The following is a 144,179-nucleotide window of genomic DNA, read 5'->3' on the forward strand; positions in this document are numbered from 1 at the left end:
ACAAGCCAAACAGAGAGAGAAAATGTGGACGCTTGGATTTAATTTTTGTGTGTCACAAACATCCCTCCATTTATTCCTTCAACGTAGATGGAACATTACATGATATCATTTTTAAAGCCACTTAATTAAATTTAGGATTAATAGAAGTCAGAGCCCATCACTGCCGCAGTGGGGTTAAAGCCCTGAACAGTACACCAGTCCATCAGAAGGTCCAAGTACACTCTTAAAATTAAAGGTTGCAGAACAATGGCATGGGGGACCATTTTTGGTTTCCAAAGCAACCATCCAAATTACAATTCCAGAAATAACCTTTTATTTTGAACCCTAACAGGTTCCATAATGAACTATGACTTGTTGATAGCAAATCTGTAAGATATAGATAATTTCATGATTTTAAAAGAACTCTTGCTGCATACAATAACGCTGTAAACGTTCATGTTTTTTGCTCTGTTAGTATCTGCAGGGTCACCTACTATACACCACATGCTCAAAGAACCAACTTCATATGCAAAGAACTCCTCCGAGAATGAATCCGTTCTTTGTCCAGCAAAGGTTCTACAGGGAACCACACCACCCAGGAAAGTGCCTTTACACAACTCGGATTTTAAAGTGTAGACACACGTAGACTCACTAATTAATGTAAACTGTATGAATTTTGGGATGTAAAGGACCAAAAAAAAAAAAAAGATCACGCGGACACAGGGAGAACGTACAAATTGCACACAGACAGCAACTAGGTATGGGATTTCAGTCTGATACACTGCAACTTTAATGCAGCATCACAGCAGGGTAAGGCAAGGACTACTGTATCTCCAGTCCATCACAGGCAAGCTTGGCAACCCCAGAGTAAAGCCACCGAGCAACCAGCATGTCTGTTATGAAAAATGGCAACGCAGCTGACAGGAGAAAGATTTTTAAAATCATTTATTAGTTCCTGTATTTTATGGAATGATTGCTCCATTAAATATTATAAGCTAGAAGAGCCTTACATTACACAAACCATCCCTTTGAAAATAAACTTTCAATCCTAATTGTCATTCAGCTCATAGTACAAAAATAAGAAGATCTCAGTGGAAACAAGTCAACAAAGATCAGCACTGGAATGCCAGCCAATCGGGTTTAAAAAAAAAACCAAAAATGCACATTTTAATTTTTCATTCCCAACAATAGGTTATTGTACTTTTATGCTTCCCATTTGATTAACAAACCACTTAAATGTTGTGCTGTTTGGAACATCAGGTTCCTCTACACTGGGTCAGATACCAGCTGTGCTGCAAATCTCTGCTCCCTGTGGACTGCTGCCATCTTTTTGTAATACTCTGTAAATAAGCACTTTTGGAGTTCAGTCTGTGAGGCATTGTTACCCGTGTCTTTCAGAAAAAGGTCCCTTTAGTCGTCCGACACAAGATCTTCTTGAAGGCTCTCCTGAAATCCTGGTTAAATATTGTGTAAATTACAGGATTCAGTGAGCTATTGCAGTAGCCAATCCAAAAGAAAAACTTAAAGACGGGGTCTGGGACCCTGCAGCTCTGGGGACAGATTGCTGTCAGGCTATAAGAGAAGAAGAAGGGGAACCAGCAAACAACAAAGACCCCGATTACCACTGCCAATACAAAGGTGAACCTCTTCTCTCGGTTAAGCATGGCTTTACGGCGAAGAGTATTGGGAGTGACTGTCTTTGCTCTTTTCACCAAAATAGTCTCCCCTTTTGAAGTGGTCATGACTTCCCCAAACCTGACTGATGTCTGTGGAAAGTCTTTGTGGACAGTATTCATGCATGGCAGTGATCCAGTGCCTGCACTGCAGTCTGCTTTACCTTCCACTTTCTGGCCATCGTCAGCACATTGATCAGAACTTGATGTGGAATTATCAATGTTCTCCCCAGGTCCATCCTGCTGGGGAGGAGAGCCTTGTATTTGCATCTGTAAAAGTCCTTCCTCCCGGCCTGTAATGGGACTCTGAGTTCCAGGAGAGCTTTCCCAATCACAGTAATTTGCAGACATGCTACAAAGAGACCGCCGAGGAGCAGAAAGGGATCCTTGAGCAATTTGTTCACATGCCTGCTGCTGGTGCTGGGATGAGGGCAAACAATTGTTGTTCTGGTGCCCATTTTGGTTTTCTGTGTCATGCTCAGAGATGCACAAAAACTTTTGCTCCAGGTGTGGTTTCTTAGAATGATGTCCATTTTGGTGGCAAGAAGTTTTAGGCTCCGAGTAACTTTTTTCTGCATCATGACCATCTGTAGAAATCTCCCTTCTCTCACCAGGGAGTTGTCTAGTGCGCTGCTTAGCAATTTGATAAATTCGGATGTACACTAAAATCATGATGACACAGGGGACAAAAAAGGAGCCGATGCTCGATGACAAGATGTACCAGTTCTCATTGTTAAGTTCACACTGAGGTCGGCCATCTCCCTGCTGCATTTTTTTCTTATTCATGGAGATGAGTGGTGGAAAAGAGATGGTGGCAGAAATCAGCCACACTGTCAGAATGATGCCCTTAATTCGGCGAGGTGTCCGCTTAGAGTTGTATTCGATGGCCTGAGAAACTGACCAGTAGCGGTCCAGGCTGATGGCACAAAGGTGTACAATAGATGAAGTGCAGAAAAGGACATCCAGGGCCAAAAATATTTCACACCACACCGTTTTAAAATACCAGTAGCCCATTAGCTCATTGGCTAGAGAAAATGGGATGATAAGAGTTGCAACCAGGATGTCTGCAGCAGCCAAAGAGACCAGAAAAAGGTTCTGAGGTGCCTTCAAGGAACGGCTGGTCAACACCGCTATTATCACAAGCACGTTACCGAAAATCGTGAATAGGATCATAAACGTCACTATAGTGGCGATGGCCGCCGTGGCCTCTGCGGTGTAAAGGGAGTCCCCTTTTAACTTCTGGATGGTATCATTGCACATGTGCCCAGTGCTGGGGTTGGTCAGATTGGCAGTCTGAAAGGGAACTCGGAGACAGGAGGAAACCGAAGACATTGTCGAGCACAACGAGGACGAACGGGGCAAAGCTGTCAAATAAGCCGGGCACGGAGATGCTACTGGTATGATCTTCTCTAGCGCCGCGGTGAGGTCTGCGCAGCCAAAATCCTGCAGAGGGCGGCGCCAAGCGCCCACTTCCAGACTTTCACCTCCATGAATGCACGTGGGGGCTCCCAGGATGTCAACACCTCGGGATACGCTCAACTTTCCCGGGCCTTGGTAATCTCTCTCGCTCCAGCTTTCATCGGGTCCTATTGAGATGAAGTCTCGCGGGGCTTGTGGCAAACTAGAAACTGGGCACTGCGGTTTTTACGTTTCATTTGGAGAAAAGCCTGTGGAGCAGCTATGCGGGCAAAGCTGAATGTGCCCTAGGAGCTGAAGAAGGCGGAGGAGGAGTTCCGTAAAAAAAAAAAAAAGTCAAGTACCCGCTTGGAAAGTTATTTTTGGAAACATCTGGACTTCTGCACTTTAAAATAACTTTAGCAGATAATCGATTTTACTTGGAGAAATATCACATTACGCCCCTTCAAGATCCCGCAGTCGAAAGCTTTAAGAATCACCGAAAACAAAACTAGGGCAGCTTGTAATCCCCCGAGGCATTAAAACAGAATTGGTATTCTTCAACGTCCAAAAATGATATCGAAGCACGTCCTTCTACCTCATAAAATAGCCTCGCAGGTAAACCAACCCCTTTACGGTCCGGTCACAAGTGCTGTAGTCCTCAGCTTGTCTCTCAGCCAGCATGGAACAGGAATCCTTAAAAGTCCATTCATGCCCTGTCCTGTCCTGTCTGTCTCGTGGCTTGTGGGGCTTCTCTTCGACTTGCTCACTTGTGTGCTATTTCCTATCTACTAGCTGGCAGATTTTAAACTGAGCTCTTACTCTAGTTCCCTGCCCCCGAAATGTGAGGTAGGCTTAGCGTCACCAACACTTCAGCTCAAGCACTACAGTCCGTGTTCCGAGTCTGTCATTAAAAACTCGGGTAGGCTCGAGGAAGAGTGAGGCGGGCAGAGCGCAGGGGGCACACGCAGCTGGATACAACAGTCGGCCGTGCCGAATTTCAAAGAAAGGAAGGAGGTGTCGGTAGGAATGGAAAGTAGACGGGTCCTAGGTGAGATGGGACGCTTGGATTTGTGGGTTTCTCTTTATTTTTAACACTGGTTTTAAAATATATATACTGTATATAAATAATGACAATAATAAAATTAAACATGGGATTTAAACACTGATAATGTATATATTAAAGTCGGCAAAATAACATTGCTAATGAAATGGCTGAATGGTACTCTTCAGTCGTGCTGCACTGTTGCATTGCGAGTTCTGTGTTAAGCGGCTTTCAATATTTGCATCCGTGAACGGCGCTATATGCAATTCTAATTTGTCACTCGTCCGCATACCTTGGGAGCAGACGTCTTTTAGGAATGATTACTTTTATTTAGGTTACACAATTTATTTTGGGAGCGTCTGCATTTGTTGCCAAAGTTACTGATTCTTGAAGCGTCTATCTGAATACCGTTAAAGGAGGAGGCTCGTCAGAGATGGGGAGACGGTTGAAGTAAATCAAAAGACCTTCGTGATAAGGGCGCACGTCGAATACAAGCAGCCTGAACCCTCCCCACAGCCACCCAATTTTAAAATTTGAAAAAATCAAAAATACACGGTAAAATAACGTTTCCTAACTGTATTGAAATAGTTGAATTCGGGTGTGGCGCCCAGGGATTGTTCCTGCCTAACCCCTGTTGCTTGCTGAGAAGGCTCCAGCATTCCCTCGACCCTGCCCAGGATAAAACGCGTGTAGAACATGGAAGGATGCATTGCACCGCCGACATCTTTAAATACTTATTGTCAATTCATCTGTACAGCTTATCATTACTCATTGTCACTCGATTTCTTTTTTTGTAGGATTCACCCAGGGTTTATTTGCAGGTGAGTTATATGTTTCTGTTTACTTGTTTTACTATGTTCTCTTGTACGTTGGAATTTTATTTTTCAATGAATTCCTTACGTTGTCATCTTTAGATTGCACTATATAAAATAAAAGATTAATTACAACTAGAAGGATTGCTTTATCCATTTCCTTGACCGCAGAATGACTCGATAAATGGCTAATATAACGGGTACTTACAGTTATCCAGCACAAAAACAGAAAGGCATCTTAGCGCTGACTGTGTTACGCGACGGGTGTTCAAGTGAAAGAAAACGAGCAGTGGACAAATTTGCCCTGCATAAATTTCACGCTAGGTATTTCACCGTTGAGCTTTTAGATCCAGGAGTACCTCTATAATGTTCACAGTCTTAAAATTAATGCACTTTATGGTTCTGTACTGGGTTGTGTGGCTCCTCGTAGAACTATTGCTCAATAATGCACAATTTCATTCTGGAAAGGTTATTTGCATATGAAGTTAGTTTATTGTTCTTTGAAGAACTTCCTAATATGTAGGAAAAAAAAACAACTTTACTTTATGGAAGGCTACCTAGCAGAGCACTGCAAACAGACCCCTTTAGCAATGTAATTGTATGCAGCAATTTAATAATAATAATAATAATAATAATAATAATAATAATAATAATAATAATAATGTTACTATCTATTCATGGCTATTTACTTTATGAAACCTGTTATGGATCTAAATAAACTTGGGGTCTTTCTGGGACCTTCATGTGGGTCTTTTGGGAACCAAAAGCGGTTCTCCTGTGGCATCGCGCTGAAGAACCTCTCTGGCACTTCTGTTTTTTAGTGTATTAGTGTTGGCGAGATCAGTTTATAGGAAAAAGAATACTTAAAAGGTACAGATTGTTATTGGATACATTTCGACGTCTATCTTCACAGTTATGCAGGGAAATTAACAAATATTTATCAGCGAGTGGCCAATGAGTCCTGCCTTTTAGTACTATGCATCCAGTTTGCGATTTACAGTTTACAGAATTGAAATGCATTTAGTGCGTGCTTTCAGCGGCTGCTACGTAAAAGGAAACTCCGTGCACATTCAGATCTGTGATCAGGTGAGCTGTATAGGCAAGAGAGAAGGGGTCTGCGATGGGATCTGCTTTTGGGCTTTGAAGGGGAATCGGAACGCCAGTACTAACTTTTTCATTACAGATTCTGTATAGTTTTCTTGATCAATTGCTTATATCACGTTGGGAGCGGGTACGGAGGTTAAAAAGAATAGCTGAGCTGTCTTTTTGCATTTAACTCAATTATTCAAAAAATAACGTTTCATCTGAACTTGACCCATGGGAGATCGATTGCCAAGCATATGAAACAGACCACAAATACACACATCTCGTCGTTTGTCTAATGCTGGATTATTTATGGGGAACTGGCCGTCCTAACTTATGCTAGATATTTATGTGCACGAGGCTTTTGTTTAAAAATACAAGATTTCTGCCGTTCTTTTAAAATCAGGCTTCTGCAACAGCGCAATCTGTAAAAATTTTAAAAGAATCGATATTTGTGGTCAACCTTTTGTAAGATCTTTAGCGAATGCTGATACATTCTTTTGCTAGTGTGGTTTTGAAAGCGTTTATGTAATTTAAAATATAGATTATGTAATGTCTGTTCGTGCGTGACAATATATAGGCCCCTTGAAGATAGATAGATAGATAGATAGATAGATAGATAGATAGATAGATAGATAGATAGATAGATAGATAGATAGATAACAAGTCCCTGTCAGGACTAGAGCTCAGCATTGGAGGAGTACCAGTCTGTCACGAGATACATATACGCATGCTCCCACATTTCTTCATTGTACGATAGATTAAAGTGAATAAAGAAGAGCTCTTCATTTAAGACTATTAAACCTTCAACAATTTTAAACATCGTTGTTACTCTATTAATTAATTAATTTATTTTGTGGATTACTGTCATTGAGACTTAAAAGCTTATCTTACTGTTAAAAGCTGTTTTAAACTGAGTGTTTTTAAGAAGTTTACATATTATTTATATAGCTCCTTTCACATACTCAACGTGCTTTAATCAACTACGCTCAAAATTGTTAAAATATAGATATAGCTATATTAAATTTAGCTTTTTTATGCTTTTTTGAGCAAAGAATAGACAAAAATTATAAATATAAATAAACATGACTATCGTGCAGTTAAGTAATGTTTTAGCCAATTGTCGTATAGACCCATAATAATAAACCATTTCTGTAAACTGAGTTACAATGAGTATAGAGAAATGTCGCCTATAAAATTAAAGGAACACAGTTTAGACAATTTAAACGCAAATAACTTAAACATCCAAGAGGAAAGCCACGTTAAAAGGATAAACACTGGAAGACAATCAATTTTCCTGTTAGCATCCAAGTTCCATCCATTCATTTTCTGAATAAACATGAAGACCAGAGCCGCGAGAGGTTAAGTCCCACCTGCACAGACCTGCCAATGGACTGGACTGTGGACATCATAAATTGTGGGATGAGACTAGAACTTCTGGAGGAAAGCCACTTGAACACGAACTCACATGCAGACTCCTCCCCAGCTCAGATTATATCCGCTATCCAAAATGCAGGACTGAACACTGGCAGTGGACATAAACGATTATTTTTCCATTAAGAGCAATGACATAAACCTCTCTGTAATCCCCCACCCCACTCCCACAACAACCCCAATCAAAAACAGTAAGTGGCTTAGAAATGTACTGATCTGAAGCGGTCCTCCGTTCATGTGTCCCATTGCAAAGTGATTTAGCTGAACAGCGGTGAGTGGTTTGTAAACGATAATTAGCGAACTGGCGTTTTTGAAAAGTGGGTTACTTAAACTATCTAGGCGCTAGTTGCATTTCGTATTACCAAGGACTTTTAAAAGTCTATAAGCATTTTGGCTTCTGATAATACATTTTAAGATTGTCTTTTAATTCTAGATAACCCGAACGTAAATGTGTATTTGCTAAAGACGACGCACTTTCGACTACGCCGCACCCCATCAATCCCCGACAAACCCCAATCCCCCCGCGCCTCAGTAAACACCCCAAATCCACTTGTTTTGCGTGTTTCAGATTTTCCTGGCAGCTAAACGGTAATGCCGAACTTAGTTAAGACTGTTAACCTTATTTAAAATAAACAATGAAGTAGACTTAGGAACCAAGAAATGTGCTGTTACGGTAATATGCATCGCCAAATGGAGTGAAAAGACCATAAAAGTCAGATGCGGTAAAACATTGGCTTTAATCATTTTATGGCGTCTCCTCAAAGTAAACAGACATGCCATTTCGTTTTAGCACCAAGGACAGCTACTCGTGATCTGCTCTGCCATCTTGTGGTGGTCTGTTGAACTCTAGCTTTGGAAGAGAAGAGACACAACGGGAGAGCGGCTTTCCTAAAGGGAAAAACAAACCAACTTAATATTTGAGAAACCCTGTGAAGGGAAGCTTTAACCGCAGGTAAGGTGTAACTGGAAAGTCTGAGGCAGTTCAGCTTATTTCTCTTTAAATACGAGACAAATCAGTTAATCAATTTTTTCCTGATGCAAGCAAAAAAGTTTCCATTTATCAATGCACATTTTAAAAATTACATCTATTTATGTTGATTTACTTCTGTAGAAAAGTAAAGACTTGAAGCCCAACAACTTGCAGGTTATTATGTTGATTCGTGTTGCGGTACATTCTTAAAGATATGGGTTCTGTAATGGCACTTTACTAGGTTATGTGATTACTTGTAAAACCATTGCTTGACAAAGAACCGTTTTATTCTAGGAATGGTATTTGCATGTGATATTAGTTTTCTGGGTTTTAAGAATTTGTGGACACAACAGAAATCTTTACGGTATAGCATGCAACATAGCAGGATGCAAATAGATCAAGAAAACCTGAACTTAGCCAGTGTTATTGTTCAACAAAAGTCCTTTTAAAATCAGCAATCCACACATATTTCACAAACCTATTACAATCTATCCAAAGTTATCTATAAAGCGTATTACAGACTTAAATAAATAAGGGCTCTTTCTGGAAACTTCATGTGGACAGTTCTTCTGGTAACCAAAAGTGGTTCCCTTATGGCATTGCTTTGATAAGCCATTTTGGCACCTTTATTTTTAAGAGTGTAGTGAAGTACACACATCCAGGCCTTCAAGTCACAATGGAGGTTCAACTCTAAATGGTAAAACTGAGATTTTATATTATGGAACACTTGGTGCATTGGCAATGGCACCAAAAATGTGTTTCAATGCATAATAGTTTGCAGTTTTAGAAGCCAAGCATCTCATGTCAAACAAACAAAGACTTAAGAGTGGGGTGTCACAAATTTAATTTTATGAAATCACAGAGCTGTAAACAAATAGGTACCAGCTGCTGGTTTACAAGAAGAAGCTGATCACCATTTAACACTGGAAATATGAAAGAACAGGCCTCAGTATCTTGGATTTTTTTTTTTTTTTTTTTAAAGGAACAAAACAGCTTGCAAATTGATGTAACTTTTTTAGAACACAAGAATAATTTTACAGAGAACAAGCCAATCAGTGGCGTTGGCCCTCCGCATCGAGAGGAGCCAATTGTGGTGGTTCGGGTATCTGATATGAATGCCTCGTGGATGCCTCCCTGTGGAGGTTTTACAGGCACAGCCATCTGAGAGGAGACCCTGAGGAACACCCAGGGCTTGCAGAGATGATTAGATCTCCCAGATGGCCTGGGAAAACCTTGGCATCCAATAGAATGAGTTGGCAACTGTGGCTAGGGAAAAGGACGTTTGGTCCTCACTGCCAAAACTGTTGCTCCTGCAACTCAGCTTCAGATAACTGTTGGAAAATGAATGAACTACTGAAGGGACAAGGCAATCAACCCAACAAGCATCCAAATCTATTCTCCCAGATTCTCCAAAACATTGAATCAAGACTTGAGGGTCTCTGAAGGTACTCTGCCACACTACATGGTAATTTATTCTATGTGTCTGTGGTTCTTTGTGTGAAGAGAAACTTAATATTTGTATGGAATATTGCCCTTAGCATCTTTCCAATTGTGTCTCAGTGTTCTTTTTCCAAAAAGCTCACTCAAGGATTGATGGGCATGGCAGGCCATATGCGTAATGTGTTTAGAGTATCTTAAATAGGATAAACAAGAATCATTGTATTTATTCAAATCTAAACAAAGTGTCCTTAAAGTCCTGATACATGTTATGCACAAGCAAGTGTGCATGCTGGTTGGGAGGAATTAGGATATACAGGATATGTAAATATATATAAAGTTACTTAGTTATAATAGCATAAAAGAGGAATACTAAAGTGAAACAAAGGAAAGGGAAAGGAGGTAAGATCATTTGTCAGCAGAAGGAAAACCTACAGGGTCCCATGTTCTTTAGTAAAAGATAAAGTCAATCTGATTTATGCCAACCTCCTGAAGGTATTGAATAGACCTCTACTCTGTAGGCTGGAATCCACGATTGTGGTTGAGTCATACATTGATCTAACACCAGAGCCTTTCACCGATACTATTCTAAGGCCAGAAATAATCATTTAGTCAATTTAACAGTGGTGCCAAACATCAACATAACATACCAAGAAGAAAATAACAAACGTTAGGTGTAGCTGGATTAGATTAGATTAGATTCCTCAGCCAGAAAAGGGTGGAATGCCCTCTCAGGGTTGGGAGCAAGATCTTGCCCAAGTGGAGGAGTTCAAGTATCTCAGGGTCTTGTTCACAAGTGAGGGAAGAATGGAATGGGAGATCAACAGGCAGATCGGTGCAGCATCCGCAGTGATGCGGGCTCTGCATTGGTCTGTCGTGATGAAAAGGATCTGAGCCGTAAGGCAAAGCTCTCAATTTACCAGTCGATCTTCGTTCCTACTATCACCTATGGTCATGAGCTATGGGTAGTGACCGAAAGAACGAGATCATGAATACAAGCGGCTGAAATGAGTTTTCTCCGCAGGGTATCTGGGCTTTCCCTTAAAGATAGGGTGAGAAGCTCAGTCATCTGGGAGGGGCTCAGAGTAGAGCCGCTACTCCTCCGCATCAAGAGGAGTCAGATGAGGTGGTTCGGGCATCTGATCAGGATGCCACCTGGACACCTCCCTGGTAAGGTGTTCCGAGCATGACTAACTGAGAGGAGACCCCTGTGAAGACCCAGGACACTCTGGAGGGACTACCTGTATGTCTCTCAGCTGGCCTGGGAACGCCTCGGGATTCCCCCGGAAGAGCTAGAAGAAGTGGCTGTGGAGAGGGAAGTCTAGGCATCTCTGCTCAAGCTGCTGCCCCCGCGACCTGATCGGGGATAAGTGGAAGAGGATGGATGGATGGAAGTGTAGCTGGTGTTAGTAGTCACACTATTTACAGTCAAGTCAGTAAAACCAACATACCAAAGCAATATGATGGACTTAATCAGCAACTCTCATTAAAGGATGCTGCATTATTATAGCATGCCACTAGCTTTGATGTAGCTCAGGGGTCTCATATATATATATATATATATATATATATATATATATATATATATATAAACTACTCAAAAAAAGTAAAGGAACACTTTGAAAACACATCAGATCTCAATGGGAAAAATAAATCCTCCTGGATATGTATACTGATATAGACTGGGTAATGTGTTAGGAAAGAAAGGATGCCACATCGTTTGATGGAAATGAAAATGATCAACCTACAGAGCCCTGAATTCAAAGACGCCCCAAAAATCAAAGTGAAAAAATTATGTGGCAGGCTAGTCCATTTTGCCAAAATTTAATTGCAGCAACTCAAAATTGTACGCAGTAGTTTGTATGGCCCCTGTGTTCTTGTATACATGCCTGACAACATCGGTGCATGCTCCTAATGAGATGACAGATGGTGTTGTGGGAGATCTCCTCCGAGATCTCGACCTGGGCATCACTGAGCTCCTGGACAGTCTGAGGTGCAACCTGATGGCATTGGATGGACCAAAACATAATGTCCCAGAGGTGTTCTATTGGATTTAGGTCAGGAAAGTGTGGTGGCCAGTCAATGGTATCAATTCCTTCATCCTCCAGGAACTGCCTGCATACTCTCACCACATGAGGCCAGGAATTGTCGTGCACCAGGAGCCACTGCACCAGCATAGGGTCTGACAATGGGTTCAAGGATTTCATCCTGATACCTAATGGCAGCCAAGGTGCCTTTGTCAAGCCTGTAGCGGTCTGTGTGACCCTCCATGGATATGCCTCCCCAGACAATCATTAACCCACCACCAAAGTGCTCATGCTGAATGATGTTACAGGCAGCATAATGTTCTCCATGGCTTCTCCAGACCCTTTCACTTCTGTCACGTTCTCAGGGTGAACCTTCTCTCATCTGTGAAAAGCACAGGGCACCAGTGGTGCATCTGCCAATTCTGGTATTCTATGGCGAATGCCAATCGAGCTGCATGCTGCTGGGCAGTGAGCTCAGGGCCCATTAGAGGACATGGGGCCCTTGGGTCACCCTCATGAAGTCTTTCTGGTTGTTTGGTCAGAGACATTCACACCAGTGGCCTGTTGGAGGTCATTTTATAGGGCTCTGACAGTGCTCATCCTGTTCTGCTTTTCCCAAAGGAGCAGATACCGGTCCTGCTAATGGGTTAAGAACCTTCTATGGCCCTGTCTAGCTCTTCTACAGTAACTGCTTGTCTCCTGGAATCTCCTCCATGCCATTGAGACTGTCCTAGAAGACACAGCAAACCTTCTGGCAATGGTACATATTGATGTGCCATTCTGGAGAAGTTGGACTACCTGTGCAACTTCTGTAGGGTCCAGGTATCACCTCATGGTACCAGTAGTAACACTGACTGTAGCCAAATGTGAAACTAGTGAAAAACAGTCAGAAAAGATGAGAAGGGAAAAATGTCAGTGGCCTCCACCTGTTAAACTACTCCTGTTTTGGGGGTCATCTCATTGTTGCCCCTCTACTGCACCTGTTGTTAATTTCATTAACACCAAAGCAGCTGAAACTGATTAACAACCCCCTCTGCTACTTAACTGACCAGATTAATATCCCATAAGTTTCATTGACTTGATGCTATACTCTCATTAAAAAGTGTTCCTTTAATTTTTTTGAGCAGTATATATATATAATATATATAATTATATACAGTATAATGTACATATTAAATATATGTACATCTATGTTAACAGGTATCTAATTCCATTGTTTTTGGGAGCCCTATAAGTAATATTTCTTCTTTCTAACTTTCTAGAGGATGCCGATGCCATACTACACTGTACCATGCAGAAAAGATTGCACACAGCCACTAAATTGAGCTTTCCTCCTAACAAAACGTTCCAACCAAATGCAGATGCTCAACTCTGGGTTCAGGAAACAGACCTGCAGAGGTCATAAAAACACTGACTGCACTGATCATTCATTCTTCATGCAGTTGTGTGCTGATGATGAGAGTGAATCAGGGCTTCACAAATTCTCTTGAGGAGTACCAGATCATCTTAAGGTCCAGAGGAGCCTTATAGGTTTTTTCTTCTCAAATCAGTTCTATAGTGATATATCACTTATTACATTATTTTAATTGTGTATGTTTTTGCTTCTTTTTTCTTTTTTTCTTTCAATTATTGCATCACCCACAAGAGTAGATACCACTTTTTTACTTTATGAATCAATTTAGCTGTTTTGTTTTTTAAACAGAATGACGACTCTCTGGCTTTCCTGACATTGTTTTTTACCCCACTCTCTCTGTATATTTTGTCAGGTGGCACAGCAGTTAGTACTGTTGGTGCACAGCTCTGGGGTTTTATCCTGGCTCTGACAATGACTGTATGGTGATTACAAGTTCTTTCTTTGTTCCCCAGTTTCTCCAAAGTCATGTGTATGAGGATAACTGGGAGTCTCTAAATCTGGCCATAACCTTATCCAAAGTTGGTTTAAGCCTTGTGTTCACATTGATCACCTCTCCAAGACTGGTTCCTGTTTGGCACCCAATGCTGTTAGAATAAGCTGTAGCTCCCCATGACCCTGAGATGGGTTGAGCAGGATTGAACTATTAAATTGTCACATTAGACTAGACTAGACTAGATTAGATTAGATTAAAGAAATGTTATTATTCCCAGTGGGAAGTTTAGATGCATATAGCAGCAGGAAAAAAAAGGATAAAGACTCACCAAACAAACAATACAATCAAACACTCAACAAATAAATACATGATAAATATATATTATGCAGAAATTACAAAATAAACCTAAAGAATATTGGGAGAAAGCATTGATTTACATGAAAGCAGTGGGCAGAAAAGACCCCAAGAGGCACATCTTAGCACCTCAAGTTGCTCCAAGAGAGTGCTTCCTGGAGGGGATTTTTCATGATGGCATCCAGTTTTGCCACCATTCTCTTTTCCACAAACGTTTCCAGGGTTAGTCCTGTGATTGAGCAAATCAGTTCTGTAATCAGATGTCACTTATTAGATTATTTTAACTGTGCATGTTTTTGCTTCTGCTTTTTTTTTTTAAATTATTGTGTATCCCTTAAGAATAAATGACTCTTTTTCTTTACTCTCTGAATGACTTCAGCTATTGCTTTGTTTCTTCAACAGAAAGATGACTGACTGGCTTTCGCACTCTTGTTTTTTCCCCACTCTCTCAGTATGTCTTGTCTGGTGGCAGAGCAGTTAGTGCTGTTTGCACACAGTCCTGAGGTTTGCATCCTGGCATTCTCTGTGTGAAAATGATGAGTTCTTCCCTTGCCATCCATCCTTAAAGGAGTCTGACCAATAAATGTTTATCTGCAGTGACTATAAAAAAATGTCACCCCCTTTAGAAGACTTCATACTTTATTATAGAAGAATGAACTATACATGAATTGATTCGATTTATTTTAAAACTGACCAACACAAAATGACTCATCGATGCCAAAGTGAAATCATATCTGTGCAAAGTGGTCTAAATTAGTTACAAATATAAAACACAAAATAATTAATCACATTAAGTATTAAGCCCCTGTAAGACAGTATTTGGTAGATGCACCTTTTCAGTCATGTCACCCTCTAATCTATGTGCACAGATCCTTCTCTCTATCAGATCTACACATCTAGACATTGCAATTTTTCTCATTTGTCTTTCCAAATTTGCTCAGCTCTGTCAGGTGTCATGGCGGTAGTGAGTGAACAACCTTTGTCAAGTCCAGTCACAACTTCTGAATTGGATTGAGATCTGGACTCTGACTTGGCCACTTCAAGACATCAATATTGTTGTTTTTAAGCCATTGCAGTGTAGCTTTGACTTTATCCTTAGGGCTGTTGCTTTGCAGGGAAACAAATCTCCTCCCAAGGTATACATTTTTTTCAAATTGCATCAGGTTTTGCCTCCAGAACTTCTCTGTATTTTGCTGCATTCGATTTCTCTTTTGCTTTCATAAGCCTTCCAAGGGCTCCTGGAGAGACACTGGCCCTTTATGGGAATGCTTTCTCATAGAGCATCACTACAACATAATGCTACCACCACATGTAATGATGATGTGTTTTTGTTAATGTGCAGTGTTCAAATACGGCATGTAGTCTCATGATCAAAAGGATCAGACCATAAAACCTTCTTTTAGAGTCTGCCATGTGCCTTCTGCTGAGACATCATATGCATTTGTTACATTGGCTTTCTCTTTGCCACTCTCCCAAAAAGCTGAAACTGTTGAAGTATCAGGCAACATTTGTCTGCTCACTAGCCTGTAACTGCTTCACTAGAGTTTTCATGGGTCTCTTGGTGTTCTTACTCATTCATCATCTTTCTGCATGATCACTCAGTTTTTGGGGACGGCCTGCTCTACACAGATTTGCCACTGTGCCATATTCTTTCCATTTCTTAATGATTGATGTAACTGGACTCCAAGGGGTAGTCAGTGATTTAGGTATTTTGTTGTATCCATCCCTTTTGTTTTACTTTTCAATCACCTTTTAATGAGGTTGCTTCAAGTGCTCTTTTGTCTCTTCTTGTGTAGATTAGTCCAATATTTTCACTCGGTAGATATTAAATCTTTCAAATTTGGGACATTCAACTGCAATCAACCAAAACCACAGATAGGTGATCTCATTCGACTAATTCTACAATTTCCAAATCCAATGGGCATTGCCAGACATGATTTAGGGGTGTTATATTAAAGGTGGGGAGTACTTATGTGATCAGATACTTTGTCTTTTGTTTTTGTCTCTAATTTAGTCCACTTTGCAGAGATCTATTTTCACTTTTTCATTAAAAAGTCTATTTTGCATCATAAATGCTGAATTAAATCCATAATGATTCAAGGTTAATTAACAATGAAATGTGAAATCTGACAAAGGGGTGAATACTTTATAGGGACTGTATCCACCCATTTATTCATTTTCTAACTCACTTCAATTTAGCTTCATGTGCAAGTTAGGGTGATGCATTAGAGTCTACACAATAGAAATCATTTTTAGTTAATTCCAGGCTTCATTTTCTCATTCCACTTTACTCATTCTTTGTGTTTCACTACTATATTCAATAGCAGCTTAGTCAGTGTTCATGTAGCTTTCTTCTTCATCTTTTCCCACTTCTATGTGAGTTCATTGTGCTTTATCAACCTTCTGCAAATAGCTTGGTCCTTCACCTCCATCCCAGTTAAGCTCTTTTACTTTCCATCTTCTTTTACTTTATCTATCCACCTCACTTTGCCCTCCCTCACTTTTTTCTTCCCCTGCACTTCCATTCCCCATCACTCTTTCCCCACATATTCCTTGACTCTCCTCATCACATGTCCATTCCAAAAGAGCCTACTTTCCTGTATTTTCTTAGTTATCTCTCCCACTTTTGCTGTACCTGTGATTGACTCATTTCTTATTCTGTCCTTTTTTGTAACTCCACACATCCATCTTAATGTTCTAATTTCTGCCACATCTACCTTCTCCTGTACTCCCTTTACTGCCCATATCTCATCTCTTTATGTCATTGTTGGTCTGACCACTATCTTAAAAGCCTTACCTTTAACCTTGATCTTACGTTGTTGATTACTCAATATTCCGGATATCTTTTTCCAATTGTTCCTGTCTCTGCCTCTAATTTTCCATCTTGGACTACCACTGCTCCTAGATATTCAATTTTATAAATTCTTTTCAATGTCTCCCCCTGCAGGCTAACTTCTGAATCCTGATCATCATTAAACCAGATATTCTGTCTCCCCCCCTGTTTACCTTCAACCCTCGATTTTCCAAAGCCCTTCTCCATTCTTCCAACTTCCTCCCCACTTTCTTTTTTCTGGTGCTACAGAATATCAGCAGTACAAAGCCTGCACCAGGGGGACTGGTCATTTATGACACTGAGTCGATACATCCATAACCACATCAAAGAAGTTACAACTTAGAGTAGATCTAGACAAGGGATCTTCTTTAACTAGGATCTTGTTCGTTACCTCAACACTGCTTTTACCCTGAGTCCACACTCCTTCTTACATATCCTGGACAATCTTCACATACTTCTCTGGTCCTCCATTCTCTCTCAAGCACCTCCAGACCTCTTGCTGTTGCTCTCTAGCATAACTCCTTAAGACCATATGCAATCCTTTCTATTTTTCTCAATGTTTCTCCATGAGTTGTCTCAGCTACAATGGTTGCATCAGTGTTTCTTTCCCTGGCATACAACCAAACTGCTCCTCCCCTATGGTGGTCGCTTAGCTAAGCTTTCTCTCTTTTAAACCTTTCTCAAATTTTCATCATGTGCGACATCAGCTGTACCCCTCTATAGCTTCCACAATCCTGAATATCACCTTTCTCCTTATAAATGCATACAGTCACACTGTCCACCCACTTCTGGTATTCTCCTCTTCATACATCTACTCCCACTTTTCCTAAACTCGTCCACACTTCTGCTGGCATTTCATCCATGTTCATGTAGCTTTATTCATTTCATTTTCCAAATGGCCTGCTCATTTTCTTGAAGACAAATGTTCTCCAGTAGAGCTGCATGAGCCTAATTCCTGTGAGTTGTGTCATTTATCTAGTAAAACGTGGAACCAGAACAAAGCAGAGAATTTGGCTTCATGTGCTTTGCTGTCACAAACAAGGGCTCTAAAGATGGAGTCAATTCTGTGTATATAATTGACAGATAGTTGTGTGCTTACCATCACAAAAGATATGAAGGAAATTGTTGAAGTGCTAGTCATTGTCTGCTTTTTTTTAATCCCTTTCTCATTGTATTGAAGTTGTTCTTTTTCAGTTCAAGGTCGAGGACTGGAACCTATCGAAGCAACCACAATTTCATGTCTGAAGGCAGCCCTGGAGAAGGTGCCGGTCCATGTGTGCACAAAAATGTTCTCAGAATTGTACACTGCACCCATACCATTTTTCTCAATGAAGTCTGCCCAAAATGTACCCAAGTCATGCAGCTCCGTCATGGGGGTCACGTTTTCAGTACATCCGAAACTCAAAACTTATTGAAATCTCATCTTTGCTTATTTATCGGACAGCGTTACACTCACAATAATCCCTCATCTCTCTGCAACACTATTTGATACATTACTGCTTGAAGAAGAATCTACTGTGATAACTTACACTCTAGCACAAGCACACCATTTCATCTTATATAGATGGAGAAATTCTCACCCACCTACCATAACAAGGATACTAAAACCAGTTAATTTTTACTTCAATTTGGGATGTTCTTTAAAATCTGGCAGGCATTTATTAATATTGTCCTTAAATAAACCAGAACACCAGATTCTTATGGACATTTTGGACATAGCAGATTTGTTGATTGACAACTTTATATCAAGTCTTCCTGCCTCATCTCTACTCTCTGGATGGGTTGGTTTGGGGGTATGCAATGCATTTCGAAGAAGGCACAGCACACACTACTGGCATGTAATGTATGCAGTTGTATTGTGATTTTTAAAAGTAACCACTGTGAAAAGCAGGTCATGATTTTAAACTGGAGTAAGCACATTTGAGAATAAAATGTAAAAAATAAAATGGTTATTGTGATGGTCCACAAAATGACTGAGGATCTGACACTAGAAGGGACGGAGGTCACTGCTGTAGAGCATACAAGGACCAGGAATGATTTACTGCTTAATGATGGCTCCCATTTAAGGCTAAGGAGTGGTGGTGGGACACAAAGGCCCTGCAGATGTCTAGAATAGGAGGCAGGGGACCCAAGCCTGGATTAAGAGTGCATTGCACTTGTCAGTGAACACCTTTGCCTCCTGCAGAATCCAGGACTGCTATTTTAAGGCAAGCTTTAACTTTTTATGAACTGATCCTGTGTTTTTCCTAAGCTCATTTTTATGGATCTATTCATTGGATTAAATGCAAATAGTTCGGAGAACTTCCATAAATAAATAAATGACAAAAAAAGTGTCATTGATGGAGGTTAAAAAGTACAAATAAGTAATCAATAAATAGTCCATTCTAAAAATTGTTTTAATGGATGAATTCTTCATGGGCTTTCTAACCAAGAGGAGCTAGGGGGATTCCTAAAATATTAACATCTCCTCCACATACACTGAATGAGCCACTAAAGCAAGAGGAAATGGCCACTGGAATGTGGAGTCAACCATTATATTATGCTCAGGTCCCCACCTCAAATCCTAGACATTTGGCAGGGTGCCGTGCCAAGCCTTGATCCTTCATTCCACTTCTTACCCCTAAATTTCAACGGTTCTGGGATTCAGAACAATGGGGCTACTGGAGCCAGTCCAGAGTGTCACAATTACATATTTAAAACTTTAAAATGTTATCTATGCCCATTATGATGAAAAATAATAATTAGATTGACAGACATGAATGGGTAACTTTTGAAGAGTGATGTCAAAACCTGATCTTGAATTCTATCACTTTCATTCTGATATGTCAGGGCATTCTTATACAGCAGATTTCTTGGCCAGAATATCATCTAAATCAGGGGTGGCAAACTCCAGGCCTGGAGTGCCACAGTGGCTGCAGGTTTTCATTCTAACCCTTTTCCTAATCAGTAACCAGTTTTCACGGCTAGTTAACTTTTTCCCCATTACTTTAATAGCCCTGTTAGAAGAGTTTAGCCCTCTGAATTGATTCCTTTCTTCATTAAATGACAGTCAAGCAGAAATGAGATGTGAAACGAGCTAATAGATGCTCAGCGAAACTGGGGCTTCAAACTCCAACCAATTTCACTCCAATCACTTTAATGAGAAGCCAATTCTTCCTGTTAATTAAACCCATTATTTAATTCCATGGCTTGTTGCTGCTCTCATTCTGCCACAGCACACATTTTGAAAACTGCTGGTTTTTCTCTTCATTCTAAGAGCACCATCAAAAGGGTTTGGTGACCTGAGAGATCAAACTTACCAAGACCATCACCTCGCTTTAAATTTCAGATATTGTGGGATGGGCACAGGGGAGCTGGTCATGGGGTTGCTTTTTGTGTCTCATCATTTGGCTGCTAAATTAAAGAAAAAAAACCAAACAACAACAACTAGGGGGCCCAAGTCAAATTAATTAAAGTAGTAATCAGCAGCAAAATCTGGTCACTAATTAAGAAGATGGTAAGAATGAAAACCTGCAGCCACTGTGGCACTCTAGGCATGGAGTTCACCACCCCTGATCTAATGCTTTTTGGACTGAAACAGATTAACTGTCACTTCTTTACTTTTCCCTGTTTCCTTTCCTGCTCCTGGCCATGGCAATTTACACCCATGATTTGGGGAACAATTAGGATTAAGTGATAGGATTTAAACTTCACTGTCCTACTTATATCAAGGCAGATGTATCATGTCGAACACACACAAACCTGGTGAACAGATGGATTCCTTCTCATTAGCATCTCATTGTTAATTGGCTGTCAGTTAAGAGAACAAATTAAAAACCATGCATAAAGAAGTTTAAGACTAAAAGCAGCAATTATGAGCTGGGAATCTTAAAAAATCAGTCAGCAAAAGGGAAAAGCAGAAATATTACTTGACAAAAAAATACTGTATTTCTATTAGAATAGGAGTCAGGTGGAGAACTTTGTTGATGTAAAGAGAAATTGGCTGAATCTTAACATCAGCAAAACCAATGAACTAGTTATTGACCTTTGCTGCACCAGAGAGCCTCTATGTCCGGTCACTATTCAGGGAGTGGATGTACAGGGCATCCACATTCATGACAGGTTGGACTGGTCACCTAACACAAGAGGAACTATGAAAAAGGGCAGAGCAGGCTTTCTCCCCTCGGGAAGCGACATCCTTCACATTTTTTACAATCCTGAGCCAGCCAGTTGGATTTTTCTATGCTGCATTGTGCTGGGCTGGTAACATCAATTCAAGAGAGGCTATTGAATTAATAAACTCATTACAATGGGAAGCTCAGTTATGAGACATACTCCGGACCCCCTGGACATCATAGCAAAGGAGAAGATTAAAATAAAATCGAGTGCTCTTTTGAGCAATGCTGCACATGCTCCGACACAGTAACACCGAGGACTTTCAGACAACAAATTATTCAACAGAAGTGTGTCAAGAAACATTACAGGGGCTCCTTTATACCACCAGCAATGCACCTGCATAAGGCTGCACGGCGACTGACAACCAAGTTAGAACGTTTTTCTTTTCAATTTTATTGCTTTATAGTCATCTAGAGTATGGTCAGACCAAAGCGTGTGTGTGTGCGCGCATTTATTTACATATCTACCTAATTATATAAAGAACTTTAGTAAAAAGCCAAACTTCTCCCGCGGGACAAATAAAGTTAGAAAATAATCATTTCTGTTTCAGCAATTAGCTATTTAAGAAACTGGATTGCAATATTAACCACCAGCAACTATAGCTCCCCATGACTAAACGTGAGGTCCCACAGGTTATGGTATGCTTCTAGATTGGGGTTTGGCAGATATTCAGGATGTAGCACAGTGACAATGAGGAGTACTGGCCCCTCAGAGCTGAAATACCAGCCTTTCTCAAATAACATTTAAAGGGAATTTGTCGTGTGTGTGAGGTTTTCTTTATTCCACACCCCAAAGGTGTGTGGGTGTGCATGTGTTAGACTGACTTGCAGACTGGCAATGCCCCAGTATGAGTGACTATGCTTTGCAATGGACCGATTTCAAAATAGGCATCAGCCCTACCCATTTAGGCAGGCATTGGTGCTGAGCCCATTAGTGTTAATATCTCTACTCCATTTGGAGTGGATTTTCATTGTTATGGAGAGGATACTCCACTCTATACATCTACAAACCCTACATCTGTCCTTCCTGCTACAATGACTGTCTATTTGTGGAAAAAAAAAATCTTTAGTTTCTTTGAATTTCCTCCAACTCAATTGACATAAGACGGAGGCTCTGCTCATTGGCTCCAAGTCTGGTTTATCAAAATCTAATACTTTTTCACTTAACATTAAACGGTGCATCAGTCTATCCCTCTCCTCAGGTTAAGAATGTAGGGGTTCTCTTTGCTAGTACTCCGTCTCTTGAATTCCATATCAATAACATTACATGGTCATCTTTCCCCCACCCCAATAGCATTGAACACCTGTGACCTTCGCTCACCCTAAATAGCACCACCATCCTTACTCCTGCATTGGTCCCTTTCCTCATTGATTATTGTAATTCTGCTCATGTTGGCTTCTCCATAAACTCCAGCTTGTTCAGAAGTCAGCTACCCCTATTATAACTCGGACCTCTTCCATGCAACACATTACCCCATCTCATATCCAACTTCATTGGATTCCTGTTAAAAAAACACATGGATTTTAAAATTCTACTTACCTTCAATGCACTTCATAACCTTGCTCCAAAATACCTCTCTGACCTCCTACAGGTTTATATGTCTAACTGCCCTCTTAGGTCCTCTACTTCTGGTCTTCCCATTACCCCACCCAATGCATTCCTCATCACCATGGCTTCCACAGCACTTAGGCGTAGTGCTCCTCCTCTGGAACTCGCTACCCCCAGACATTTATGATACAGATTCCCTACCTATTTATTTTCAAATCCCTTCTTAAGTGTCATCTATGTAAACTAGCTTACACAATATGACCTTAGGCTCTATTCCAACTGCTAGACTTTCAGTTTGAGATATATGCAGGTTCCTGTATTATCTGTACAGTGTCCTTGGGTGCTTAGAAAATTACCTTGAAATAAAATGTATTATTGTGACATAGTGGTAAAGGTTTTGGACTTCAGACCTTACTGGTGTGGGTTCAGATCCCACTGACACTTTGTTTCAAGTGGAAAAACAAATGTAACCAATTATATCAATTGTTGTAAGTCACCTTGGGTAAAGGGGTCAACGATATAAGTTCATGTAACTTATAATTTGGTTAAAATAAAAATAGATGGATGGGATTTAATTTGAGAATTATTACCCAGGTATTGCCTACTGTCTCTACTAAAGTACTTATTCATTTCATATATGCAAATACACTATTCACATCTTCTAATCAATGTTAACAAATGCAGGCTCTTGTATTTGATAGGTTTTACAAAAAATTATATTTGTTGAAGAGGACATCAATAGATCATTTCACTTTCACAGTATTACTGATAATAGCCGATTTTGTGAATAAAGTCACAGAATCATCCTCATGGTCTAGCAGAACCTTAATAGAGCTGCCGATTAATAAATTCATAGTGCAGCTCTGTTGCTCAGTCATTTTCTAAAATGACAAGGATGGCAATTGCCATGAACTATTACTAACCCTCCACTATTCTCTTCTTGATTATTCTGCTCTGGTACTTGGTGCCACTGCTACACTGTGAAACTGGCACTCCAGCCTATAGCAGGGGTCCTCAATCACGGTCCGGGAGAGCCGCAGTGGCTGCAGGTTTTTGCTCCAACCCAGTTGCTTAATAAAAAGCACTTATTGCTAAAGTAACACTTCTGCTTCACTTTAGTGATTTTGAGCCCTTATTGCTTAATTTTGTCTTAAACAGCTATTTTAATTGCTCCTTATTATCAATAACATGCAAATGACGAGAGAGCAGCATTTCTCCATTTAGCTTATTTACATTTACACCTGTGTGTATTTATCTGCACTATTGGGTTTAATACCTGGAAGAAAAATGGAGAAAAAAAGTGAAGGACTGAGAATTACTCGTCCATTTTAGCCTTCAAATCATTTGCATGACAGAAAGGGAAAGAAAATCTAGGATATGAGAATGACCTGACATAGCAGAGTTAATTTAATTTCATAGCTTGTTAGTGCTTTATTGGCAAGACTTGCTTTCTAATTAAGCAACCAGGTCAGAACAAAAACCTGCAGCCACTGCGGCTCTCCAGGACTGGGATTGACACCCGAGATAATGGCAGCCATTGGGACATAAAATGACAGACACTTCTCCTTACATCGTCCATCAATGCCCAAGACTGAGTAGGCACCAAGTTGGCCTAGCCCATCAGCACTGTGACTTGTCTATTATAACCAATGGTTGGATCATGTTGGTGCCTATCCCAGCTAGCATAGGGCACAAGACAGGAACAAACCCTAGACAAGGTGCCAGTCCATCACAGGGTGAACCCACACAGACACCGGGAGAACATACACACACCATACAGGGAGAACCCAGGACACAAACCCAGGTCTCCTTAATGCGAGGCAACAGTATGGCCAGTGTGCCACTCTATCACCCTTATAGCATAAGACTTTAAAAGTATATTTCAATGACCATGAAAAAATTTACTGTTAATGCATCATAGCTATAAATTTGTGCAAAGGCTCCGAGCTTGTACGAGAGTGCTGTACAAAAATAAATCAAATGATCAATAAAGTCATTATTTCTTCATACATCTTGAACATAATTCTAACACTTAACAGGCTTAGAAATTGTTGCAGTTTCAAGTAAAAGGTTTTACATTTACTTTATTTGGCATTGCAACTTAGATGCACACTTGTTTACAACCTTTACCATTAAATACTTCATTTACAGGTTGAGCAAATCTTTGCAAACAATTAAAATATGAACTATTAATCTCAATAACAAAGTATTAAATATGCATACATTTCACTTTTAATCTATTTGACTTATACTGGCAAATTGTCATTTAAGAATTAGTGACATCAAGAAAGATGCCACTTTCTCCAAGTAAGTGATAGTAATTTCCTTCATCCCTTAAACTTCAAAGCCAGCACTAAACAAAATTTAATGGGGTTTGTGAAGGACAATTTATTGCAGCGTGTGGAGGCATGACTCAGACCAGTTTGGCAATGGTATTTCTGTGTAGGACATTCTAGAAATTCATCGCTCCAAGAACTGCTTAGACTGGAGGGCGAGTGAGAAAGGTAGTTTGTACACCCATTGGTCAGAAGTATGGCTGTTTGATTTAGGACCAGTGTTACAACATCACAACTGGTTTATGATTGGTGAGAAGAATGGTAGGTGGTGTCTGTTCTCCCTCTCCCCTCCCACCATCTGGCCATGAAAAGAACACCCCCTCAATTTTTCCATGATTTAAAAAAAAAAAAAAACAAAAAAAAAAAAAAAAACACACACTTTGTCATGGAGCCTGTTTCATTTCCCAAACCCAAGACCATGGGGTAGCAAAGAAAGTTGGACTGAAGATAAGCAGAGTGGCACCTGTGGCCACATAATGCTTTGCTACCTACACTCACTTTATTTTGCTTAATAGTTTGAGCCTAACAAAATTATACCATTATAGCCTATTATCTGTAATAGTTGCACTTTCAATTAATCTGTCTTCCTATTTGTTCTATTGCTCTATGTTGCTGTCTAAAGACCTTGCCTTTATATGTTGCACTACCTTTTTAGATCAAAATATCTCCAACAAATTCTCTATTATATTAAAAAAAATCCTGAGACTAGAGACCAAGCGAGCTTTAAGTCCCGCAAGACGAAAGGTTTGGCCATGAGATTTTTTTCAAGTCACGCCCATCTCGCAACCATATTCAACCATCCACACGGTCCTCATTTGTGTGAATGCTTTTAACACAGTGAGGAAACATTAGGAGCTTAGAGAGCAGGAACTAAGTTCAATTAGACATATCCAAATCTTATTGAATTTCATAACGAAGGGATAACAGAAGAAATGAGTACATGGGCAATTCTAGCACTGAGAAACGAAGCCAAACTAACACCAAAAATGTTGATCGGTTGGTTACAAAGCAAATTGGTTAAATGCATATCAATAAACTATGCTGAAACAATTGGTGGCGATTGTGCAGAAGATGAAAACTTAATATCCTGAAGATATCTATAACCATTAATACTGTCTGGTCTTCCACAGCATGAATTACTGTAGAAAGGATGTATCCAAGAAAGGATATGTAGTACATATTCTGCTGATAACATTACACAATATGCCATTCATATTAAAAATGTCAAGTTTCCCGTTAGAATAGCTTTGGCAAAGAATTAAATCTCAGAGAAACATTTGAAAAAGTAAAGTAGATTTGGGAGAAATGAAAATCAAATCAGTTATGTTGTGTTGTCACGATGAAAATCCAAACAGATTCAAAATTCAATATGATAGACAAATTTTATTCAAAAAATGGTTTACTGTAAATTTGTGTGTTAAGGCCAAACAGAACAAAAATTAAACAAATAAGCCAACATGAAACTTTCAAATTTTACCATTTAATATGGCAACTCATTTTAATGCAAAATAGTTCTATTATGCATATGTAACAATTCCCACGAAAACAATCTGTTTAAATCTGCATTTGTACATCTGCATCCCCATATGTGAGCAGCAGAACCTCCGAGGCTAGCGTGTAGCGCAGGCAAAGCAAGCAGGGGGCAAAGCCCCATAGAATTCTATTATGTAGAAAGTGGAAAACAGGATCACCATAGGGACCTATAGGACAAAAGGACTTTAGTTTGCTCTTTGGATATTTTATCTCTCTTAGAAATCTTCAACAAGTGGTGTGCCACTGTAGAGGTAGTGAACTGCACTTTGGAACTGCATTTTGTTTTAACCTCCTGTATAATTTAACATTTATACTGTTGCCGTTACTTCTCCATTACTTCAATTTTTTTCTTGCTGCAAAGTAATACCTGACAAAACTGATATTCCCCAGACTGTTATAGTTTTGGCCACAAGTTTGTGAAGATGACAGTCGGATTCTTGGGTTCATGTTTTAGTTTAAAAATTAAAACAAAAATGTATGGACTTAATTGTAGAATTACATTGGAAGGGTAGTAAGTGAAAACAGTTAGCACAGAGTTGTTGGTTCAAACGTCATTGCCTGCTTAAGATCTCAGGTTCATGGGTAGTTTTCATCCAGTATTCCAGCTTTTGAACCTCCTTAAGAAATGCAAATTAGGTTTAGCAACCTAATCAGGCTCGTCGCTTTTAAACTCCCCTGTAACTGGCTCTAAAGCTTCTTATTTGCAACATTGAATGGCAGTTTATATTGTTGGCGACTTCTCCAGGCTGATGCAACCAGTAAGCATTATTAGAACTTTGCCAACATTCATTCCTGAACTTTGAGCAGCATGGTTAGTTTCCGGCTTGAGAAACTGAGGTTTGAAACACTCCTCAAATACCAACCACAGCTGGTTCTTGCTTTGTACTGGATAATTGTGCAAGATTGTAGCATCCCACCTTTCTAAAATGGATCAGTGGGTTAAAAAAAAAAAAAAAAAAAAAAAGGTAGAGGATTCAGCTCTGCTAATGGATCTTCTAACCAATTATTAATATTGTATGTCTGCTTTTGATTCTGTGCATTTGATCTGCCTACTTGGACAATTTGAAATTAGAGTTCTGAAAACATTTGTGTGGCTAATTTGGTAGTATATGGAAGCTACATTTTACAGAATTTGTCACTTTATGCTCATCAGGACCACAGTCCTTAGTAAGCAGAATCAGGAACCATTCCACTTTATATAAAATGTACAGCAGCTGCAGGCATTAGGGGTAGAAATGGCCATCACCACTTCCACAATTACAAATGTTCAAGGCTCCTTGCAATTAAAACCTGTCACATGTATTGACTTCCATCTCCAGCCTCTACCCAGATAAGTAGTAGAACAAAAAAAAAAAAAAAAAAAATGAAATTTAGCCCAACAGTCTCTATTACCTTTATCAAATGTTAAAGCAGAACCTCTCCAGACTTTTCTTCCAGATTGTTTAAAGACAAAATATTTCAGTTTGAAGCTGTAAAGGAGGGATTAGGCCGGACAGTGAATGTATGCTTAAGGAATCCAGGTAAGTAACTCTACTGCAAGAATACTAAAGACAACCAGCCTTCAAATCACATGTATATAGTCAATGCCTGATACCCCATGTCAACAAATATGCAATTTGCAAATTGTATTTTGCCCACCACCACAGTATTACACAATAGAAGGGAAACCTAATTTCTCAAATCTACTCCATGACACGCCAGTGCATCAGTTAGATTAGTTAGTCGAAGGTCTGAAATGCAGGAGGTGACGTGAACCAAGGAGCAGCATACAGGCTCAGTGGCGAGAGCTGCCGACAAACCCCAGAACCCCTGGTTCAAATCCCACACCTCCACAATGGTGAAGAGATGTCACATTTTACCTACACCGGTGCAGATTCTCTCCTGGTTACTCTTTTTATTAGACACTCTTATCATTCATTGATAGTTCTATTTGGTCTACCAAGTGTGGACATGCACATACAAGACTGTGGATAAGCAGATTGGAAAATGGCAGTTTGAACCTCGAGTGCTGTCAAAAGTTTAATGTGGAGAGGTCAGGAATGCAATGTGCTTCACCTCAGTTTCATTAGGCATTTGGGCTAAATTGATCTGCCGTTTTTAAACAGTAACTGTTAGTTGCAAGGTTGTTGAAGTTGTGGAAGACTGCTGGCTTCCCAGGCCGGTCCGCACCCCCAGGCCGACAGGAGGAGCTCTCCCGACAGCGGGATCGTGCCCCGAGGTCCAGCAGGGCCTTATGGACTCTGTGGTGTTTATACACAGCCCTGCTGGATACCTTGGGGGCCACCAGGAGTCGCTGTGGGGGGGACTTATGGGCTCTGTTGTGCCTTATGACCCGGGAGTACGTCACGGTCACGTGACAGGAAGGTATGGCGTGCTCCCAGGTTGAAGTAATAGACTGATTGCCCTGACCCGGAAGGAATAAGGGACTGTGAACTGCCTCCGGGTCAGTGGCTATAAAAGGACGGTGCCTCAGTCCAGACACTGAGCTGTGCTGGGTGGGAGAGGAGCAAGGTGTCTGGGCGAGGAGGAGAGGTTATTGAGTTTATTTGCTGTGAGATTTATGAGTAGTGTGGGAGGTGCTTGGTGCACTGTGAAAAAAGAAAATAAAAGGGTCGTAGACTTTTACCTGGTGTCTGGAATTCTACCTGAGGGTTCAAGGGTGCACTACTGCCCCCTGCTGCCACAAAGTCCAGAATTCTGTAGCAGAGTCAAGAGGTTTTTTTTTTAGTGGTTTTTGCGATTTGGGCTACCTTAGTAAATTGTGAGCTTTTTGGATAACTCCAAGCTACTATTAATACTTCATTAAATCATGAAAGTTTGTACAATATTCTTTCAAAGCACCAAATATCCAAAAGGAATTAAAATTTCATGAAATTTATTATCTTACAATCTCATTTTCTTTTTCTTTGCATGGCTCATGTCTCGTCTTCACATCACAACGATGGCGATTGACAAACAGATCATCAACTGCAACATTGCCGCAGCACCCTTCGGTGGTCCATTCCAGAATGATCTGCAGAGAACAGGAGGAGACTTAGATTTCTAAAACTTATCCAGTTTTACAGAAAAATGCAGCTTCAGATTTCACTTGTTTGGCTAAGCCCAACCATAAGGCAGTCAAGAGTGAAGGGATATTTTAAAGCCCAGTGGCTGAATGGAAGCCCTCAAAAATCTATCACTTAGGACTAAGCAGTATTGGCATGTCCAAGGACTGCATAAATTGAAGCAGCCAGGACTTGGGCACCCCCATTGGACAGCTTACCATACCCTTTACATGTCTGCTTCGACTTAAGAGCTTCAACAGGTTTCTTTAAAATGTGGTAGAGTGACAAGGTGTCAGCAGTAGCCAGTCTCTTGTCCAGGAGTACCACAGTAGCTGCAAGCCGGCACATTAACCTGTTTAATTAGATGCCAATACTTTAATGAAATAGGCAATTTAAAAATCGGGAACAAATCCATATTCATTTTGCCATGACAAATTCCTAACTGTTTTGAGAGCGAGTGTCTAAAGTGTTCTGTGACCCAAAGTAGGATCTAACTGCCCTACCCATAAAAACCCCCACACTTGGTTTGACAAAATGTCAAGAAGGGAATCTTCATAATTAGCCTGCTAGTTAAGAATGTAATTCAAATAGTCTAACACAAACTTGTATTTAGCCTAATTTTAGCCAAGATGGAAAAACTAATGGAAAGTTTGCGCTATAAAAGTTGGGAATGAAATGAAAGTAGCTTTCTAAAAATCAGATTGTAGAGTCAATCTCTGTAGAGTCAATTGGATGAAGCCCATTTCACAGCAGATCTTAAAACAGTACGAAATTCGGGGACCAAGAATCAAAGTTATTAGAGCAAAGCAGTTTAGTTTTGCAGATCCTCCAACCATTACATATGCATCCATTTTGTTTAGCCCTTTTATAAATATCAGAATAAGGGGAAGCTGGAGCCTATTGTAGCACTAGATAAAAGGTCAACCCAGGCTGGGGCATCGGCACTATGAATTACACAACATTAACATGCCTATCCTGGTCAGGGTGGAAAAATGTCATAACCACTTCAAACGGCAGGGAATGTGGTGCTGGAACCATACCTTGCCAGTGCATTGATGGGCCTACTGTAGTGTACATGCCCACTTGCATGTCAAGTTGAATCATCTGGCATTACAATTGTCAGGGTATGTGGAAGGAATTACAGCATCTGGGGTGGGTGGAGAGAAGGGAATAATCCACAGCCAGATTGGAAGCAGACATTCTGAAACTCGCTTAATCCAATTCAAACCAACCATGTATAGCAGAGCCTTTCCCACAAGTTCTGGATACAAGACTGGAGTAGGAAAGTTTGAGGGTCCACACTGACCTTTTAAAACTAACCTGCAAAAATCCCATATGGATATGGCAAGCAGCAACATGCTACCTACACTCATGATAAAAGGTTCAGAGCAATGCCATAGGGAAATCATTTGGAAAACAAATGAATCAGGAAGGTTCCAGAACACCCTTTACAGTATTAAGATCCAAAAGGTGTGAATGGATAAGTGATGTGTTAAATACCACTAGGCTCTAGATTTGAAAATGACCCTTGCTGCATAAACCAGACAGAGCCAAATGGCTTTGTCAAGAAATTGCTCTATAAAGCAGCACATAAACCAGTAAATTTTACATATACTGGTTCTAAAATAGAAGACCACTTTGCATAAGAGCTGTATGTGTGACAGCAGCTTTATGTACTTCATGAAGCTACCACCTATTAATGGGGAAAGAAGCCTTCAGCCTGCCTGGCCAGGAATTTCATGCCGAGGATGAAACTCTTGTTTAAGATGGAGGGGAAGCGGAGGGTGGGCAGACAAACATTAGTCAGTTACCATTTCAGTCCATTACCAAAGACTTTAAATGCTTAAGAGCACTACTAGACTTCCTAATTATACAGGTTTGTGTAATTTGTCAGTTTGACAGGGACATTTAAATTGGAGAGCTAGATGAAGACAACCCTTTAAATCAAGCAAACTAATAAAGATGGCAAGCTCTTAATTGGCGCTTCAGCAACTTAATGGGTCACTCACTGAGAAACTTGAATGAGATGTAATTCAAGTGCTCATACTTGACTGCCCCATCCATTATTACACAAATTCTCAAGCCAGTTAAGGCCATTTGAGATCTCTGAAGCCAGAGTCAGACTGGAGAGTACTGGGAACAAGGCACAGGTCAGTCTTCACATGGTAACACACACAGTTTGTTTAAAGTCAATGTTTACCCCAATGCAACATATGGGGGAAGTTTTTGGAGATAGTCTGGAATGTCTATGTCCCTCAAATACTGCAAAGCATTCCTTGGCATTAAATGAAGTGAAACCATTGACTAATTTTCCTAAAGGAATCTGAAATAAAAAGGCCAACACCTCACAGGCTGTTCAATAGGATAACCCTGTTTGACTCGCCCAGCCAAGTACACTTCATGCAAATATTTTGGCAAGGGAGCATCCAGTTGATGGAAGGCAACCTGGGGAAAAATTTAGCATTTTCTTATGTTTAGAATAAAATCTGCTGGTTTTCACACTAACCTGCTTTTGGTGGGACAAGCTGCAGAACTGGGTGAACATTTGGAAAAAGAAAGGTGCAACATACAGGAGAAAGGAAAGTCATTTATAAAAGAATATGGAAGAAACTATTTTACACATAGCAACCACTGAAAGGATTTGGGTTTTTCTTGACAATTCTCATCTTAAAGTGCAGATGCTAAAAAAGGCAAATTAAATCTTTGGTTATATCAAACTGATGAATACAAAAAAAAAAGGTGATGTTCAGACTTATAATACACTAGTGAGACCACATGTGGAGCAGTGTGCAGAATCCTGGTTACCGCATCAACAAAAAAAAGCCCAATCCACCCCACAACTCATTGCAGCACTTGAAGCTGTGCTAAGAGGACCCAAGGATGTTATACTCCAGACTCCGAATTAAACCAGTTTAGTCTCAAGCAGAGCAGACAGATGACCTGGATTAGGGCCTTAAAATCCTTAAAGGAAATCTGCACAACTTTAAAACTGAATCATGTACTTGAGGAAATCTGTGGAAACTAAGCAGGCTGCAGCCAAGAAGCACTTTACACGTTAAGCTACCAAAGAAAACCGTTAAAAGGTTCAGTTTCTGCCTTAAGTGTCTAGAGGAGATATTGCAACAGCAAATTGAATGGTTGCCTCTTGCATGGCAAACTTAGCCAGTTAATTTTCTTTTTTTTTTTGGGGGAAGAGTGCACTATTTTCAGAAATAAAACCAAATTCATACATTTGTCTCATGCAAGAAACTTATAAATTGGTATCTTATTTCAAGCATCCAGGAGTAAAACTTACTTTTCAGCTCTAATTGACTGAGCTTCTTGATTTATACTTATCAGGATTTTGCAACAGTGGCGCAGTGGGTAGCGCTGCTGCCTCGCAGCAAGGAGACTTGGGTTCGCTTCCCGGGACCTCCCTGCATGGAGTTCGCATGTTCCCCCTCGTGTCTGTGTGGATTTCCTCTGGGTATTCCAGTTTCCTCCCACAGTCCAAAGACATGCAGGTTAGGTGCACTGGTGATTCTGAACTGTCCTTGGCATGTGCGCACTACTGTGGACTGGCGCCCTGCCTGGCATTTGTTTCCTGCCTTGCACCTTGTGTTGGCTGGGATTGGCTCCAGCAGACCCCAAAGTGACCATATAGTTAGCAAAATTTATTATCCAACCCGCAATATTCTATTAACAGCTTAGTAAATGTCACCAAATCATTCCTTTGATTAGCTCTCCACATTGTGCATTATATATCTCCATGTTAACATTCATTCTGTTTCTAGTAGAATTAGCTTCCTGTTTAGAGATTCAATTTGAAAGATTTAACTATAAATTTTGAAAAGGATTTAAAAACCCCAGCAAGAATATATAAAGCTACAAGACAGTTATTATGCCAAGGCTAACAACCAAGGGCTAAATCCCCAGGGACAGGATTGGGACACAAAGCTTTGCTAAGGCCTATGAGCAGAGTAATTTCTTCAATAATTGCAATGCAAAAGTTCAACATGCTCAACCCCTGTCCAGTAGGAAAATGTAAATGGAATTACAGTGGCTTAGCATTTTAAAGTGTGAAAACCAGTAAGATCACCAATAAATGCAAAAACCCAAATATGACATCTACTGAAATTGGCCAAAACTGAGGTGTGATCACATTTGGAGCCCAGAGTCTACTTATTCTTCACATGCACTTTAAATGATCCTTTCAAGTGTGTTTAAGACAGACACTAAGTAATGCTTGCTTAAAACTGCCAAACAATAAGACTGCAAGTATCCATTCCGAATAAAAAGATGATAATTCAAGAAAGCTATTTGGAAACTTTAGTCCATATTTTAGGTGTCAAAGCTCAATGTCTAAATAGCTCAATTGACAAACATATCGTCCTTGCAACTACTAGAGTGATTTTGAAAACAAATTTTAGCACAGTTGTAATGTGATTTCTGCATGTTCTCACAACCCTCGATGCTTCAAGAAGGGCTGTGTTAAAGGTTTTGCCGACATGCTGTATATGGTGAAGGCACTTCATGAATGCACTCGACATAACTAAGCAGGGAAGATAGAAAACCACATGTAATGTTTGAACAGAAAATGACCAGTTTTATTCATCATCCAAGTAACTCAAGGTTGATTAACCCAAACGCTAGGACTGAATGACAATTTAGTTGTGCCTGAATAGGTTTACATCGTTTGTAAAGTGCAGATTTGCTACTCTCCAGGACAGAATAGTGTATTAAATCATTGAAGATGAAAATTAGAATTACTAGATTATACACAAATTCAAACAGCAATGTTCTCAGGATTAAGATAACCAATTAGGAAATAAAAGGTTTGCTTTAGCATTCAGTTGAAAACATAAGACAGGGCACCCCGAAGAAAAATTGCATGTTTAGAGCCAACCATATAGCATCATATGTACAGCACATCCATGATAAATTTAATAAGCAAGGCTCACATTAACATTTAAAACTTAAATTACAAAAGTATGCAAATACCTTTGCTATAACAGGATGAGACGTGTAAATATCAAACTAATGAAATTCAGAAAAAAACGCTTTGTAGGCCAGGACAAGTGTTCATAAAACAAATACCTTTAACATGTAACAAAATGTAAGTTTCAGTATAATTTGACCAAAAATAGCCACCAATCACAAATAGTATGTGAAAATATTATGCCAAGCCTACACTTTCACCAAGTTTCAGGAAATTTTAAACAAGCAGTCTTGTTAGAATGAAAAAGTGACAGTCTGTCGGGAAATCTCCGGTCTCTGACGGTCTTTGCGAGAGTGTTGGTGCAACATCATACCTAGAGCTAAATTCTGGGCCAGTGCCCCCCCACGTCTGCATGACTAGTTGTCTAATACTGTACTGTTAGCGTTTCATAGCATTTCTCAAAGGTTTTGCAATGAACAAAAAAGTGAGAAACTGCATCAGTTTACACCGAGAGAAACAATCCTGGAACAGATTCCGAGTGGAAAGAGTCGAAAGAATTTGGAATTGTACATCAGAGCGGTCAGTTTGTTTGGGCATTGGGACCTGCACCCAAAAAAAGTGTGTTTGAAAATGAAGGTTGGATGCAAGTTTTTAGAGAAAAATTTTGTAGTTTAAGCACCTTTTTATACAGGAATTGTCAAGCTTGTTGGTTACAAGAGAGAGACACACACAAGAGTCCTGGTTGGGTATTAAATGTTGTAAACATCATGCAACATCTATGTGGTAAGCCCGATACTACAGAGGGCAACCAAATTGTTTGGTCTTTTATTTACCAGACACAGCAGAGTGCCACTGCTGTTAGAAGGCAAATCACCGGCAGCCCAGGTCACAGCAGTATACTTGTTTTGCTATAATGGGAATAGTATTAAATGATGAAAAATAATTTTTGTCCCATGAATTTCATTACAGTGGGATTCCACCTGTAGAAATAAAATTTTTCATGTTGGTCTATGTATTGTAATTGTGACAACATAGAAAATGTTTGCATAGCATAACATTTGGGTGCTTTCTGGAACTTGAACAGAAGACACTCCGACTTTCAGATCATTTGAATTTGCTTTAAAAAAGAGACAGATCGCTTTAAGTTTTCTAATTACAATGAGTGAGATGACAGATTTGCTCAGACGTGAAGGCAGACACACAGAAGCTCTGCCGTTTCATTTGTGCAGAGTACGGAGGATACAACTGCACTTAAAGCACACATCATGTGAAATTAACTTCAAGATAAATCTGAAGCTGTAAACTAACCTGTAACTGAAATCAAAATATTTAAAGAAAGTGACATGCAGAGTTGCATTGTGCAAGAAAATTGGTATTCATTGATCCAGCCAAGCTCTAAACCTGCTTAACTGGGGTGGGGGCAGCTGGAGCCCATCCCAGCAAGCAACGGGCACATGCAGGAAGAACCTCTGGATAGGGTGCAGAGCAAAGAGAGTGTCAATTTAGTACCATCAGTTCACCAAAATTGCAGGCCTTTGGACAAGGGGAGTAAATTGGAGCAAACCAAGATGGACTCCGATGCAAAGATGCAGGGAGAACATAAGATCTGACCCTTAGACTCCTTTCTATGACCGTGTAGCAATACCATTGAATTACTGAGCTGTATTCATTGATTAACAGTGGCCTTTAAATTGAGGGGAAAATGCCTTGACTTTAGTAACCGTGCATTGATTTGGAAGTCCCAGGCAACCCCTTACTTCAAGGTGAAGGATTTGCAGTTTTGGACTGTTCATAAGAGCAATCTTTGTCCTCAACTACACTTTAAATTAGGATATTTAAAAAAAAATTAATCTTGATCTTTTGCTACCAAGGTGTTATAAAAAGGCAAACTGCTCTTGCAGAGATGCTACATTCATCTACTGTAGGATATTAAACCTTATTCCCACAAGCCACCTTCTCACCTGGAAAACTTCATGGGGCTGAATGAACAAATCCAGTTCTGCCAAATACCACTTCCGACTGTTGCTGCCCTTTGAGACCCACACTTTGTTCCAGGTGTCTGGGGATTTTGCATACTGGATATACACATTAAGTGACCCTAAATACAATGGATAAGCAGTCATAGGGAATGAATAGGCAATGGCACAATCATGAGGCAGACACACCAACCAAAAATTGGCAACAAATATTCAGAGGCATAAAGAGACGGAAGAAACCCTTAAGGTAACAAAACGATACTTACCAAACTCATTGCCAAACATACTGTACCAGAAGGACATGCATCTGGATCCCTGGAAGCGTGGGCTGACTAGGAGTGCTCGATTGCCCAAATAGGAAGTGGTTACTTCAGCATAAAGGTACTGGCCTGTGAACAACAACCACCTACTTGTTAAGCCATTTGGAGTACTGGAAGAAAAAACCCTACATAATGTTGGGGGCACAGGAGGGTGGGCATTGACAGACTCAGATACAGTTTGGGGATTAGTACACAATTCTGTTACATGGCCATTTCACCATCCCCCCTTTATTCACAGCCAGGTGCCACTAAAAACTTTAAGTGTGGGACAAAGCAGTCAAATTTACAGGTCATAGAATGAGAAATTTGTAAACTTAAAGGAAATATGTCATTACCTTATTAGACAGAGTACCTTTAAAATGTAGGCCGAACTATTGATTTAGTGTAATATGCAATCAGCAGGTAAGCTAAAGGAGACCTCAACTTTAGGTAGCATTGTTTAGTTATAGAAATTTAACAAAAGTTACTTGCCCAATGTGGTTTGTACATTGCTCAAGAGGACATGGCTAGGAAGAGTGGTAACCAATTGAAACAGGCACATGAATTCTAAACGTTCCCATGATCAAGTTATTTTCATGCACTTGTGCTCTGCATAATGCTAGACCTCTTAATGTATACTAAAAGAAAACTGAATTGGACTTGTGGGAAAAATACTGGCTCATACGATATCTGCTCCTGATGTCACTCAAAATGGAGGACTAAAAAGGTGTCAAGAGCAACAGAACAAGTGGAAATTATGGACTCTGGAATTCTAATGTACAGCCCTGCTGGATACCAAGGGGGCGGCCAGGAGTCACTGCAGGGAGGCCCAGGGATTTATATTTCGCATATAGCCTGGAAATATTTCCAAGTCACAGGAATGGAAGGATATACTTCTGGGCTGAAGAAAAAAAGAAGTTTACCTGACCCGAAGTGCTGGATAACCACATGGACTGAGGGCTCAGAAGCACTTCCGGGTCGAGGACTATAAAGGACTGTGGGAGATCCCAGACAATGGAGCCGAGTTGGGAGGCAGGGTGGCTAAGTGTCTGGGAGTTGTTATTGTGATTGATTTATATAAGAATTGTGGCGAGGAGCATGCTTTATGCACTTTATTATAATAATTTTATTATTGGACTTTTACCTGGTGTCCGACAAGTGGTCGGAGGGTTCAAGGGAGTGAGAAAGCCCTAAACTGTCACAAATGTTACAGCAGGTTTGTGCAAGTAAGTGTTGGCGATGTTCTACTAGTCCATAGTGGCCCAAGTATGGTTCTACAATCACCTGCCAGAGGACTAACCACTCTCTCAGGGGTGGACGTAGCTGGCCTTTATTCCAGCATTTATTACAGGACTGACCCAAAATTGACTGGCCACAGTAACAGAAAAGGCTATTAGAGGCCTAATTAATGCAGACCCATCCTAGAGTACCTTCAGCCACCAGTTTATCCGACTAGGTGTACTATGTGGAGCACTGGGGCTCAGTGTGCAGCCAACAGACTATGATGCAGTTAGAAATTGCCAAAATGGACACTAATGTACATAGTGCTTCTTAAACAGCCTTACATGTAAACTGTACATTGAGTGCATTATTTGCAAGATATTGAATTATGGCCAAGTACATTTGTTCTATGCAACTTCCCAAGAACATTTATGACAGATACCACACATTTTAATGGAGCTCTACCCTACCTAAACCTTTAATCAAGAGTAAGAATATCAGAACAGAGGCTCCTAGAAAGTCTACAGCTTTTGAAAAATTTCTAGGCTCTCAGATGTGAAAGAAATGCAAACCCTTAAGTCAGTGAAGCAAGCTTGGCTGCATTCTGTAGTCCTTTAGCCTGCTTGCTTGGGCAAGCCAAGACCAAACACCTTTGTTTAATTTAAGCTGGCTCACACACCATGTGTGCTTTCAAACACTCTACACATCTATTGTAATCCACCTCAAAAATGGCAAATGTCTTTCTGGTTACTAGATCTGTCAGTCCAGGAACTGGAAATCATCTTCAGGGGAACTATAAATGAGCAAGAAATGGCAGAATTTTGCTCAAGGCAAAAAGCTCTAGTAGAATTTGTGGCAAGAGGGAAAGCCTAACACCTGGTCAGAAAAAGACCCAAAGCAAAGACAACCATTAGGAAGTCAGAGCAGGTAGAGCAAGCAAATATGATAGTTGGTGCATAGGCAGCAGGGATCAGACAAAGGTGGGAGGGTGATGTGCAACACAGGATATCTGGCATGTAGACAGTCATTGCATTTATGTTTGTCAAAGCCCTCTGATGCCCTCCTTTGAACCTTTATATCTGGAGAAAGTGCAAGAGCTGCTTGACCCATCTGCTGTGGGTATAATTCATTGGAACATCCTTAGTAGCTGTCCAAATGCACTTGGAGAAAGCTATGACTGGACACCATAGTCACTGACAGTTTAATCACTGCAATCGCCACAAGACATCCACTGAAGACTCAATGCAGGAAAAACCACCATGCCTAACCAAAATCTAGGACTTTTTTTCTGTACAGCCTCCAATTGGCAGGAGAGTAGATCTGGTCAAGCAGCTAAAAACACAACTGCACACTCTGGACAAATTTAATTTTCAGAGGTCACTATGGAGTGGATAACATTTAAACTAATAATGCCTTGGGAAGAAGAGGCAAAGACAGCCAAATACGAGGTGCACATGGAGTAGCATCAGATTAGTATTTCGCATGGGTTGCCAGAGTTTTGCAGGGTGTTTAGATTAGGGAATAATGGGGCTAGGAGTAGCAGAAACCACAGAAAGTCACTAGGTGGTTATGGATCAAGTGACCCAGCCTGTGGGAGGTTGGTGTTGAGATGTGAGGCAAGACAAACCACCCCAATGGGGTCTGCTGGGCAAAGGTACGATATTGAAAGACCTGAAACAGAGGACCCCCAGGAAAGACAATGAAGATGCAATCAAGTACAATTAGAAGGTATATCTTGAAGTAGTTGCAAACTTGAAAAGCAATTACAAGAAAATTAAAATTGGTTAGCTCTTTACATTGTAGGAAAAACTATGGAAGCTGATATCTGACAGCTTAATCCTTTCCCCATAGTTTTGTAGAAGACAACAAAAAGGTGAAGAGGCTAAGGGGATCTAGGACTCATCATATACAGTAGATCTTGGTCTTTTTTCAAGACAAGATCTGATTTTGTAAAGTTTAGCACAGAAATCAATGGGGAAATTGACAAAGTGGCATAATTGCATGTAGAGTTCGTTATCAAGTCAGTGCTTTTGTTACTCTGCAAGCCTGAATCCAGTGACTTCTGGATGCTTTCATTGGTCATCAGGAAGTTAATTCAAGTAGCCTAATTTTAGAAGCTTATGTTTTGAACATTCAGGTATGGGCACTTCAAATTGATCATTCATGGCAGTTTTAAATACAACACCAATAATCTAGGCAAGCTTAGCAATTCTGAATTAAATCTAATGTACCTTGGAACATTGAACATCCACTGAGAGAAGTGTTCAGCAGGGTAACTGTATCTAGTGATCTTTCACGATGCAATATCCAGTTAAGGTCACCTTGGGAACACAGTTGCCATCCACAGAAATTGCTTTCAAAGTCACAAAACAGTGGGTCCAAATCATTAGAAAGTGGCAATGCAGGGTAATTTGTGCTGAACAAGCCAGACTCTGCACTAGGACTGGGATGGACAGAAATCTCCTCACATCCATAGCCAGACACTACTATGTCATCTATAGCAGCATCCCCAGTAACATTTGAAAGGGTCCCCTCAAGAATAATCTGCAAGAATATAAGAAAGTACATCGTTAAAACATTTGGCTGAAGGAGTGCTCTACTCAAATTTGGGGAAAAAAATAAAGCAATGAAGAGATGACTGAACACCAGAAAGGTTTACCAAGCATAAACATTGTGGATGAGAATATTGTTAGCACAATGAGGACAATTCAACTTTTAATGTATAATCTAAGCAGATGAAATATTGACACACTCAATACCTCAACCCCCCCCCACACACACTTCACTTCCTCACCTGGAATCTTATATCTGCATCCACCAAGATGTCTAGTTTTTCAAAGTACCATGTTCGAGTCATAGACCTCTCAACAGACCATAACTTGTGCCAGCTGTCTGGGGAATGCAGATATTGTAGATGGATGGCAAGTAGTTCTAAATAAAAAAAAAAGTAAAAAAAAGAAAATCTTGTATCTAGCCCAGGTTTCCAGCAAAATCCAAAACCTTCCAGCAGCAGATGCTGAAAAGAAATCTATACTTACTCACTCCCTGTCCAAATACACTGTACCAGAAGGAAAAGCATTTGGAGCCTTGGAAAACTGGACTGACCAGGACAGCAGTTTGGACTCTCTCCAAAAGGAATGGTGGTTCAAGGTAGAGGTACTGACCTAAGAGCAGACAACAGTGGGTCTCTTCAAGTATTACATGATTGTGCCAAATTACTTGCTAACTTAAGATATACCCAAGTACTAAATTTATGAAAATAAATTCTGCAGAACTTACCTGGTCAAGTCCATTTTGTAGTCAAAAGCTACAAACAGCAGAGGAAAGAAACCAGAAAGAACCATAATGAGATATATATATTTCTAATTCTTTAGACCTCGATAAAGTAGGACTTGTGCATTTTAAACATTCAGCATGGACTAGGTCTTCAACAGTTCTTCATATTGGGTTTACACCCATCTGAAATGATCACTAATATCTGCTTTTGGGAGAACAGGTTGGGAAGCTTGTACTGGTACAGTACATTGACATGTCCACCTCACTACAAAACAGCTCAGTATCCAAGGTGGCCATCCCTTGAGGCAGACAAGTGGTTTAGTCCCACTCTCTAGAAATAACCATCTATGTGCCCCAACCAGATATTACAAGGGTGTTTTCCTTGGCCTGGCCCATCCACTCAGGTCCTCAGTAATGCGGATCCTGCGAACCAGATCACCATTGGTGAAATCGCACTACATGGCTGTAGTGCTGTAACGGAGGCTTCCTCACAATGCAGGTAATGTGCCACATTCAGGACTCTTTGAGAAACCACTCATCCAACACAAAGTTGAACCAGCAGTACCCGAGGACTAAGTGTATAAATCTGGGCTTCATATAAAATGAAAGGGGAACCAAATTTTTCAAAAATAGCAATGTGCGAGTGTCATGTTACCAGGCATGGACTTCGGTTTTGTTGGGAATTTGACCATTGTGATTACATTTTTACAGTGGGGGCAGACCTCTGCATCAGATGACCTGTGCCAAGCCTTGAAATATTACCATCATGCAAACATTTACTGAGCAAATTCGGAACATCTGCTTATCCAAACAATTATCAACCAACTAATCACATGGCAGCAGCACAGCAGAAAATCCTGCAGATAGTTTAGGAGCTTCAGTTAACTTTCAAAACACTACACATGTGTGAGGTGTATATTCAACTGAAAATCCATTGTGATCAGCAGTTGTGTAAATCATACCATGGTCTTATTTGTCTACTCAAACCAGCCTACCCATTCTGAGACACACACACACACACGTCAGGATGGGCAGGCTGGCTTGAGTAGACAACTGGTGTGCAGAAAGATCAAAATGCACAGCAAGTTTAATCTTGAGGTGGATGGGCTACAACAGCAAAAATCATGTTCAGCTCCTGTCCACAAAGCTGAAATCTGACACTGCAGTGGATATAGGCTCATCAAAACTGCACAAATGAAGGTAAAAAACTGTCTAGTCTGATTCATTTCAGCTTCTGGGGAGACAGCTATTAGGGTCAGAATTTGGCACCAACAGTATGAATCCAGGCACCCAATCCACCTTATGACAATAGCCCAGGACTGGTAGTGGCAACGAGTAATCACTGGGGGAGGGCTTTGTTAGTACACCTGGCCCCCATTAATATCAATCACCATTTGAATGCCACAGCTTATTCAGTGTTGACAATGGGCATCCATTCATGGCCACAATTCGCCCTTCTAATGGTGCATTATGCAGGGAGTAGCCATGATGCAAAGCAAGAGTCAACAATTATGAAAATGATAGGCCCCTCACCTAAATGAGGAAGACTATTGTTTAATTCCACTTCATCCAATATTTTAGACTGTTGCTCTACTGAAGGCTAGGCACTCTAAATCTAAAATTTGAGCCAGGATTAAAACATCACCAAGGCCCTTAGAGAAGCACATAGGAAAGCAGAGTACAAGTAGCAAAACAATAAGCTTAAGGTGTCATCTCTTTAGAGCTTGCTCGTTAAATTGCCAGAAATTTGTCAAGGATGTCCTCTCACCACATCCATAAACCTCCTCTTAGGCCTTCTTTTCCTTCCCCCAATATACTCAACATCTCTCCTCTGGATGTCCAAACCAACACAATCTTGTACTTTGCACTAGAGGGTCAGCTCAAGTTGTGTGGTTGCGAGGCACTCATTTCTAGTCCTGTCCATCCTCACACCCAGTGCAAATCAGAGCTGAAGGTAGCAGAGTTAAAAATGTAGTCTCCTGCTTTCTGGTCAGTGCTACCATCTCCAACCCATATAACACAGCTGGTCTCGCTACTGTTCTGTAGACCTTCCCTTTCACTCTTGCAGATACCAGTCAGTCACAGGTTACTCCCAACACTCTTCCACCCATTCCACCCTGCCAGCACTCTTACCTCTTCCACAATCCCCATTACTCTGTACTGTTGATCCCCATGTATTTAAAGGTATTAGAGGTAAAAAGATTAGGTGTAATTGTTGACTGTAATCTGAATTTTAAATCGCATATTAAATCAGATGATTAGGACAGCATTTTTTCACTTAACATAAGTTAGACCTCTTATCACTGAAAGATGCTGAGAAATTAGTTCACGCATTTGTTTTCAGTCGACTAGATTACTGTAACGCACTCCTCTCAGGACTACCCAAAAAAGACAAATCGTTTGCAACTAGTGCAGAATGCAGCTGCTAGAATCCTAACTAGGAAAAGAAAATCCGAACACATTTCTCCAGTTTTAATGTCACTACACTGGTTACCTGTGTCATTCAGAATTGACTTTAAAATTCTGCTTATGTTTTATAAAGCCTTAAATAATCTCGCCCCATCATATATATTAGAATGTCTGACACCTTATATTCCAAATCGTAACCTCAGATCCTCAAATGAGTGTCTCCTTAGAATTCCAAGAACAAAACTTAAAAGTGGTGAGGCGGCCTTCTGCTGCTATGCACCTAAAATCTGGAATAGCCTGCCAATAGGAATTCACCAGGCTGATACAGTAGAGCAATTTAAAACACTGCTGAAAACATTACTTGAACATGTAGAGTATCAGGATTAAGTTAAATTAAGTTAAATTGAAGTTATAGAAAGGCCATGTTAAATTTCCTCATAACTATTCATGGTGGCTCTAAAATCCATACTGACCCCTACTGTTTCTTTTTCCGGTTTCTTTGTGGTGGTGGCCTGCACCACCTCCACCTACTCAAAGCTTCATGATGCTCCAACAATGATGGATTGATTAAAAGGCAGAAGTCTACGTGACCATCATCATCATCAAGCCCTTCCGTGAGAACCCTAAATCCAAAGGGGACCGTTTCATTTATGTTAGGGAGAATGCCCAAAGGGGACTGGGCAGTCTCATGGTCTGGAATCCCTAAAGATTTTTTCTCTAGCCGTCTGGAGTTTATTCTGTCCCCCCGGGGTCATTGAACCTTACTCTTATTCGATGTTAATTTTGTTTTCTTAGTGTCTTATTTTTCTATTCTTTATTATGTAAAGCACTTTGAGCTACTGTTTGTATGAAAATGTGCTATATAAATAAATGTTGTTGTTGTTAAACTCCTCCACCTTTACCAACTCTACTCCTTGCATCCTCACCATTCCACTGACCTCCCTCTCATTTACACATGTATTCGGTCTTGTTCCTACTGACCTTCATTCCTCTTTCCAGAGGAAGTCTTCACCTCTCTAGGGTCTTCTCAACCTGCTCCCTATTGCTACAGATCACAATGTCATCAGCAACCATCAATCCATGGGGACTCCTGTCTAATCTCATCTGTCAACCTGTCCATTGCAAAGAAGGGCTCAGAGCCAATCCCTGCAGTAATCCCACCTCCACTTTGAATGCATCTGTCACTCCTACTGGAGACCTCATCACTGTCGCACTTCTCACACTTATTCCTGTACCACTACATACTTCCCTGCCACTCCTGACTTCCTCATACAATACCACAGCTCCTTGAGGAACCTTGTCATATGCTTTCTCTAGATCCACAAAGACTCAAAGCAACTCCTTTTGGCCTTCTCTATCAACAACCTCAGAGCAAACATCGCATCTGTGATGCACTTTCTTGGCATGAAACAATACCGCTGCTCACTAATCACCTCACTACTTAACCTAGCCTCCACAAGTTCATGCTGCGGCTCAACAATTTTATCCCCCTGTAGTTAGTACAGTTTTGCATGCCCCCCTTAAATAATCGGCACCAGTACACTTCACTCCTCAGGCATCCTCATTTTCCAAGATTCCATTAAACAATCTGGTTAAAAACTCCACTACCAACACCTCCATGCTTCCACAAGTATATCTGGACCAACAGCCTTTTCATTTTTCATAGTTGTCCTTACTTCCTCCTTGCTAATATGTTGCACTACATGATTCACCATCATCCAACTTTCTCTTCATCAGCCTCTCAAAGTACTTTCCATCTGCTCAACACTCTCCCTGCTTACGAGTATGTCCCATCTTTATCTCCCTAACCTGCTGAACATCTTTCCCAGCTTGGTCCCTGTGTAGAGAATCTGTACAGGTACTTTTCTCCCTCCTTAGTGTCCAGCCTCATACAACTCGTATGCCTTTTCATTAGCCTTCACCACCTCGCTTCACCTTACCCCTCATCTCCTTGTACTCTGGTCTACTTTCTGCATCTCTCCGACTATCCCACTTCGCCATCCTCTTCCTCTATACTCTCCTGTACTTTCCCATTTCACCAGGTTTCCTTTCCCTCCCTTTGCAAAAAGGGTGCTTGGTGTGACATCTGGACAGTCTCCCTTACTACATCTGCTGTAGTTGCCCAACTGCCTGGTAACTCCTCACTGCCACACAGTGGCAGTCTCACCTCCCTAAACTCAACCTTGCAGTCTTCCTTTGTCAACTTCCACCATTTGATCCTTCGCTCTGCCTTTACTCTTCCTCTTGATCTCAAATGTCATCCTGCAGACCACCATCCTGTGCTGCTTAACTACTTTCCCCTGCCATCACTTTGCAGTCTTCAGTCTCCTTCAGATCAATTCTGCATAGGAGGTAATCTACCTGTGTGCATCTTCCTCCACTCTTATACGTCAACCTATGTTCATCCCTCTTCTAAATACCTATTCACCACAGCCATGTCCACCCTTTTAGAAAAATTCACTACCCTGACCTTCATTCCTCTCCTTGACACCATACATACACATCACCTCATCTCCACTGCTCCCTTCACCAACATGTCTATTGAAATCTGCTCCAATCACCACATTGTACCTTGGGTACACTGTTCCTCACTTCATTCAACACACTCCCAAAAAATCTCTCTCAGGATAACCCTATCCCATTTCTCCTACCATCCACACCATAACACAATTTTAATCCACCTCTGACCAACTTGGCCTTACTACCCTCCATTTAGTCTCTTGTACACAAAAAATATCAACCTTCCTTCACTCCATATCTAACTCTCTCCCCTTACCAGTCATACTGCCAACATTCAAAGTTCCCACCCTCAATTCCACTCTAACTTCCTCCTCTCCACTGGAGGCATCTTCACCCCCCGAGCCAATAGTATCCCAATTTCCATCAGCATCCTGTTGGTTAACAGTACTGGTGGCAGCCATTAATCTGGGGCTCAACTGATCCTGTATGGAAATTGCCCACATATTGATTTGGCAAAACTTTACTTAACGATGCCCTTCCTGATGTAACCCTCTCCATTTATCTGGGCTTGGGACTGGCATAAAGAAACACACTGGTTTGTGCACCTCCTGTGGCTGGATGTTTTATCAGCTCATATTGTACCACTTGCTCATAACCCATCTATCCCTTCAATTTGCTCTGCTGTCCCAATTTCGTCATTCCAGTCACTCCACCCTGGCAGAAACATTCATTCATTCAAAACCTAAAGGAATTTGGTCTCGTCCGAAGCGAGAGATGGACATCTGAAGTGGAGCTCCGCTAGCAGCGGTGTTATTTTTCATATTATTGGATTATCCTGAGATATCTTGTATTTATTCAACCCAAGAGGGACTTCTACAGTATATGTAAGCACAAACATGACCAACAAGGGGGGTTCGAAAGAACTAAAAACTAAAGCTACACCCAAGCTATGATCAGCAAGCCCCAGATCAAGATAAGGCCTTTCAGAGACAGACCTGGATCAGATAGGCAAAAGCACAGACTCCTCGGGACCACGGTCCGCTACAGCATTGCCGGCTGAGAGCGAAAAGGGGAGCGAAGGTGCAATTGAGTGCAGATTTGGATAGTTCGCCGATCAGAGAAGATCACATGAAACTGGAAAGGGCGTTTAAGTCCGAGGCTTCAATTACGCGAGCCGCAGGGACACCGGCTACAGCAAATTTTTTTATATATAAAAAAAATAAAGTGCAAAACTTTTTTTTTTTTGCGATCTCTATCTTTTAACCCTAAAGCGCCGCTACATTGGGGTTTGTTTTGCTTTGGACGTGCTCAGTCTCTGGGTACGTCAGAGGTCTGGGACTGTGTGAAGTGGGTGAGAAAGAGCAGGCATGATCTATACCTAATCTATCCTCTCAATCTTTATTATAATAAGACTATAAAATGACATCAAAAACTCAGAATCAGTGTCTCCATGATGGGACAGTTAACTTCGTAAGATGGAATATTAAAGGCCTGAATCACGAATTAAAGAGAAAGTACTCTCACCTAACAGGTCTAAATGCTAAAATAGTATTTTTACAGGAAACCCACTTACTAAGCAAGGATCAGTTCCGGCTGCAAAAAGACTTGACTTGCCAAATGTTCCATTCTAGTTTTACAAAGAAAACTAGAGGGGTGGGAATTCTCATACATATAACAGTACCATTTGTAACATCAGATGTAGTATTGGATCCTGAAGGGAGATATGTAATGGTCATGGGAGACTTATCTAACTGTAAAATGATTGATAAATGTTTATACACCTAATGTTAAGGAATTTATACAAAATTTATTTGCATCCATTCCCAATCTGAACACTCAAAGTTATAATGGCTAGGGACTTTGTGTTCTAAATCCACTTTTAGATAGGACTTCCTCCACAGGGGGAACGGCATCTAATACCGCAAAGATAATTACAAACTTTATAACTGATCACAACTTAGACCCCTGGAGGTTTTTAAACCCAAATTCAAGAACATATTCTTTCTACTCACCAGTACATCATTGCTACTCAAGGATTGATTACTTCTTTATAGACAATAACTTCTTGCACAAGATTAAATCTTGCAAATACGATGCTATTGTTATTTCTGACCATGCACCTCTGATCTTGGAGCTAAAATTACTAAGCCCCATACACTCACCCCGCAGATGGCGCCTCAAGCCGCTTCTATTAGCTGACGAGAATTGTACTGAATTTATATCCAAATTATATCCTAATTCTTTCTAGAGACAAATGCATTCCCCCCCATATCATTGGATGCAGAAAAAGCATTCGACATGATTGAATGGAAATTACTACATTGGATAAGTTTGGGTTTGGCCCAAACATTTGTGCATGGATTAAATTACTGTATACTAACACAGAAGCTTCAGTTTGCATCAACATTTGCTCAGACTACTTTAAACTAGAACGTGGCACTAGACAAGGATGCCCCTTGTCACCGCTGCTGTTTGCGATTGCCATTGAACCACTGGCAATACATTGTCAAAATACTGATCAGATAAAGGGGATTAGCAGAGAAGGACTGGAACAGAAAATCTCATTATATGCAGATGACATGGTACTGTATATATCGGACCCAGAAAATTCTGTGCCTGCAGTCTTAGCAGCACTCACAGAATTTCAAAAGATCTCTGGTCTCAGAATTAATCTGAATAAAAGTGTACTCTTTCCAGTGAATTCTCAAGCATATAATATTAGATTAGATACCCTACCTTTTATCATTGCAGAACAGTTTAAATACCTTGGGGTAAACATTACAAGTAAACATAAGGCTCTATCAACAAAATGTCACCGTCTGCATGGAAAAAATTAAAGACTTGCATAGATGGTCAACCCTTCATCTCACACTAGTTGGAAAAACACTGTCATGAATATCCTTCCTAAACTCTATTTCAAAACATCCCAATATACATTAATAAATCATTTAGGCAATTAGATTCAACAATAACCTCATTTATTTGAATTCAAAACATCCACGCATCAAAAGAGCGACCTTACAAAGACAAAAGGCGGAAGGTGGCATGGCTCTACCTAACTTCGTTTTATTACTGGGCAGCAAATATACAAGCAATAAGAACCTGGACACAAATAGAACATACACAGGCTTGGGCCGCAATAGAAGTAAAATCCTGCAGTACTTTGTATTCCTTGCTCTGTGCTCCAATAAACACACGCTATCTGCAATATACAAATAACCCAATTGTGCTCCACTCACTTAAAATGCTTGCAACCAATTGGTTCCAGATTTTAAAACTGAGAAGCTTCTGTGGCAACTCTGCAAGAGAACCACCTCTTTCAACCTTCAAACATATGCAGTTTTTAATATCTGGAAAAAATTTGCAATTAACTTGCTTAGAGTTCTTTATATAGACAACATCTTTGCATCCTATGAACAATTACATTCCAAATTTAACATTCCAGCTACACATTTCTTTCACTATCTTCAAATCAGAAACTTTGTTAAACAGAACCTTCCAGATTTTCCTCATCTTGCACCCTCATCCATACTGGAAAAAATATTGCTCAATCAAGGACTTGGACTCCATCGACAATATATAAAATCATTTTACAATCCCTCCTTTTCAAAGATCCAAGAGGACACTGGGAAAAAACTCAATAAATATCAGAAAAGGAGTGGAAAGTAGCAATGCAGATAATTCACTCGAGCTCCATAAGTACAAAGCATACAATTATATAACTTAATTATATAGAGCACATCTGTCTCGACTAAAACTCTCCAAAATGTTTCCAGGGCATGATCCAACCTGCGAACATTGCAACCAAGCCCCAGCCTCACTAGGTCACATGTTCTGGGCCTGCACCAAACTAACATTCTGGACAAAAAATTTTAATTACCTTTCAGATAGCCTTGGACTCACAATCCCTCCTGACCCATTAACAGCCGTGTTTGGGGTTCTTCCAGATGGGTTTAAAGTGGAGAAACAAACGGATTGCATTTACTACACTTTTTGCACGCAGACTTATTCTGATAAACTGGAAGAACCCAAACTCTAAGTCCACTGTAATTATGTTGTTGGACTTAAGTGCAGCATTTGACACCATTGACCATTCGATTTTACTGCACAGGCTAGAAAACGATGTTGGGCTTACAGGCCCGTGCTCGCTTGGTTCAATTCTTATTTATCAAATCGATTCCAGTATGTACAGAAATGTGCAGACAGTACTCCATCATTATACACAGAAGTTCAATATGGTGTCCGCAGGGCTCAGTACTGGGACCTTTACTGTTTTCACTTTACATGCTTCCACTGGGATTTCTCATTAGGAAACAATGTTAATTTTCACTTGTATGCAGATGACACCCAGTTATACCTTTCATTTAAATCAAATGAAGTTTCTCCGATGTTGTCTTTAATTAGTTGTGTTAGTGAATTAAAGGAATGGATGAATGAGAACTACTTGTCTTTAAATACAGATAAAACAGAGATGTTAATTGTTGGAGGGAATGACGCTGATCACAGCAATATTTTGTCGTCATTTAACTCAGTTGGAATCCCAATTAATTTTACTGAATCAGCCCGCAATCTAGGTGTTATCTTTGACTCTAGCATGTCATTTAAAGTGCATATTACAAAGTCGTCCAAAACATGTTTTTTTCCATCTTAAAAATGTTAGGAAATTAAGGCGCTTTCTAAATAAACAAGATTGTGAGAAATTCATGCATTTATCTCACTGTTCACTGTGTTCACTGGCTGTTCAAACTGTTCTCTATACAGCCTCCAGTTAATCCAAAATGCTGCTGCAAGAATTATTACAAGAACAAGAAAATATGAACACATAACCCCAGTTCTTAAATCTTTACACTGGCTCCCAGTTAAGTTCAGGGCAGATTTCAAAATCCTCCTTTTAACATATAAAGCATTAAATGGCCAAGGTCCAGCTTACTTGTCTGAACTTATCATGACTTACAAACCTGAGCGCACATTAAGATCTCAAGATGCCGGTCTGCTTAGGATTCCAAGGATTAATAAAACAGTGGGAGGTCAAGCTTTTAGTTACAGGGCCCCTAAACTGTGGAATGGTCTTCCTGCTTCCATAAGAGATGCCCCTTCAGTCTCAGCCTTTAAATCCCGGCTGAAGACTCACTACTTCAGTTTAGCATATCCTGACTAGAGCTGCTGATTAACTGTAAAGACTGCATCTCTGTTAGTCATTAGCACTATAACATAAATAACATAATTATATTTGAATACTAACCCTCACCTATTCTGTTTCTTTTCTCGGTACCCAAATGTGGCCATTGGTGCCACGGCCCACCTGCCAAGTTGTTTGCCTGCCTATGGTAAAGTCATCCCTGATGGAGGATCACAGGAATCATGGGAAAGAGGGGTCCTTTCATCGGAGCAACGTTTCAGCCGTGGCATGGCCAAATGGGGAGGCAGCTAGATGGATGAGGTCTCCAGGACTCTAAAAATATCCAAACCTAATTATGTCATATCTACTGTTAAAACCGTACTTCTAAAAAATTTTTTATTATGCTGTCTTAAGGAATTGTTCTGTTGTGTATATTGTATTGTATTGACCCCCTACTTTTGACACCCACTGCACGCCCAACCTACCTGGAAAGGGGTCTCTCTTTGAACTGCCTTTCCCGAGGTTTCTTCCATTTTCCCTACAAGGTTTTTTGGGAGTTTTTCCTTGTCTTCTCAGAGAGTCAAGGCTGGGGGGCTGTCAAGAGGCAGGGCCTGTTAAAGCCCATTGCGGCACTTCCTGTGTGATTTTGGGCTATACAAAAATAAATGTATTGTATTGTATTGTAAGTCAGTGGGAAACCGAGGTGTTATATTATTTGAAGATGGAAAAAATCAAATACTCCGTTAGAGGAACCGTACAGACTTTTTTCAAAGCATGGCAGGATCTAATCAGTAATATTTTAAAATAAGTTCATTAAGCAGAGAATTTATTAATTGAGGTATGTTTACTGGATCGGTTCGCAGCTGAGTGTGAAGCGGCTGGGATGAGAATCAGCAGCTCCAAATCCGAGAGCATGGTCCTCAGCCGGAAAAGGGTGGAGTGCCCTCTCAGGGTTGGGGGAGAGATCCTGCCCCAAGTGGAGGAGTTCAAGTATCTCGGGTCTTGTTCACGAGTGAGGGAAGAATGGAGCGTGAGATCGACAGGCGGATCGGCGCGGCATCCGCAGTGATGCGGGCTCTGCATCGGTCTGTCGTGGTGAAAAAGGAGCTGAGCCGTAAGGCAAAGCTCTCAATTTACCAGTCGATCTACCTTCCTACACTCACCTATGGTCATGAGCTATGGGTAGTGACCGAAAGAACGAGATCGCGAATACAAGCGGCTGAAATGAGTTTCCTCTGCAGGGTGTCTGGGCTTTCCCTTAAAGATAGGGTGAGAAGCTCAGTCATCCGAGAGGGGCTCAGAATAGAGCCGCTGCTCCTCCGCATCGAGAGGAGTCAGATGAGGTGGCTCGGGCATCTGATCAGGAATGCCTCCTGAACGCCTCCCTGGTGAGGTGTTCCGGGCACATCCAACCGGGAGGAGGCCCCAGGGAAGACCCAGGACACGCTGGAGGGACTATGTCTCCCGGCTGGCCTGGGAACGCCTTGGGATTCTCCCGGAAGAGCTGGAAGAAGTGGCCGGGAGAGGGAAGTCTGGGCCTCTCTGCTTAAGCTGCTGCCCCCGCGACCCGACCTCGGATAAGCGGAAGAGAATGGATGGATGGATGGATGTTTACAAGCCTTAAATTTAACGCCGTTTGCCTTGCTCTCTCTCTCTCTCAGGGATGGTGGATTGATCTGTTCTAATTTTTTTTTGTAAAAACTTGATTGCTTTGTATGGATTTTAATAAACTAAAAATAATAAAAAAAGTCACATCACCCATCTCAGCTTCTTAGATACAACAATGGTAGACCCGATTGGGGTCTGTAAACCTTATTTTAAGCAGGTTGTGGTGCGGTCTTTGATTAAAGAGCCAAATTGGGACCCTATAGTGCTTTTAGACTTTAGGCCTCTGTAAATTTCTCAAATCCTGGAGAAAGCTGTTCTGCAACTCCAGACTAGAAAAAGTTTGGAATATTACACCAATGCAGTGTTGCTTTAATGCACACCATGGCATTGAAAGGTTTTTGGGTTTTTTTTAAATCTGAAGAACTTGGTGGATTTTGTACTCCTTAGGCTCCTAGAACTAAGGTTTTTAAACAGTGGAGCAGGACATCCTTATTACCCAGCTTGAGCAACATACTGCCCTTGCTTGATTCAGGTCCTATCTGAGAGGTGGAAGCTGTTGCTGATACCATGTGCCATCTTAGTAAAAGCATCCAAGGATCTATTCCAAGTTCTCATTATACAGTATATGCTCACCCTTCAAGTTTCCTTCAATCTTTATGCAGAGAACAGTAACCCTATTTCAAATAAGACCCAAGATTTGTCCAGTAAGGACTTGACAAATCTACTTAATTGCCCTATTTTTCTTTATATTGAAAACAATTGAGGAGCTCAGACCTTCATAGTACCTCCGATGGTAATCTCAGCCCATTAGCACCATAAATTAAACCTAGTGGAAAGAATTTAGCCGTGATTCTATAGTAACCCCATTAGATAAAGGCCTGTCCAAAGTTACTCAAGAATAAGCCCTTTGTTGCTGATAGAGAATTATGCCTTTTTGTTCATAGGACGACTACTGTATCCATTTATAAACTGGAGGCAGGCAGCATGGCAGTGGTTAAGGCTTTGAACTTCAGACCCTGAGGTTGTCAGGGTCAGGATTTGAACTTGTACCAAGAGCCTGAGTAAGTCACTTCCAGCACCCATACTCACAATTGGTTAAACTTTGTTTCAGTTGATCTCAAACATTGGAGTTTAGATAAAGGGGTCAGCCAAATGAAATAGAAGTTACTCAGCAACCCCTTCATCTAGCGGCAGCATTTTGGACAAGCTGTAGACTTGACAGGCACACAAGCATGGAAATTACTCCCATTTTAGCCTGTCCATTAGGTTCCAGTCAGTTAAAGGCTTGATTATGGTGCTATTGTTTAAGTGCCTGAATGGCTTGGTACCTCCCTTCACAGCCCAACCTTCGACACCTTTTCATTGCATTTTAACCAACTTGGCAAATCTGGACACTTGTTTCTGCCAAAGGCTCAGCTAAAGCTTAGTGATTTTGCAACCTCACTAGCACAACACCTGCTCAAATCAGGTATGTGACAACAGGCTGAAAACAAAAATTCCAATTAAGATATTGAACATCTGTTGGTGTTGAACTTTATCGTCCTGCAAAATTTAGTTGTACCCTATTTCATTGTGCAGCACTGTTCAGTTTACAAAGTTAAAAAATTGGGAAGGCCACTAAGAACATTGAACCCATTGATCAGTCACTGGATCTTAATCCAATTGCACACCATTGTAAGAAATCAGATGGGAGATTTTCAACTTGAATGTAGAGCAGAGCTTGTGTGATGCAATCAGTTCAAATTTTAAACACTTAAAATCCCGTGGAATCCATGCCATAAAACAGACTATTTTGAGTGCTAGTAATATCCATTAATCCATTATCCAACCCACTATATCCTAACTATAGGGTCAATCCCTAGCCAATCCCTAGTAACCGTGATCCTCATTTACTCAGCGAGTATACATTTGTCATTTACTTAATTAGTACAAAACTTGGGCCCAATACAACCCACAGTAAAATTCCATGTTAATAGTACAGAATCATTCCTTTGTCCAAATGCCTTCAATTATGTGCCTCTCTCTAAACTTCATAATATACATAAAGATTATGTTTAACAAAGACAATAGGGCAAGGAAGGAGAAAAGTTATGGATGCTTGAGAGCTTGGATATTTAGTTACTAATGTCAAACTTCATTGGGTGTAGAGCAGGGGTCTTCAACTCATCAACTCCCCCCACCCCATGGCCACAAACAAAAGAGAAACATACCTGCAAAGTTTCGACAGCTGGTTTCACCATTTGGCAGACTGTTTTTCTCAAATTCTTCTGGCCTCTCCCGGCAAAGAGTCCAGTCAAAGTCCCCACTTGGCCAATGCTTCCATCCACAGAGATTCAACTCAAAATTACAAGAATGCAGGAACTGGGCCTCAGACAACCTCTCGCCCAGGATATTCACAGAAGAATTTGAAGTAGCAGCCATAGAACGGACACCAAGACTAACCGTAGACACATCTGTAGGCTCTTCAGTAACTAATCCATTGAGAGACGCCAAGATATTGTCAGAAGAATTTGAAAGAGAGGCTATCAAATTGCTGACATCAGGACTAACAGTAGGCTCTTCTGTACCCGATCCACTGAGCAAGGCCAAGATGTTGTCTGAAGAATTTGAGAGAGAGGCTATCAAATTGCTGATGTTGGGCTCTTCTGTACTATCAGAGATTGACCTTGAACCTCTAGGTGGAGGGGATGAAATATCCCCAGGAGAATTCGAGACTGATGCTATCAAATTGCTGACATCAGGACTAACAGTAGGCTCTTCTGTACCCGATCCACTGAGCAAGGCCAAGATGTTGTCTGAAGAATTTGAGAGAGAGGCTATCAAATTGCTGATGTTGGGCTCTTCTGTACTATCAGAGATTGACCTTGAACCTCTAGGTGGAGGGGATGAAATATCCCCAGGAGAATTCGAGACTGATGCTATCAAATTGCTGACATCAGGACTAACAGTAGGCTCTTCTGTACCTGATGCATTGAGCAAGGCCAATATATTGTCAGAAGAATTTGAGAGAGAGGCTATCAAATTGCTGATATTGGGTTCTTCTGTACTATCAGAGATTGACCTTGAACCTCTAGGTGTAGGGGATAAAATATCCCCAGGAGAATTCGAGATTGATGCTATCAAATTGCCGACATCAGGACTAACAGTAGGCTCTTCTGTACCCGATCCACTGAGAGACGCCAAGATATTGTCAGAAGAATTTGAGAGAGAAGCTATCAAATTACCAACATCAGGACTAACAGTAGGCTCTTCTGTACCCGATCCACTGAGAGACGCCAAGATATTGTCAGAAGAATTTGAGAGAGAGGCTATCAAATTGCTGATGTTGGGCTCTTCTGTACTATCAGAGATTGACCTTGAACCTCTAGGTGGAGGGGATGAAATATCCCCAGGAGAATTCGAGACTGATGCTATCAAATTGCTGACATCAGGACTAACAGTAGGCTCTTCTGTACCTGATGCATTGAGCAAGGCCAATATACTGTCAGAAGAATTTGAGAGAGAAGCTATCAAATTGCCAACATCAGGACTAACAGTAGGCTCTTCTGTACCCGATCCATTCAGCGAGGCCAATATATTTGAAGATTTTGAGATAGTAGAAACCTCGGCAGGGTCTCCTGTGGTAGTGGATAAGATGCCTTTGGAGGATTTTGCTTCTGTTGTCCAATACATGCTGGTTTTAGGACTAGTCGTCAAATCTTCCGCTTCTCCAGTGTTTAAAGAAAGTGATCTTGAATCTCTCCCAGGGAATGCAGGAGAGAAGATATCAGAAAATTCCATATTAGATAAAAGTGAAAAGATGGAATTGTTGCCCTCTACTTTAACATTCCTAAGAGCATGAGCAGCTGCTTTTGAAAGAGGTGGCAGCAGAAGGGTCTCATCTAGGCTGTTCAACTCTTTGCTGGGATTATCTGTTTTAAAATTACAGCGCTTAAATTGAGCAGTATCAACATTGTATAATATTAAAATCCACAAATAGAGGTTCACTTACCAAAAGAGTAAAATTCACAGGCAGCACCTAGTTTAAAAAAAAAAAAAAAAAATTAAAATACACTAAACACAGTAACATTAGCAAGTCCAAGATCCCAGTAATGCTTCTGTTTAAAAAAGGTCACATCCCTGCAGGTTGTCCTAAAGATCAATTCAGAACTGGACAGTGTTGAATTAAGACAGAGCAATCAGATAAAAATGTGTCAGTGCTACTGAAGACCAAAAGGTAATACATACACACTCTAGATAGTTGTTTGCAAGCACAAATAGCTGGAACTGGTTTTCATTAAACTTTAGGCTATATGCCTATTGGGGACAAAAAAATTAGCTCTGATGCAGGGACAACAATTTCCATCAAGCAGCTAGAAAGCAGTTAGGGCTGCTGGGAGGACAATTAACACACAAACCTACCATCTCAAAGATCTCAGGTGCAATGCTTTTACAACAAATTTGAACAGTCTTGCCGATTACAGCTTGTGTATGAAGCTAAATGCACCTCATGAAGAAATTTCTAAAAGTGTTGCACTCAGGATTTTAAAAGGTTATAGTTCAGAGCACTTTAGAAAAAAATCCTCCCTTAACAAGATTACATGTGATACAATGAGGACAGGCAAGATAATTGGATTTTATGAGAACATTTTAAAGATGGCTGCTTGTATTGCAAATTGATTTCCTAAATAAGGTTACCCAGTGGCTTATTTAGTGCACTTGTTACACTATTGAGACTTTTAGTAGAACTTAAGTTCCACACTCCTTTTAAAGAAACTGGAATATTTAAGAACGATGCTGGTCTACTATGGTCAATAGAATAGATATCTACAGGGTTAACCAAAATACAGCTTTTTGATATATAGTTAGTTAAAGCCGCAGATCAGCAATGGCACGTGGGTGGGTTGAATTGTAGAGTTGGCACAAAAAAAAAAAAAAAATAAAACCCACATGCTGCATTTGTTTAAGGCATTTTACAGGAACACTACAGTTCAAACCATATAAAAATTCACAATGGAGTAAATATTCAAGAACTGTTGCATCAAAATGCATAAAGATAATTTCATTAAAGACATTTTCTCCCTCCAATATAGTTTCTTTTCCCATGTAGTTTGTAGCAGGGGGACTAGGGTGGGGAAAAACCTGAAGTGTTCAATTTTCATGTAGAAAGTACACAAGCATGCAAGAACAGGACCCAGAAGTCACAACAATTAATCAGCAATTTTACCCCACTCTGAACTCTGGTCACAATTCACATGTCTGTTATCCATCTGCAGATGGCATTAGTGAAATTCAATTTCCCTTAACATTGTATGCAGATTTTTTCACATGTTTTTAACCAACAAATGACTGATGTAGATAATGCAACACTATTAAGCAAGTTTTTGAACCCCCCAGGTTTTTCCATTGTGTGGGATAGTCCAGTTCTGAGCAATATGGGTCATGTTTTACAATCTATAATGGCAGCAGAGAATTAATGGTTTTGTGAAGAAAGGACTGACAGTGTTTACAGGAAAGGTAAACAATTTTTGATGAGTATTTAAAAAAAAAAACTAAGTACTCTTTACAATAGCACTGTACTGAAATATAAAATTAATCTATTTCACACCTTCCCTAAACCAAAATTGTTCAAGAACATTGAAGTTAGAAAATGTGCAAAACAACAAGTACACCCCACTTGAACCAGAAAATTCTAATTTTCTGTAGCAAAGGATTTCATATGTACAGAAGTAGGTCTTAATGTGACAGCATTGTGTAACTGAAATCCCACACCTAAAGGAAGACAACTGAATGTAGAGTGGATTGATTTAAAAGTAAAATCATTGAACCCCCCAGAAATTAACTTTCACACTTACTGTAAATCCAGTAGGTGCTGCCTGTGGACTTTCAGATTTGTGAAACTCTTACAAACATTCAGTAATTCACCTGACTAATGGCTAACCAAAAGTTTAGCTGGATTGGTTTCACAACTTGTCCCAGAGATGTGCAGATTTCTTAAAATTGCAAATTCCAATATATTTAGATTGTGTATGTCCTACAGCCACAAGAATAGATTTGTCCTTTAACTCTTTCAGGGATGATGTTGACTTTTGTCACAATTCAGGGGTAGAGGACAGTAATCAGCTGTAAACTGAAAAAACTCACCCTTAGATTTTAGTTCGACTCTTTGCTAGAAAGAAAATGACATAGCTTTGTTCATTCAACATCGATTCTCTACGAGTGCAGGAGTAGCAAAGAGCAAACAACCTCTAAAATGGCATCAGCATCTGGCGAGAGACCAACGCGAATGTGCAAAGCAAAATACTCCATGGACATTTTATGTAATTTTGTTGAATAGGACTCAGAGTTTAATGCAAGTGATCGGGAGATGAAGATCAAAAACTAAAGTGAGGTACCAGCATCATCTCATTGGTCTTTAGTGTAGCTTATGCACCTAAAACAGTGTTCGCCTGGAAGGACCACCACTTATGACAAGACCATATTGCGTCACACTGCCATCCCCACTGCTGCCCATATGGTGTCCGAAAACAGCGAGGTAGCTGGCCCACTGTGCATTCCTGCTGACCATCGAGGTGCTCCCACACAGCCATTGCGGCTAGAGATGCCGAACATGTGCCAACAGCAGCCACAGCATAATAGCAAGAGACATTGTTGATTTGTGTGAAACTACTGCTTTGTGTGCTTTTCAGAAAATTTAGGTTTTTGGAAAAAATATACAGACTTCAGAGTTAAAATGTCTTATTCTGGACAAAGCTTGACATCAGAAATCTCTGGACCAAAGATTGGACTACAACCACCATCCACACTGTTTTGTTTAAACATTCAGATATTTGCCTACACTGGGCATGCACATTGGTGGGGAAATAAAATTCAGCCACAGGATTTTCAAATCTTTACCAACTGGTAAATTTACCTTTTGCATGCGAATTTAACTTTCAATCTGTACAAAACAATTTAGGTGCATACAGACAAGTAATGCACACTGAAAAGCAACTCTTCGGTATGTCTGCAATGCTGTGAATGGTGTCAAGGAATGTCATGTGATGAGTACAATCCAGTCTGAGGTGGTCTATGTAAGTAAACAAAACCAGACTGCAGTTGAATCCATTTTTAAAAAGTTTTCACCCATCCACACTGGAAAACTGAGGTGGCATTTTCAGAAGATGACCGCTTTTCTAAGGCCAGCTTTAGGGGTTTTAAAAATGCCAGGGTAGTGTAGATGAAAGGCAAAAATGACAGTTTTTAAATGAAAATGTAGTCTGAACTTTGATATTTCCAAGGAGACACTTAATTTGCCAATGTTCTCATTCAAAAGAACTTGCATTAAACCTCTCATCTCACATAAAGACATGTATGCAAAAATAGAACACCAATCCATATCCAGCTGGATAAGTTTTTCCCTCAACAGTTTGCTTTCAGACTCATAGGTTAATTTCAGGTTTCTTCAAATTCCAAATCGAGTTTAGTGTGTTGAATCACTTAAATGGTGCAGACATTGCTTTAGTTTACTTGAGCCAAGTTAAACTACAAATTTAGAAAATGAATCTTTAGCAACATGTTGCACTTTATGGATTTGTATATTTTAGGCACATTGTCAACTATATGGATAGTTGTGCTCTAAAATTTCCAAGAAATTAACATCTTTGAATGCATTTAATACAATTTCTTCCACCCCTCTAGCAAATCTTCCCACTGCTAGTCAAGGTTCTGATTTGTGGACCAACAAAAATGCCTTTAACTTTGGCACAAGTTACTTGTGAAAGCACCAGTCTCAAATATTGTAAAGAAGAAAGCTGGCTGTCTAAGAGACCATGTTATGAAAATCTGTTTTGGGTCTGTTACTGGTTTATGATGCACACTTTTCTGCCCTGGAACCAAGATGTTAAAAACATGTTATAACATCTGAATGTTATACGGAAGAGTATTGGGTACCCAAAAAAAAAAAAAAAATGGAAAAAAGGCTCAAAATTGTTATATTTTAATGAGAAAATTGAGATCTACAAAAAAGTTTAAGCTGGGAATCTGAAACCAAAGTAGCACTTTAAATGCTTCGTATTCTATGTTCTTGTATGTGCCCTGTATAAATCACTATGTGCTTCTTAAACAGGTGCTCTTATGCCAACAGGACACAATACATTAGGGTTACAGATCTCTGAACCATTTTTAGATTTTCATCATGAAATGAATTAAAGCCTGTATTAAACATGGGGACACTGGCACAATAGTAGCAAGGAGCCCCGTCCAGAGAGATTGTTCCTGCCTTCCACAAGATGTTTGTGGTGCAATGCATGAGACTCGAAATTGCAGCAGTACAGTCTCTAAAAGGTACCAACTCCCACCCAATTCCCTGTCCTTTTATTTCTCCATGTAACAGATTTCCATACAAATTGTTTAAATGTTAAACCATCTGTAAAGCTTAGAACACAAATTCAAAAACGTAAGCGTTAAAAGATCTTCATAGTACATTTTAAATTATTCCACCCATCCAGGGTCATGCTAGTCCCAGGAAGCATACAGCACAAGACAAGTGCAATCCCTGGATGGGGCACCAGCTCATTGCTACTGCTATGCCAGCATGCCCACATGTTTAAACAGTATACATTTAAATGAAGTTAAAAATGAATCTGTATAAAATACACTTTAATGCATTTCATGTTAGAGTGCCAAGATGATAGCTTTTGGACATCTTAGACTTAAGCCATTTGTCATCTGTAAATACACTATTGAATTGAATTCCTTTGTTCTTTGGTACAATAAGATTCAAGATGCAAATCCTACATAAACTATATGTAAAATGTATACATGTGGAAGTGTGTTTGTCAGGCCCGGAAGTAAGGTGGAGTCGGAGTATAGGCTCTGCTGCCAAGGAAACAAAACGCTAAACCCCACAAGCGGGGCCAGCACATTAGCAAAATGAAACCTCCCAAGACAGTCACTTAGTAGCGAATATCAAAACTCCATCCTTTTACTTTTTCTCCTGCCACTAATGCTGAATACTAGCATGTAGGCAAAACTAATCCTCCTGGGGGGGAGGGGGAGAGAGAGAGAGAGAGAGAGAGAGAGACGCCCCCCGCTCCACAATAGAGGATGTTCTCCAGGGTTGGTGCTGTATCCCATTACTCTGTGCTCTTGACAATCCACCATAGAGCTTTCTGATCAGCTGCTGTAGAGCTGCAATTCCACACCGATACAGTGGGTTAAAATACTCCAAGTGGTGCACAGAGTAACAAAGCTAAAGCAGCTATGGTATTTGTAATCAACCTGTAACAATATAATGGTCCATGGAATGGCCAAACTATTCCAATCAGATGCCTTAAAATGTATGCTATGCGCAGTTAATTTCAATGGATTTGATAAAGCCACAGCAGGCATGCGAACCTAAATTTAACAGAAAACCCCACAGAACAGTAGCACTGCTTTGACACAGGGTGCAACAGTACAAAACATGCATACTCTGTTTTATTGCTGTGAAAATGTGCTTGGCTTTACAGCAAGTTTAGATTCTCAGTATGTACGCCAGTTTCCACACTTGCATTGCAAATTTTATACACAAGGTCCTGGGTCGTATAGTGCTGGGGCAGGTATTGAATATTTTACCATATACCAGCATATTTATGAAATGTTGGTTAAAAGTGCTTATAAAATTTGCCAGGAGAAAAAACTAAAAACTCAATATCTGTTTAATTTCAGGAAGTTAGTGTCAGTGGTTAACAATTAGTAAATTGTTGTAACAGTATAGGATTAATAGGATAATTATAGTAATATTTATGGGTTGTAGGAGGAGATACCAGCGCTTCCTTAAATCACTACTACTGGTCAAAACAAGGTTCATGATTTTTTTTTTTTTTTTAAAAACTTAAAATCAACCAAACAAGCTTCATTTACTGGCAGGGTTTGTTTTTTTTTAAAAAAAAACCACAAGACAAACCAAGAATCTAAACTAAAATTGTGGTTAAAAGCCAATTTTAAGGTCTGCTTTTAATTTCAGTACATTTGGATTTGGACTTGCACTTGGCATGCCAACTCTTCCCCTGGTCCCTTTACAAAAAACACATCTTATACTATTAGGCATAAGATGTTATCCAAGCTTCATTTCAAAAAGGAGTCGTTTAACCCCAAAGTGTGTGTATAAATAGGCGATGCATTTATGGATCACTGAGGCAAACTAGCCAGTCCACTTTAAGAAATCCCCAACATTTTTTTGATCTGAGCCACGTTGGCCATTATGAATGTAGTGAAAGGTCAAGCAAAATTACCTTTTAGGATCCCCGAGTTACCTCAAAAGCTTGCATATTGCTCTCTTTTTAGTTAGCCAATAAAAAGGTGTAATGTTACTTGACTTTCACTATTTTGATCTAAGCCATAATTTAGACTGTCTCTCCAAGTAGTCACTATCAAATTACAGCTAAACCAGGGTTTGATATGGTCAGTGCCAGTGGTGGAAATGCAGTAGAACCGATTATCCAAGGTAGTGGACCAGCTGCTGCCATAGATAACTGATCTGGTAGTCATGGCCATTTTGGATTAAACAAAAAAAGGGATTGGGGAAGATTTCACCAAGGTATGAAGTGTCACAAACAAGTACTACCACTCACACTGTGTACATTACATAGCTAATATGTACAATAGTTTTAATAAGTATTGTCATTACATTCCAGTATGACTGGCTTCGAACATTAAAGTTAAAATAGAAGGTAAATGGAGTAAGTCCACGCTGAACAGAGGGGTGAGAGTCAAACCCACATTCCCAGTCACCAGATCCTCAACCACTCACTCTGGACAGTCTAGGTTAAAAATGTGTTTACACACTGCAGAATTATTCACAAGTTAATACATCAATAAAGTATTAACCAGTGTATCTGAGGTGAAACAGTAACTGGAGTACAGATAAACTGATCTACTGGAAGTGCTGGTACTTTGGATTCTTGGGCCTCCAACCAAGAAGTTGCAAAATTTACATGGTTCAACAGGAGTTTTCCTTGGTTTAAAGTGGAAGGAGATTTACACAAGATCAGACAGCAAGGAATTAGGGTATGTCTTAGTTTTTTAAAAAAGGTCAGAGGGAGGTGCCAAGTGCTCTGTCATTTAAGGCGAAAAATGGTGATACAGCTGGTACACTGTAGCAGCTCATTTCAAACCAGAGTTTCTAGCTTTGTTACTAGCCGACACTCCTTTAGTGAAATTTAGTTTTGTATTAGAGATTTCATTGCACAAAGTAAATGGCTTCCTTTGCACCCATTGTTACCCCCTTCGTGGTCCTTTCATGAAGACTATTAAAGTGTGTACACAAGCATACTTTAGACCCACATTAACTTTTTAAAAGGGTTCATACTTCATGTGATGACACTGCACTTGTGACCCACTGGGCTGGCTACTTTCAGCAGTTGTTCAAAGTTGATCCTACGGCTAGGATGTTGAATCTCTCTGGGTACATGGATCTGGAGGATGATCCTCCAGTTAGCTGTCAACCACCCAAATCTCACTGAGATTGCACAGGTGGTGAAAGGCTGCAGGGATCTGCAGTATCTGGGGTAAACTTCTCCAGGCTGGTGGGAAGGCTGTCCTCCAGGCATTGCAAGCAATCTTTGCTTCCATTTGGGAGACAGGGATATGTCCTGTCAGTTGGGATAATGCCAATCTGGAAAGGGAAGGGAGATTGCCTGGATTGCAGCAACTACAGGAGGATAACACTGCTCTTGGTGCCGGGTAAGGTCCTTGCTAGGGTCATCCTAAATAGGATCCATGATCACTTGCTCACCTACCAGCAACTGGAACAGTTTGGTTTTACGCCAAAGTCTAGCATCGACTTCCTGGCACCGAGGGTTCTCATGGAGTGCAAATGCAAATATTAGCAGAGTTTATTTGCAGTCTTAATTTTCACAAAGCATTCAACTCAGTTGATCGAGCTACCCTGTGGGACATCCCAAGTTGCTCGCGGGATCCCCTTGAGGTTGCTGGATATCATGGCTGGCCTGTACACTGGCACGGAGAGTGCTGTGCAGAGTGAAGGCAGAACCTCTGTTTCCCCATTTGGTTCTGGTGTTGGTCAGGGGTGTGTTTTTTTGCTCCTACTCTGTTCAATGCTTGTATGGACTGGGTGATGGGCAAGGTCATGGGGTCCAGCGGCTGTGGGACATTGGTGGTTGAAGAAAGATTCACAGATCTTGACTTCAGACGATGCTGTGATCTTTGGAGTCAAAGGTTCTGATCGGGGCACTCGAGAGACTGAGTGAGGAGTCCAAGTGACTGGGCTTGCGAGTGCTCTGGATAAAAACCAAGATGCAGGCTTTTAATGACCTCTTGGGCACAGCCATCAACGGTGAGTCCGTCTGTGGAAAGTGTGTTGACCTTGAGAGGTTTACTTACCTTGGCAGTGACATTCATGTCTCTGGTGACTTCCTGTGAAGTCAGTCGACTGATTGGGAGAGCATTAAGGGGGTCATGAGGTCGCTAGAAAAGGGTGTGTGTGGTGCTCCCGATATCCATGCAAAAGGACAAAGGTCCAAGTCTTGGTGCTTCCTGTCTTTGTATATGGTTGTGAGACATGGATGCTATCCAGTGACCCCAGATGAAGACTGAACTCCTTTGGGACTGTCTTTCCAGAAAATCCTTGGGTACCGATTGGTTTGACTTTGTATCGAATGAGCAGTTGCTCATGGAGTCCCTGCATTGTGAGGGAGTGTCAGATACGGCACTACAGCCATGTGGCGCTGGACCAGGTCACCCATGTAACACCTGGCTGCAGCAGATAGAGGGTAATTTCCAGAGGATGGGATGCAAACTGGGTTGTTTCGCCATGTAGTGAGTGCGGCAATGCACTGTACCAATGCATGCTCCCCAACTTGAGTTTATAAATAGACACCAAGTATCATTAAAATGTTTAAAGGCAACAGTTGAGGAATTAAATACTTGAGTCATCCATTTGTTCTCACTTCCTACATGGAGGAAAGCACACCAAAATGCTGAAGCTACCATTGTTGCCAAATTGCAGAAAAAAAAAAAAAAACCTTTTAGCACCCAATGTGTTTTTGGAACCATTGCACACTTGTCATTTTAGTAATACACAAAGTATAGGATAAACCAAACCAGGTAGATCAACTCTATTGTGAATGGAAATCAACTTTACATCCCAAAGAAATGAGAACATACTGTAATAAGTTTCATATAAATGGTGCTTTGTTTCAAAAGAGAAAGGTCAGGCTTACCCAGTTGGCTCATGTCACAGTTGTAAAACAGATTAATCCGAAGGATGTCATTATCACTGAATGCTTTCCTTTGCCCAATTACTATATTTGAATTGGGAAAAGGCACCATTGTTGGATCCCCATTCTTCGAAAAGGCTTTGCTAAATAGAAAGCAAAAAACACAATTCAGTCATGATTACCACTGTATTCTTTAATTTCTCCCCCTCAAACACACTTTAAGGCTCCATTCAATAACTGACCAACACACCCACTAAACCAGAACACCATTTTGGGGAATACATACTTGCTGTAGTGCATGATAGATGCATAATCATAGGGAATGCCTTGCAGGTTTCCTTCACGTATCTGGAAGTTGTCAGCAAACACTGGACAGTTGAGGTGAAGATATTGGTTGGGGAGAACAAAAAACACCAAGCATTAAGAAATTTAAAGCAACCATAGGCAGTGTCTTCTACACTCAGTACCACAGAAGCATAAATCAGGATTAAGAATTTTGCAATTTCTTACAAATAACTGAAAAATCCCATTGGCATAAGACCGACCCTTTGCCTCAGGTGTATCCCATTCTATGTGCAGATGTTTAATAAAGTTTTAAAAAATGTAAAAAATTTTACCCTGGGATATGAAGTTTGTTTGTGGGAGTGAGAACTTTTAGTATAAGGAGGCAACAAAAAGAGAAGGAATCTGAATACTTCCTGAATCCACTGTTTAAAGTTACTCTCATGGGTCTTTAAACAAGATTCTTGTAGCACTCATGGATTCTTCAGATCTAAAATTTGTCTCATTGATATTGCCCTGGTTTATGGAGTGAAGGCAAAACCCTGTTGTGCATACCAGTGTCAATGTTGTCATAGATGACTTTCACATAAGAGTCACGATCAGGCCTGGTTTGTTCATGGTAGAAGCCAAGTGCATGCATCAGCTCATGCTGAGCAACTCCAGGGCCCAAACGAATGCAAGCAGAATCCAGAGACACCAGCTGACTGCCACCACTACGGCCAATGTAGGAATAGCATCTGTAACAGCAATGAAATTAAATGGGGGTAGAGAGAAGCTGAATGATAGCTGAAGCAAACACCACCCTTCTATTTATTCTAAAAGGCACTCATGACAGTATGCAAATGTTAAGTCCTACAAAAAAAGAATTTCTGAATTTGGCATGAGGATTCAACATTCATATTTCATACAATTTGCCACACAACTTAATATGATCTTGATAGACTTCTTCCCACACCAAATCATTTTACCAGGCACTCTGACCTTCAACCTGTGTCATTGCTTGGGATGATTTTATTCAAAGGTTTGCTTAAACTTCCTATAATCTTTCCATTGATTCACTTAAAACCCATCAAGTATTATGAATGGGTAGCAAGGGTCCTTAAAGGAACATATGGTTCTCTGGGCTTGCAGATCCACTCAGTACAATATCTGCAAGATCAGAGCATATCTGACAGGACAGACAGCATATTGCCTGGATGTTAAACTACCAGGAGCACCAGCATGCATCACCAAGCTGCTGCACTATTAAGTTCAATGAGACCTGCCTAAAGAGAACTCAATGGGTGAATATTTGTGGAGACACTGGAAGTCCTTTGCTCCTTGACCACTCAGGTCTGTTGAACACCATCTGCTGCTGCTGCAACATTTTACCTAATCAGTCTAGACTTCAGATGTAGCTCCTGACCAGTGGAATGAGCTCCTCATTTACGTTTCAAAAGAGCATTTTAAGACCCTCGTTTGATGAATTTGTGTTTAGGTGATATTGGCGGTTAGGTTTTGTAAATGAGAATTTTAACTAGCATATTCAGTTTTGAGCTCCTCACTAGCAGTAAACACTTTTGCTTTCATGTCCTGTAACACTTTCCAATAGTATCTCAGATTGATGTTACTCAATTAACGTGACCAATGCTTTGTATAAGAAACATCTGCAAATCAAATGAATAAATATAGCATTACAGTTCAAGTTAGTGTTTCAGGCATGGGTGGGCAGATTCAGTCCTGGAGGGCCACAGTGGTTTCAGGTTTTTGTTCCAACCCAGTTGATAAAAAAAAATCCTTGTCAATTTAATTTCATGGCTTGCTAGTGCTTTAACTCTGCCATGTCAAGTCACTCATCCTAGATTTTTCCTTTAAGGATATCACCCAAATGATTTGAAGTCTAAAAACAGAAGAGTTTCTCAGTGCTTCATTTTCCTTCCAAGTATTTAATTAAACCCAATAGTGCATGATAAACACACACGGGTGTAAATGGAAACAAGCTAAATGGAGAAATGGTTTGTCATTTGCATCCTATTGCTAATAAGGAGCAATTAAAAGCCAAGACTACAGCTGTTTAAGACTAAAATAAGCAATAGGGGATCAAAATCTTAACGAGAGACAACTAAAGTGAAGCAGAAGTGTTACTTGAGCAATAAGTGCTTCTTAAGAAATTGGGTTGGAGCAAAAACCTGCAGCCACCATGGCCCTCCAGGACTGAATCTACCCACCCCTGATAAGGCATCCATCAATACAAGCAGATCTTTTAACACTGTTTAACATTTAGGGAACACTTGAATCAGTCGAACACTAAGTTGGTGTCAGGGTATCTGTCAAGTTAGCATAAGCAACTTTAAATGAACTTCCTGCTTTGGTACAAATGAAAAGCAAGCAGCACTGGAGAGAACTCCAAAAAAGGAAATTGTTTTGCAGGTGGTCACCAGACAATTACTCTAATCCTTCCAGACAGATTTGTCCTCTAGTTTTGCTAGTCTCCTTGTCGGTACTGGTAGCAAACTTATGTTACTGTGATGAAAGCTCATTTGAGCATTAAATATATGCACCATGTTTAAAAATGACAAGTGTTTTAGTCTTTTAGTTCTAATAAAAGATGACTAATGTCAAATTTAGGGTCCAACATGGGAGAACCATTGGCACAAAGGTTAATTTTGATAGATCTTCAAATTTAATGGAGATGAAATTTACCATAGGGCCTTTGGCTTCGAGCTCCACTCACTCCATTGAGATAAGGTCTTTTACAAGTGTATTTGTATATTCCATGGTGTAATAAGGTTTGTTCCTTTTGTTTCAACTTTACAACCTTGTTTATGTAACACTGTGACATCATACAACTGTAACTATTGCATTGCTGATGTCACTGGATATGCAATTATGGCAACTGTCTAAACCAGTCTCCAGCATTAGCAGCTCTAGTGCCAAATTTTCTGGTTCCTCGACTTCAGATTAGCATCTTGGTCTTTGGTTGCCTGGTTCTTTCCAGATCTTTATAATTTGGAATACTGGCTTCTCTGAACCATCCCTTGCTGGTCTTCTCACAGAATCAGATGTCCTATCTAGCTCTTTAGTCAGATCTCAAACCACTCCCACCAAGGCAGACAAATTTTGCAAATGGCAATTTTATATTTTAAAGGATTACTCCACCAAAAAATGTTGCTTAATCTATGTAGTTTCTAGCAATGTCAGGTTCCCACCCCATGGAACAAAAAAAAAAAAAAAAAGTGATTCTAGAACCAGGATTCTTCACCAATGAGGGAGAGAAGTGGGTCTTCATTTCTAAAGCACAGAATTATGGGAATGGGCTTCCCCGCTTTAGTGTACACCATGTTTTTCTGGAAGTAGCATTTTGCAAAAAAACTGTATTTTGCACATTTTCAGCATACAACTGGATAAAACTTATGGAATATACAACAGGAGTAACAAGAATTTTCTGTGGACTTTACACATCATAATGCATCACTGGCTGCCATTAGGCTATCCATTACCAACACTTCTGCATGAACAGGTTAATTCTCAGCCATCACCACAAACTAGGTGGTGTCAACAAATTGAGTGGAGCATCTTTAATACATATTTATTCAAGTCACCCATCACAGAAAACTGATGGAACCTCAAAACATACCCAGAGACTGGGGCAATGAAAAGGAAGTCCGTCTCATCCTCTTGCTTCTTAAACCTGATGCAGGTCACACGTGCAAAGTTTTCAAATGCTTCATAAAGAATTTTACGTTGTTCGTCATCTGTCAAGAGAGCAGTTTCTTCACATTCAATATTTGGCTAACACAAACAACCTTAAATCAGTCTCATCCTCACTCACACATACTAGGTAACAAGGTGTACCAGATGCCAAACTGCCACATCTATCATTAACATACTTAGAGAAAGCTGTTAGACCCGAGTGACAAGTCAGGTTATCACAAATTATACATCACATGCAATGATTAAGGACTAACAATACATGACTCATTGTTAAAGAGGGCAATAGTATACATTCATGGAATTCTAAATTGTAATCAACAACCTGAGTTAAGGCATCATTTAGTTCTAGATACTTTCCTCATTCAAGGAGTGGATTGACTATGGGGAAGCGCCACTTGTCTCTGAATTGGTCTTTAGGCAGCAATAAAGCTTTCCTGAACACAATACAGATAAGAGGCTATTTTCGGGACAGCTGATACCCAACATTGCTCTGGATAGACACATATCTTGGAAGTTAAAGCTCATACATGGTATTGTGTGTAGTTAACTTCACCACTGTCAAGGCACTGCTTGTGGTTCCCAAGCCTGGTAGTAACACTTCTTGTCAGGGCACTTTCAATGGATGTGCAAGAGTTCTAGTAATTAGGCCAAGCCAAAATCCTGGATGTATCCAAGGTGGAAAAGATTGTTGTGGCTGCCTCGCCAGGGTATCAAACTACAAACCCCCTCCACCCGAGTGTACAGTAGTTAATATTGGAGGTGGCAGGGCCACTGCAGTTCCCCACAGTTCGCCATTAGCTTCTTTGGTTTCAAGACAACGGCTGTCTCATGAATCAGTGTAAGAGACTCCACTTAATCTGGTAAAGCCTTCTCATGGCTGTTAGATACTAGGCCTACCACACCCGCGTTAAACTTGCCAACGTCTGTCATTTTCAGCTATGCCTTCATAATACATTTGTTGGTGCCTTTCTAAACACTCAAGGACACTGAATAGATGACATATTATAAACAAACTAAAAATACAAAGTTTATCAGACCGAGCAATTGCAGGCAGAGAAAAAGCAGTCTTAAATGTTTTACGTTTAGACTTGAAAAATGAAGGAATATTTCTAAGCTCAGAAGGAAGCAAGTTCCAGAGCTGGGGAGCAGAGCAATTGAATGGTTGTGGAGAGCCTTAAAAGTCAACAGAATTTTGAATAGAATGGAGAACTTAACTGGAAGCCAATGAAGCTGCTGCAAGATGGGAGCGATATGGTGAGTAGAGGAGGTTCTTGTGATATGGGACCAGTTAAAGCTTAAAAAGAGATTTGAGAGAAACCAAAGAGGGAATTGCAATAATCCAAATGAGATGACAAGGCTATGAACAAGGATAGCAGTGGTCTGGGGAGTGAGGGAGGGGCAAACACAATGTTACACAGGTGGAACTACGCAGACTGGGAGAGGTTATTGATATGGCACTGAAGAGTACCATCAAGGATGAGCTCCAGAGAACCAGTGGGGAAGGGGAGACCAGAATTAAAAATTCAGTTTTCAATAATGTCGATTTTGTACCAATGAGGAGAACCCAGGATTTGATTTCTACTATGTAATCAATAAGCAAGAAGGGTGGAAAGGAAAAAGGTTTGCTAGTGAGAGCTGGGTGTTAGTGTAACAGTGGAAGCCACTGTTATATTTACAAAAGATATGGCCAAGGGGAAGGAGGGGCCCCAGCAGAGCCCTGGGGCACATCTGAAGTAACAGCAGCGGGTTGGAATGTGAAAGTTTTCAGCTGAAAGAACCAAGTGCATAGGATCTAAATCAATCTAGTGGGGTGTGTGTATATAATGCCAATCGATAAAATCTATTGAGTAGTGTGACAAATAGTGTCAAAGTGCAGCACTCAGATCAAGGATGAGATTAGTGTTTAAACCAGAATCGGCTGCCATAATTGTTCCTAATTTTGATAAATGCCTTTTCTGTACTATGGAGGGGGGCAAAAACCAGACTGGAACTCTTCATTCAGATTGAGATAAAATAAGTAAAGTTGAATAGCCACTATTTAAGAATTTTGGAAATTAAGAGTAGATTAGAAATCAGATAAATATTACTGAAATTAGTAGTATCAGCACCAGGTTTAGTATTGAGGTTATTGCAGCATGTTTAAAAGATAAACAGTACCAGTATATGGTTTTTATACATCTTTGTGAAGAAAGTCCAGTTCAGGTGTGAACCAGGAAGCAGAAAAGGAGAACATTTTAATGGGGCAAGAGAGTTAATACCATTAAGTTTAGTGTTATAGTGTGAAAGCAGTTCTTTGGGAGTGGATAAATAATGAATATCCATAATTGAATCAAAACTAGAGGAAAGAAAGTCCAAGTTAATATTCTTATGGAAAGACGCGAGAGCTAGTTTTGGAAAGAGTAAGTTTAACATTGAATGAAATAAAATGATCAGTTATGGGGAGTTCATCTGCAGTACAATCACGGAGGGGTAACTCCAGAAAAGCAAATCAAGTCTAAAATGTGTCCTTTGGAATGAGTGGAAGCATCAGTATGCTACTGGAATCAAACTCTCAAGGCAGGATGTAAAGTCTAATAGGGACACTGATATTATCCATATGTATATTGAAGTCTCCCAGAAGTATTATGCTTGATGAAATAGTAGATAAGTGTAAGAAACAGTTGTTCAGAAAGTCTGTTTAAACGGGAATAGTAAACAGTTGCAATAGGTCCAGTTAATTGATATACAATAGGTTCAAAAGAGCTGAAGGCAAGAACAGACAATGGCAGGACTTTCCACTTCAAGATACATCACCACAAGACCTCCTCCCTGGCCAGAGCCAAGGGGTTGACAGATGTAAACAAACTCCAGGGGAGTGGATTCATTAAGTTGGGGTAAAGTCATGAGGTTGTTGCCATATCTCAGACAGAAAAAGGTCAATCTTTATAGTCAGTGAGGAGATCATGGATAAGATGCCCCTTGCTCATAAGCCGATGTTCAACAGACTGAAGTTGACAGAGGCATTATCGCATTTAGCGAATGGTGCTAGCCGACTGGGCTAAGCTGGTTAACACACTGGTCAGCAATCCTGCCCAAGTTACATGGAGGACAGAACTGGACCAGATGGAGTTTATTTGTTTCGAAGTGTCAACCCGGAGACTCCAGCAGGACCCGCGGTGGATGCATCTCAGATTTGGGAGGAATACAATGTATAATGGGAGTACAGCAGAGTACTGAATTGTCCAATGTAGCCCCAAGTTTAGGCCAAAAGATTAAGTGTGGCCACCCACTCAAAGTTTCAGAGCTTGGCGACATCTATGGTCTACAAATAACATTCCCCCTTGGTGGCCAGACAGGCCACTATTATATGAAGGACCAAGGTAAAGACATCCTCTCTGGATCTACTGGAACAAACCAAGATAATTTTATTTTCCAGCAAAAACCACTCAATGCTATTGGCATTAGTGCAATCAGGCGGTAGAGGTCAAACTTGTTTTTGTAGCTACACAGATTGACCTTTTAAAGCATGGTAGGTCAACAGACTAGGTTAAGGAGAGCTACAGTTTAAATTATGAAATCTTTATGATCTGTGCTGATAACTTGCAACACATCCTGAACACAGTCTGCGCCTCACCGAGTGATTTACTCATCACAGATGTGTTGTACAACTGGCTGGCATTAACATTCATACTGAAGTGCACAGAGAAATATACAGTAGGCATCAGCACTCACCATGGTAGAAGTAGTTGCTTTAAGGTTCATTGTCCACATGACTACCACATGTGCCTAGTATTGGACTGTTCAAATTGCTCTCACTTTCTCCCTTATCAAATTAGTATTCAGTCCATTTAGATATCTGACTAAATAAACTACCAAGTAAAAATGCAACTTACTGTATTGCATTCCCTTTAATCAGTATCGGTACTACTCGCCATCTGTTTGTGTTACCCATGTTATATTTCTAAGTTTAATCATTTAAAGTAGTAGGTCCTCTCCAGTTTCTTGGTGAAGTTAGACAGCATTCTGTTTTAAAATTAAGCTTTTAGTGCCGAGTATTAAGACGGAAATCACTTAAAGGTTTATTCTCTCTATGGCTCAGCTTTTGACAAGACCTATAATTCAACTCCACAGATGCAGAGCTAGTTTTTAATCCAAATAATCATGTTAGTGCCCATGACCTACACCTCTGCCCATCAGTTGATCAAGGGTATCATCTTCATTTCAAAATGTCAGTTCCCATTAACACACAAACACACCTCATTCCAGAAGCAACTATTTAACATGAAAGACTAAACCCATTCTCAACTCTGACATACTTAAAGCAAAAAAAAATATTATAAATCCTATGGGAGGTACTCACTGTACTGAGTTGACAGAACATAAGGAACATAAACACATTTTCCTGTTTTAGGCCATTTCTTAGACTGTGTAGAGAGTGCATGTCTTGAAACCTGTTTTAATAAAAAAATAAATAAATAGTAAATAGGCCTCTGCAGTCTACTTCATTAGCATATGTAAACAAAAATCCCTCACCTCTTTTAAAATGTCTCCCTCCAACATTAATCTAGGATGTTTTTTCCAAATGTCTGAAAGCAGAGAATTCGATTATACCTTGTATTTATGGTCACAAGAGCCTATCCTTCAGACTGAAGATTAAACATACAGCATAAGCCAATAGTGTCCTTACAAGTCAGGACTCCAGAGGTAGAAGTCAATAGCCCTGTACTCATTGTAAAGTCAAGGGATAGTGGTCAGGAAGCCACAGAAGTAAAGACCCAAACAAACATGCAAATTTGACCAAAACAAGATTTCACCCAGTTATAATAGCAAACAGTTTCCCCAATGTAGAACATTAAAGAGGGTGTCCATAATTCATCACTAACCCATCACTTAAGTCTGAAAACAAGACCATTGATGACATAACATGACAGCTCATTCATACCTATCCTCATACCACCATAAAACACTTACAGTTATTGATTTGCAGAATTTCATCTGGATTCTGGTCTTTGTCCAACAGGTCCTCAACAGATTTTCTACTGTTCCCAACAGAAATTGGTATAGGACCACCAGCAACTTGAGAAATAGAGAGGAGATGGGACAAAAACAAAAAGTTGAGGACTAAAAGACTGGATGAAAGCCCCTATTCCACAAGATGAGACCCTACATACAGTATATTGTATATACAGTGCATCTGGAAAATATTCACAGCGCATCACTTTCCACATTATGTTACAGCCTTATTCCAAAATGGAATAAATTCATTTTTCCCCCTCAATTTTACAGACAACACCCCTTAATGACGTGGAAAAAGTTTGAGGTTTTCGCAAATAAAAAAAAAAAAAAAAATTGAGAAAGCACATGTACATAAGTATTCACAACCTTTGCCATGAATCTCAAAATTGAGCTCTGGTGCATCCAGTTTCCCCCAATCATCCTTGAGATGTTGCTGCAGCTTAATTGGAGTCCATCTGTGGTAAATTCAGTTGATTGGACAGGATTTGGATAAAGGGAAAGAGGACTTCAGCAATGTACAGACACATCCCGGATGAAAACCTGCACCAGAGCGCTCAACCTCAGACTGGGGCAACGGTTCATCTTTCAGCAGGACAATGACCCTAAGCACACAGCCAAGATATCAAAGGAGTGGCTTCAGGACAACTCTGTGAAAGTCCTTGAGTGGCCCAGCCAGAGCCCAGACTTGAATCCGATTGAACATCTCTGGAGACATCTTAATGGCTGTGCACGGACGCTTCCCATCCAACCTGATGGAGCTTGAGGTGCTGCAAAGAGGAATGGGCAAAACTGGCCAAGGATAGGTGTGCCAAGCTTGTGGCATCATATTCAAAAAGACTTGAGGCTGTAATTGCTGCCAAAAGGTGCATCGACAAAGTATTGAGCAAAGGCTGTGAATACTTATGTACATGTGATTTCTCAGTTTAATAAATTTGCAAAAACCTCAAGTAAACTTTCATTGTCATTATGGGGTGTTGTGTAGAATTGAGGAAAAAATTAATTTAATCCATTTTGGAATAAGGCTGTAACAAAGTGTGGTAAAAGTGATGCACTGTCAATACTTTCCGGATGCACTGTATGCAATACAGGTGAAGTTAAAGTTCTTGATCTGTGAAGTGTCCTGTTAGGCCACCAACTATACATTAGATAGATATTTGCTTTGTCCAGATGTTAGAAACTGCTTCAAAGAAACAATTTGCAAAGAAATCTTCATAGACTGAAATGGTTTTGTCAATTAGGGAGTCTGAGGAACCATACAACTCAGAAAAGTGCCATTACTGAACAAGTAATTGAGTACCATCCTCCTGCTTATAGGGCCCTCGACTCACATCAAATTTGTTAAAGGCTACGCTGCTCACAACTACCTTAGTTCTTTCTGTTCCTTACGAATGATAAAATAAAATGCCAAATCTAGACATCAAGGTAGCTACAGAAGAATGGCTGACCAAGACAGTTTATACAGGTTAAGTGCATTAACATTAATGTTGATTATGCAAAGAAATTCTTTACTGATGTTTAATAGGTCAGGACCAAAATGTTATGAACATCCATTATTATATACAGTAGTTGTGCACATTTTCCCCATACTGGCTTTCCTGGTAGTAGTCAAAGCAGCATTAGACCAAGCTGCTTAGCTCATACTTCCTTGTCCCCTGCTACAAATTACAGCCCTTGTGCAATTCCCAGGTTTAACCACACCAGCCAAGAGAGGACATTCCCCCAGCATATCCTTGGTCTGTTATGGGAGACAGAACCCAGTGTGACATACCTGGAGAGGTCCATTGGGAGTTAATGGGGGTGCACGTCCATGTGTAAAGCACATCAACTCACTTCTCTTCACTTCACTTGGAGGAGCAGAAACTGCCCCAAGGATCATCCCCAACTGCGGAGGTCTCATTCCCTATCAGTGTTCTCCTGATGGCATGGGCCCCCCACCCGAGTTAGACCATAGGGTGACATTCTCTAGTGAGCACCTGGCAGCCAGACAACTGTCAATACCCTTGACTCAAAGTGCTGATGTGGAGTCATCAGGTAGGTTTACCACATGAGGAAGAGCAAGGGTCAAGTATAATGCCAGTTTAGTTTTTGCCATAGCTAGGAAGATTCTATACAGCCATTAAACCATAAAAACACTTTTGGTGTTGCCAGTCTTACTGAGCAGTTTTTAGGTCCACCATCATCCAGTTTCCAAAGATACTTGCTCTTTATGAACTTGCCCATCTTACTTGCAATCAGACAATCTTGAAGATGAAGGTTCTAGAAGGCTACACAACCCAGCAAAAACATGAACAGTCTAACAGTTTGATTTTGGCTGACATCGGGTCATTGTTAAACAGCAGAATGAAGCAAGGACCAATTAGATGCCTCTCTGATAGAATTGTGGGATACACAAGAATCTGCCTTGTACTTCTCAAAAGTAGACCATCAATTTTGATCAAACCACCACCTTCCTTTGTGGAAAAGCAGGCAAAACCCACAGAATCTTTAGTGAGCTTTATGGTTGCCTTTTCATTTGGGTACAGTTCTCCAGCCTTATGATGGACAAACCACCTTTGGTTAGAGCAAAATATTTCAAAATAGATGGTTCAGAGAAGCTGCTGGTATTTCACCACCCCAGGTCTCATGTTTATGTAAAAGTCAACTTTTACCTCGGAGGAATGGCTTTTTGGTTACAGATCGCCCATGGAGAACCTCATGACTATGGACTGTAGACAAGTTAACTCATGTAGTATAGGTTTGTCAAATTGGAGATGAGAGCAATGCTGGACGTCGTCCAGTTTAGAAGGGAGGAAGCTCAATGTACTTCCCTGCTGTACTCCATTTCCATGCCTGACCACCATTTCCAGTCCTCCGCCTTGCCCCTTTGTTTGCACTTCTGCAAAAGTTTGGATCTCGCAAGTGGAAACACTGGCCCGATTTGAAATTTCTACTTGGGATAGTGATGAATGGAGGACTACCTTGTCTCATTGTTATGGTGTAATATTTGTAGGCTAAACCACCACATTACTACAACCTCCTTTCTAGTCGTTCTATTCCCTCTATACATCAGTTTGTTTCAGGTCACCACTTTGGTTCAACCTGCACAGGTCATTTATGATCAGCACCTTAAGCACTGGGCTGCACTATATGCCCATTAACCGCTCAGGTAACCAGGAAAAGTTTGGACCTCTAAAAAACACTCCATTATTGACACTAATCCAGAAGCCAGCCATCTAACAAACATTTGTTAGCTGTCTAAAGTATGCAAGAATTTTGCACAGTAACATTTACAGATACAGTGCATATACACTTAGACACATTCAGGCATGCATCCATCCACCAACTTGTATCCAGCTTTTACAGTGTTGTGGGGTAACTGGTGCCTGTCATGGCAGCACTGAGATCAGCACCTAAGCCAATCTTCACCAAGGCATCTGCCCATCACAGGGCACAGTGACACCAATACAACGAGCAACAATGAGGGGTCCCAATTAACCACCTATTCCCCATCTTAGATATGAAGGATAACCCACTTGTACACAGGGACAGTATACTTTTGAGAGCGACAGGTTAGACTGCAGGTGAGGGCACTAACCTCACACTGACATTTACACCTACACAAAGAAAACCACAAGTTAAACTGAGATTTCAATCATAACGCGCTGGACGGAAGAATTTCAGTTAACATTTCATCACGATAAATGATTTGTTAAATGAAAGGACCTTTAAACAAAATGAACACTAGATGGCGATATAAACCTTGCTAAAACAAAACGCACAGCCAGAAACAAGAGAACTTTAAGATGCACACCAGCGTCAGTTCTTGTAAAGAGGAGTTGGTGTACTCTGTATACATATGCGCACTCTATTAAATGTAGTGCTAGTTAAACTCGAAACATTTTCACAAACTTAAACCTATACATACAACCATTCATGTGATTTTTGCACGAACTGATGAATGCAAAAAAAAAAAAAAAAAGAGTACATTTTACCGTAAACAGCGAGCAGAGTTGGTATTAAGTACTGTAAATATTACATCAACAGTGTAATCACTGAACAGTATACTACTGCACGACTCACTGCGACTGTAAAACCCCAGTACCAAGTTACTGAAAAACACGTCATTCCCAGTGTACAAAATCTGCAACAGTCAAGCTTTAAAAAGTGCAATAAAACAGTACACTATTGTATACAAACGTTTACATGCACACAACATTAGCAGCCATCAATCCATAAAGTTAAGGCAGAATACCAATATTAAAATGTAATGCAAGATAAGCTTATGCACGATTGTGACCCAAGAAAAAGTAATTCAGTTCCCGAATTGAAAACTTGCGCCTGTTGTCGTGAGGAGCAGGATTCTTTGAGCGATATAGCGTGTACGTTAAATTTATGGACATCCCACCAGAAATCACGTTACATAACCACACAACATCCAGCTCTCCAGGACAAAAATTTTTCCCACTGACCAAAGACGAGGGGTCGGGAAGAAGTCACAGATAACCATCTGCACCTTTAACGAAAGGGGGCGTTTCCAAATGCAAATCGCGCATCGTTAGGCAAATGATTTGCCAATAAATCAAAAATGGTCATCTTGAAAAAGTGCCAAATACTAAAAATGGCTGCCCTCGAGAAAAAAAATAAAAAATTTAGGGACATCTTAAAAATAAAAAATCCAATCCCCGATGGTGAAAAATTCGTTTTAAGCTTTAGCAAATTAAAACCGATTTAAAAAATAAAAAAAAAAAAGTCAAAAACCTTACGCCCTGCGTCGAGAAGGCAAGCTTGCGACTTCGGGCTCTCTTTAGGTATACCTGTAGAGACAGCGGGCACTGGCCAGGGGCACTCACTACTACGCCCGGGGGTTTGACACCCAGTACATTAATTTACTGTAAACATTTTAGTTCCAAGTTATTTTGCTGGAAAGCATTGCATTCAACATTAACAATGCGAGTACCCCTGTAAAACAAAACTAGTTTTGTATGCAGTTTGCAATGGCCTTTGACATCTTCCTCGTGTACAAGAACCCAAGTACTAAACAGATTTACACCAGGTGCAAACGATTAGACGATCTGGGATCAGGTATAACTTAAGTGAAGAATCACCCAAGTTGCTCCTAAAAATGCAGATAAGCGATAACATTTCAGAATGAACAGAACTTTGACTACTTCTAGGGGAACACGGCTGATCCCACTCTTGCCTAAAATTGGAAAAACTCATGGGATTACCCAATTAGGGGAGAACCGCAGACCCCCATTAAATCCAGTCCATGTGCCGATTTAGAAGCTCAAAGTTTATCTCCCTCTTTTCCGTTTTCCGTGTCTAGCATCGTTTAAAACGTAAGCACATTAAGAGTGTGGCGATATATCACCCCACTGGCTATTAGACAGTATACTTTAAATAGTTTGAATTTAACCGTGTACTGATTTCTACTCAAAGTTGGTGGTCATGGTCGCTAAACGATGCCCTAACGTGACAATACTTCACGACAGTTCAGTTGGAGGATACTGGCTTGTTCTGGGCTACTGAGCAGCTCGCCATTCTATGCGGGCTTTACGACTGCATGGGAAGCTGACCCCCTACAAGGATTGGAATATTCAAGAACTATTCGAGGTCATTAAGAACTAAAGACTAAACGAACAAAATCCATTTTGAAAGTATTAGTCATTAAGGGACATTTTCCTGTTTGTAAGGTGTGGCATTCCTTGAACTCCCTTATGAGAATTGCTCGTTTTAATTAGTAATTTCAATATAGCAGAAAGGCTTGGAGATTAACCTGACTCGACAGGGAGCATGCATACCGAGTTGCCAGTGTTAAGTTAACCTTCAAAAAGGTGTGCACAGTGTTAGAAAACTTTTCCTGTACAGAATGCAAATATTCGTTTAACTCATGGCTGCACCTTTGCGAAAAATGTACAAGGACAGGTTTGTTGCTTGCTGGTTGATATCCGTTTACTCCTACAGGTTAGACGAACTCATCCATCTGTAGCCTTAATGTTAACCGCCAGATTAAAATAAACTCATATCCGTACCATACACAATTACACTTTACTCATCTGCAGGAGTTCTTAAGTTGCGGGAGCATCACAGAGAAGTTTATTTATACACTCGCTTTTGCCAGGACAAAGTCCATTGCCTCGAAGAAACATTTCAGAACTTACTTGAACAATCCAGGACTCCCATTAAAACTCTTACAAATAAAGATTCTCGAATAGCATTCTTTAGGATTGTCTAGATTCTCGTAAAAAAGGATTCGATGGCAAACAATCGCTTAATGTCATTTTGAAAAGATCCCTAATGTATTGGCAAATAAGAATCTTGAATGTGTAGTCGGCTAAGAGGATACTGATCGATCAAGAAAACCTCGATTATTCTGCTGTAGGCAGCAAGAGTCCTTTTAAAATCGAAAAATCTATCGAAATAAACTTCAAGGCTATATGTGGAGCCTGTTACGGGCCTAAAGGTTATTTCCCCTTTTTGAATCGCCCCGAACAGCCGCTTTAGCACCTTAAAGGGTGAACGCATAAACTATTCCGAAACTCCTCAGAGTTTCAAGAGTTAAAATGCAAATATCAGAGACGCACCAGTATTTCTAAACTAACATTTTTATTGTTACAGAATCTGAATAGCAGTATTTCCCTAAACCTCGACTTTATTGCGATTTCTACATATTAGACTACGGGATATTTATGGGTTATGTCATTCGAACACTATTCTGCCCAAATCAAGACGACAGGTTTACTGAATGTAGATAGACTGGAGTCAAGGCGAAGGTGGACTAGCCCGTCGAATAAACTCAGGATCCGCTTGTCCAGGGGAGTCTTCCAAATGCCGACTGACTTAATTGAATATGCCGCGATATAAACGGTGCCCTATCACCGCCCGTTGTCTGGGTCACGTTGAATAAAGAATTCAACTTCGTTCTATCTACCTCAAACCTCTCACTTCCTTTTCCCAACTGATGCTGTTGTCCTTTTAGCTCCAGCCCCACCTCCCCGGATCCCCTTCACTCAACTCTAGGGAGGTGCCCCAAGTCCTTAGTTTTCCCGCAAGACTCCACCCCAACACCGCTTCCCTTCCCTACAGCCCATGCAATGGCAAGACACGTCACAATACTTTTATTGCCAACATCTCTATTGCTAAAGTTTACATTCTTATACGATTTTCCGTTGGTTTCAAGAAACTCGAGAACTGTGTAGCATTCTGGTGCGTGGTCTCCAAAGCTTCAAGTTTTAAATGCCCTTCAGCGCAGCGGCACCTAACCCTGGGCTGATGTTCTACAGCGCCACCCGCTGGTTAGGACAGAAGCGTGAAATCAAAGTTTACATTAAAAGACGATTCAATCGAAGGTGAGCTCCAAGTACAGAACCAACTTCAGGTCCTGCTAAGATTTTAGATCTTTTCAAAAGTTAGTCTGCATTCTCTCATTCCACATCTAATATTTAGACCCACAAAAAACGCCATACAAAATTCTAGCACACCTGCTTGGGAGTTTTCAAATTTTTCACATTTCCACTAAGCCTTGAGCCATTTCTCGCCTGTGTTTTCTCCTTTTCTTTTTAAATTATAAACCTCGTGTTCAAATTCTGGGTTGTCATTTGTAGGCCCGCAGACAACCCGAGCCTACTGGAGCCCCCAAAACCGTTTGGAACACACGGCCCTCCCGCCAGAGCAGTATACAGACCCCACCTGTACAGAACGGCTTTGGGAGGGACAGGAAAGTAAAGCTCACTCCGTAACCTGGCCAAGTCATTGAAGTTAAGAGTGCCACGAAAACTGCAGTGTCTTCACTAGTTGGTCCAAAGTAACGTTTTCTAGGATTCTACTTTAACAACCTGAAAAATGCTGTTGCTTTTACGACCATTGTATGACTGCTTTTCAAACGATTCAGAAATTATTTTTCTTGAGACAAAAACTTGTCCTTGCTCGTCTCGAGCTCCGAACATTAAAAGGAACATTTCACCAATAAATGATCTTAAAACTGATGTGATTAGCGGAGTAATTCTCCTGAAGATTATTCACGTATACAGAAGAGAGGAGCAAAATCAAACGCTGCATTACCTTAAAAGGGAGGACATGCGCTAAATAAGTTTGCTACAGCATATAAAAAGTTTTTTTTTTTTTTTTTAATTACATAATTGGAGATAATGGCCAAGTCACCCCACCGCCGTTAGGCAATACCCTTATAAACGCGCTACGAAAAATGGAAATTTACACGTGCCTGCAAGGAGCGAGTCGTCCCTCAACCTTACAGAGACTGTCCAGAACTCCTATTGTGACAAGTACTGCACGATAACATCTGTTACATCAGAAGACACTTAACGCGGATTTAGTTGACATACACCCTATTGGGCAACAGGTCATTGTCGGATGGTTTCGCTCCAATTTAGACTCCATTATACATTGACTTTGAAAGCTAGGGTAAAGCAAATCATTCCTAAAACCTGAAGCACAGTGAAGTTCTTCACGGTTTAACATTAATCTTGTTTTAATGTCACTTTGTAAATGCATGCATGGGTTTCTAAAACATAAGAGTCGAAGTTTTCTACATCAGTAAGACATCGCAATTAATTTGAGGTTCTACCACTTATTCCATTTTCATAACCCACTTTCAAGGTGGCGAAAAGCTGGACCCAAACCTGCAAGTATCGAAGTGAAAAAGGACGAGAAACTCGGAGTGTCGTCTTAACAGCCCCTTTTTTGTCAGATACCAGATATTGCAAAGGAAACGTACCCCAGTAACATAACACCATTCTCAAGTGTTGATTACCTTCTTTCAGAAAAAGCAACTGAAAAATCAAGAGACACCTCCACATGGTCCCAACATCAAACAATAGCCCGTAGAAGTGCGAAATCAAACACTCAAAAGAAAAACCGAACAAAGAGCGAAGCCTATCTGCCACATATAAAGAGTCGGGCTTAATGAGCTCCGCCGCTCATTTCCGCTGGCCCGCTAATTGGACGAGTGGGCGGTGCTCATTCCAGTTAGGAGACTCACCTTCGCGTCTCCCTTCACTTTAATCCATGGAATATGGTTCTGATCCCTCACGCTCTGCACTACAAGTGAAATATGCTCCTGTTATGCCACTCTACTCAGTATCAAATATTTGCAGGCTTTCAGACGATACACAGTTATTTGTATTTAGTCACCTTTCATGGAGCAATGGTGCAATTATTAGTGCTTCTAAGACGCAGCTCCAGTCACCAAGGTTCACCTGGTCACCTGTGTAGATTGCACGTTCCCTTTGTGCTCACAAATGTAAAAAAAAAAAAAAACAGAATCTCATTTTAAAGACTTGCATATTGGAATAAATGGCTAAAAAAATAAACAAGATGTGACAGTATTCATGTTGTGATTTTTACCAGCTGTTACGGGTGGAGTAGTGGCTCTGAGGCTAGGGATCAGCGCATGCTCCTAATCTCATTAAAAAGCTAAAATATAGGTGTTTATGGTAATGATTTCTTATTTTTTTCTGTTTGTTACAGTACATTTCATGTCAAGCTGTATTCAACTGTTATTTTGTGGAATGCACACTTCTTCTTTTGTCCAGGATATGTATGAGGGAGTGAGTGGTGCTCAGGGTAAAAACAGTGTTGCGGTAACAGACAAGATCCCAGTTAGAGTAAGTTTGCACCAGGGATCTTCTTTAAGTCCTTACCTCTTTGATTTGGTTATTGATGTGTTAACTAATGAGATAAAAGACCGATCCACTTGGTGCAGGCTTTTTACTGATGAAATTGTATTGTGTATCACCAGAAAAGAGGAAGTGAAGAGGAACTTGGAAGAATGGAGAAGGGCTTCAGAAGATAGAGGATTGAAGATAAATATTAAGAAGAAGACATAATATATGAGGTGTAATGATGATCAGGATTGATAAGTTAGCCTGCAGGGAGAGCTACTGAAAAGAGTAGCTAAATTGAAAGATCAGTGGTAGCCTGAGCTGGAAAACAAGATGCAGAGATAACCTATACAGTGCAGTGTGGATGGAACATTTGGAAGAAGGTATCAGGAGTATTGTGTGTTTGAAGAATTAAGGGGAATGTTAAAGGTAAACTTTTTAAGACAGTTGTAAAGCCAGCAATGATGCTCCCAGTAAAGGGAGCACAGGAGAAAAACTTAGACTTGGCAGAAATGAAAAGGTTAACATGGATTTGTGGAGTTACAAAAAAAAAGACAGAATAAGAAATTAGACAATCAGAGGTACAACAAAAGTGTGAGAGATAAGAAAGAGCAAGAAAGTAAGTTGAAGTGGTATGGGCATGTGATAAGAAGAGACGATGAATATGTCAGGCAAAATAGAGATGGGAATGAAAGTACAGGGGAAGAAAAAAAAAGCGAGGCCAAAGCAGAGGTAGATGGATAAAGTAAAAGAAGTTCTGAAGCAAGAGGACTTAACGGTCGAGGAGGTGCAGAACCAAATTGTTTGGAGATGGTTGATCAAGCACATTGACCCCACACAGAAGTGGAAAAAGATGATGATGATGAAGAAAAAGAAGACAGGCACACCAGTCGGCATCTCATTAATATCTTTCAAAATGATTATCCCCCGAAATGATAATCCTGAGTTATTATTAGCTATTTTATGCCTGATATGTCTTTTAAGAAAGATAAAAAGAAACTGAATGCCTGGAGTGCTTCTGCTCGGTCTTCATTAACAAAAAGCAATTAATTTGTGTTGTTTTGAGGCTGGATGTAAATTCACAGGAAAACAATGTTTTCTTTGCAGTTGCCGTAGTGTTGGAATTTAAAGAGTATATAAAAACAAAAGTGTAAGAATAATAATATTTTAATAACTACATGATATGAAATTTAGGTGATATTTCATATTTTTGAACTTGTTTAATCCACCATAGGATCATGAGGGCAAGGGTCTATTCTGGCAGTACTGAACACAAGGGCCCGACTTGGGGTACCAGTCTGTCACATGGCATGCTCATGCCCCTTCACCCACACTAACTTGGAGCCAATTAAGAGTGGCCAGTTAGCCTGGCATGCACATCCCTAAAAGTATACCGGGACAAAAATTCAACACAGATGTAATGCTGTGTTCCATTTTCTTCGAAAGTCTGATGTCAGAGCTGGGAATGACATACCTCCCAAGGTGACCACATTCTAGTAAAACATTCAAAAAAGCAATATGGATACCTCCAGGGCGACTTTTGTTGTGCTTGGTCTTTCAAAATACAGAGAAGTGCTGAACAACACGTTACGCTGCATTTTGCAAATCCAAACACTGTAGCAACATGTCTGAATGTAGAGGTTGGACAGTACTGTGTGTATGACTGGTTTGATGAGACACAAATAGACAGAAGTGCTAATAAACAGTATAATGCCGCAGCTTTCACTAAAGTTTCTGGTGTACATTTTCATTTTGGATTTACATCATAATCTGAAGTCAGACTAACTTAGACTTTTCAGACCAGCCCTGAGTTTCCAAGAAGAAAATCTGACTTTTGGGGGTATTCCAGTTGCAAATTCTGACTAGAAACCAATAAATTCCAGCTTCCCACTTCAAATGGAGCACAGCTTAAGTCCAGACTCCACAGGCTAGGATTTAAATGCACATTTCTTTAGCTGTGACACAGCAGAGCTAACAGCTGTGTCACTATTTTTTCCTCAAATCCCAGAGGACTCAATAAGAATATACAAATCCACACAGTCATTGCCTGAGCCTGAGCCAGGATTCAAAAACAGGGAGTTGTGAGGTGACAATACTTTATAATTAGAGTTTGCGTGGAGTTTGCATGTTCTTCTACTTTGTCTGCTCTGGTTAAGCATATCCAACAGTATTGGTGACAAACCAGTGGTCGTTCCTGAATTGGGTGCCAGTCCATTCCTGGATGAACACAGAAAGTCTATTTACAGTTGCTAATTAACCTAACATGCACATTTTCTGGATGTAGGAGAAAGACGAGAGTACTTTTAGAAAAAATCATGATGATTCTAAGAAAAATGCCAACTCCACAAGGTGAGTGGGTATCAAACCCAGTCTCCTGGAGCTATGAGACCCTTACTAATGCGCCACAGGTCAGATCAGGTCAAGTTAGGGAGCATGCACTGGTACAGTGTGTTGCCGCACCCACCACATGACGAAATAGCTTGGGATCTTGGTTGGCAACCCCCCAGGCAGACACGCAATCCAGTCCCACCGTCCAGAAATGACCATCTATCTGCCACAGCCAAGTGTTACTACGATGTCCCCTTAGCCTAATCCAGCCACTCAGGTCCCCAATAATGAGGATCTAATGAGCTGGATCACCCTTTGGGAATCATGTCGCATGGTTGCAGTGCCATAACTGATGCTCCTTCACAATGCAGGTACTCCACGAGCAACCACTCATTCAACACAAAGTCAAACCAGCAGTACCCAAGGATTCTCCGAAGAGACACAGTATCACAATTCCCCCCTATATTAACCAAGATAGGCTAAACCACGTAAGGCAATTAATTGTAATCACTTGGTTGTTGGTTCAGTCTTTTCTGCTGCTTTGCTGTGTACTGAGCACATCTCATATGTAGTATAAATATGGATTTAATTTATGCAGTGCCTTCAGAAAGTATTCAGAACCCTTCACTCTGCACACATTTTCTTGTGCTGGACCTTGTCTTAAAAATATTTACATTCATTTTTTCTCCTCATAAAGCAACATGCAATACCCTTGAAAGACAAAGCAATAAAATAATTGAAGATAAAAAATGGAACTATCCCATTGACACAAGTATTCACTCCCCTTAATCAGTACTTTACTGAAGAACCTCTGGCAGCAATTACAGCCTGGAGTCTTCTTGGGTCTAACATGACAAGCTTTGCACACCTGGAGTTGGTGATTTTCTGCTACTCTTCTCTGCAGATCTTCTCAAGCTCTGTCAGATTGGAAGGAGATTGTCAGTGGACATTTATTTTCAGGTCTGTGTAGAGATGTTTGAATGGATTCAAATTGGGGCTCTGGCTGGGCCAGCTCAAGAACATTCATAGAGTTACACCTAAGGCACTACAGGTACTAAGCTGTCGTTGCTTTGTGCTTAGGGTAATTTTCCTGGTGGAAGCTGAACCTTCGGTCCAGTCTGAGATCATAAAGTAATCTGTAACAGCTTTTCTTTGCTTCCTTCAGGTTGCCCTCTAACCTGTTGTAAGAGCCAAGCTTAGAAAGTAATGTTTAGTGTGTGGCAGATAGGGGGCTCTGTCGTCCCTTTGAACCCTCGGACCAGATGCCAGACACCAGATAAAAGTCCAAATGTTGACTTTATTATAATAATAATGTGCACAAAGCACCCTCCACTCCACAATACTCATAAACAATAATAATAATTCAATCAATAATCCAATCCTCCACTCCCAGACATGTTGTCACCCTTCCTCCCAATTTAGCTCAACCCTCTGGGATTTCCCACAGTCCTTTATAGTCCTTGATCCGGAAGTGCTTCTGATCCCTCAGTCCATGTGATTACCCAGCACTTCCGGGTCAGGTGAAAACTCCCTTTCTTTTTCAGCCCAGAAGTACTTTATTTATTCCATCCTCGTGACAGTGAAGTACTTCCAGGCTATACTGAACATACGAGTCATTGAGCCTCCCTGCACCATCCTCTGGTGGCCCCCACGGTATCCAGCAGGGCTGTGAAGGGAAACTCCAAGGTCCACGATGCCCTGCTGGAATTCGGGGCATCTCCACATTGCAGGGAGGGCTCCATCTGGTGGCTTTGGGGTATTGGCCGAGATAAGCTGCCAGCCATAGTCCACAAGTGTTAAATTCATGTAAGTGTTAGCTTAATCTCAATAATAAAATAGCAGTTTCTTATAGCTACCTAGTATATGGTATAGTCTTTTATTCCCCCCCTGTAAGTTATCAAAAAATAGAACCTTCTTTATTTTATCTGTAAAACGGAGGGATAATTAAGCCAGTTAGGAGATAGTCTCACTGCTAGAATGCACTTTTAGATACATTTGCAGTTTACAAATAGGAGATGGCACACATTTTTCTGACCGTGCTTAACGTGCTTATTGTGCCTAAGGTACGACCAAACTTAAGAGAAATGAAATAAAATAAATAAGCCTTAAACAGAACTTTTCTAAAGGAAGAACTTTTCTCTTCTTTAATATTATTTTTTGTCTATTTTCTGTGAACTATTTGCTTTGAAATTTCACTAAAACTTTTAGACCGAAGACACTTGGTCCGTGGAATCATTTGAACATGCGTCACAGTGTTGTCAGAACCATCCCATGAAACAAACTAAAAGCTGCAGAACTTTAGTAATTTGGGACAAACGAGCTACACCTGTCTAATTTCCCAGCCCCAGCCACTGACAAAACAACCCCTCAGGATTGGCTTCTACCACCCTGCTTCACTGTTGGACTGGTATTGTGCAGCTAATGAGTGGTGCCTTGTTTCCTCCAGATGTGACACTCTAATTGAGGCTACACAGTTCAGTCTTGGTTTCTTCAGATCAGGGAATCAATTTCTCATAGTCTGAGAGTTCTTGAGGTGCCTTTTGCAAATTCTAAGTGGACAGCCCTGGTCAGAGAGATGACCAAGAGCCTATTGGTCACTCTGACCGAGCTTCACAAGTCCTCTACTAAGATAAGAGAACCTTTCTGGTCGGACGACCATCTCAACAGCTCTTCATGAATCAGGTATTTATGGTAGAGTGGACTAGACTGAAGCAGTTCTTAATTAAAAGGAATATGACCACTTAAAGGACTCTGAGAGAATGCAGTAAGATTCTCTTGTCTGATGAGACAAAAATTAAACCCTTTGGGAAGAACTTCAGATACTATGTCTGGTATGGACCAGGCACTGCTCACCCCTTGTCTAATAGCATTCAAACCTTGAAGCATGATAGTGGCAACATCATGCTACAGTGGTGCTAATCAATGAAAGGGACAGAGAGACAGTTTGGAATTGAGGGAGGAGGTCCTTCAAGAATAACTGCTCCAGAGACTAAGAAAATGGTTCACCTATCAGTATGGAAATGATCCAAAGCATACAGCAAAGACAACCCTGGAGTACCTTCAGAACACGTCTCTGACAGTCTTTAAGCGGCTCAGCCAAAGCCCACTCTTAGAGAGACCTGAAGATGGTAATTTATGAATGGTGATGGAGCATGATGGAGCATGAGAGGGCCTGCTAGGAAGAATTTGATAAGCTTCTCCAATCGAGGTATGCAAAACTTGCAGAGACTTACTCAAGAAGACTCAAAGCTGTAATTTCTGCCAAAGAGGCTTCTTAAAACAACTGAATTAAGGCTCTGAATGCTTAAATGAATGAAAGGTTTCAGTTTTTGAGTTTTACTAAATTTGCAAACCTTTTAGAAAACATGTTCACTTTGTTATTGTGGATTATTGAGCGTAGATTGATGGGGAAAAATGGCAAATTTGTCTGATTAAAATTAAATCTGCAACACAATAAAATTTGAAAAACAAAGAGATTTGAGTACTTTCTGACTCCCCTGTATTGTATTGCTTTTACAATATACTCATAAATTTATTTGCCTTTCATTTTTTAATTGCTTTTGCATGTTGCATAGATAATGAGAATGTTTGATAATGTATACACTGTATAACCAATAAAAAAAGTCTAATTTAAATTTTCACAAATAATAATACAGTATGTCACTCCTGAACACAATTTTGAATATAATCATTTCAAATTACTTAAAGTAATCCCAGTATCCTGATAGAAATCTGTGCCTTAAAACCATACTGCCTCCTTTCCTCAAATGTGAGGTTGTCATTTCAGTTAACAAACAAAATATGGTAATACTTCCTAGAAGTGTAGAAATCCCTTGGAAATTGCAATCTATTAAAACCATAAAATGATGCATGACTTGGAAAAATGACCCTACCTGGCGTAAAGTAAGATAAAATTATCAGTTGTTCGCCTGCCTATGGAAAAGTCATTTCATATAAAGAAGCACTTGAATCACAGGGTCAAAGGGTTCTTTCATAGGGTTGGTCGGCCCAGCACTGATTTAGCTTTAGAATGGCCAGTAGGGGCAGGTGACTTGTTGGTCGAGGTCTCCAGGACTCTAACTCTGTCTTTCTTGTCTCTGACATCTTTTCTGCAATCTGGCAGAAGTTCTACAGTTAGCTGATGGATAGATATTGTTGTTTTTCATTGATGTTAATTAGTTTATCCTTTGTTCTCTGATGTAAACTGCTCAAAAAATTAAAGGAACACTTTGAAAAACACATCAGATCTCAAAGAGAAAAAAATCCTGCTGGATATCTACAGTATATTGATATGGACTCGGTAATGTATTAGGAATGTAAGGATGCCACATTGTTTGATGGCAATGAAAATTATCAACCTACAGAGAGCTGAAGTCAAAGACACCCCGAAAATCGAAGTGAAAAAAATGATGTGGCAGGCTAAACCATTTTGCTGAAATTTCATTGCAATAACTGAAAGTCATACTCAATTGTTTGTTTGGCCCCCACGTGCTTGTATGCATGCCTGACAAATTTTTTTGGGTGGGTTGCATGCTCCTAATGAGATGATGGATGGTGTCCTTGGGGATCTCCTCCCAGATCTGGACCAGGGCATCACTGAGCTCCTGGACAGTTTGAGGTGCAACCTGGTGGCATCAGATAGACCGAAACATAATGTCCCTGAGGTGTTCTATTGGATTTAGGTCAAGCGAGAGTAGGGGCCAGACATTGGTATCAATTCCTTCATCCTCCAGAAACTGCCTGCATACTCGCACCACATGAGGCCGGGCATTGTCATGCACCAGGAGGAACCCAGGACCCACTGCACCAGCACAGGGTCTGACAATGGGTTCAAGAATTTCATCCCAATACCTAATGGCAGTCAAGGTGCCATTGTCTAGCCTGTAGAGGTCTGTGCATCCCTCCATGGATATGCCTTCCCTGACCATCACTGACCCACCACCAAACCGGTCATGCTGAACGATGATACAGGCAGCATAATGTTCTCCACGGCTTCTCCCTTTCCCTTTCACGTCTGTCACATGTGCTCAGGGTGAACCTGCTCTCATCTGTGAAAAGCACAGAGCGCAAGTGGTGGACCTGCCAATTCTGGTGTTCTATGGCAAATGCCAGTCAAGTTCCACATTGCCAGACAGTGAGCACAGGGCCCACTGGAGGACATCGGGCCCTCAGGTCACCCTCTTAAAGTCTGCTTCTGATTGTTTGGTCAGAGACATTCACACCAGTGGCCTGCTGGAGGTCATTTTGTAGGCTCTGGCAGTGCTCATCCTGTTCCTACTTGGCCAAAGGAGCAGATACCGGCCCTGCTGATGGTTTAAGGACCTTCTACAGCCCTGTCCAGCTCTCCTAGAGTAACTGCCTGTCTCCTGAAATCTCCTCCATGCCCTTGAGACTGTGCTGGGAGACAAAGCAAACCTTCTGGCAATGGCACATATTGACGTGACATCCTGGAGAAGTTCCAGACTACCTGTGCAACATCTGTAGGGTCCAGGTATCGCCTCATGCTACCAGTAGTGACACCGACCATAGCAAAACTAGTGAAAAAACAGTCAGAAAAGATGAGGAGGGGAAAAATGTCAGTGGCCTCCACTTGTTAACCCATTCCTGTTTTGGGGGTCGTCTCACTGTTGCCCCTTTAGTGCCCCTCTTGTTAATTTCATTAGCACCAAAGCAGCTGAAACTGATTAACACCCCCCTCTGCTACGTAAATGACCAGATCAATAGCCCAGAAGTTTCATTGTCTTGATGCTATACTATACTGATTAAAAAGTGTTCCTTTAATTTTTTTTGAGCAGCATATTTAAGCAAATCTGTTTCCTCATATATGATAGTTCTGTATTTAGTGAACAGTATCATCTATTCTTGCATTTTTCCTAGAGAGTTGCTGTGTCTGCACTTATTGAGATATACTGTGCAAGAACAAAGCAGTTGTTCTACTTTCTTGCAGTGACAATGACAGATCGGCCATCTAGCTCTGTGAAGAGGATTACTTGTCTTAAGTTTTGTGTGCTGTATTTACCCCCATTTTTTGACACCCACTGCACTCTCAACCTACCTAGAAGGGGGGCTATCTCTGAATTATCATTCCCAAGATTTTTCCATTTTATTCTCCTCTATAAGGTTTTTTTTTTTAATTATTTCTTGTATTCTTAGAGAGTTAAGGCTGCGGGTTCTATTAAAAACATAGTCTTTAAAGAACACTGAGATTATTCCTGTGTGATTTTAGGCTATACAAGAAATAAATTGTTGTTGTTGGAAATCAACTCTACACTACCACACTGGGATTTTAATTTGACAGTTTCTGGCATATCTCAAATGCATATTCAGACAGCTTGAAAAACCTTGCTTCCCATTTTGAGATATCTCAAAATAACTTCATGTATATTTTTAGATATCTAAAACTCATTTTATGGGCATTGGGGTTGGAAGGAATGGTTGCCTTGAGACTAAGGATCTACGCTTATATCTAGAAGGTTGCTGGTTCATATCACGTTACTACCAAAAAGGATCCTTCTCTGTTGGGGCCCTTGAGCAGCCTGAAAAGAATTTTCTATAGGTGTTACACAATGGCTGACCCTGCACTCTGATCTCCAAAGGTTATGTGAAAAAACAATTTACCCACAAAGATTATTAATTAAGTATATCAAAGCCAAAAATAAAAAAGGCAGAGAGTCCAACTGATTTTACAAGAAATGATTTTGAGATTCAAAGAGAGTGGCAGGGTGGCGCAGTGGGTAGTGCTGCTGCCTTGCAGTTAGGAGACCCGGGTTCACTTCCCAGGGCCTCCCTGCATGGAGTTTGCATGTTCTCCCCATGTCTGTGTTTCCTCCCACAGTCCAAAGACATGCAGGTTAGGTGCATTGGTGTGCTTGGGGTGTGTGTGTGCCCGCCCTGAGGTAGGCTGGCACCCTGCCCAGGGTTTGTTTCCTGCCTTGCGCTCTGGGATTGGCTCCAGCAGACCCCGTGACCCTGTAGTCAGGATATAGCGGAATGGATGATTTTGAGATATGAGAAACTCCTTGAATTAAGGATATTGGGACAATCCATTGTTCACTTCTACAGACAGAAACTAACCCACCCAAAGGAAAGCCACATAAAGACATAGAAGTCATGGAAACTCCACACTGAAATCCGTGCCTTGGATTTGTAAAAGGATACATGTCTATGTCTCTATTTGTGAGTCCGTCCGGTTGCTGTGTCTTTGTCATTCCAAAAGATGGCGCATCACAAACATTAGTACTGTTTTTACAAATCCCATAACAAGTGGCATGTAACAGAGATATATACGTGCTGAGGTCTGCATTGATTAGATAGATAGATAGATAGATAGATAGATAGATAGATAGATAGATAGATAGATAGATAGATAGATAGATAGATAGATAGATAGATAGATAGATAGATAGATAGATAGATAGATAGATAGATTACTTTTATTACCCGACTGGTAGCAGAGCTAGAGGACCACATTTAATCATACTGGAGTTGAACAGGCAATAGGACAAATAACAGAAATAACTCAACTGAAAGAATTGTTTAAATTAGTTTTTAATTTTATTTTAAAAAATCACATAGCATGAACAGTTTTATTTATAAATATAAAGTGCAATATAATAAAAATAATAGTAAAAAATGAATAGGCAATAACAAAAGTTCAATGTAGACATACAGAGAAGAGTGAAGATGAATGTCCAAATGCATATAGCATGACAGGCAAGATGGCAGAGGGATCAATACTAGGCAGCATTACTGTCATCCGATGAAACATTCTGTAGGTTTCAGCATGACTTGCTCTATCTAAAATGAATCTAGAAGCGCAGAATGCTGTCACTAACATCAATTCTGTAGCACACTTATTAATGACAATGCCACCACTGAGAAAAAATGCCAACTAGTAGCATTCATTAAACTGTGATGAAGTAGACGTCTGAGTGAAAACTAATCTCACTCACCATCATTGTACCAATTATCGATTAGACATTTCAGAAATGCCAGTAAACATCTTAAATGAAAAATGTGAACAGATAATAAACCAATTTCTGTCCTCTCATACATACATATTATGTGTTTCTGGCTGAACTGACGCTAAGATAATCGTATGGCTAGAGGGTATCACTGAGTTTAAAAGTGCTCGGCTTTATTGCATGTTCTTGGAGACGTTTCTCAGACTGTTCAGCTGGGTATTGCTTTACCTTAAAGTGGATTATTGTAGACAGTATGGTCTCCAGAGTTACAGTAAGTAGTGGGAGAGAGTCAAACGTAGCAGCACCCGTCAAGGGCGGTAGGACATGCTTGTCAACTTTTTATATAAAGTTTGTGAAAATCACACCACACTTGAATATCTGCAGGCCACGTATTCATCTTTGTGGGACAAACGTATGTGCAAAGTAGCACATGTAAACTCAAAACAAAGTGCAGTCCATCCCTGAAATGCATCTTCACGTCTCCTTTCCTGAGCTCATACAACATAACTTGGTATTTTATCCTTTTTTTTTCTTCAGTATATTGCTTTAATAAATATTCCTATCAGTAGACAGTTTCATAACATATTTTTAAATAGTGCATTGTTCATTATTATGCTGCTGTAATGTGACAAAAAAAAAAACAAAACTCCTCAGCACGAGTGAAGCTTCGTATCCGCCGGAAGTGGGTTACAACGCATGTGTGCAGGCAGATGTGTGTTTTTCCAGTTTATCGTGAAGTCAAGTTTCCACTAGCCTGTGCACTGATCCAGCTTTATCGTTTCTTGATCCAGCAAGAAACCTGCAAGAATCTGAACATGCAAAGTCTTCGTTTCCATGATGGCTGAAGAGATATTTTCTAAAGGCTTTGGAGGGCAGTGATTCTGTTCTTCTTCTTGTTAACAAAGTTAAAATATCAGTGACAAAGCACGTCCGTCTCAAACTGCAATAACTGACCCATAAAACCAAGATTTGGGGAGATGACCCCACGACGCTGCTTCACAAAGTCAAAGGCCTCATCCAGGCGGACCCTCCAGGACTGAATCAGATAAGCCAAACAGATGGTGGCGGATCGGGAAATGCCAGCCTGGCAATGGACCAGCACACGACCACCATTGTTCTTCACAGAATCTGGAAAGATAAGCAACATATTCAATTACTATGAATATTTTTGACTAAATGAATGCAATTTCAGCAACTTTGAAAAGCAGCTGTAGGCTGTGTGGCTTTGTAGTTAAGATTTTGAATCACACATAAGTTTATGGGTCCAAATCCTGTTCCTGCCACTGTGTGATCATGAACAAGTCACTTCACCTTCACCTGCCTATCCTCCATTTGGAAAAACATAGGAACCTCAAATGTTTGATAAAAGTGTACATTAAATAAGTGAATGTAATATAAATGTTTGTTCCTCATTGCCAGTTAGTCAATGTGGCTTGGTGGTTAAGAATGTGAGCCTCATACCCTGAGGCTGTGGGTTTAAATCTTACTACTGACACTGTGTGACCCTGAGCAAGACAATTTACTTGCCTGTGCTCCAATATGAAACACCAAATGAAATATAACCAATTGTATCTTGTAAGTTGCCTTAGGAAATAAAAAATAAATATGGCCTTTTTTACTTCTTATATTGTATAGCACTGTTGATAAAGATTATCTTAAGGAAGATTATCTTCAAAGTATTTCTAAGTTTAAGAAAAAACATCTGTAGGTTTAAAGAGAAAGAACCTTTATTTGAAAGTTTCTGTTAAATTGGATTCATATCCCTTGGCCACAAGAAACAAAGAGTTACGTACCAATAAATTCAATGGCCTCTGCAAACCATGAACTGATGTCTGCCGCTTGACTGTCCTCTACTGGAATACATTTGTACTGGAGTTCATTCTCAAACAGATTAGGACAGGAGGAAGATACATTCAATACCGCAGTGATCCGAAGGGACCTCAGTGCCTCCCGGTGAGAAGAATGGTGGGCACTGCCCAGAAAAAGAAAAGGCAGGATTTCTACTGGACCACCCTGAGAAGAGAGATTTAAAATCAATCAATATGATTATATATAATCAAACATGAATATAGCAACTATCAGCTGTAATGAAGCTCTACACGAAATGTTTTACACAAATTAAAATTAATAATGATGTTTTAATAATTATCATCTGCATATTTAATATTTACTCCACATCTATTTATGGACCTAATCAGTTTGTCACGTGTGAAACTCCAGTAATGGAGAGAGAAACCATCTACCGATTTTTGACGTCTATTAAGCGGGAATGCCCAGAATTCAGAGAGGCTGCGTACCTGATCATAGAGCGGAGTCGTTCTTCCTGTGAGGACTGAGTCCGAGTCTCGTACTGCGGCGCCGGAGAAGTTGAGACCTGCGAACTGCGAACAGAGCTCAGAGCACACAGCTGAGAATCTTTCGAATCCACCTGAAAAAAAGGAAAAATACATCCATGCTGAAATCAGATTTAAGTATGCGCATTCATTTATTTGAATGTAATGAAAGTCCAGCAGCAAACGCTTTGGGTTTTTTTTTTTCTTTTCGCCAGTTAACTTATAACTACTCTCTGAAAATGTTGAGTCCTTAATGGCATTTGGGTTGTGATGGTTCTTTTAACAAAGAACCATTGAAATCCGTGAAGGGTTCTTTGCATTCGAAATGGAAATTAAACTTACTTCGTGTGGATGTTGGTATTTCACAAATTAGTTTCCATCTTTTAACGGCTATTTGCGTTACCTTTAACGGATCTAAATAGATAAAGATTCTTCTTCAACCTCCAGATGGATGAAACTTATGAGAACCAAAAATGGTTCCCCTATATCATCGTTCTGAACAACCATTTTGTCGCTTTTATTTCTAAATGTACACAAACCTATACACATCAAATACACACACTCGCACGCACACGCACACATACACACATATATTTACTTCTGAGGTAAATTTAGTGAGTGACTGAAATATCTAAAGAGCCGTAGCTGACTTATTGAAATGATTTCTGCAGTAAAATATTTTTTAATTTCAGTCTCATTAACTAATGAAATTCCTAACACATGCAGTGCTTAATAAATCCTTCTGTTGGTCCTATTATTATTATTATTATTATTATTATTATTATTATTATTATTATTATTATTATTATTATTATATAATGGACATAAATTAAGTACATGCTGTGAAAGTTCATATGTAGAAGATATCGAAAGGAGTTGTTTGATTAAATTGGAAGGTTTGAATTGAAACGTAATATAAAAGTGTTCTACATATATAAATGTATTTATTAGTTGCATCTTAGAAGATTATATTATATTATATCTTAGATGATTTATTAATAGGATATTCAAGAGATATGAATGTTAATACCATTTATAAATAGCCAAGCAGTGTGCTTTAATATCAGCATTACCTATCTGAGTGAAACAGTTCAATATTTGTATCTAAAAAACTAAGTAAAATGTAACTTTTCGAGGATCTCACCATTTTAAAATGCACGTTATGCGAGGAGACTGATTAATGGATGTCTGATGTTTATTAAAACCAAACAAGATATTTAAATGTGGTGAAAATTGGCGTGCATATTTCTCGAAACCCTAGTGAATGGAACAGTTCGTTTTTCATGAATATGACTGATGCCAGTATGTTAATAAATGCATTGCTTTGCCATAAATTATGTTGGATCTGAAAACCTTTCTTACTATTTTAACTTGTGATTTCTCACGAACCTCCACTATAAAATTGCGTTAAAACAGACAGAAGGCATTCGCGTCATGTTGCAATTGAACTCAGATGTCAAGCTTTAAATAAGCAACCTTACCTTTCAGAAAGCAGATCTGCGTTGTCCCTTGTTGGACTTCATTGGCCAAAGCGTTTAGCAGCATCCCAACGAGGCTGTCGGCTTTGAGGTCTGCGGCGGAGCGGGTGTCTTCATCCAGCACCACCACAGGGGACAGTTCTCCGTCCCGCAGCCGCGTGAGAAGCGTTTTGTCAGTCACTAGCCACTCCAAACTGACCGCTGAGCTTTTGGAGCGTCGACGCATCACTGAATTCCAGGTTACATTTCGGGATTCCTTAATCTGGACCCGAGAGAAAGAAAGGAAGGGTCTGCAGTCCAGAACCAAACAGTTCGGCTCGCCTTTAATGAGCTGGGCCAGCTCAGAGCTGTCAACTTCTATTACGTCCAAAACCCCCATCCCTGCGTAAATATTTGATTGTGATTCAAAAAGACGAAAGCGCTAAGAAAATATTTCTAGTTTCAAAAAGACACGATATAAATACTGCTACTTTAAAGCTTTGAAATTATGTTACTTTTAGAAATAGTATATTGTCACTTTTCAAAATAAAATCTTAAATTGGAAGAGCTTCAAATGACGCCTCTGATTATTTAAAAAATGTCATGCTATTCGTATAGGTTCTTTTGTTTCCTTGAGGATCTAAATCAGATCAGAGTATAATTCTCTCCTTTTAAGAGCTTTTGCCCGGATACGCCCGCCCCTGTCCAAATAAGGAGAGAACACGCATCCACGGAACTCCATATATGCCCATTGAGGGTAACTCAACTCTCTGCATAAGGGTATTGACGTCACTAAGTGCCAGAGTTCTACTGTTTTTTGCTCGGAGCTCGGGGATACCCCACATGTTTTTGATCTAAATTCACCAGTGACTGCGTAGTGGAAACTCCAACTATTTTAAAACAAAAGAAAGGTTTGACTTATCCTTACAAACGGATCACCGTTTAAGAATTGTGATGACTCGTAATTGGATAACATTCGATATTATTTTGAAAAACACATTATTATCCCGTTGAAAAATGTCTAGTTGCCCTGTGTACAGTTCAGTAGGAGGTTACATATTAACCATTAAACTGAAGGCTGCCGACCTTGTATGTCCTCTTCTTTTATAATCACTTTTATTCAGCGGTCAGCTACATTTATGGCCTGATGAAAAAGCAAGAATATTAAACTTAATCCCTACAAGTTACTGTTGTAACATTTAATTGACTAGTCTTCTACGGTTTGCTCGTTCACTTTTTCACAAGTACATTATTTCAATTAAAATATTTTTAAACATCAGGTTTTTAAAAAAAGAGTTCGCGTGGGCGCAATGCATAGAATCCTGAAGCCTTTCTTTCCTGAACCCAAATCCCTGAAGACTTAAATCATGACGGCTATATGCGTCACAGGGCTAATTAAAACTTAATTTAGCGATTCCAGGCTCTCCACCTTGTTTGAGACTTTCGCTTAAGGCAGATAGAATGAAGGGAAAAAATAATTAAACACCACCCATGACAGAGTATTAGGCTTTTTCTGCAGTGCTGCAAGATGATTTTTTTTCTTGTATGACTCATATCTGCAAAAGAAGCAGGAAGTGCAACCCCCACATCGCCATCCTCCTTTTCTTGATCTGAGCTCGGCAAGCTCATGAAGCGGTTTCATCCCCAGAAAGCTTACCCGCCGTTATGAACCCATATTTTCGTGCAATGTAGGTACTCCACATGTAAAAGAAAGTTAAATTTTGTACAAACAACAGATCTTTGTCCAAGAATTTACCTGTTTACTCAGAATATCACCTGGGGAATCAATGAGCATTTCTGCAGAAGATTCCTTTCAGGTACGTAGGTTAGGTAGGTAGGTAGGTAGGTAGGTAGGTAGGTAGGTAGGTAGATAGATAGATAGATAGATAGATAGATAGATAGATAGATAGATAGATAGATAGATAGATTAACGCACCAGCTAAATTAATGCCAAAAACGGCGATGCATGGCTCTCTTTACTCTCCTTTTCCTTCCTCACATCATGTCCAGTCCTCCTGATTTCATCCAGTGAAAGCGTTCTCTTTGCAAAGCTACTTATGACACGTGTTTTCTGAATTAGTTAACAAGTACAATATCGAGGGAAGCCAAAGCGTATGATATAGCGGAGAAGTCAAGAAGCATGGAAGGACTTGACATTAAAGAAAGAAAAAGCGTCAGAAAAAAATAATCCCGCTTTCAATCTCATTTCAGTTAGTATCTAACAACCTCGTTTCCAGCTCACAGAAAACACAGCACTTCATTGCCTGGACAGTAATTTCCTCTCGGGGGAATGAAAGGAGCTTAACGGAGTTAATTCCAGCAAAGAGCGGAAGCTTTTTGTATCCCCTCTTCGCTTACTAAGCTGACTTGAAGCCTGGCATGAAGGAGAAATGATCGTCTGTCTCTCATTGTTTATTCTCTATAATCTAAGGATATTTTCGCGAAAGGACGCATCCAACTTTTAGGAAATATCTTTTTAAATTATACTTGGATTGCCTTTTATTGTTTTTTTTTGTTTTTTTTTTAAAGTTGTTACATTTTATTAATAATGATGCCTATTCGTGTAACGGTGTGAAACTCTCAGAACAGTGCTCTTGCCCTGTGTTTTGTTTTGACAGACAATAATTTCAAAACAAGATAGGATTTCAAAGAATACAGTATGTGCACAAAGCGTACCTTTGCGTTAAGGCGGAAAACGAAGTTTTTCTGGGATCTGATGCGCGAGATGGGTTTTAGCATGTGGGCAGGAGTTGACAGTAAATGCTGATGCACCACACAAACCTTATTAAAACGCGACAGTCCACGGCACACCTTTGCGGAAACGTAAGCTCACACGAATCGCTGCTGACCTTTCTCATACCCCTGATTATGAAATTCGTGTGAATCCTGTTAGAAAGAAAGAAAGAAAGAAAGAAAGAAAGAAAGAAAGAAAGACACCAGTCCATCCACTCACTTAAATCGAAACCTGCTCAGTCCAGTTCAGGTTGGCGGGGAGTTGATGTTTATCTCCATCTGGAAATTGCAAGGCACACTCATTCACAGCGAGCTGCTTATTGCCCCCAAATAGCCTAACACGCATGGACGTCTAAAGAAAGGAAAATTGGCATACCAGGCCTAAAACCCACTCACACTTAGGGGAGAACGTGCAAATTCTGCACTGACAGAGACCGGAGCCTCATTTGCACCTATAAGTCTGAAGACGTGAAGAAACGGTACAATAAAAAGGTAAACTCAAAACAAACAAACAAATAAATAAATACTGCAGTATCTTCCATTCCCAAAAATAAGTTGTGATGACAATGCAAGCACAATGTTTTAATAAATAAAAAACGTGTTCAGTTTTAATTTTCATTTTTCTGTGGAGGGAGCACGAATTACACATTATTACCCTCTCCCTGTGTCTCAGCACTGGTTTGATTACTTGATTGTGCGTCCTTTTGTAAAGATTGCATGATGTCCTCTTCATGATTCCAGGGATTAGTGGTAATAGTTTGCTTTGGAGTACCACACAGTTCTGTTTTCAGTATTATTTACCTTCTTCCCTTTGGTAATATATTTTGTTTCTACAATATTTCATTTCATCGTTATACTGGTGATATGCAGCTCTGTATGTCCAGAAAAGCTCCTCCAGTTCTCTTCCCCATTACATTTACTGCATGTCTTGATGTCATTAAAACATGGATGACAAACAACTTTCAAACTTAATTGCAGTTCAACAAAGCTACTTCTTGTTGGGTCTAAATGAATGTTGGCATAGACATTCAAGTCCAAGCTCTCCATTATAGATACACTATACCCATTTCTGCACAGACCAATAGTCTTGATGTTATTCTGGGTAACACTCTTTCTTTACTGCTCACATAAAAATGTTTCTCAGATTGCCTTTTCCATTTGAGATACACCTGCAGACTACACCCTGCTTTTAATACAATGCAGCACGGAAGCTCTAGTCAATGTCTTGGTTTCTTCTCACATTGAGTATTGCAGTGCAGGGTTGGCTGGCTAGGGCTCAGAAAGGAGTTCAGGCTTTTAAATTCAAAATAATAGGAAAAAAGTTCCATTAACCTTGAAACATGTCTCTCCAGAGGAAGAACGATGTAAACTATGGCTAGATCAAAAACAAATCCTCAAAATTCTATGAAAAAGAGGATTGCTTAAAAATAGATACTGTAAGAAAGGCATTATATTGTGCCGGACCCGACACAGATTCACACGGGAGGCATGGGTAAAATAAAACAAATATTTATTTTTCTTCACCTGTGGGGCACGTCTTCCCCATGAACCCCACAGGCAATACAAAGTCCCAAACAACACACAAAGTAACACAAAGCACTTCTCATGGCACCACCACTCCTCCCAGGCATGGGCATGAGACCCAGCCGTCCACCACAATACAAATATAAATAAAGCTTCAAGGAGCAAGAAAGGAGTTGGCAAATGCAATCCAAAGAAAACAATATTCTAAAACAAACAGAAAGGGAAAGTTCAAAAGCCAAAAATCAATATTGAAAAACAAAGAGCACAACACTTAGAGTACCACCAAACTCCATGAAGAGCACATTCAAATGATTGCACTTCCCACCGGCATTAATAGGACCAAGGGTGGTCTCTTAATTAAGCTGGACAGCTGGCCGCAAAATACAAGGAACATGAGAGAACATATCCTCGAAAGGTTTGAAATTTTCAGTTACTTTTAACTAAAGTAACTAACTTTTTATTAAATAAACAAACAATATAACAATATTGACACGAATAATATGACTTGAGAAATAGTAAAAACACATAAAAATATTATAAAAAAAATAGAAAACAAGCAAAAAATAAAACAATAAAAAGGAAAGGAGCACAAAGAAAACAAAAAGAAGGACGTTAAACGTGAAGCAGTGGCGGATACCTGGCTTGACCTTAGTGATGAGCTAACACTACACCTTGGACTGGCTAAACAATATAAACTCAATATTATAATAAAGCAAAATTAATAAAGCACAATATGGTCATCTGAGGTAATGATGGGTCAAAGACAACATAAATGTTGGAGCATCAACCCGTCTTTCTTTGTTTACTTGCAAACTGTAAATAAAACAACACTCAGTGGCAAAGGTACAAACAAAATGCTGCCCTCTCAAATTCAGACAAAAAAAATTCACTGCTTGTCAAGGCTTCTTCCAAGGCTTTGCTCTGGGCTTGAATGAACTCCATCTCTTCTGCCCTCCAGTCAACAAGTGACATCTCCTTCCGGGCGGCTGGGCTTTTATGGTCCTGGGACTGGAAGGGGTGGAGTCAGTTGCCATCACTGGGAGGTTTCTTGGCACTGTGGAGGCAAAAGAAGATGACACTGTTAGTGGTGGCACCCCCTCTCAGCTCGCGATGGCATTACATACCTGGGAGGAACCAGGATTGTGACGCTCTCATGTACATGCTTGACAACAGTAAAAACAAGAGCAACAAAAAGTAAAAAGTGAATTTTAAAAGTTTACTTTAATGATACTTTCTGGAAGGATGCAGACGATGATGCGGATGAGTCCCTGTAAGCCTAGGTGCATACAATAACTGCTTAAAAAGTTTCTGTGGTCCACAGAGGTCTTTTATCTGCTGGTTTTAAACGTCTTGTCTGGATGATGGTGTAGGTCTCATCTCTTTCTCTGCAGAGTGCATCCCAAACTTAAAGTCCACTCTCCATGTGGAGCTATGCTCAATGATTATCTTATTTATTTATACCTAAAGAATAAATAAGGTTTTCTTAGGAACATTTCAAAGAAATTAAGTAAAAGATAAAGATTCAGATCAATACAGATTCAAACTTTAAATCAATGCCTAACAGCACTAAAAGATGCAAAGTATCAAAGATTTTGAGAAAAGTTCAGTTTGAGTTTGGCTTGTTTGAAAACATCAGTGTAGCTTATCTTCATTGCAGGTACAGTGGTGAACCAGTTCATAGTTCAAATATGGCTTGTTTTGAACATTTGCAGTGTAGCAGCTTGTTAATCACACCTTTTAATTTTGTTAAAGTTTTAATTTCATTATGTTTTTCATTTACAGTTCTGTGTGGTGAGTTTGAACAATTAATAAAGCAATATTCAGCGTGGGTGGTACGATGGCGCAGTGGGTAGCACTGCTGCCTCGCAGTTATAGGAGACCCAGGTTCGCTTCCCGGGATCGACTGGGTGATCCTAATTTGTCCCTAGTGTGTGCTTGGTGTGTGTGTGCGTGCCCTGCGGTGGGCTGGCGCTCTGCCCGGAGTTTGTTTCCTGCCTTGCGCCCTGTTTTGACTGGGATTGGCTCCCACAGACCCCCATGGCCCTGCAGTTAGGATATAACGGGATGGATGGATATTTAGCATGGCTTGTTTCCATTACCCTACACATGGGTCAGGCTCTGATGCCCTGGAACTTTGTACTGGAAGAAAGCATTCCAGATAACTGGTGGGTATACTAAGGTTGCAATGCTCTGGCCTTATGGATTTTTTGTGTGCTGTGTAAAGACCAGTCCCATACTGTATGGCGTTTGCATGTTCTCCTAGTGTCTGTATGGGTTTTCATTTGGGTACTCAGTTTTTCATCCCATATGTCAAATGCAAGCACATGAAGGTAACTGACATATCTAAAATGGCACAGTGTGTCGCCCAAGATGGACTGATGTCTCTTCCACTATCGATTCAGCTTATCCTTGAACTCAGTGCCGTGGGGACAGGCAACAGCTCTCGTAGTTCTGAAATAATCCAAACAGATTACAAAAATCAATTTGCGGGTATATTTTTTATAAAATTTCTAATTTAAACCTGAAATTAGATTTTTTTTATTAGTCATGTACATTTTCAGTGCATAGTGCTGTTTCATAAATTGGACTCTTAAGTCCAGTGTTAAATTGCTGATCTAAAACAGGGGCCTACAGTCCAGTTTCTGGTGACCTGCAGGTTTTTATTCCAATGTCTTTTAAATTTATTAACTTAATGCTCATGCCAGTGGAGTACACTTTGTAGCTTTGATTTTAGGTGGCTTGCTCTTTAAGATTCTGAAACACAGGTTGTTTTTTTCCCTTAACCATCTGCCAGTTAATAGTAAGTACTCATCAGTTCAGGGCCAAAAACATTTGGAAAATGTCCTCAAAAAAGAACTGTTTTAGAAATGTCTGAAATGTTAGAGAGAGTTTGCTGCAAAGCCAAATAATTAAAACAACATGAATCATGGACGGCAAGAACGGGCTTCCTTGGTTACAATGAAAACCTAAAGCCATTGTGGGCCCCAAGGAGGTGAGTTTGGGTGAGATATTTCCTTCTAAATACTACATTTATGTATAAGAAATTTTATTCTTAGGTGAGTGCCATTGCAGCCTCACAGATGCAACATCCCGGGTTTAGATGTTTACCGGGTTGTCTTTGGAGTTTGAACCTTCTTTGTCTGTTTGAGTTTTCTTTTAGATATACAGGTTCTTTTCCTTTACCCCTAAGACATACAGTTAGCTTTAATTGATGATTCTGAACTGGTCCCATGGCAGACATTCTGTTCAAGGCTGTTTCCTGCTGAACATCCAGAGCTGCCAGGATAGGCTCTGGTCCCCTTGACCCTGAACTCGACAATGTGGGTTTCAGAATCTTATGTAAATTGTATTCATACCACTTTAGTGTCAGTGAAAATACACAAGTCATTAGTTTATTCAACCCTCTATAGTGGTTATGAACTGTAAATTTGGCAAAAAATATCTGTTTTGGAGAAATGTAAAATGTGAGGACATCCTAATCAAAATCACCCTCACCAATGCCAGGCTGACACTTGCTGAAGTTCTGGTCGAGGTGTTGGTGAAGTGAATTTGTGAACGTGAACTAATAATAAGAGTTTCACAAGTTCCAAACACCTGAGTTAAATTACTTAATTGGGATTGATAGTAGGCTGTTCTTTTCTTCGATATCACTAAGAAAGAGACACTTTAAATAATGTTTCTAAAAAGAGCAAAACTTGTGCATTCAAATATGGTTAATAAAGTTCACATTTTTAAAAGAAACAGAGTGATATATACAGTTGTGGCCAAAAGTTTTGAAAATGAAACAAGTATTGGTTTTCACAAAGTTTGCTGCTTCAGTGTTTTTAGATCTTTTTGTCAGATGTTTCTGAGGTATCTCTTGTCACACATGTGCGAGTAGGAAGAAGCTGAATGGACCAAACTGGAGGTAATTACCCGCCAGGCCAGGGAGTGGCAGGGTGCACTAATCCTACTTCTGTTATCTCTGCAGGCCAGATACGGAAAAACCTACCAGACACACCATCAAAGACATCACTCCCGGTTCCGGTGCCAAGAACGATACCACGGTGGCACAAATGGCGTCACTTCTGGTTCCAGCACCACAAACGGTGTCACTTTCGGTTCTGGTGTCATGAACGGTGTCACTTCTGGTTTTGGCCTTTGAAGCTGCCATGATTCCAGCATCCCAATAGTCCAGTTCAGGACTCAAACCATTGCACATGAGTGCTTCCAAACAAACCCTTTGTAGCCAGGCACAATATATAGGTGACTGACCCAAACCTTTTTGTGTCGAGGCTATTCATTTCACAGTCTATATATCTAAAATCCAACATCTGTCTGTCTGTCTGTCTCGTTGTCTGTTCGCTTTTCACGAGAGGACTGCTTAACAGATTCAGATCAGGTTTTTTTCTACAATTTGCTTGACATGGATTTTGCTACTTCCCTCATCATGCTAAATATCATAGTTCGCTTGCAGGAGCGATATATTTGCATGAATCTAAGAGACACGCAGCGGGCTGAGAGGAGGGAGAAGCATGACATCAGGAGTAGGGTAGCCGGGCAGGGCCCTCCTCACTCATGTGCCAGCCTCCATTCGAGTCGGTCTACCTCTTTTTTTTAATATTTAGAATTTGTCCCGATTCACTACTACACGGACTGAGCCGCGGGGGACTGCTAGTACTGAATTCCCATTGAGAACTTGTGGTCAAGAGGCAGGTGGTCAAACAAAAACCCACAAATCTTGACAAACTCCAAGCATTAATTATGCAAGAATGGGCTGCCATCAGTCAGGATTTGGCCCAGAAGTTGATTGACAGCATGCCAGGGCAAATTGCAGAGATATTGATAAAGAAGGGCCAACACTGCAAATATTGACTCTTTGCATAAACTTAATGTAATTGTCAGACTTATGAAATGCTTGTAATTATACTTCAGTATACCATAGAAACATCTGACAAAAAGATCTAAAAACAATGAAGCAGCAAACTTTTTGAAAACCAATACATGTGTCATTCTCAAAACTTTTGGCCACAACTGTACAATGTATCACTAATCTAGCATCCTGTCTTTAAATCCGACATTCCATCATTGTTTGTGTTGAGACTGCACATTCCTGTAATGTTTGCATTTGTTTTCCTCCCACATCCCAAAGACATGCAGGTCAGATTAACTGGAGACTTTAAGACTTTAAATCATGTCCAGTGTGTGTGTGTGGGTGTGTGAATGAGCGGGCACTGTGATGGGCTGGTGTCCTGTCCAGGCTGCTTCCTGACAGAAGCCCTCAGACCCCTGTGATTCACATCTTGATTCAGCAGAATAGAGAAAATGTTGTTATTTTATGTATATGTTCACATGACAAATAGTACAATCTCAGTGGTTTGACAATCTGTGTATCTTTCATCTTAAGAATAAACACATGCTCTTACAGTCAATTCAATTCATCGTTCAAGATTCTTTCAGCTTTTTGAAAAGAAAAGAATGAACAATGAAGGTGATTTGTATTTCATAAGCAGGAGGGTAACTTAAGAGCAGGGATTGCTTTAAACCTGGGGTGCCTTAAGAGGAACTTTGTGTGCATTCGGTCCCAACTACAAAGTGACGTAAAGCTTACAGCCAAAGATGTCAGAGCAGCTCACAGAGTCAGCTGATACATGTTGTAAGTGCCACATGGCTTGGACTGGCATCTCGACCAGGAAGAGGGATTGTTCCTTGCTCAGATGGTAAACTTCAAGAGGTCAGTCAGGCATCCCGGCCAAAGAAGGGAAAGGGGCCATACCCAAATGGGACTTCCTAAGGGGATGGATGGAAAGCCTGGACAGAGAAGAAAATTCCTTACCTGGACGGGAAGCAAATGGACAGGCGTCCCGACAGGAACATGGTTCCAGCAACTTCCCTGGGCAGGAGAAAAGAAGAGGACAGGGAAGGACTGTCTATGAGGGGTGTTTAATCCCATCAGGCTAGATAGCAGCAGCTTTCCATATTGGCGCCCATTCGGGAACTAGCAGGCGATGTTAGGAGTTGTAGTCTGGCAGCACAGCCCAGTTGGGTTCCATGGGTGCCGCTGCAGGGAGATGCACTCCCCAATATATTGGACTTCTTAAGGCACAGAAGTACTTTCAACAAGCAGCACTCCTGGCACTGGAACCTGGACCTCAATTAAAGAGTTCACACTCCCTTGCTCAGGAAATTTGGAGCTGGGAGGAAGACAAGCATCAATCGGCTGGATAGGGGCAGTGCTGTGAAGAGAGGAGAGGTGATTGTGCAGAGAAACTTGTGCTTTTGTTACTTTGTGGAGGTATTGTGGTTAATAAACCATCCTTTATTTGAACCCGGGACTGTATTTTGTGATTGTGTTAGGGTTTGGGGCTCACTGGCTCCCCGGTTCTATCATAATGTAAATATCACCCTTAATAGTATAAATTGTGCCATCCGCTCATCCTCTTTCAGAGTTTATTTTTCCTGTAAAAAATGTAGATACGCTGTCTATAAAAGGTATTCACCCTCTTGGAAGCTTTCACATTTTATTGTTATACAGCTTTGAATCACAGGGGTACTGATCTACAGAAAAAGACTCTTTACAGTTAAAATGAAAACATATCTCTGCAAAATGTTTAATTCAATTTAAAATATAAAGCCCAAAATGATAGAACACATAAGTGATCATTCCCTTCAAGTCAGTATGTAGTAGATGCACCTTTGGTGGCCATGACAGCTTTGAGTCTTTGTGCACAGGTCTCTCTCTGTCTACAGTTAGTCTCCATCCTTCTTTCCAAAACTGCTCAAGCTCTGTCAGAATGGTTAGGGATTGTGAATGAACAGCCCTTGTCAAATCCAGCCACAAATTTTGAGTTGGATTGAGATCTTGGAGTGGTTGCTCTGAGGTGAAGGATCTGCACTGGCTTCTGTAAGGTTTGCTGGTTCAAATCCTGTTACTGCCAGAAGGGATCCTACTCCTTTAGGCCCTTGAGCAATGCCCTTAACCTGAAAATTGCTCCAGGGGTGCTACTTTAACACTGTTGTGTTGAAAGCCATTCATATGTCAATTTGGCTTGAGTTTGTTATCTTCTCACAAGTTGCATTTTCCTTGCAAGTCTATACTAGGTTTTCCTTCAGAATGTCCTGGTGTTGTCCTGCTGTCATTTTCCACTCTAGCCTTCAAGGTCTTGCTGCAGAAAGGCTTCTTCACAGCATGACTCAATCACTACCATGGTATGTTTATGATAACGTGTAACATTAAGTATAATAGCTTTTTATCTGATTGCCAGAAATCTTCCTTTTGGTCTCATCATACCTTAGACCCTTCTTCCTGCTGACTTTAGAACCTCCTACGTGTCTTTTGGCAAACTCTACCTGACATGTCATCTGTGTTTTTTAACAGTGGCTTTCTCTTTGCTACTCTCACATAAAGCTGTGACTTGTAAAGCACCTGAACAACAGTTGTTGTCTGCACAGGCTTTCCAGTCTTAGTCACTGTGGTTTGTGACTCCTTCAGAGTTCTCAGAGGTCTCTCAGTGACTTCCCTCACTCGTCTTCTTCTTGTATCACTCGACTTTTTTAGATTACCTGCTCTCACAGATTTTCAGCTATGCCATACTCTTTCCATCTCTTAAGTTTTGTTTTAACTGGACTCCAGGGGATGTTCAGTGACTTTTTCTTGTTTCCATCCCCTGATCTGTGTTTTCCAATCACCTTTTCATGTAGTCATTTGTCTTCATTGTGTAGGTTAGGCCAACATACTGGCTCGTCACAAGCTGGAACTTCAGTAGAGAGGCATTCAGACTATAATCAATTGAAATTCCGGTCAGATGACGTCCATTGAACTAATTCTGCGATGTCTAAAATCAATTGGTCGCACCAATGATGATTTAACAGTGTCATATTGACACTGAATACTTATGCAAGTAGTTATTTTGTGTTTAATATTTGAAACTCAGTGAGACCACTTTGCAGTGATTTGTTTCACTTTGACATTAAAGGGTCTTTTTCTGTTGATCACTGTCAAAAAACACCAAATGACGTACACTGTGATTCATGTATATTCTCTATATACATAAAATCCAACATCTGTCTGTCTATCTGTCTATATATCTGTCCACTTTTCACAAGAGAACTACTTAATGGATTTATAACTTGCTTGAATATTCCAGTTGATTTTGTGACTTCTCTCATCGTGCTAAGTATCATAGTTCACTTGCGGTACCGATTTATTTGTGTGAATCCGAGAGAGACACAGCAGGTCAAGGGGAGGGGGGCAGGGACGTCCTCAGTCACGCACCAGCCTCGGGGGGTATCTTACTTATGCTTAGCTAGCGAATGAGAGAACTACTTAACCTTAACAGGTTTAGATTAGATTTTTTTCTATAATTTGCTTGAACATTCCGTTTGATTTTGTGACTTTTCTCATTGTGTTAAGAATCATAGTTCACTTGCAGGAATGCGCTAATCCGAGACAGAGGCTGCAGGCCGAGAGGAGGGGGTAGTGTGGCATCAGGAGTAGGGAGCCGGGTAGGGCCCCTCTCGCTGTCCTGTTTCATTTCTACGTGGGTGGAGCCATGGGGGATGGCTAGTATAGTATAAAACGTGAAAACGTCAAAGGGATAAAAACTTTTCATAGGCGCTATATATTAAAGTTTCAGGCCTTAATTGATTTAGAAATCTAAGGTCTACTATTCTGAGCAAGGAACAGCACAGTGTAGTAATGATAAAGGACTTTACTGGCCTGAGCCTGTCACAGTCTTGTATAGCTATGCCAAAGGGATATGCTTTTGAATATAAACAGGTAATACTCAAACATAAAGACATTGATTCATACATACATATTTCCTTATGAATATTCATTCAATAAGGTGATTTATAATGTAAATATTAGGTTTTTTTTGCAGGCAATATTATATTTGTTATTTTGAACTTTCATGTAGCACATCTTCTGGAATTTAACTGACAGTGTCATTGACAGATTTGTATTTATCGGAACTGATTATTTGCTAACTTTTAGTTTAGATTTAAAATTAGTATGTAATTGTCTTCCAGAGATTAATTCTATATTACTGTAATACTTTTAAAATATGCTGTTAAGTAAAACATGGTGTAACTGGGTGGAGCATTAAGGTTTAAGATCATGAAAATGCGCAGAAGCATATTACAGCTTAAGTAAATGTCTCAAACTATATACAAAAAAGAGGACATTAAATAATAATAAAAATAATACTCAGAAGCATTCATAGACAAAAACAGACAGCACCATCCTGAAATATCACTCGTGGCAAGATGAACGAAAGGGACACACATAAATACCTTCAGCATTCACAAGCTTGATTTACTACATTAAAGAGGGGCGAGAGGGCTGGAAAAACTTTTAGAAATCCAAAGTAAAGATGAGGTATCATAAGAAGAGATGGATCTTCAAGACCTACCTGTTTAGTGTCTCTAGCTGGCTTGAAATACAAGTCTCTGGACTGTGTGAGAAAAATTGGAGTTTCTGGAGAACTTCCCCTCTCTTTTCTGTCTTAAACACGGGATCCTCTAACCAAGCTTCTCTCTCCTTTCTTCTACAGAACAGACTGCTTGATCCTAATCAGTTAGATGCCACTGAGATGACTCTAATGACTGTTGTAGAAAATATTATAGTTCGCTAGAGCTGCCAAAATTTCAGCTCCTCCACTTTTGACATAGTTAACCACCAGATTTTTCTTGACACCCTATCTGATCTTGCCGTCACTGGGACTTCCCTCAGTTGGTTTGAGTACTACCTCTTAAACAGATCCCTACCATGTGTCTTGGTGAGGAGAGATGTCAAACGTGCACCAAGCAAACCCAGGTGTGCCCCAAAGTTCAGGGCTGCATTCTCTCCTTACTAGGCCTCTTCACTAGGCCCTCGCTTTACACCTCCTCACTAGGCCCTATCATCCTCTTAGATTGGTTTCTGCTATCAATGCTGTGCCAATTATACACAGTGGTACCTGCCATTCCCTCCAGATGACTACATAGTATCATCTAGAATCTCTGCATGTCTCATTGATATTGTAACTTGGATGAAGGGACACCATTTCCAGCTGAACCTGGCAAAATAGACATTTTAGTTATCCCAGTTAGTCTGCCTATTCAGCACCCCATTACTGATGAAAGGGAGCTGGTAATGTCACCTCTGTGTGACATCAAATCTCAGTCCAGACTTTTTTCATGTATAACTCCCAGGAGGTGCAATAATCTTCCCTTCTTCATTTGAAATTCTGACTTCTTCCATGTCAGTGGTTCCCAACCTCTTCTATGCTCCACACCCCTAGAAAATATTTGGTTTAATTTTGCACTCCCTACAAACATAATATCACATTTAAAAATGAAGAAGTCAAATTTTACATTTTTCAACCACAAACAGAACCACATACAACATTGTTGGTAAATAAAACAAACTGAATAAAAATAAGGATTTTATCTCAGTGCATAAAATTTTAATATAAATTCATCAATTTACCTTAAATGTGTATCCCCTGAAGCTCAGACACTCGATTGATGATCCAGAGATTGGGGTATCCCATGAAGCATCAAGCACTCTAAGGAAGTGACACGTGATTAACGATTGAGGGGTTTGGGGGATTGGAGTCCCTTGTGAAGTAACGGGCACCAGGAGCACTGCTTAACAATGAAATGCCATCAACGAGCTTTGTCCCCCAGTAACACTTGCACTGCACTTCAAAAGGAGATGTGCTGCACAGTTAAAATTGCTGCGCTGCTGCCAGGACCACCAGCTGGAGAGATGGGCTGAATGTAAGCAGCAGGTTTTGCACCCAATTCAGCACCCTTTGTCCTCGCCCTGACAAAAATGTCAATCAAACCTTGAAATCAGTGACATTTCAGCATCAGGGATTGCACAGAAATCAATACTAGACCTTACCTTTCTTTATGGATCATTGCCAGGTCCAAATTCCATTCCCTTGCAAAAGGTTTTTTGCCTTTATGAATACTCACCCAGCAGCAAGATTCTTGCGAGGAAGTGCATTTCTGCGGCTCAATCACAGGTGACCACTGAACTTGCAGTGCCTGATTCTTTTCCTATCAGAGAACAGGAACACTAACTAATAAATGACCTACCAATGACAGAGCACTGCAAGGCACTGATTGTACCACGATAAGGATGGACAACTTACCTCACTCAATTCTGCCAAACCGTAATGCAGCCTTCCTCTTTGTCGCACCTCCTGAAATGCAATGTCAGGTGCAAGCAATCCAGGTTGGGAACCCCTGCTGTATGTGTTTAAGAACAGTTTGAAGACTCTCTTGTTTCATGAATTTCAGTCTAACTGATAGCTTTTGTAAACTAGATATGTTTCACTTGTGATGATCAATTGTGTAACCTTGTCCTGTAAAATTTGTTCCCAAACAGTCCACTTGCTGGCTGCTTTTGTAAATTGCTTTGGACAAAAGCAAATAAATGTAAATATAAATACAAACAGACATAGAGAGAGTGTGCATACTCAATATAGACAGTGATCACGAGTTGAACCCAGATTATTGCAAGTGTGAGGCAACAGGTATATCCCCTGTGACACTACATAAATCTAGAAAAATGTAGACAGAGTCACGTAAAGCATACCAACTTCATGTAGGCAGTGAGTAACCCAAGAATCAAGTCCAGGTCCCAAGAGCTGGAAGACAGCAGTTACAAGGAACATTCAAAAGGTTTCTGCACTTTTTTTTAACTCTGTTCATTAAGAATTTCAAAACAAATTGCATCACTTTTCTACACAGTCACCTTTATTTGCAAAGCAATTTCCCCAGCATTAAACCAACATTTTTTATACGCAATTACTACTCCTCTCACCTTCACCATTTCCAATGAAAATATAAAAATACAGGAACTTTTTGAATGTCCCTCGTAGATAGATAGATAGATAGATAGGAAAGGCACTATATAATAGATAGATAGATAGATAGATAGATAGATAGATAGATAGATAGATAGATAGATAGATAGATAGATAGATAGATAGATAGATAGATAGATAGATAGATAGATAGATAGATAGATAGATAGATAGATAGATAGATAGATCTTAAATAAGAGTGTCGAAAACTGGAGCGCAGATGGAGAACAACAAAGCTACATGTCTTTCAAATTGCATGGACAGAGAGTGTAAATAAATATAAAAAAGCCCTCTTTAAAGCTCGCTCAGAATACTATTCTACATTAATAGATAGCAATAATAAAAATCCTAGGGTACTTTTTAGAGCAGTGGCTAAATTAACAAATGGGAATTCAGATCAACAGTGCAAAATACCAACAGATATTAGCAGTACAGACTTTATGAACTTCTTCAATGAGAAAATTAAAAATATAAGATCCCAGATCTCAGCATCACAGTACAAACCAAATACTAGCTTAGCAGACCCTGTCGCACATTGCATTCAGCACTTTAATAATTTTAATCCTGTAACTCACCAGGAAGTCTTAACTTTAATTACTAAAATGAAGCCCACTACTTGTTCCCTAGATCCAGTGCCAACAAAACTAGTAAAAAGTGCAATGGATGTTCTTGCAGCACCTATTCTAACCGTTATCAATAGTTCATTACTGCATGGCACCGTACCTGATGCACTAAAAGTGTCAGTCATTAAACCTTTACTTAAAAAGTCAGACCTAGACCCACACATACTAAATAACTATAGGCCTATTTCAAATTTACCATTTCTCTCTAAAATACTAGAGAAAGTAGTCGCCAGTCAGCTTCAGTCACACCTTACGCATTACAATTTATTTGAGAAATTCCAGTCTGGCTTTCGACTGGTCATAGTACAGAAAGGCACTAACACGGGTTGTAAATGACATTCTGATATCCTCTGATGAAGGAAACTCCACTGTAATTATGTTGTTGGACTTAAGTGCAGCATTTGACACCATTGACCATTCTATTTTACTGCACAGGCTAGAAAACGATGTTGGGCTTACAGGCCCGTGCTCGCTTGGTTCAGTTCTTATTTATCAAATCGATTCCAGTATGTACAGAAATGTGCAGACAGTACTCCATCATTATACACAGAAGTTCAATATGGTGTCCGCAGGGCTCAGTACTGGGACCTTTACTGTTTTCACTTTACATGCTTCCACTGGGATCTCTCATTAGGAAACATAATGTTAATTTTCACTCGTATGCAGATGACACCCAGTTATACCTTTCATTTAAATCAAATGAAGTTTCTCCGATGTTGTCTTTAATTAGTTGTGTTAGTGAATTAAAGGAATGGATGAATGAGAACTACTTGTCTTTAAATACAGATAAAACAGAGATGTTAATTGTTGGAGGGAATGACGCTGATCACAGCAATATTTTGTCGTCATTTAACTCAGTTGGAATCCCAATTAATTTTACTGAATCAGCCCGCAATCTAGGTGTTATCTTTGACTCTAGCATGTCATTTAAAGCGCATATTACAAAGTCGTCCAAAACATGTTTTTTCCATCTTAAAAATGTTAGGAAATTAAGGTGCTTTCTAAATAAACAGGATTGTGAGAAATTAATTCATGCATTTATCTCTAGTAGGATTGACTACTGCAATGCGGTGTTCACTGGCTGTTCAAACTGTTCTCTATACAGCCTCCAGTTAATCCAAAATGCGCTGCAAGAATTATTACAAGAACAAGAAAATATGAACACATAACCCCAGTTCTTAAATCTTTACACTGGCTCCCAGTTAAGTTTAGGGCAGATTTCAAAATCCTCCTTTTAACATATAAAGCATTAAATGGCCAAGGTCCGCTTACTTGTCTGAACTTATCATGACTTACAAACCTGAGCACATTAAGATCTCAAGATGCCGGTCTGCTTAGGATTCCAAGGATTAATAAAATAACAGTGGGAGGTCGAGCTTTTAGTTACAGGGCCCCTAAACTGTGGAATGGTCTTCCTGCTTCCATAAGAGATGCCCTTCAGTCTCAGCCTTTAAATCCCGGCTGAAGACTCACTACTTCAGTTTAGCATATCCTGACTAGAGCTGCTGATTAACTGTACAGACTGCATCTCTGTTGTTAGTCATTAGCACTATAACATAAGTAACATGATAATTATATTTGAATACTAACCCTCACCTATTCTGTTTCTTTTCTCGGTACCCAAATGTGGCAATTGGTGCCACGCCCACCTGCCAAGTTGTTTGCCTGCCTATGGTAAAGTCATCCCTGATGGAGGATCACAGGAATCATGGGAAAGAGGGTCCTTTCATGGAGCAACGTTTCAGCCGTGGCATGGCCAAATGGGGAGGCAGCTAGATGGATGAGCTCTCCAGGACTCTAAAAATATCCAAACCTAATTATGTCATATCGTCTACTGTTAAACCGTACTTCTAAAATTTTAATTATTATGCTGTATTAAGGAATTGTTCTGTTCTGTGTATTGCATTGTATTGACGCCCTACATTTGACACCCACTGCACGCCCAACCTACCTGGAAAGGGGTCTCTCTTTGAACTGCCTTTCCCGAGGTTTCTTCCATTTTTCCCTACAAGGTTTTTTGGGAGTTTTTCCTTGTCTTCTCAGAGAGTCAAGGCTGGGGGGCTGTCAAAAGGCAGGGCCTGTTAAAGCCCATTGCGGCACTTCCTGTGTGATTTTGGGCTATACAAAAATAAACTGTATTGTATTGTATTGTATTGTATAGATAGATAGATAGATAGATAGATAGATAGATAGATAGATAGATAGATAGATAGATAGATAGATAGATAGATAGATAGATAGATAGATAGATAGATAGATAGATAGATAGATAGATAGATAGATAGATAGATAGATAGATAGATAGAACTGTATTTGTCCCCAGGGGAAAATTTGGCTTTTTACAGAAGCTTTTTAACTAAATAAATACATAGATAAATAAATAAATAAATAAATATATACAGTATATACACACACTATGGTCAGAACACACACCATAATGACAAAAAAGGAAGAAAAAATTGAAAAGAAAGAAAAGAAAACCTCTGACTTGGCAGTCCTAGTCACAGTGACTCATTATGCAGGAGTATTGCTGTTGGTATAAAGAACCCCCATTGCGTTTCTCGACCCACTACTGCTGAATAATTCATTGGCTGAAAGTCCTCAATGCTGGTGTTTCAGAGAGAGGACATGCAGCATTGTTCATAATGGCACTTTGTTTTCTTTTAATTCTCTCTTTTGCTACGACCTCTAAAAGGGTCCAGAGTGCATCCCATAACTGAGCCTGCCCTTTTAACTAGCCTGTTGATTCGGTGGGCCTCTCTTGAAGTGATGTTACTAGCCCAACACACCACAGTATAGAAAATCCCACTGGCCATCACAAAGTTAAAGAAGATGTGAAGGATGTCACTTTCCATATTAAATTGAAGACACTCTCCTAAGAAAAAAATAGCCTGTTCTGCCCTTTCTTATACAGCTCCTCTGTGTTACAAGACCAGCCCAACCTGTCATTGACATGGACGCCTTGTAGGAGCGCACTACCTCTACATCCACTCTCTGACAAGTGAGAGGTTGTAGAAAGTTTTTGGTGTGGCGAAAGTTAATAACCATTTCTTTGGTTTTGCTGAGTTTTCCTAGGTTGCAGATAATTCTCTTTGCATGAACAAACAAGATTCTCCACCTGACTCCTATACTCTGTCTCATCCCCCTTATCATTTTACCCCATAAGTGCAGAAACATCTGAGAATTTCTACCAGGGACATGACCTGGCATTATATTTATAGCTTGAGGTGTACAGATTAAAGAGAGAAGATGACAGGACTATTCCTTGTGATGCTCAAGTGTTGCTCACATCCGTATCAGAGTTGCAATCCTTGAGCCTCACAAACTGCTATCTGGCAGACAGATAGTCCATAATCCAGGACACCACAGGCTCATCCACCTGCATCTTAACAGGGATGGATGGCAGGTATTGAAATAACTGGAGAGATCAAAAACATAATCTACATAGCTTTGTCCAGGTGAGAATAAGAGTGCACAGAAATAGATTTTTAAAATTAAAGTGCCAAGTTATTCTTCATAACAATGCTAAACAGTGGAACCATTTTTGGTTTCTAAAAGATCCCTGCACATGAAGGTTCCAGAAAGAGCCTTGTATTTATCTAGATCCATAAACCATTAATAGATGGTAGCAGATGTGTTAGCACCCTGCTTGGTCGCCTTCTATACATTTAAGTTTTCTATTTTGTTCACACCTTTTCAAAGCCCAAAGAACCAATTTCATACCCAGAGAGTCATTCATATATTGAAATTGTTCTTTGCCAATGGGCCATTTTAGATCAGTTGTTTTTAAAGGGATAGATGTAAGGGACATTCAAAAAGGAATTAGGAATTATTAGGAATATCAAAAACAAAGCATCACTTTTCTACGCAGTCACCTCCCTTTGCAATGCAATGTTCCCAGCGTCGTACAAACTTTTTAATGCCAAATTACTATTCCTCCCACCTTCACTGTTGCCAATGAAAATACGAAAGCATGGTAACTTTTTGAACGTGCCTCGTATAACGTCTGTGCCGCCATAAAAAGAACTAACAATGTAGAATGAGCTTCAAAGAATACACTAATTAGAAACGTGTTTGAGGTAAACTGAATTTTCTATTCATATTGTTACTACATTTGTGATGCTTTTGCTCATTACTGGAAAAAAGAGCCAGAGATTTGCTCGAACCATTTCTTTAAGTTGTTTTTGTCTGACAACAGACAGATGGTTACAGATTTCCTCTCATCAAGAACTGCTCTTAATTTATGTAATCTGAACACAAAAGGACAATGTTTGCCACCAAAAAGGAGATAAATTGACATTGACCTCTCACATCAACCTGCCATATTACTGAAACATAGCACTTTATGTGTCAGGTTAACTGTTGGCTCTGAATTGATCCAGTATTTGTGAATGTCCCTGATGGCGGACCTGTGTCCTGTCCTGTTCAGGGTTAGTTTTGGCCTTGTTGGCCTGAATGCCGCTGGCGTAAGCTTTTTACTCACCAGACCTTAGAATTAGATTAAGTGGGTATAGAAAATGGACAGATGGAGATGATCTGCTCTTTAACTCATTCTGTCCACCCTTTTCCTATTCACTCTAGGATCAGAGTAAAGAGGAATAACCTTTTATTTTCTTTCTTTCAGTCTTCTTCGCTTTTATTGCTCATTAGCCAGTCTCTTCTCACTATTTCTTGCTCTTGTTCTCCTTCTTGTATTTCTCACTGTTTTTCATTCTCTTTCATGCTGACATCTTTTCAGATTCAGTTCCCCAGTGAGGATGAAAGCTCCTTTTACAGTACCATGACAGAATGTGAAAAGCTCAATGAGGTGTTTAACATTACTAGTGCTCATTAACTATCTAAAATCTACAGAGAAGAAAAGAAATGACAAAATAATTGTGGTGGTGAGCAGGTGGCAGGGTGGGGGTTGAAGCATGCTGACATGTACAAAGGCTCCCTCTCTTCACTTCGAATGGATGCGGTTTGAGATTTCCTCTGCTGGCGGCCGCCTTCTGTCACATCCTGCTCTGCCCAGGCAGCCAAAGCATTCCACTCGTCATTTGCTTTGTGCAGGCACCACCTCAGGTGACAGATTCTTTGTAAACAAAGCTTTGTTTTTCAGCCATTTCCATTGTCTCACTGAGCAGGATGTTATTGCCTTGATAGTGCAGCAGTATGGCCTAGTGCAGCTTATTAGCTAAGAAGGTTTTACGTTTAAAACTGCACTGCTCAGAAAAACTAAGGGAACACTTAAATTACACATTGGATTTTGATGAATGAAATATTCAAGTGGAAAATCTTTACTGAGTGATATTGTATAATTATTTGAGAACAAAATGATGTAACAACAATCAATGGAAACCAAAATCATCAGCCCATTGATGGCTGGATTGAAAATCACACTGAAAATCAAAGACAAAAATTGAAATCACAGGCTGATCCAACTTACATGAAGTTTATCACAGCAGCTCATAATGTGACTCAGTAGTGTGTATGGCCCGGATCTCTTCCCAGACCTGGATCAAGGCATCACTGGGCAACAATCTGTGGTGCTACATACGATACATAACGTCCCAGAGGTTCTCAAATAGATTCAGATCTAGAGAACATGCAGGCTAATCAATGGCATCAATGCCTTTGTCATCCAGGAACTGCCTATACACTCTGGCCACTAGAGGCCAGGCATTGTCCTGCACCAGGAGGAACCCAGGGCCTACTGCACCAGCGTAACATCTGACAATGGCTCTGAGGATTTCATCCTGGTACCTAACAGCAGTCAAGGTATAGTTGCCTAGCACATGGAGGTCTGTGTGACACTCCAAGGATATGCCTCCCCAGACCATCACTGACCCACTGCCAAACTGGTGGTGCTGGATGATGTTGCAGGCTGTATATCGTTCACCACAGTGTCTCTTTCACATCTGTTACATTGCTCAGTGTGAGCCTGCTCTCATCTGTGAAGAGAATGGGGCACCAATGGTGGACCTGCCAATTGTGTATTGTCTGGGGAATGTCAATCGACCTGCAGAGTGATGGGCTGTGAGCTCAGGCCCTACTAAAGGATGCCAAACCCTTATGCCATCCTCATGTAGTCTGATTCTAACAGTTTCGTCAGAAACATGCACACCAATAGCCAGCTGGAGGTCATTTTGTAGGACTCTGGATGTGCTCCTCGTGTTCCTCCTTGCACAAAGGAGCAAATACCAGACCTGCTGCTGGGTTGATGCACTTCTGCGGCCCTGTCCAACGATTCTTGTGTATTTCCTCCATGCTCTTGAGACTGTGTGTTGGGAGAGACCTTCCTGTGCCATCATGGAGAAGCTGGACTACCTGTGCAACCTGAATCGACTACAGGTACTGCCTCATGCTACCAGTAGTGACAAGGACACCAGCAAAATCATTTAGGGAGAATCAGGAGAGAGTAATTGTCTGTGACCACCACCTGCAAAACCATTCCCTTTCCAGAGGTTGTCTTGCTGTTGCCTCTCCAGTGCGTCTGTTGTCACTTTCATTTGCACCAAAGCAGGTGCAGCTGATTCACAATCACTTAGGCTTCCTAACTGTAAAGGCTGATATCAATGAAGCTTCATTGACTTGGTTTTAGACTGTGATGATTTAAGTCTTCCCTTAATTTTTATGAGCAGTGTACAATGTTGCCTGTTCAGTCCCCATCTCCATCACAATGACTCAATCTGAGCAAGTCACTTAACCTGCCTGTTTTCTAATTTTTAAAAGCAAAAAATCTATTTTATTTGTAAATTATCTGGAATAGTGTTCACTTTTAAGAAGGCACTATGTAATCTGTTAATTAATTTGATATCTAATATAAGAAAGGATGATCTTTGCAGCTCACAACCCATTGTGCTGACCTCTGCATCTGGCTGTCGGCCATTATAGTTTGGCTGACTTGATCTGACATCACCTTTCAAGCGTAATGATAGCCAATAAGAAACTTAAAACAGAAGACTAATGTGACAAACATATGACCCTTCTTCAGTCACTAGTGAGTAAGCTTTCTCAAGTACAGCTCTGATGTTCTACTGCCCCAACTCAGTCCTCAGCTTTTGCACAATGCTGTGTGCTGACAGCAGTAATATCCAGGCAAAGGGTTGACCTTTGCTGTTCAGGGCACAAACTTTAGACAGTGTGAAATGATGAAGCAAGGACATTTTTAATCATTTCCTTTGTACATTTTGTTATGGTAAGCAGTTTGGAGCCACAGAGGTTAACCCTCTGTCCAGCATCCTGTGTTTAATTCCTGTACTCAGTCATTAAGAGGGTGAAATGTGCACACTCTCCCTGCATTTGTGAGGGTATTTTTCTGGGGTTTGCTTCAGAGATCCCAAAAAAACCTTTTGTTTGTAAGGAGAACTGGTGGATCCATGTTGGTCTTTTGTCAGGACATATATGCAGTATATACTGTATCTGTCACACTGCCTTAAACAGGCAAGAAGTATAATTAAAGACCCGAGCTATCCAGCATAGTCACTTTCTCCCTCCACCATCCAGGAGCACTTCAGCATTTGCTGTCAGGTTCAAGGATAGTTTTACTGTCAGGTCATAAAGTTACTCAACAGCTCATCGTATTGGTAACCACACAAGTGTTTCCTGTAACTGTCATCTGATATTTTATTTAATGTCTGGTATTGTATTCGTTGTCTGTTGTTGATGTTATACCATAGTGATTAATCTTTGGGAGACATGCAAGTAACAATCTCATTGCCCTACACTGCCTTCAGAAAGTATTAGAACATAAGAAATTTGACAAATGAAAGGGGACCATTCAGTCCATCCAGCTCATTTGTTTAACTAATAGCTAATGCTGTGTTCCATTTGAATTGGAAAGTCGTAATTTTGAAGTTCTTAGTTTTCAACTGGAACACCCCCTTAAGTCGGATTTTTAACAACATTTATTTATATAGCACATTTTCATACAAAAAAATGTAGCTCAAAGTGCTTTACAAAATGAAAAATAGAAAAATAAAAGACACAATAAAAAATAAAATAAGTCAACATTAATTAACATAGAATAAGTAAGGTCCGATGGCCAAGGTGGACAGAAAAAAAAAAAAAACTCCAGACGGCGTGAGAAAAAAAAAATAAAATCTGCAGGGATTCCAGACCATGAGACCGCCCAGTCCCCTCTGAACTCTGAACTCTTTAACTCAGAAACTCAGGCCTGGTCTGTCAAGTCTGCATTTGTCCAAAGTCAGATCATCACGTCAATCCAAGATGGCGATATACACCACATACATTAGTGAGAGCTATAGTATTATACTGTTTATTAGCACTTCTCTCTGTTTGCATCTGATTAAATCCGTTGTACACACAACACTGCCCATCTTCTATCCATGATCATGTTACTATCGTGTTTGGATATGCAAAATACCGCATAATGTGTTATTATTGAATGCTATTAATTCAGGTGGACCAAAAAAAACAAAGATTTTCTTGGTGGCATCCGTATTGGTTTTCCAAAAGTTTTACTAAAGGCAGTCAACTCGGTGCAACGTCATTCCCAGCTCTGACATCCAACTTTCAAGGTAAATGGAATGTAACATTAACTGTCCCTATATCTCATATAGATACTTCTTAAAGGTTGGAAAGGCTTCTGTTTCCACTACATGTCTCCATACTTTATTCTAGATCCCCTCAAAACCTTGTCTAAAGAAGTGCTTCCTGACTTCAGTCCTAAATACACTTTCCCTGAATTTACACTAATGTCCTCAAGTACGTGATTGAGCCTTAAATTGAAAGAATTAAGCAGACCGCTTCACTTTTGACACATTTTGTTATGTCCCAGCTTTATGCTAAAATGATTGAAATCCAGGTTTTTCCTCATCAAACAACACTCAATACTTAGTGAAGACAGAATTTGAGCAATTTTTGTAAATTTATTAAAGATAAAAAAAATCTGAAATATCATATTGACACAAGTATTCAGTTCCTTTACTGAGTATTTAACAAAGCCCTTTTGGCAATGATTATACCCTGGATTTCTTCTTGGGTTTTTTATGTGACAAGCTTTACACATCTGGATTTGGGGATTATCCGTCACTCTTCCATGCAGATCCTCTCGGGATCTTTCTTGTTGGATGGAGATCATCAGTGGACAACTATTTTTAGGTCTCCCTAGAGATGTTTGATTGGATTTAATTCTCTTGTTGGGCTACAGAAACATTAAAGACTTGACCCTAACCCACTCCAGTATTGTCTTTTTTTGTGCTTACGGTCATTCTCCTGTTGGAGGGTGAAGCTTGCGCTCAGTCTCGTCTTCATGAGGTTTTCATCATGGGTATCTCTGTACTTTACTCCATTTAGCTTTCCCTCAACCCTAACTAGTCTAACAGTGCCTACTACTGAAAAACAACCCCACAACATTGACTGTCATCACCATGTTTCACCAATGGAATTGCATTGCACAGGTGATGAGTGGTGACTGGTCTCCTGAGTTGGTAGGTAGGTAGGTAGGTATGGAAGGTAGATAGATAGATAGATAGATAGATAGATAGATAGATAGATAGATAGATAGATAGATAGATAGATAGATAGATAGATAGATAGATAGATAGATAGATAGATAGATAGATAGATAGACTGTTGCCGTATCCATCTGGATGTTCCTCCCATATCAGGTTCTCTAGCGCTCAGAGTGACTATTGCATTATTGGTCACCTCTTCTATTAAGGCTAATTCCCCCAAATTGCTTGACTGGACAGTTCAGAGTTACTCATAACTAGTCCGCTTAAGAATTATAGAGCCAATTATGCTCTTGGGAACCTTCAATGATGCGGAAATTGCTTTGTAGCCATTGTCAGGTTTGTGCCCAGACACAATAAGGAAAACCCTTCAAACTCATGGTCTGGTTTTGGGTCTGATACACACGCTCAACTATGGGACCCTATGGGACATTAACAGACAGGTCTGTGCCTTTCCTAATCATGTTAAATTAGTTGAATTGTTTACAGGCAGAATTCAAAGGTGCAGCGTGTAGAAATATCTCAATGATGAGGTACTAGAGCCAAATTTCAGGTGTCATATCAAAGGGTCTGAATACTTGTGACTGTGATATTTCAGTGTTTATTTTTAATCAAAGTAAGTGGTTTTAGCAAAAGGCTGCAATATAACAAAATTTGTAGGAAAATGAAGGGGTCTGAATACTTTCTGAAGGCACTGTATATACAATGATAATAAACTTAAAGTTGTGTGTTGCTTTGTGTAAGAGTGGCCCTTATGATTGACTGGCATCCCACGCTGGATTGGGTCCAGCCTTGAGCCCAGCACTGCCAGAGCAGGCTACTTTCTCCTGTAAATGTGAATCAGATTAAGCAGATTTGTGCATGTCATGTTAAGTAGCATCATGGTGTCACATGTCGGTTCACTAGTATAGCTTCCTCTTTCCACTTTTTGATATGGTGCTTGATCCTCCTTTAGTTTCCATAATTCAATTAGGAAAGGAAAAGATAGTTCATTTTCACTAGGCCTGAGGTGTATTTCTGTTTCTTTCGCTTGTGAGATTTTCTGGGTCTTAAATGCCACATTATTCCAACAAGAAGAAATTTAAGTCCTTGCAGATACCATATAAACTGAACATACCTGTTTTCCAAACTTGTTCATTCCAGTAAAAGATTGACAAGATAGAAATTAATTTAGGAAGTGACATTAATTCATCACATGGAGCTCTTACTCATAGCAGTCGACTTTAGTCATGTGTATACGTATCGCCTGCATCTTCTAATGTGAGAGAGCTTTAAGGAAATCATAGCATTTTAATGTTAATTCTCCAATATTTGCCAGGTAAGGAAGGACAGAAGTTTTGAGGTGAGGTAATTAGTACTCACTAATCATGGTGCTGGAAAGTGACAATGTTGATTAGCACATGCAATTAAGAATTTCATTGTCTCTGTACTCATGACAGTAATAACTCTATACACCTATTTGGAGTCAGCAGTTAAACTAATCTTTGAGTCTTAAGGATGTGAGCAAGTGTCCTCTTGAAAAAAAGAAGTAAATACAAAGTCCACATAGTAACAGACCAGGGTTTGAACACAGGAATGAAGAGCTATGAGGCAGAACCACTTTCTCACCATTCTGTCCTGTTTTATACAAAACCTTTATTTTTTTAATTAATGGATTAATTGATGGACCATTTAAGATGAACATCACCATTCACTGTCTTCCACATAAAGCAAAATTCATATTTATAACTTTTGGAGAAAAGGCTAAATGACTTGGTCAGGGTTATGTAGCAAGAGAGATGTAGGAAGTGAGTCCTGCGGCTTCCATTTTGAATCTGTAGTCACAAGACCAGATTGTCTGACGCCTACTTGCAACTGTTATGAGAGCCTTTCATTAATCATAGTGTGATAAGTTATTTCAGCCCTGGGATCCACACCTGCAGACCTCAGAGATCTGCCATTCTTTGTTCAAATTAACACACCCGGTTGCCATCTAGGTGGCCATCCAGGGTTGGTTCCTGCCTTTTGAGCAGTGATGCTATGATAAGTATCAGGAACCCACAACCATGGATTGGATTACGTGGGCTGAAAATATTATGGCGTGTTTCAGCACTCAGTCTGTTGTGTTAAAAGAACCCGACAGTGTGGGTGTCATGTTGTTTTTATTTTGTGACACATAAAAAATATGTGTTCAGTGTGCAGTAGTTTTCCTTAACTTTTGTTTTTATGACTTTTCTCCCATTTCTTTCTGGTTGCAAAACAAGCCTCATTCTAAAAAATGTCAACTGAAAAGTCACATTTATTTTTTATACTTTCTTCTGTTTTTAGCAACAGTATATTAATCTGAAATAAAACTCGATATAAAGGTTTGGGGCAGCAGATGACCCCCATTTACTTTGACACATTTCTCTGAGAGTTACCAGTCAGTACTGTTGGAAATAATACTCAGTGGGCTCTTGGGAGTCCTTTGCTGGATTCTTGACTCTTTATCTCTTTGACTCTCTTGTTATCCTGTCACTTCCACCTTCCTGATGTCAGGCTACTGAAGAAGGGAAGGCCTTTTCTTTAGCCAGGGTGAGTTTTAGTAATTCAAGTCTCACAAAGGAGAGGTTTCCTTCATCCGGGGACACAATATCCAGCATTCCATACATTCCTTTTTGTCCATTCATTTATTTTCTAAATTGTTATTCCAGGTCTGGGCAGTGGGAAGCCAGTGGCTACCCTGCCAGAATCAACGCAGGATGGACACTGTCCCATCATAGGGTAGCTCCTTTTTCTGTCCTCACAAAGTAAGTCCCTACATGAGTAGGCTAGCTATTAAATTCATGACATAGTGGCTTTCTAAACATTGCAGATTCAAAAATTGTCTTGTAGCAGCTAAAAATAGGAAACAGAAAGAACTGTTCCAAGATTTATAAATAAAAGTCTACTCTATTTTTCTGCATTATCTCGCAACAATGACACATTTCTGCTAATATGAGATCATCTGCTTTATACTTCCCTTAAACAATACTTCCGCCAGTTATTCACCACATGTCACCTTGTCATCAGTCACCATGTGTTGTTCTGTAAATGCTTATTTTTACATTAATAGAACACAATCATCAGTGTGTGCTTAACTGGGACCAGGAGCACGGTCTGAAATGATTGTCCATTTGAAATTTGGGATTCTTTTCCTTAATTAGTTCATAAATGTTATATATGCATATTACATTTGAGTGTTTACATACTCACTTATTTTCTGAACCAGCTTTAAATATATTTTGGAAGCCAGAGTCTATTATATGTTCAGTCTATATCTTCTAAGGCTTCAGAAAGTTCAGCTGCTTTGGAAACATCCTACATTATTCCAGAAGACTACAGACCAGTGACACTTACGTCTCACGTCATAAAGTTCTTTGACAGACTGGTCCTGGACTATGAGTCCTCTTACCGTAGACCACCTGGATCCACTGTAGTTGGAGTAGAGAATACAATTATCCACTGCTCCACAAAGCTTATTCTCACCTGGACAATGCTATGTAGATTATGTTTTCAATCTCTCCAGTTATTTCAATACCTGCCATCCATCCCTGTTAAGGTGCAGGTGGATGAGCCTGTGGTGTCCTGGATTATGGACTATCTGTCTGCCAGATCACAGTTTGTGAGGCTCAAGGATTGTGACTGTGATATGAATGTGAGCAACACTTGAGAACCACAAGGAATAGTCCTGTCATCTTCTCTCTTTAATCTGTACACCTCAAGCTATATATACTGTATAATGCCAGGGCATGTCTCTGGTAGAAATTCTCAGATGTTTCTGCACTTATGGGGTAAAATGATAAGGGGGACGAGACAGAGTATAGGAGTCAGGTGGAGAACTTTCTTTGTTCATGCAAAGAGAATTATCTGCAACTTAGCAAAACTCAGCAAAACCAAGGAAATAGTTATTAACTTTTGCCACGCCAAAATCTTTCTACAACCTCTCACTAGTCAGAGAGTGGATGTAGAGGTAGTACACTCCTACAAGGGGTCCGCATCATTGACAGGTTGGGCTGATCTTGTAACACAGAGGAACTGTATAAGAAAGGGCAGAGCAGACTATTTTTTTCTTAGGAGAGTGTCTTCAATTTAATATGGAAAGTGACATCCTTCACATCTTCTTTAACCACTTCTTCATCCTTCACATCTTCTATAACTCTGTGATGACCAGTGTGATTTTTTATGCTGTGGTGTGCTGGGCTGCTAACACCATTTCAAGAGAGGCCCACCGAATCAACAAGCTAATTAGAAGAGCAGGCTCAGTTATGGGATGCACTCTGGACCCTCTTAGACGTCGTAGCAAAAGAGATAATTAAAAGAAAACAAATTGCTATTATGAACAATGCTCTCTGACACACTAACACTGAGGACTTTCTGTCAATGAATTATTCAGCAATAGTGGGTCAAGAAACACAATGGGGGTTCTTTCTACCAACAGCAATACTCCTGCATAATGACTCATTGTGACTCCCATTTTAGTCATTATGGTGTGTGTTCAGACCATAGTATGTGTATATATATTTGTTTATTTATCTATGTATTTATTTAGTTAAAAAGGTTCTGTAAAAAGCCACATTTTCCCCAGGGGACACATACAGTTCTATCTATCTATCTATCTATCTATCTATCTATCTATCTATCTATCTATCTATCTATCTATCTATCTATCTATCATCACAGCATTGAAAACAAGACAGGAACCATCCATGGACAGGATGCCAGTCATGCAGGTTAGGTGGATCGGGAAAGCTAAATTGACCCCAATGTGTGTGTGTTCATCCTGCAATAAACTGGCAGCCCTGGATACGTGGGATAGGAAATGGATGGAGGAATAAAATATCTCCTGGACAGCACTTGAGATAGCTCATATACCTGGGGTGCAATAAACCACTAGGCCACAATGACTGCTCAATTGTAAAATCACATTTTACATTAACAGACATACAGGTATAAGTACAAGCATTGGTTTAGTACCAGATTATAAACAGGCTATAACGTCATGCGTTTTGCTGCTTCCTGCTTTTCAAAATGCCATATACAGTATATATAAGCATTGTCTGAAAGAGTGCTCTCTACTAGAAAAACATGGCTGAAGCCAAACAGAGTCCTGTTCCAATCTATCTATCTATCTATCTATCTATCTATCTATCTATCTATCTATCTATCTATCTATCTATCTATCTATCTATCTATCTATCTATCTATCTATCTATCTATCATAACAGCATTGAAGATAGGGCAGGAACTAACGATGGACAGGGTGCCAGTCCATCACAGGGCATACTCAATCACACCAGGCTAATGGCAAGGTGCTAATTGCACAACTAAAAGAAGAACAAGCAACTTTCCACACTGACATTGGCCAAGGCAGGATTTGTACTCAGGAGTCACCAGCTCTCAATACCTCACCACTGTAGCACCATAGTTCAATATACAGTACGCATTTTTAGATTTTTTCATTCAAAATTTAATAATCTAGTAAGTCACACATGGAGAAATTTGTAACACTTTCCTCGAGTTGGCAAATATGCTTTCTGAATAGGCCATCTGAGAGGAACTTTTTCTACTCAACCTACTCAAAATGTATATACAGAAGTATATGAGCACATGTTACATTCTTAGGTACTTTAGGTCATATGGCATCTGTGAGGTGGGTGGAGTGGAGAGCAATCAAAAACATTAACACAGGCCTTCAGTCCCCTCAATGGAGACACTGACTGGAAAGAAATTACTAAAATTGGTTAAGTGTATTAACCCATGGAAGGACTGCATTAACACCAAGGGTACACTCCATTCTGGGATACTGAAAACAGGCAAATAAAAATTATTAGTCACCAATACCAGTAAATAATGTTATTAATAGACAAGTATACAATAAATAGCATTCACTGATCTAAAAGTGGGCATATGAGTTACAGTTACAATAAATTGCACTTACTGGCCTCAAAACTGACATTCCATCTGCACAATTATCTATATTTAATTTCCTTATTGCTAGTTTGTGACCATTATATTTTATTTGTGTTATTCATTCTGTGTGCATCTTTTGTTTTTTGAGGCAATGTGGCACAGTGGTTAGCACTGCTACTTTATAGCTCAGATCACATATTTGGCAACATTAATCAGTCCAAAATATTGACAAACTTTTCCATAGCCTTAAGCCAGGGGTGTCGAACTCCAGGCCTTGAGGGCCACAGTGGCTTCAGGTTTTCATTCTAACCATTTTCTTAATCAGTGACTAGTTTTCACTGCTAATTAACTTCTTTTCCCTTCATTTAAATAGCCCTGTTTTTAAGCATTCAGTCCATTAAAGTTATTTCTTTCTTCATTAAATGACAGCCAAACAGAAATGAGATGTAAAATGAGACAACAGATGAGCAGCTAAATTGGGATTTCAAACTCCAACCAATCTCTTAATGAGAAGCTGATTCTTGCTGTTAACTAAACCCATTATTTAATTCCATGGCTTGTTGCTGCTATCATTCTGCAACAGCAGACATTTACAAAACAGTTGATTTTTCTGTTTTTTCTAAGAATATTGTGAAAATGTTTTGGTGACCTGAGCGATCAGCCTTACCGAGACCATCACCTTTCTTTATTTTCAGATATTGTGTGATGGGCACAGCTTAGCTGGTCATATGCTTGTTTTGTGTCTTATTTTTGTTTGGCTGCTAATTAAGAAAAAAGAGACAACTAAGGGACCTGAGTGAAGTTAATTAAAACTAAGGCAAATGAAGTTAATTAACAGCAAAACTTGTCACTAATGAAGAAGATGGTAAAATGAAAACCTACAGCTACTGCGGACTGGAGTTCGACACCCGTGCCCTAAGTGATACTTAAATGTTAATCTTGCCATTCTAATATGCTCAAAACAAATTAATTTCCTCTTCCTCTTTGACTTCAATACATATTTTGGAGTTCTATGAAGTTGGCAGACATTTCCGTGATTTTCCCAAAATCGTGACAATGTTCGCTCATCACTAGAGATCGTGTTTGCTGTGATTTCCACCAGGATGAGTTTAAAGAAAGAAAACCAAAACAAGGAACACTTCTGACTTGGCTGTTACAGTTGCAGTGTATTTTATTAGGGACTAGCAGAATACCCGCGCTTCGCAGCGGAGAAGTAGTGTGTTAAAGAAGGTACGAAAAAGAAAAGGAAAAATTTGAAAAACAACGTAACTTGATTGTTAATGTAATTGTTTTGTCATTGATATGAGTGTTGTTCTCATATCTATCTATCTATCTATCTATCTATCTATCTATCTATCTATCTATCTATCTATATATATATATATATATATGTTGTTTTCATATCTATCTATATATATATCTCTATCTATCTATCTATCTCTATATATATATATATATACCCGCGCTTGGCAGCGGAGAAGTAGTGTGTTAAAGAAGGAAAGAGAAAGAAAAGGAAACATTTTGAAAATAACGTAACATGATTGTCAATGTAATTGTTTTGTCACTGTTATGAGTGTCGCTGTGATATATATATATATAGCAAAATACCAGCTTGCAGCGATGTCATGTGTTAAAGAAGTTATGAAAAGAAAAGGAAATATTTTAAAAATAATGTAACATGATTGTCAAAGTAATTGTTTTGTGTATTTGGCAGCGTCACAAAGTTTTTTTCGTCTAGCTGCATCAGAAAATGTACCACAACGTCTGACACGCCTCCTTTTTAGTGTTTTCTCACAGCTTGGATTGCTGCTGTCATATATATACACACACACACACACAAACACACACACACACACACACATACATACATATATATATACACATACATATCTTCATATCTACATATCTATATACATATCTACATATACACATATATATATATATATATATATATATATATATACATACCTATCTAGGTGTATAGCTTTGGTCACTGAGTGCAAGGGAAAAATAATAAAATATAGTCTATAAGTTATTAAACAGTAAAACATTAACGTTTTAAGAAGTACAGGTACATTGAGCACTACTGGAGTGGTTTCAGGTAAACTACATTTTAAAGACTGTGTAACACAACAGGTAAGTAACTAACAGCAGCTAAAATGTATATGGATCATCTCTCGGTAGTAGATCCCTTTTGAAAGGCGCTACACGACGGCTGTGGTATAGAAATTACATTTTCTATGTGAACGTTCAAATTTGTGCCTGTGGTAATGTGCCTTACCGGCATTTAAAGAAAATTAGTTTTGTGTCCTCTGCAGTGTTAAGAGAGAAAGGCTTTGGTTTGGGATAAAAGGAAAAAAGGTGTAAAGAAAGGAAAGTTGCCTTTTTCTTTTATATAGTATAGAGAGATGTGTTCGCTGACGTTATGATCGCCTTGTGTAGACTGGTGAGACGTCCCCGCCATTAATCGGCTGTGATGGCACTGTCAGTCCTCCACTCGTGTGCGTGTTTTCATAATCCGAGGTGAGGACCTCATAATCGTATACGTGCAAAAGAAAGTGTGAATCGCCTTAATATTATTTTGCCGTGGTGTAGAAAAGGGGTCCCGTGTTTGCACTTGTCTGGGCTATAGCGCAGGGGGAGGATGAAAAAATTAAAAGTGCTCACTTTGACTTAAAGCAGAAGCGCAGTCAGCGTCTCAAAGGCCGGCACAGCTATGCGCGCGCGCTGGCTGCTCGACTTTGCTGGGCAGGAGACCACAGTTTTTGCAGACACGTTCATGATATCAAAAGTCTCAGCGCTCTTTGGAGGTCATTCATATATATATATATATAGCAAAATCCCCGCGCCTCGCAGCGGAGAAGTAGTGTGTTAAAGAAGTAATGAAAAAGAAAAGGAAACATTTTAATAATAACGTAACATGATTGACATTGTCATGAGTGTTGCTGTCATATATATGCCTGCCTAAATAAGTCACCCTCGCTTTGCTCTTACTTTATTTACCGTTCATTTAATCATGGCTAGTGGCGGAAAAATTATAAAATGGAAGGAGGATGGCTTTACCAAAACAATTATTGATGGCGAATCGATTATTCATAAAGCTTGAATTGGTGATGTTTTTCTGTGTTAACCTCATATTTTTCAGACTTCTTCTCAAACTAAGGTGGTGCGAGGATAAAATGAATCGGGATGCGCTGATCAATGTAATCGGTGTACAGTACCAGGAAATCATGCATTGACAAAAGCTCCCTTTGCTTGTAATGCAAAGTGTGATTAAATGCATTATTTTTTAACGCGTTATGGAGTACATGCATCGAAGCTTCTCAGCTGTGCTTGTGCTAAGAAAAGGACAGATTTTAAAAATAGCGTAACACGCTTGTCAATGTGACCTTTTGTAAGTAGTGTCTGGAGGATTCAGTGTGGAGAAACTCTATAGAGACAGCGTGTGTATTAACTTGTGGATTTTTCTGTGAGTATTTGGTGGCAGTCTGACAAAGTTGCTTCGGAAGACGGCATTAGCCGCGGAGCTCAGCTCAGACCGAAATTAGATGAATGGGAGGGGAGATGATGACGTGACTCCCCCACCCGCCTTAACTGTCAATCCCCCAAAAACACAGTCTCGGAATTTGCATAAGCACACCCCTTCACCTACAATTTTAACTTAGTTATAAAGTGATCAAAACTCTCGTTTATATCCTGCGTCCTCTCATTAAACTTGTATCCCGCATTACCTGTGGGCATGTGAAACGCCAGCGGTAGCCTGTCTATGAACTTAGTTTAAAGTTTAGGTTTACACCTTGCTTTCTTTCCGAGGCAGCAACACTCATGAATATGGTAGTATATGTCACTCGCTCGCTTCTTATTGTTTTTCGCTGCGTTCTCAATTATATAATGCATGTTTTCTTAAGCGCTTTTTGCAAGTCTTCCTGGTTTTCTACGCACTGCGTTGACAATCAGTTCACGTGATTACGTGGGAGGCGTGATGATGTCACACGAAACTCCGCCCTTCCAGCTCAACTCCATTACAGTTAATGGAGAAAAATACCTTCCAGTTATGACCATTAGGCGTAGAATTTCGAAATGAAACCTGCCCAACTTTTGTAAGTAAGCTGTAAGGAATGAGCCTGCCAAATTTCAGCCTTCTACCTACACGGGAAGTTGGAGAATTAGTGATGAGTGAGTGAGTGAGTGAGTGAGTGAGTGAGTGAGGGCTTTGCCTTTTATTAGTATAGATGTGTGTTGCCATAGCCCTGTTGGAGCCCCACCAATAGTGTTTCTTGATACACTTCTGCTGAATGATTTGTCGGCTGAAAGTCTTCAGTGTTTGTGTGTCAGAGACAGGATGTACAGCATTGTTCATTGCTCTGACTTAATTTTCTTCTCCGTTACTACCTCCAGCAAGTCAACGGTGTGTCCCATAACTGAGCCTGTCCTTTTAATTAGCTTGTCAATTTGGTGAGCCCCTCTTGTTACCAGCCCACACACCACAGCTCAGAAAATCACACCTGTGATCACACAACTGTAGAAGACATGAAAGATGTCACTACTCATATTAAAGCAAGGGTGTCAATCTCCAGTCCTGGAGTGCTTCAGTGTCTGTAGGTTTTCATTCTAACCCATTTCCTAATCAGTGACAACTTTTTACTGCTAATTAACATATTTTCCCTTGATTTTAATAGTCCTATTTTTAAAGATTCAGTCCTCTAAATTGATCTCCATTAAATGACAGCCAAACAGAAATGAGATATGAAATGAAAGCTAAATTGAGGTGTCAAACTCCAACCAGTTTCTTAATGAGGAGCCAGTTCTTGCTGGTAATTAAACCCGTTATTTAATTCCATAGCTTGTTGTTGCTCTCATTCTGCCACAGCAGACATTTCCAAAACTGTGGATGGTCTGTTTTTCTAAAAACACAGTCAAAATGTTTTGGTGACCTTGGCAGATTAACCTTACTGAGACCTCCACCTTTCTTTATTTTCAGATACTGTGGTTAGCTGGTCACACGGTGGCTTGTTTTGTGTCTCTTCATCGTTAGGCTGCTAATTAAGGGAAAAGAATCAAGTAAGAGGTCCAACTCAATTTAATTAAAATTAAGGCAAAAGAAGTTAATTAGCAGCAAAAACTGGTCACTAATTAAGAAGATGGTTAGAATGAAAACCTGCAGCCACTACGGCCCTCCAGGACTGGTGTTCGACACCCTTGCATTAAAGCAACACAGTCTGCACTTTCCTTTCTGTGTTCTGAGACCAGTCAAACTTGTCGTTAATGTGGACCCCAAGTCCACAAGTGCTTGTAATAGTGGACCACCTCTCATCCACTCCTTGAATAGTGACTGCACATAGACGCTCTTTGGTGTGGCAAAAGTCAATAACCAGCTCCTTGGTTAAGATGCAGACAAGTCTCTTTGCACCAAGAAAGAAACTTCTCCACTTGACTCCAATACTATGTCTCAACCCCCTTATCAATATCAATATTAATATATCTCTATTTTCTGAGGAGGCTGGGCTCCTTTAGCACATGTAAGAAACTCCTGCAGATGTTCTATCAGTTGGTGGTTGCCAGTACTCTCTTCTATGCTGTGGTGTGTTGAAGTAGAGAGATGTTGATTGCATTGACAAGCTAATCAGGAGAGCAGGATCTGTGGTTGACATGGAAATGGACTGTCTGGTGACAACAGCAGAGAGGAGGACACTATGCAAGCTACTGTCTATTATGGACAGTGAACACCACCCAGTATACGCCACCATAACTTAGCAGAAGATTTTGTTTTGTTTGGTATGACGCTATAACATAACTGCAAAATGGACAGATACAAAAGATCTTTTGTCCCTAGGGCCATTAGACTTGTTAACTCTTCCCGAATTGGGTGATGGCTGAGTTCTGGGTCTGATGCTCTGCTTATAAGCTATGTTAGCTGTGCAATACATCTCACTACTTGGTCACTACTGTACAGCCTTTTTTAAATAATGTGTCAGTTTAAACATGTCATCCTATCAGCATATGCCATATCACTTTATTTCTTATTTTTACTTTATAATATTATGTCACTTTATTATTATGTGTCACCTGTTACTTTGGTAGTAATATTATTTGCACATTTCCCTTTGTATTGGCATTATTGTATGCACCATCTACATTACTTGTATTGGACTGTAAGATTACAACCCCAATGTCCTTAAATAATGTTATTTGTATAGTGTGTACTTAAATGTTTGTATCTAACTTGGTATAATTCGTGGCTACTGGTACTTACATTTCCTTAAGAATCAATGGAGTATCTATCTATCTATCTATCTATCTATCTATCTATCTATCTATCTATCTATCTATCTATCTATCTATCCTATAGTGCATTTCCTATCTATCTATCTATCTATCTATCTATCTATCTATCTATCTATCTATCTATCTATCTATCCTATAGTGCTTTTCCTATCTATCTATCTATCTATCTATCTATCTATCTATCTATCTACACCCACTGCAAGTGACTCATTTGTATTTGGAGGTGTACAGACTGAAGTGCATTGGAGACAGGACTGTTCCTTATGGTGCTCCAATGGTGCCCACATAGACGTTGAGCCTCACAAACTGCAGTCAATGTTAAGATTAAACAAAATCTCACAATAATTAATAAACAGCAAAATATCAAATAAATAACACACAGAAAATAATAACTAGGCTAAAATCAGAATAACTCAATATGAAAGCTTACATTTAAATAACAACAGAAAGACTAAATAAGCAAGAAATAAACTTGAGCCAGTGAAACAAACCTTGATGCCATAACAATTCTCTTGCTAAAATGTCTGTTTAATGAGATTTGTAAGCCCCTGTTAGTATTTTTCACTTTGCATGTCCTCAGAATGCCTACCAAAAGTGACCGTGCTGTGGACGCCAATGCATGGGAAATGAAAGCAAGTGTGACTGAGGCAAACCTGGCAGTACACCTTTTGCAAAGACTTTCATGGAGTCAGTTTAGCATGGGACAAAACCAAGGCTGCTACTGCTGACCAAGGTCGATGGCAAACATCTGGCACCCAGTACACCGCCCTGCGCACATGGAATTAAGTCTAAGTCAGTAAGTCTCATTAATGGTTTCCTATCCAATACATACGGTAGATTGAGAAAGTATTCCAACAACTTCACTTTCTGCAAACTTTATAGTGTTGTAGATTTAATTTTAAATGAATAAATTTGACATTTCATTCCCATACAACCGTTTTTTGTGGCACTCCAAATTATGGTAAAGTTGTATTCTGGTCACTAAGTTGAGTTAAGTCCACCTGTGGCAAACTGAATTGATGGAGTATGGTTTAGAAAGACACAAACCTGTGTATGTTAGGTTCCACTATTTCACAGACACTCCAATCTAACAGCTTGAAAGGGCCTGCCAGCCAGAATGGAATAAACTGCTCAAATCCAGGTGTGCAAAACTTGTAGAGACAAACTTCAAGAAGAGTGGAAGCTGTAATTGCTGACAACGGGATGTCTAAAAAGTGAAAAGGTGCGTTAAGGGTCTGAATACTAATGCAAAATATGAGATTTCAGTTTTTTATTATTAATTATATATTTGTAAACATTTTGTGAAACATGTTTTTACTTTATTGATATAACCAACTGAGTCTGGACTGATGGTCAAAGATATCAAACTTAATTTAATGACTGCACAATCACTTTATTAGGGAAGTGGCCCTAGAAGGCAGTTTTGGGACTTTTAGCACGAGTTACATAAAACTTTAGTCTGAGGCCAAAATCCTTCCCCCTGGGAATTTATTTAGTGATTGCACTTATTACACATCGGGCAGCAGTGGATACTCCTGCTAATAGGTAATAATTTTAGTGTTACAAGTACAAATGTTTACTTTGATAGTATATAGCAGTGGAATTTCCTGTGGAGTGCTAGAAGAATTCTCTGCTACTTTGTGTGATCTATCTTGATCGATACAATTTTAATAGTATTAACTGCATTATCATCTAACTCAGCCTTCTCCGTATGGACTACAGTTACATTAAACTGATGAAGAGCTGACTTACATACCATTGTGTTCCTCTTTCTAAATTTTCTAATGCAGTTTTACCTGATGATATATACAAATGTGACAGAAACTAAGCAATGTATGCCATTTGCATGGGAGGAACAGAGACAGCCGTGTAATGTCAGAAAAAATAGACCACAAAACCTCCAATCAGCACAAGTCTTGTATTAAAGTGTTACAATGATTTATTATGGAGTCAGGTTTAAAAGCAGAAGTAGTCCACATATGATTAGTTTTACTTCTCTAGAGAAGAGTAAAAAAACTGCATTTTTAATTTGGGCCTTGGGGAAAAACCGTACTATATTCACATTAGAAATGGGTTATTTTTCTACCAAAATGGAATGCCCACCGCCTTTCCAAATCTCCATTCTGTGGTTAATGAAATGTTAATAAAAATTACTACATCAATTTAAAAAAAATAGTTAAAGAAAACCTTTTGCAAAAACACTTTTAAAGGAAGCTCACAAGCTTTTATACTTTAAGTATTCAACATGAAAAAGCACTTAAGCACCTGCCTCCATGGCCCATTAAAATCAATAAATGAGTGAAGCTGTGCCATCTTCTATTATGTTATTTTTAAATGTAAAAAAAATCATTTTTAGAGAATTTCTTAATGCAACTGTTGAAGCAAAATCATATTATATTCGGAAACAGAAATATTAGAACCTTGTGTATAAACTAGTTGAACTTCCCCATCTAAGGTGGGTTAAAATCTATGTAATCAACTGTAACTAGTAAGGGGCACTACCAAGCCCCAAACCCCAGATACAATCACACCCAACACAGTTACAAATTTAAATATTATCCCTTTTAATTATTCACGGTACCTTAACAAACAGATAAGTGCATTCAAAGTAGGACAAACGCAGACATATAGTTCCTCGTCTCTCCCTGGTAAGGCAGGGCGACTCCCCTGTTAACCAGACCAAGGAGTAGTTTCAGTGCCAGGGCACAGCCTGTTAGAAACACTTCCAAGTCAAGTGGAAATCTAAAAGAGAATAGGGACTATTAATCCCTATAGCACCTGCTGGTGGCACCCATGGACCCCAACAGAGCTGCTCCATGGCACCACAGTTCCCAGAATGCCCTGCAGGTGCCAGTATGGGTGTTGAAACCCAGGGATACTATCATCTAATGTATCAGGGGACCAATCTTTCCATTATACTAGCCTCCCGGCCGGATAAGGATCCTTAGTCCGTCCCAGATGGAAGGACAGAAAACGCACTTCTGCAAGGGAATCTCCTTTCCTGTATCCTGGCCATGACACAATAGTCTTCACCTTTTGTCCAGTGTCTGCAATGGTTTTGCATCCTATCCAGGTAAGGAACTTCACCCTATCCCAGTTCAGGGTTCCCGATTATGCACATCATCCATCACACAACATAGACTTTTTTATTTGGTACATGGGATGTCTGTAATGGAGCGTAAAGTAACACCCTAATCCTAACTTGATTAATATTTTGTACATCTTTATTTGCAATGTTAAAGAGTCAGAAAGTGAGTTGCCTGGGCCAGGGTTTACTGCTTAATTGTTTGTTATAACTCTGTGAAGGACATTCAATAAGCCATCCGATGTAGGAAGGCCATAAACTTCCTAGCTGGTCTGGATGACTGAAATGTGGCTGTTTGTCATTGGCCGTTCTGTTGCACAACTCCCCATTAGTCTAGTCATGCCGAAACAAGATTTGATGAACCAAGGGTTATTATGCCTGCACCACTGGTTCAGGATTAGTGATAGGAATAGTGTAAATTGATCACTCCACCCAACTCATCAGCTGGCCATGAATAGAAGACCCCTCTCTTGTCATTTCTGGATGATGAAGACAACTCTGTCTCAGCAGCCATAATAAGACAGGCATACAGACTGCTTCAATACTCCCTGCAAAGGCCATGTGTTAGCAAAGATCAAACCAGACAGAAAACAAGACTGAAAGCATCCTATGAACACAAGATGCAGTGCTACCTAAGCTGTAACTGTATTTTTGGCCACACTTGTTTTATTTTGCTTATAATTTGGGCATATTACCTATAACACATAATTAAATGTGTAGCACCTTCTCCTGCCTGTTCTTTTACTCTATCTAATTACATAAAGAAGGGTTTTGTGTTTGGGGGGTAGAAGTGCTAAAGTACAATTCCTGACCACAGAGTGGTAAGTGTATGGGATCTGAGGCATTTTGGTAATGTCTACATAATAAAGAGTAAAAAAGGGAAAATAGGGTCTCATCCTGTAAGATCCAATATGACTAAACATTGTATATTTGGTCTGGTATAGTAACACACACCTGATCCATTTTCCTCGTGGTGGCCTTTTCCTCTATGGACAGAGCTGCCCTTTTTTGCTGCTTGCTCTCAATGTCTTTCACTGAACTGACCACCCTAATAGCCAAAGTGGTTTGTTAGGAAAATGCAGCAGTGGTCGCTACCACATTGGCCTGATTTAGTGACTCTAGCCTAGTCGTGTCAGTGCTTTGTCTTCCCGACGTGTGTGTTGATGTACTGTGTGGCAGACGGCTGGGGTCCATGCACGGCTGGGACGTCCCATCGCTATATGTTCAGGGGGAGCAGCCATGGACTGTGCAATACCTACCCCTGGACACTAGATGGCCGCCCCAATGGGCTGGAGCGGTGCCTCGGTTTCCCACAGGGCTCCATGGGAATTGGAGTTGGGTGAAGCCCTGTTGGGTCCTGCAGGCGCCACCAGGGGGTGCTGCAGCTGGGACTCCTGAGCCCGTCAACCACCTGGAGCACTTCCGGGTGGACTATAAAAGGGACCAGCAGCCACCACTCATTGGCCAGAGTCGAGAGGAGGAGGATGAAGCTTGGAGGAGGAGTGCTGGTGCCAAAGGAAGAGTGTTTGTGCTTGTGTTTTGGGTGTTTTTGGTGTACATGGGACTGTGTTGTGCCTGTGGGGGTCATGGGGAAGGTGTGCCGCACAGGTGAAGAGAAATGAAAGTTCTTGGGTTTTATACGTGCCTCCGGTGTGAGTCGCCTATATAGCGTCTTGTTACAACTGTTATATTCACTCATCGATTACCCACCATGCAATGTTTTCAGTCATTAGCATTATAGTTATAAACCTCATTCACATGGCTCAAGCAGGTACAAGAATGTTGCTTCCATGCAATGCCAGGTTTCTTCATGATGTGATGCTTAGAACTGAGGCAATTAAATTTTGGTTTCATCAGACTAGAGAGCTTTGCTTCTTATGGTCGGGGAGTCCTTTAGATGTCATTTTGCAAACTCCAAGTGGGCCCTTATGTGTCATCTGGACACTCTGTCATAAAGCCCAGATTAGTGGAGTATTGAAGTGGCAGTTGTCCTTCCGGAAGTTTCTCCCATCTCCACACAGGTTCTCTGCATCTCAGTTTGGTCTCCTATCTTTACCAAAGTCCTTCTCCCAAACTGTTAAGTCTAGCTGGACAGACAGCCCTACAAAGAGTTGTAGTTGTTCCACACTTATTTCATTTAAGAATTATGGAGGACACTGTGTTCTTGGGAACCTTCAATGTTGCAGGAATTTTACGGTAGCCTTCCCTAGATCTGTGCTTCAGCAGTCTTGTCTCTACATTCTACAGGCAATTCCTTCAACCTCGTGGTTTGGGTTTTGCTCTGATACACATTGTCACCTGTGGGACCTTCTGTAGAAAGGTGTGTGTCTTTCCTATCCATGTCCAATCAGATGAATTGACCACGGATGGACTCAGATCAAGGTGGAGAAGCATCTCTACGAAGATGAATAAAATGGGATGTACCTGAGCCAAATTCCAAGGGTCAGAGCCAACGATCTGAATAATTGTGTCAATGTGATACAAGTGCCACTTTGTCATTTTGGCGTATTGAGTGTTGTTTGATGAGCGAAAATGAATTTAAACAATTTTAGCATAAGGCTCCATCATAAACAAATGTGAATAATTACTTTTAGAAGACACTGTATTTCACAACGTGCATTGCTTGAGGCCATGTGTGAATGGAGACAAGGGCACATCAGCAGCATAGGTCAACTGGGGTCACATTAGCATTTTGTGATGTTTACCAAAAGAGTCTTGGTGGTTCCTTGTAGGAGTGAGGTGTTGAGGTAGTTCTTTAATGAGTGACCAGTAGGGGGTGTAGCAGTACACCCAGACACAACTACACAACACAGTCCAGGGTTCAAATACAAGATCTTCTTTATTATCTTTACTTCTATCATTCCTCCAATCATCTTCCTTAATAATACAATTATCAAAAACAACACTTTTACTTTCTTCCATACCTCTCTTGAAGCCTCGTCCACACTCCTCCTGACTCTGACTACTCTTAGGGGAAACTCAGCCAGAGTTTCTCAGGAGTAGTTCAGGTGCTACAGCATTGCACACAATGGAAGCACATCTGAGTCAAGCAAAAGTCTATTAAAGAGGTCATACCAATCCCTTAAGACTCCCCCTGGTGGCACCCAAGAACCCCAACAGGGCTGTCCCATAGGGCTACAACTCCCAGCCTGCCCTGCAGAAATTCCAACAGGTGTCCCACCATTGGGATGTTACCACCTTGTGTACAGAGGGAGAATATAACTTTGGGTGGAAGATGCCTCTTGTCCTTCCATCGTGGGTTCCTTTTCTGGCTGGAAACCAACCTCAGTTCCAGCTGGGACGCCCATCTGCCCCCCACAACACTTACAAATTGTATGGGCCAAATTTTCTTGACATGCACTGCACTTAGGCTCATAGAAGGCAAAAGGCAAAGTCAATGACAACCACTGTTTAATGATTCAGTGGGATTATTTTAATTTATTTTCTGCTTATGTAGAATATCACTGGCAAATGCTAAACACTTTGTGGACACACCCAGGAATCTCATGAGCATGACAACAAAGTTATTCATATAACATTACAGACTTCTCAGTCAAGGTCTAAACTCATTTATGTGGGATCCTGAGATAACATCGGTTGTGATGTGAGATTTTACATAGAACTTGATAAATGTTTTGTATGTCTTTATTTATAATTTAAGCAAACCAATGTAATTTAGTGGTACCTTGGTGAGAGGCATTCTTGTTCATCCCCCCCAGGTTTACGACTTTTCTTTGTAATTTTACGACAGGATTTGGGGGATGTGTCTTAAACCAGTTTGATGAGCATTTCTTTGCTAAAGTCTTTTCCCCCATCCCCCACACAAAGCCAGGTTAGTGTAATATATGGTCTTTTCTGGGGGGGCAGGAGATAAGATGTTCTATTTCACCCATTGGTCTGAGGTATAGCTGTTTGGAATTGGCTAGTCTCAGAGGCCTTTAAGTACCATGATGTCCTATTGGTTCTAGGAATTGGAGAGAACATCTATAAATTTGCTTGCTCAACCACATTCTCTCTCTCTGACTGACATATGATGGAAGAAGCATCTCTCTTGCTAACCTGTGATGATAAAGACAACACAATGAAGAGCACAGCTCA

The 144,179-nt window shown here is 40.1% G+C and overlaps 3 protein-coding genes across 3 annotated transcripts; all 3 read right to left on the reverse strand.

Annotated features, from left to right (window-relative positions):
• Positions 1-936: 936 nt before the first annotated feature.
• On the reverse strand, positions 937-3,886 carry adra2b (adrenoceptor alpha 2B). Its single transcript, XM_039768387.1, has one exon. The coding sequence runs from the start codon at positions 2,982-2,984 to the stop codon at positions 1,374-1,376; it is 1,611 nt and encodes a 536-aa protein (XP_039624321.1). The 5' UTR covers positions 2,985-3,886; the 3' UTR covers positions 937-1,373.
• An 18,201-nt stretch (positions 3,887-22,087) lies between these two features.
• Positions 22,088-83,784, reverse strand: LOC120538842. Its single transcript, XM_039768389.1, has 17 exons — positions 83,692-83,784; positions 74,898-75,002; positions 74,460-74,512; positions 74,287-74,377; positions 69,871-69,988; positions 66,810-66,991; positions 66,259-66,340; positions 65,976-66,115; positions 56,783-56,809; positions 55,002-56,702; positions 40,958-41,083; positions 40,714-40,850; positions 40,151-40,463; positions 36,666-36,788; positions 36,385-36,521; positions 29,349-29,474; positions 22,088-22,545 (listed from the first exon to the last, which is right to left on the reverse strand). The coding sequence occupies exons 1-17, from the start codon at positions 83,735-83,737 to the stop codon at positions 22,513-22,515; spliced, it is 3,540 nt and encodes a 1,179-aa protein (XP_039624323.1). The 5' UTR covers positions 83,738-83,784; the 3' UTR covers positions 22,088-22,512.
• A 10,667-nt stretch (positions 83,785-94,451) lies between these two features.
• Positions 94,452-99,440, reverse strand: dusp2 (dual specificity phosphatase 2). The gene is made up of 4 exons (XM_039768390.1): positions 98,648-99,440; positions 97,131-97,261; positions 96,627-96,846; positions 94,452-95,961 (listed from the first exon to the last, which is right to left on the reverse strand). Exons 1-4 carry the CDS (start codon positions 99,021-99,023, stop codon positions 95,747-95,749), a joined length of 942 nt encoding a protein of 313 aa, XP_039624324.1. The 5' UTR covers positions 99,024-99,440; the 3' UTR covers positions 94,452-95,746.
• Positions 99,441-144,179: the final 44,739 nt, after the last annotated feature.

The sequence above is a fragment of the Polypterus senegalus genome, chromosome 11 (genome assembly GCF_016835505.1).
Source record: "Polypterus senegalus isolate Bchr_013 chromosome 11, ASM1683550v1, whole genome shotgun sequence".
NCBI lineage: Eukaryota > Metazoa > Chordata > Cladistia > Polypteriformes > Polypteridae > Polypterus > Polypterus senegalus.

Coding starts and splice junctions, on each gene's coding strand:
- dusp2 (XM_039768390.1), bottom strand. CDS start 99,023: ATGGGGGTTTTGGACGTAATAGAAGTTGACAGCTCTGAGCTGGCCCAG. Junction 96,847..97,130: donor CGACTCCGCTCTATGATCAG/GTACGCAGCCTC, acceptor CTCTCTTCTCAG/GGTGGTCCAGTAGAAATCCT. Junction 95,962..96,626: donor AGAGGCCATTGAATTTATTG/GTACGTAACTCT, acceptor TTATCTTTCCAG/ATTCTGTGAAGAACAATGGT.
- adra2b (XM_039768387.1), bottom strand. CDS start 2,984: ATGTCTTCGGTTTCCTCCTGTCTCCGAGTTCCCTTTCAGACTGCCAAT.
- LOC120538842 (XM_039768389.1), bottom strand. CDS start 83,737: ATGTGGAGGTGTCTCTTGATTTTTCAGTTGCTTTTTCTGAAAGAAG. Junction 69,989..74,286: donor TGTTCTGTCAACTCAGTACA/GTGAGTACCTCC, acceptor CTCTCTTGACAG/ATGACGAACAACGTAAAATT. Junction 66,116..66,258: donor TCTATCATGCACTACAGCAA/GTATGTATTCCC, acceptor CTTTCTATTTAG/CAAAGCCTTTTCGAAGAATG.